Source organism: Malania oleifera, chromosome 10 (genome assembly GCF_029873635.1).
Source record: "Malania oleifera isolate guangnan ecotype guangnan chromosome 10, ASM2987363v1, whole genome shotgun sequence".
NCBI classification, from domain to species: domain Eukaryota; kingdom Viridiplantae; phylum Streptophyta; class Magnoliopsida; order Santalales; family Ximeniaceae; genus Malania; species Malania oleifera.
In genome coordinates, this window is record NC_080426.1 from 23345834 (window position 1) to 23490012 (window position 144179).

Here is a 144179-nt window from a genome sequence, read left to right on the forward strand (position 1 = left end):
TACATTCTTAATTTTTTTTAGAGTTCATTTTATATTAGGGCTCTTCTACTTATGGTTTAGGGGGCGAAAATCATTATTAAGATAACTTGATCATGTTATCATTATGATGACAATTAAAAGGATAAATATCATTACGTTTGAATATCAAAGAAGTCTGTATCACTTTTTGAATGTTAAGAGAATTCTGTATTTTTGGTAAATTTCAAATACGAATTTTGGAAGGAATAAGCGATATGCAATAGGAGATGAGTATGTTCTTGTTGTGTAATTTAGGCCGGTCGTGAGTCTCCAATTAACTCAAAAAAAAAAAAAAAAATCAAATCCCAATTTCTTGAGTTATTGTCTTACCCTAAAGTCCCATAAGAAAAGTCAATTCGAGAAGGGTGTTGTACCTGCAGGCTTTGTCCAACCTCTTTGAATTTTAAGTGCCTTCCAGAGGCATCAACTTGATTCGGATTTGAAATCAACCTGTCGTCCAACATCCTTGACATTACCTGGCTAGTGGCTGCCATCCACCCCACATTAATTTCCTTAAGTGCCTTCTACAAGTCAGTCCATATGCATGAATGACTATTAAAGTATGGTGTTGAATGCAAAGAAATAATATCCCATGATAATGTTTGGAAGTTTGATTTTGCATTTTGAATTTGGATATGTATAGATTTAAATAACGTTTAATATAGTTTATGTTATATTTTATCTAATTTCATATAAATTTAAAATTTATGTTCTCCAATACAAGAAAAAGATATTTATTGTGAGTCGTCATCATCCTTCAAAACAGAGTTGTGCTCAGAGTTTTAATATAATATATAGTAAAAAAGAAAATCTTATATAATAGGTTCTGATGAACTAAAGTTATAGTCGGTTCATGCAATGCTGTTTTAAAATTTTATGATAGTTATCATAGCTTATGCATAACTTTTTTTTTACTAAAACCTCAACTTTATTAACAGCGCTCACTTATGGCGTAGGAAAACCGTGATTACAAATAAGGCACAAAGGAATTATAAATAATTCACAAAACTAGCCTAGGCACCAAAACCACAACAAGCCTAACGAAGCCCAAATCATTTAACCAACTAAAACAAACTAAACATGCCCAAAAGAATTTCAAAACAAACAAACACAAACCAAAAATAAGATACTTGTAAAATGAAGACCAATACCTACAAAACAAAAACTTATGGAAAACATAGAAGAGCCAAAAGATGACAATTAAAGGCGAAGGCTTGGAATATTTATCTTATCCATACGAATTAGACCTCTCATTTTACTCGACAACTCATCACCTACAAAATTTCTTCTCGTGTTGCCTCCCTCGCCTTAACGAGCTAAGTAATCCGCCACCTGATTACCTTCTCTAAATTGGTACTTTATAAAGAACTAAAGGCCTTGTAGCTCCTCCTCTAACAAGTCTCATAAGTACTAGGAAGAGCAAATTTCATATGTGATCCATCCCACCCCCAATTCCGAGTCGCTTTCAATACAAATATTTTGATATCCCAACTCTTTACAAAGCCGAATACCACTAGTAAGAGTCTGCAACTCCGCTCTGTAATTAGTACATGACGCAAAATCTTCAGAGAAAACGACCTTAACATTACCTAATGAGACGCAGATGATACTACCACCACCACCACAAGAACCCAAATTTCCTTAACAAGAGTCATCTATATTTAGCTTCAAATAGCCTATAGGAGACTGATGATGGTAGATAATCTTTGGACCCGGTTCTTTAAGGCTAAATATGTTAAATCAAGTCACATGGCTTCAAGAAGTTATACTCCTACGGGCTCTCTATTTTGAAAGACAATCTTAGAGGTCTTTCCATAAGTCTATGAGAATGTTTATGTGAAGGTTAGAGAAGGAAAGGTTTCCTTTTGGTTCATTAAGTGGTTAAGCAGTGGTCCCTGTTGACCTTATGGGTCATATCTCGTTTTGATTATGACAAATACCTTGGTATTTAATGTTTGCCGAGTTTGTGTGCAACATCAGTCTTGCATGAATTGGCAAAGGCATAAGGTGACTCGAAGAATTTTAAAACAAATTGCTTACATTTGTAATTTATATTTAATTAATTCGGGTCTGTAATTTTAATCAAAAGGTATGTAATAATTGATGCACATCATGAATGGTAGAAACTACAAGCTCAAAGGCCTTAGAATGACCCTAGGTCCCTACACATCACTTGGAAATCAAGAGACCTTAGACAAGACTTTGGTCGACCGATGCCAGGTTTTTAGGCTTCGTTAAAAAGCCTAGACCTTAGAAAAGACCCTAGGTCCTTACACTAGCACTTAGGTTTAGCCCCATTATCATATATGCTATTAGGGGAAATCATTTTTTAAAAACATGACTTAGGTGGTAAATTGTTAAGGTTTTGGGCAACCGAACCTTGGCGTTGAAAATGCCTCGGTCAACCGAACACAGGGAAGTAAACATGTTGACCCGACTTTAGGAGACCGAATCGAAATGAACTTAGTATCCTCAGTCAACCGAACCTTAGAGCGATCACTTTTCGCCTTCCTTGGGCGCCTGAACTTCACGTTCAAAATACCCTCGGGCGACTGAACATGCAAGTTCGGCAGACCGAACTTAGGTTCACGCAACCGAACCTCGGACATTTTGAAAGTCGCCTAATTCAGCAAGCCGAACATCTTTTCAGGCCCCCTAACATGAAAAACTTTCTTTTTATCATATGTTTATTCGGGCGACCGAACTTATGGCTCGGTCGATCGAAACTCTCAGGTTGGCCTAAGTTTTACTGCGGGTAATTGAGGTTAATTTGCTTAAAGTCACTTAAAACAATTTTAATAATCCCTCTGGTGTCCCCAACGATCAAAATTATTGGTATGTTTATATATAGGGCTTCATTTGCTCAATTAAGGGGTGAGTAGTATTTTGATTAAGTGAAAAATTCTCTGAAATTTTCTAAACTCATTCTTCCAATACAAAGCCTATACCCTCATATACTACTATTCTTTTTGCTAAATCAACCTTTGTGAGAGTATCCTCAAGTGATTCTACATTATTCCCATTTGCTAAAAACTCTCATTAAAATTATTGTTTAATTATTTTTCTATTGAGAGTTTAGTTAAGGTTTTTCCCCCGATTTAATTTAATCAATCCATTGTGTGGGAAACCTTGTAGCTTGTGGGTCTTGGCATTTGAATTGCAAGACACCTAAGCTTGTGTTTTGTTTGTGCAAAAATTATTTTCATAAGCTCATTTTTCAAATATCTCGTGTTAGAAACTTGAGAAAATATTTTTATAAATATTTTGATTACTATTGTTGGAAATCTTTGAAACCCTAAATTGCGATTAAGATATACATCTATATATTCTTTCAAAGATAAGCTTGATAATACACTCTTGTAATTGATTGAATATTGACATAAGATTGAGTGTTTAGTACACCTATTGCACAAAGCTTATATTTTCTATCTTGTTGATGTGCATTGATTGATATTGGAACAAATCTTCTTATTGGAGAAGCATTCATTTTGTACACACTTTGTATTCTGAATTGGTAGTATTCCAGGCGTGGCCTAAGGGGTGTTGATCTAGCCCATAAGGATCGGTAGGGCTTTCTCTACCCCGCAAGGAAAGTGTATAAAGGTTGAGGTCAGCCTTGTGAATTTGACCTGGTTGTAATCGGTGTCGCTCCGCCCGTTAAGTGAGCATTAGTAGAATCTTCGGGCTTGCGAGCTAAGGCGGGGACGTAGGCAGTATTGGCCGAATGCCATTAACATATCGTGTGTGCAGTTTATATTTATGCAATTTATTTACTGCACGTGTATGTTGTTGACCCTATGGGTCATACTCGGTTTTGATAATGACAAATACTCTTTGTATTTGATGGCTTTCAAGTTTGTGTGCAGAATCATACTAACTGGATTATATTGATAGCATGCAACAACTTGAAGAAAAATGAAGACCCCGACATATTTGTTTATTGTAATTTATATTTATCATTTTGGGTCTGTAATAGTAACATAGGAACATGGTCTGTAATAATTAATGGCTTACCTGCATGGTAGGATAGATAAGCTCAAGATCATAGATGGACCGGTTGACTGACGCCAAATTTTTGGGGTTAATTCTCAAATGCCTTAGATTGACCAAAGAACCCCTTATACTACATAAAAAATATTCCCTATTGACTTAAAATTAATTATCATATGTATAGGGACAACATTATAAGTGGAATAGGGCCGAAATGCCCAAGGATGGCATGTTCGGTTGACTGAACTCAGTTACACTTAGTTCTTCAGTTGACCGAACCCCCACAAGTCAACAAGTTGACTGCTCGGTCAACCTACCAGAAGAATATATACAATCACTGGTCGACCGAACCTCCCTAGGTCAACAAGTTGACCACTCGATCGACCGACCAGAAACATATGGGCAACGCCTTGGTCGATCAAAACCCCCGACGTGGGAATTTCCAACCACCCGATCGATCGAACCTCGTAGTTTAAATTGACCCAATCGACCGAACCGCTCGAATTTGGAAAATTGCCTTTGAAACCCTCAAGATGGTCAACCATACTTACAGTTCAATTTTTCCACGGTCGACCAAACAGGGACACTCGATCAACCTAACCTCAAGTTCGGTCGACCGACCCTCTCGGGTTGGCAAATTTTTACCGAGGTTAAATACGTTTTTATTTTCACTAACCTCACTTAAACTTTTACTGAAATGACTAATATGTCGTGAACGGTTATAATTTTGGGGAATTCTATATATACCCTCTCATTTGCAAAAATTAGTCAAGAATTAGCAATCTTAATTAGCAAAAATCCTATGAAATTTAAAAAATCCTACTTCCATTTTGAAGCCTCCTACACTCATTCTTACCAAATTTTATTGCTTAAATCTTTTTATAAGTGTGATTGAGTATTCTTCTCATTAGGCTTAAACTCTCTTTTGTTCTTGTTGATTGAGATTACTTTATTAGAGAGCAAAGCTTCAAGTTTCCTTAGGAGACTTTGTTAATAAGTCTTCCTTAGGAATAGTTTATTGAGCCTTTGAGTTTTGCATTGTCATTGCAATACTCAAGGAGTTCACATTGGATTTTGATTATTAAAATAGTTTACAAATCATTTTCAAAATATCTCTTGTGCTTATATTTGAGAAATATATATTTTGAGATATTTGCTTGAGTATTAAAAGATCTTTGTTGCTATACATTTTGATTGAGATTATCATTTTAATACAAAGATCAAATAAAGTTTTACAAATCATTTTTGAATATCTCTTGTGGTTTATTTTGAAAAAAAAAACATTTGTTGAGATATTTGAAGTATAGTTATGATCTTTGTTGCTGCTTTGTGATTGAGAATATTATTTTGACACAAAGATCCTATCACTTACATTCTCACGTATTTTTGAGAGTAGACACTAAGACTATATTGACCTTATCATATCTTATCTTTTGGTAGTGCATTGATTATACTTTGCGTATTGTAGTACATACATGCTTAGGGTAAGAAGCATTTCCTTGTACGCAAAATTTTCATATTTGTTGTATTCTAGGCACGTGCCTGAAAAGGGGGACTAACCCTGTTGAAAAGTTCCAGATTGGCTTAGACCCAGTTAGGAAAGCTAGGTGCACCATTCTAGTAAGGTGTAGGTTAAGGTCTGCCCTGTGAATTGATCTGGTTGTAATCGGTGCCGCTCCACCCGTTAAGTGAGCATTAATGGAATCCTCGTGTAATGACCTCAAAATTTTATCATTTTATTAATATTATTTTTTTTCTTCACTTATGAACTATTCTGATACCCCCTGCTATGAAACTCAGCCTCAAAAGGCACCGGGGTAATCCTATATACAATATCTTTCCTACCTACGCAGCAGAAACATAAGTCATATAACCGTAAATACCATACAATACCAAGAATCTATATTTCTAAACCATAGCTATATAATACATCTCTCTCTCTAGTAATATCTATCCCAAAATACAAAACCCTATACAAACTTACGCTATAACCAGGGTAACCAAGTAAACTCTTTATTCATGAGCCTGATCTACTCGCCTAGCAAGCTCACCTGAAAAATGTTAGAGTCATGGGGTGAACCGGCGTTCAGTAAGTGGAAATATGCTATTACTAGTGTGTGGCGACTAAGTTACATATATACTTTAAATAACATCTGAGCTATAATAAATGATAGATCTGTAAAGCATATCTTACATTTTTCGCAGTTTAAAACATAACTGTATCATCTGAGTTTTCTACTTTTCATACTACTAATATCATACTATATTTATCAAATACTGTAAAACTATATACATATATGTAACTGTGCTTTATCCTTGGAACACTGTATGTCATGATTTGACCCCTCATGACAGGGTTGTGCGGCCCGTATGCGGGACTTAATCTGGTCGACCTTCCAGATAAGTCACTATACTCTACACTACCTCAGCCCGGCCAAACTGCATACTCTCCTAGGCGCAGGATTGGCTGCTACCTCGTCAAACTGGCCCTCTCAATCCAGCGAACTGGGGAGCTGCATACTCTCCGAGCATAGTTGATGGTACTCACACACTATCTGAGATATGTGGTTGCACTCTATCTGTATTAGCAACGGTACCGTGCTCAATATTTTGCATCTGTATCTGTATTTGTTTGTAATGTTTTCATAGGGATCTGATACTATATATATACATATATATTATTTTCTATTTTTATCATGTTTTCAAAATAACCATAACACTAAAATTTTGTACTGTAAGTACTGTAATATCTGTATATCTACAGCATTTTGATGCTACTCTGTATAATCTATCTATATAATTTGTTTGTATCGTTTGTCTGTATAATCAGTCTATATACTCTGAATATTATGGCATTTGGGAAACATGGCATACTATAATCACTGTATAAACTGATGTGTATAAAAACTGTGTATTAATTCTGAATAAACTGTAATATACTAATCTAAATAAACTTCTGTATATGTATACTGATATGAATAAACATCTATAATAAATTGTTCTGAAATATACTATGATAACATCAATCTTTATCTATAAATACTGTATAGTATGAAAAAACTATAATATACTAATCTATTTATATAAAAACTGTAATGTATTAATTTTGAATAAACTGTAATATACTAATCTAAATAAACTTCTGTATATGTATACTGATATGAATAAACATCTATAATAAACTATCCTGAAATATATTGTGATAACATTAATCATTATCTGTAAATACTGTATAGTATGATATGCTGTAAAAAGCTATATAGGTTCCATATCAAATAAATATCTACTCAGGCCACACAAGCTTTGAAAACTCTTATTCTATAAATATTGGATAATAAAATGGTATGTATAAAGTCTCTGTTAATATCGTAAAACCCCTAGCATAGCATATTTCTCTTACCTAGTTTCTGAAAAGCCCTCACTGAACTCTAGCCCTACACTCGCAGGGTTCTCCACTCAACACCCTGAAAACGACATCATTCAAAACAAAACGTCAGTATTATCCTGCATACAACATTTCCTATAACTGCAGGGAAAGCATATTCTAAATAAAACACCTTACCCTGAATTTGGGATGAATTTCAAATCACTTCCACCAACGATCAGCTTCAGCAGTCTTGTAAAGAACTTCACCAGGAGCGTCGCGGTGGCCTCATATTTTTGATCCACCGAGAAATGAGGCCGAAATCGAAGAGAGAAGGAGAGAGAGGCGTTTAGAGAGAGAGAGAAAGAGAGAATTTTGCGCCACAATACACTAAAAAATCCGGGTTTTCACTATTTATAGAGCCGAATTCATCTGTGAGACACGTCATCTCGTCAACGAGTCCTTAAGGAATTTTGTCGATGAACTTCCTCCCTCGTCGATGAATTTCAGACTGCCCCAAAAACCTCTCTTGGTATTTTCTCATCAACGAATCCTAACCTCGTCGACGAGCTCCTATTGTATCCTTGTCGACGAATCCCCTGTGCTCGTCAACGAGAACCATTCTAATTTTTCGGTTTATTACACCTCGGACTTGCGAGCTAGAGGTGGGGACATAGGCATTATTGGCCGAACCCTGATAACATATCGTGTGTCTATTTATATTTCCGCACTTTATATTTGCCGCACGTGTATGTTATATTATGAATGATGCGCATGATTTAATTTCCGCATATCATTATCTACGCAATTGGTGTATGATTAGAAAGACCCTAAGTTGTGTTATACAACTATATCGTTTAACCTAGGAGATAAATTTTAAAATTTCAATTCACCCCCCCCCCCCTCTTAGGAATACAGCAAAGCTAACATATGTTACTTTCAATAGTCTGTGAATGCCGCACATGACTTAATTTCTGCACTTTATGTTTATCTGCGCATTTGGGATTGCATAGACATTGTAATAACCCCAAAAAGGGACATAGAAGATTAATGGAATGATTTCCAAAAAAAAAAATTAATTAATTAATTAATTAATCAGATTTTTTAAAAAATAATTAATTTTTATTTTTATTTTTATTAATAAAATATATTATTATTAATATTAATTAAATTTATTATTATTATTATTATTATTATTATTTTTATTATTATTATTATTATTATTATTATATTAACTCACCCGAAGTTTCTTTGAAGCTTCGCGTGTCTTCTTCACCCCCCCCACCCCACCATTTTCTTCTTCTTCTTTTCTTTTCTTTTACTCTCCTGCGCAACTCTGCAAGCTCTCTCTCTCTCTCTCTCTCTCTCTCTCTCTCTCTCTCTTCATTCTCTCTCCCTCTCTCCTCGATTTCGTGATGAATTTTCGCCCGATCAAAAATTCGAAGGTACCACTGGACTCCATTCTTCGCTGCCGTCATTTCTACCGGAGCGAATCAGTGGTAGGAGCGGCGGAGCCGTATTCCCTGGGATAAGTCATTTTTCTCTTTTTTCTTTAATTTCTTGCAAAATATAAGCTCAATTGACGAAGGGACACCACCACAAGAATCTAGGGATGATTCTCTACAAGTTTAGTGGGACGGAATTCTCGTGAGGGTGTTGGGCCAAAATCTCAAATTTGGGGTACGGGGGTTATTAAGGGGCTTATTTTTAATTAATTAGCATTAATTTAGAAATGTTAAAATATTAAGCATCTGGGGCTGAAGTAGGATTTCTGGAATTTAGGGTCCGGGTGAGCGCCGCGGGTGTAATTTTGGGACTCGCAAGAAAAATTCAGAAAATTAAGTGGGGGTGTTAAATAATAGTTTAAATATTAATTTGAGGTATATGGAGCCTAGGAAAGGATAGATGAGTATTATTTTGGAGAAATAGATTAATTAATTTAGAGAAAATGTAAATTACAGGATTTGAATTTTGGGCGCCAAGGGTGTAGGATTTGAGATTCTAGCGAGACTCTCAGTAAGCCAGGTAAGGGGAATAAATTATAACAGCATTTTTATGCAAATTATGGGTTGAGAAATATGTGAAATGGCGTATGTTATTTTACCTGAAATTTATTATGATATAAATATCAGATGAAATTTGTGTGGCATGTGATTTATATTAAGAAATGTTTAAACTGAGTTAGATGATTTACCCTGTGAAATATGTAGTATTGAAATGTGTTTTAATATGAGAATTGAAATGTGAGGAAGTGATGAAAGTAAAATGTGTAAGAAATGTATTTTCTGAGAAAATGAAGAAAGGTGAAATATGGAAATGTGTTTTGAGAAATATTGAGTAATTGTGAAATAATATATGTATATGATAGTATGAGATGAGATGAATTATGAACTGAAAAAATATCATTTAAATGATGAAATGTGTTGAGAATACTGATATTGAAATGTGAGTATGTGAAATGAAAATATTGCAATGTTAATTCTGCAATATGAAAATGAGAAATGTGGAAATACGTGAAATATGAATGATAAAATGCCAATATCGCATAATGATTGCGGGTATGTGGTGGTAAACCCTGTTGGATGGTTATGATATTGAGTACGATATCGTTGCTAGTGGTGTTAGTGCAACCACACGGACTCTTGGAGCGTGTGACGTGACAGTCGACTGTGCAATTGTGTAGGGTTGTTGGGCCCCCTAAGTTCGGATCAGGTTTATAGGCCGGCCAGTTGTACTATAGACGCGATGTGTGATATGATATTTGATCTAACCGGGTCGGCCAACCGCAGTTAGATCCAGCTTTCGGGCCGCACAACCTTGACCATGGAGGGAAGCATGGCGTGTATAGAAAGATCCTCAGGGTGGCCATGAGTTACAGATGTAATGTTGGTATTTGATACCGAGGATACTCATGAGCCGGAAAGTAAAGTGGAAATGAAAAGTGAAAGAATGATAAAATTGGCTAAAATGATAAATGAAAGAAAAAATAGAAATTGAGAAATAAAGAATGATGAAATTGAGAAATGAACTGTGTGAGTTAATGACATATATAATTGAGACGAAGTGGAACTCTCCGCCTAAGGGCTTACTAAGTAAGGTGAGTGCCCTGATAGGTATCAGATGTGGCCATATCCGGCTGCATAACGTGTTAGGGCAGAGGGAAGCTTCCTGTATGGGCGGGTAATCTTCCCTATTCTCAGGAACTTCGCGGATAATTATGTGTTGGATATCATTGAATTTGATAAATGGTTTTAAAGCTTGTAAAAGATTGTGTTGTATATCTATACGATTATGAGAATGTGTATATCAGTGTATTTTCTCAGATGAAATGGTGATTTGAGAAGTAAAGTGTATTATAATTGTACTCATATGGCCACACACTGTAAATAATTTATTCTTTCTTACTGAAATGTGTCTCACCCAAATTATCTAAATTTTTCAGGGGATAGAGATAGGCCAGGTGGTAGAGCTTCGTGATCATAGGGAGTTGGGACCCTGATATATAGGGTAAGTTTGGACTAAGGAGGTGTAATTCCCTAGGGTTGTATTGTTTTTGAATATGAGATAGTATTGTGTATATGTGTATATGGATACTCTAGGTATTGTATTCTAACTGATATGTGTATATTATCTTCCGCTATTAGCTTGTATAATAAAATAATTTTTTATTCAATACCCAATGCGGGTCGGGTCGTATGAATGATAGTAAGATTATTGACGTGGCCGATTTGTGAATGTTGTAGATGACGTGTAATTATTTATTATTATTGAAAAAAAATTATATGAAAATCGGGGCGTCACAGACATACCCTAGGTTAGGAAATATTGTTTGTGAAATTGAAATCAACCTAGGAAGTTTTAAATACCCAATTCACCCCCTCCCCCCTTCTTGGGAATACACCAATTCCAACAGTCCCCTTGCGGAGTGTTTTTACACGGTCCAGCACCCTGAGCTTAAGATTCAAGACTACTAGGAGTTTGAGAATTGGGATACGGATATGCTGAAAGATTTGGTAGGGGTACCCAAAACGGATGAGATTTTTTTGTCGTCTATAAAGCATAAAGTGGGTTCTGATGTGTTTATTTGGAAGCCTTCCATTAATGGAAAAATTTCAACTGCCTTAGCTTGGGAGGTGATTAGAATAAAAGGGGAGCAGTACTCGTAGATGAAGTGGGTCTAGCATAAACTACTACCTAAGAAAGTATCCATGTGTATGTGGAAAGCCATGTTCCATTGTCTTCTTGTAGATGAGAGAGTGTGGAAACTGGGAGTTGATATGGTCTCTTGTTGCAACTGTTGTATTAATAAAAAAAAGGAATCTTTCAATCATGTTCTAAGTACGAGATTCATTGCAAGTATGGTTTGGAAGAGAGCTGTGTCTATCTTGGGAATTCTAAATTTTGATGATGAACCTTAGATGGTGAAAATTAGTAGATGGTTCAGATGTGACAAAAAGTCAACCCAAAAAGGTACGCTGATTGGTTTGCTACCTTCTATAATTTCTTTCAAATTTTTGAGACCAGCGGATCAAGCATTCTGGCAGTAAGGCGACCAAAAATCAAAGGAGGCCCAAGATACATAGTTGGAAAATTTTCTTCCGCAAAACCCGTTAATCGTAAAAGCCCTCTTCTTCTGGAAATATTGTTCTTGTTTGACAAAAAGAGAGCTGATTTTTCTTTGTTGATTAATTGGTTAGACCAACTTTCATACAAATCCAACATCTTCAAAAGCATCCTCAAGGATCTCCTTTCTCCGTTAGCAAAAACAAGCAAGTCATCCACATATAGAAAGAAAATAAATACTGTCATCATAAAGGAACTAAAAATGTAAAAAACTTTGTAATTTTTAATATATAGTGATTGTTCTAAATTTCAAAATGAGAATATCTACTATGATAGGATAATGAAAATTTTGACACTATCAATTGCTTTAGGAAATCAACACGCTTTCTTTTATGAGTTTTCAAAAAACTTTATAATGATCATTTAGTTTCTAAAAATACACATATCGGAAATCAAATATAGCACGGCTAAAGGTTCCTCAATCCTAGATTAGACAAACACACAAAATCATCTCTAGTTTTCATGCTCACTTGAGATATAAAGTATGTTACTAAGCCCATCAAAAATTTAACCACAAATATTTGATTGGCTAGACCATTATAGGATAAATTTCATGAATGACTAGTGAATTTTAGGAGTAGTTTTAAACTTGTCAGAAACTTCAATTAGTAACATATTATGTACTAAACTTTAAACGATATTTTGTGCAAGTCAATGCACAACAATAATCGTCTCCTGTTACTAATAAAATGTTATCTTATCTACATCACTCATCAAGCCATAGTAGTGACTTGTGTTCCACTCAGACTAATCTATTACATTACTCTTTTTGCTAGTCCTATGAGGTTTAAGGATTAATATTACAATATAAATCAAGAATAGTGATACTTTCGTTGGATTTTATACTTTTTATATTAGTTACAAGGGTTAATTGAAATGACTCAACTGAAATAATGTAAGAGCATTAGCCACTCACAAAAAAAAGGCGGTAGAACATTATTAATTAGAAGATATTGAAATAATATGCAAAGTTAAGGCATAATATATTTCAACTTGAAATTTAGTTACTAATTTGAAATCACCATCAACTATTATAAAATTTACACATGATTATTGGTCTTATCATCTCCATCTTAAGAGGCCTCACCTTAAAAGGTAAGACGGGCTAACTCTTTTGGATTAATACTACGTTTCATAGGAAAGAAAGAAAAAAAAATATATATATATATATATATGAAAGCCGATATATATGGTAGAGAGCCGAGGAAAGAAAGAAAAAGTGGAATTAAAAGGGCATCTCTTCTTCATCTTAATTAAAACAAATTCCTATTCTAAATAAGGGAAAATGGATGGAGAGATTTGTTCAATAAATTGAATAATAGTCACTATCCATCCATTTTCCTGCATTCAATTGAATAATATGAGTAAAATAAAAGTATAATTTATTTTGCTCCCCTTTCTCTTCATTCCACCTTCTATTTTTATTTTATTTTTTTCACTTACTTTTCCTTCCTACCAACTAAGAAGCATCGTCACTAACACAAGACATGAAATAGATACGATAACTCCTTTAAAAAAATTATGAATACGACTTTGTAACGACATGCCAATAACTTAGCAATATGAGCAAAATAAAAGTATAATTTATTTTCCTCCCCTTTCTCTTCATTGCACTTTTTTGTTTTTTTCCACTTACTTTTCCTTCCTATCAATTAAAAAGCATCGCCACTAACACAAGGCATGAACAAGATATGAAATAGGCATAACAATACGATATCTCCTTTAAAAATATATGAATACAACGTGGTAACGACAAACAAATTCGTTGTACATGTATAAATAGGATCCCATAGATGTCGAGGTTTATAGGAGTTCCATTTCTACGCAAACATAAAATGTGAAAGGAAGCCAAGACATGCTTAGCTTGTTGGAGAGGTCAGACATGGGCGACGTCTAAGGAAAGAAACCCAAAAATGCGTCATCTTCCTGAAAAATACATGTCCCGACGTGTCGCAAGCTTGTCCCCCCTCAGCTTCTCATCATGATTATATTTTTTGTTATATTTTGAGACTCGTAGGTAGCAAACACATTAACACAGCCTAGGAGTTTTGTGGCCGCAAACGATTCCACTTTTGACTGTTCGTGACATGGGTGATTTTGGTCAATATAAATCTTTCCACATTTCCAGTTTTTCAAACACTATACCAAATATAAAAATTTACCCACTTCCAGAATGTCAAATGTTAATAATTCCTCAAAGGAAAAGAAATGGCCTATGGTTATTTACAGTTTTCTCCCAGACTGCAATTAAAATGAAAGAACTCCATTTTCAAGCGAAGTAAAAGCTGCAGATGGACTCTCCTGTTGCTGAAGACATGGTGGACTCGGTCTATGTTGGATGGCTGCTGCCGAGTTATGCAGGATTAAACCTTGGCTTTACCTGGCGAAGAGGACTGGGGTCTTCTCTAACTTTCAGAGTTGGTGTCGCTCAAGAAAGCCTGATGGATCGGCTTGAGGCTGGAGTCTCTGGGTTATAAAAAAAAAAAAAAAGCTGACTCATGTTGAACAGGGCTCTATAGACTTAGACCCCACCACCACCACCACCTGTTATTAGAGTTTGGAACATTTATATTGGAAGTTTTTAATTCAAATTTTAAAAGAGAGCAGAAAAGACCAACGACTCTCGCTCTGTGTTCAACCTTCTTTGAAAAAAAATAAAAATAAAATTGCTAATGTTGTTAAATAAAGGGCTTTCGAAAAATGGGTTTTGGGACGAGATGGGCTTTAGATTGGTCACTACATCCTGTATAGCTTGACTGTTATATAAAGGTAAGATTATTTTGGTGAGTTGATTATCAATATTAAAAACTTAAACAACCGTCATCAAAAGGCATTGGTCAAGATCATATACATCGGCAAAAAGGATTCATGTATCCAATTACCCCTAAAACTTTGTTGTTACTGCAGCCGTTGGTTGATCAAGGCTCGACTTGCTCCCCTACTGGCTCTATATCCTGCAACCTCTCTTTTAAAGAATGCCATCATCTTGTTAATTGCTAGTATAGCATCCAATTACCCTATAACTTTGTTGTTACTGCAGCCGTTGGTTGAACAGGGCCCAACTTGCTCCCCTCCTGGCTCTATATCCTGCAACCTCTCCTTTAAAGAGTGCCATCATCTTGTTAATTGCTAGTATAGCATCAGATGCTTTTGTTACCCATTTAGAGGAAGAAAGGCCATGGTTGATGAACCAAAGACTCTTACCCTTATGTTTGAATATTTGAGGTTAAAACCTTAGATTTAGATTTGAATTTAAAATTTATGTAAATTTTAACAAAACATTACACCAAATTTTATATAAATTTATATAAATCTAAACATAAAACTCAAAATTTTTAATTTCCCAAACACCATCCAACTATTTGTTGTGCTCTGTAATGCTGCGAGGGGTTTTCCAATAAAGACCCTCTTTTTCCCCAAAAAAAAAAAAAAAAAACAAGTGCTCTGCAATGCTCTTTGCTGCTTGAGTTGCTGCTAATAAGATCAGTGCCACATAATTCATGCACTATGGATGAATATTGTTTATACTTAAACCATGCAGACTGAGCTTGTTGAAAATTGCAGACTTTAACTTGTTGCTTCAAAGTTTCAACATTATTATATCCTTTTTCCAACATGTAAACTAAAACGCAGAAGAGCACGCCAAACCAGTCCATATTTTCCTTTCATATATTAATATGGTTTAACAATGTCAATATAAGATTACAAAAATGGTTAATGTATGAAAATTCACAACCCCACCCAACACACCCCCCCCCCCTCTGCACCTGCCACTAAACCCAAGGGGCAGGGAGGAGGTTAAGGGGAAAAATATCTTCCTATCGCTGCATACAGGTTGAAAGGAAAATGGCCAAAGTAATCCATTACATGAATCAACTGCAAGAGACTGCCTTGTACATATATTATATTTCAATAATTAACTTAAGAATATCCATCCCCATATCATTTCTATAAAAGTTACTTGAGAAAATGAGAACTTGTAGACCTCAAAGAGTATTTCTATTGGTTTGGGAAGAAAAGCCTCACTAAAAATTATACATATCTCGGAATACATATAACCGATAAACTGGGGCTTCCCTCATTGGACAAAAACTGATACTGCTATGAACCAACAATCCTGTTCCCAAGGAGGTAGCTAAACAGCAGTAATGAAAGCTGAAGACACACCACCAATATGTATAGTCAATCAATGCCCAAGCTGGAATAGGGTTCAAAGCCACCCTGACAATCAGCAAAAATCCAAGATGAATCGACCCTCAGAACACGATTAACAAAACGACTTATTAAACTAGGCAAAGTTAATCCAACCTCCCAGGCAACGAATGGGATTGCCATACTTTAAGAAGTTATAAAGAATTGGACAAGCGGGAGACACCAACAGATTTGAAAATTCTATTTTATAATGTGAAAAACATTCAGCTTTCTTATTCTTTTTCCCTTCCCACATGACAAGTTTCTTGGCTAAAATTCCTTAACTATGGAAGAGGCTATTCAACATGAGCAGTCTGATGGAAGACGATGTATCATTGGCTAAGATGAGAAAAGAACAGCTACAACACACTAATACCAGGGATGTGGAGAAGAATGAGGTCATTTTATGATCTTGTTATTCCAGTTTTACTGAAAAATACTACTCACGGAGCAGTCATCATGAACACGCCATATGGTCTCGCCCAGGAGGTTTGCCACCGACAAAACTGTCAGCTGGGGGAAATAGTTCTGCTCTGACACTGGAATGGTATTTGTGATGATCACTTCCTGAAACAGACCGCTTGACAATCTCTCAATAGCAGGAGGACTGCAAACCAAAAGAAGAAAAGAAAAAAAAAAGATTGTAGTAAGATCTTAAGAAAATATCAAATGGACACATCTCTACGGTGCAAAATCTAAAATGTTCAAGAGAACAATGTTAGTGGTTTTTCCCTTATTAATGGGGGATAAGTTTACATTTTTAATAATAGATCATAACTACCTCATTTACGAGTACCAAATTATTCTCATTAGCTTGTAAGCAAGAAACTTGTCTAGCAGAGACATCTCAACAATGGAGCAATGTGTGTATCAGCCACCAACACCTGTTTGACACTCCTCAGACTCATCCAACACTCCATGTCTACAATTTGAAGACATATTCAAGTTTGGACACTTCAAGAATACTCCTTTGGATATATTTTCAATTTCAGACATTCTTTGGATGGTTGCAATAATTCTTCAATGTGTATTAGACACAATAATGACATTGTATTATGACTTATTTGAAAGGTTATAATGGTAAAGAAACAAACAACAAAAATAGATGGCTTGTTTCAAACTATAATAAATTTGGCTACATTTAAGGGTTGATATATTGAGAATTTCTATGACAGGAAAATTGGAGAGAAAGAAGCATAATAGCATATCATTTTATATATAGATTTCTTTTAGATTAAAGATAAATAGTGTTATATGAATATAATACAATATATTCAGCTTAAACTTATAAAGACCATTGGTTTGGCCACAATGCAATCTTCTTTATTCATCTACCATGATATTGAACCACCATGATTGAGAAGATCTCCAGCGATTAGTACAAATCAAAGAGAAATCTTTTAATTTGAGACTATGGGGCAAGGGTAGGAAGTTTGGTGGTTTTGATCAAGAAGAATGTGACAAGAAAATCAATGGGCGAGGACAAGAGTGTTGGCAGTACAATGGATCTTGAGTTTGACCTCAGTGAGGTCTTGTTGCAGGTTTTTTCTGAGAAAGAAATTTGGTCGATTTTATTGTGTTGTGGTGATTAGGCTAACCTCGATTGGTAGACTACTTAGAGTTGGGAGTTCAATCTTATGCAAAAGAGTCATTTTTTGTTCCGAAAGGGTTGAAAAGAGGTAGTTGGAGAAATTACGTGGAAGGGTTGAACTTAAAGAGGGTTGATATCAAAAAGGTGAAAGGGGTAAAAGTAAGTGAAGTGAGGTCATTAAGGGAGGATTTGCTATGGAGTTATTTGTTCATGGATGTGGTGCGCAAGTGGAAGTAAAGAAAGTTTTTCTAGGGAAAGCAGCTCCGCAGCTGCAGCACAGTGAAATTGAAGAGAAAAGGTGGCTGCGGTGATGATTGGTAAGATGCAGATCTAGGGTTTCCTGCAAGTGACCCACTGTCAAAGAAGTGACAATGTCTGGGCCAGAGAGTAGTGGGCCCTTCTAATCCAAGTACGCTAGTCTAGATTTAAACGGTAATAGATCTAATCAGGCTGTTGGCTGAAGGATGCTGGGCTTCAGATTAGTGGGTCTATAAAATGGAAATGCATCCTGGGCCAAGGGGTGTACAAAAATTACCGAAAAATAGAAAACTGGACCGAAATCACAAACAGTTCGGTTTTTCGGTATTCGGTATTCGATTTCGATCTTAGAAAATGTAAATTTTTGGTTTTGGTTTCTAAAATATAACTGAACCGAAAAACTGAAAAAAAAAAATGATTTAAATTTAAATTATATATATAAATTAATATAATTACTTAATTAGTATGTTAATACATGATTGGTCCATTTAATAGTTAGAAATCAAAATGCCCAATAGATTCTCAACACCCCTTGTGAAAAGCAATTGTTGAATATTTAGAAAATCGGTTAAAAACTGGAAAACCAGTAACCAAATCGCCGAATGTTCGGTTCTCCAGGGGATAATAAATTCAGTTCGATTTCAATTTAGGTTTGAGAATACTAAAAACCGCAAGGGTCGGTTCAGTTCGGTTTTCGGTATGGCCCATAACCGAACCATAATAAACCGATTACAACCCTACTGGGCCTGCTGGGAGAGGGAAGGGCTTGTTTTACAAGTCATAATAGACATGGTCCAGTTGGTGAAACTATTGCTGCTTTTTTGCTAAGGGGCACAGATAAAGCAGTTGGAGGGGGCTGTGGGTTTGGATCTGAAGTACAAAAAAGGCAACACTGACAATTGGAGAGTCCCAGGTACAACCAGAGAGGTTTTCTCTTATAGGGCAAGGATAAGGGGTAGAGGATGGAAGGCATTTCGTGCTTGGACAATTATGGATGTTATCAAATGGAGAGGAAAGATTGTGATTTGTCTAGTTCTTCAAGAAGTTCCTTTGGAAAATCAGAATGATGGAACATTAGGAGCAGGGGCAAAGCAAACTGTCAAGGACTCAATGCTTATAGATCAAGTACATATAATGATAATAGTGCTTGTATTATGGAGTTGTCCAATAATTTTTTTAATAACATGGTTAATAATGCAGAAACTGGCAGTATTAGGAGCTTGGTTAAAAATCAGGAGGATCAGAGTTGTATTAAAAAGTTGGATATTCAAGAGACTCTTGGTTATAATGGTGGGAATAAGGTTGTTAATGGTGGAGAAAAGCTTGATCCGGATGGGTCTATAAAAAATTATTCTCCTTAGGTAGTGATAAAGGTAGGAGTTATAGTGAACTCTGTGTCATAATTGAAGTAATTCGAAGGGTTGTGTTGTTGAAACTCCAAAGATGTTGATGCTGAAATCAGGTGAGAAGGAGGGAACATTTGGATAGGGGTGATGAGTCTGACAATGGAGGGGGTCTTGACAGCAACTTTGCAAGCAACAATGACTTATTACTGGATGAATTTTATAAGCATTATAGGTATGTTTCAAGTGAAGGGCTCAGAGGCGTTAATCTCTTAAGATGATGGTAAGAATATAGGGCAGGAGGCAATGGGGCAAGTTGGTAATGGAACTTTGCCTACCCCTATTTTTCCTGGGATAGGTTAATGGAAAGAATATTGAAGCTCAACAATTGTTCGACAAGATGGGTTTATGGTTGACTGTTCCTGAAGGAAAAGAAGTTTGTTTGGATTATGGTAAAAGCAAGGGGAGAAAGGGTAAGAGAGTCAGCAAATTTAAAGTCTTATAGCAATTACACTGGGAAGGGTTTAAGAATGGACTTACTTAGTTTGTGTTAGGTTATTTCCATTTGCCTCTTGTTTTTTTTTTAATTTTTTTTTATTTTACTTCTTATTTCTTGAGGATTTCTGGTCTAGCTTGCATTTCCTTTTCTTCTTAGTATATTTCTCATAAAAATAATAATATGTATAATTGCATATTTATTAATTGTCATGACATAGATTCTCTGAATTTGCCATGCCTTCTGTTCTTTGCGGCGTGTTCTTGTCATGTCTGTCTCAAATGTCCACGGCCATGCTTCATAGCAACGAAGATGAATGGTCTAACAGAGGCTATCCCAAGGAGTGTGTAGGAAAGTTTGGCCAGTCAACAATGCAACTTGAACATCGAAACTGTGGTTCATTTTCTGAATCCTTTCATCACGTTTTCAAGATTGTCCTAAGAAAGCCAATAACCAGATATGCTTATTATAACCCAATGGGATATTTTCAAATAGAAAAACCACAGCTCATTCTTCTGCCAATAACTAGATGTACCCACTATAATCCAATGGGAAGGGGAAGTTTGCTAACACAAACAAAATTAGTAGTTCAGACGGACTGGTTTTTCACTTGAATGCTTAGACATTGCTTTCATATGTGTTTTATTGACTGAAACTCATCCTGGCCATAACCAACCTAAAATACAAGGAAAAAAACAAAGAAGAAAAAAAGAACAATGGATCATAACCACAAAAGCTGCAGGCTGTTTCTAAACACATCAATTTCCTTAATGCCCAAAAAAAAAAAACCCTGAGATTAGAAGTAATTAAAAATCATCCAAATATGTTTTATTCTTGAACTGTAAATCAAAAATTGGTATACTTGCTACAACATCCAACTAGACGTTTAAATGCTTAGAGACTGCATAGATACTTCATTATTTTCACTCACAAAACATAGAAGAATAACTCAAATAGATACAAGGCTAAATTCCAAACTACTTGAAGACAGAAACAAATTTTATCTAATTTATTTATTTATTTTTTATTAGTTATAAACTCAACACACAAGCATTTAAAAGCATATGGAGAAAGAACTAACAGACTAATTCAGGTTCTCAAATATTTTTACTAAAAACTTCAGTTTCTACTGACAATTCTCAGAATGCCATAGTATATGAATAGAAGTCAATGACTACAAAGAAGCCAAGTACCTAAAAACAGCATGTGTACTGCATGCGTAGACTTCCCTTGCCCCTTCTTGATGTAATAGAGCTGCTCCTTTGGTGATAGTCCCTAGAACCCGCCAGCCAATCAGCAATATCCATCAACAAGAACAACCAACAAGGATTCAGCTGTTAATACTGTCTTAAAGAAGAGGAACCACTTGAGACATAAGCCACCAAGTAGGATACAAATTAATATCACCAATGAATTTGCAGCTAATTAATTTCATAGGATAGAAGACTAGAATTCCACAAACTTAACATTTTATGAAACAACACAACTACAAAATTGGGAAGAATTCTTAAGCCAAAAAAGACTGGTTCAATAAAAATTAACTAAAATTTCAGGTCAGCATAAAAGACTTCACATTAAATAACAAACTAACCAGACACTAACAAACCAACCAGACACTAACAACAGAACTTGACATTGTCCCATAGTAAAATGCCCCAGCCTACAGGTACAAGGGTAAATTAGGGACAATCTGCATGGGCCTCCCCTCTCCCAATTCCACTGGCCTCCGTTGTCAATAACCTTTAACAAGGTGTTCGTTAAATTTTTTTTTTTAAGACACTTGTTCTTGCGGCCTCTATACATATCTGACAAGTTATCCATAAGGCCACAACTCAAACAACCTTGGATGCATCCCTCTCCATCAACTTCTTGTCAAACCCAATTCCTCGTAAGGTTCCTTGAACTTTGATCATTCTATTCCCAATTGAACATCCTCATTCAAAAGCTTTATTGACCGTGGGGAAAGTCAAGTTAGGGGAGGATCCCAGGAGAAAGTTTTGAACTTGCCATGGCAGTGAGGGTAGAGATGAGTAGTTGAGGAGGTGGAGATGCCAACACTTAGAACCAATATGAGCATCTACTGACGACAATGTTGGACAATGCCATCTGGTGGCAGTGCCCATGGTGTAGACAGTGTCAACCTCATCAGTGTTGTAAAGGTGAAGCCCAATAGTGTATTCTCCATCTATATCAATTATGCAGTCCAATGGAGTGTACAGGTTGCATATAATCAAAACAATGCTATGCCCTATTTGTACAACATCTGAGTGACAAATTTCACACCCATAGCCATGGACCTTCAAATCGTCACCAATTCGTAGCCAAACCATACCAATCAGAGACAAAAAACCCCAACATTAGCAGAATATTCAGTCATACAGTAATTCCAGGAAGAATGAGCAGCCTCTTGTAATTCAACAGAGGATGCCTTTTGGTTTGGTATGGAGAAGGTCAATAGTAACAAGATCGCTCAATGGTAATGGGATCAGCTCAAGCTGGAGGCTAATTCATCATAATCTTATCCACTAATGGCATGCTCTAATGGTTGCTCAGTTTGAACATCTAAGGTGAATAGATGGAGATAGTTTTCTCGGATTAATTATGGGAAGCACAGGAGAGGGAGGTGGGTGAGTGGGTGTTGAATAGGATCGGTAAAAGGCAAGGCGAGTGTAAATTTCCTACAAATAATGCAGAAGCTGAGATCAAGTAGAAAGTGTAGCTGAGTTGAGGTTGACAATGGAGATAAGAAGATGAGCAACTGAGAGGTGGGAACTGAAGAGAGGAAAAGAGAGCATTAAAAAATAAATATTATTAAAAACTAACGAGAGTAGACAAAAACTTGTATTGAGGTAGTAAGAAAAGATTTGACATCGCAACACTTTCTGAGAATATTGTCCTAGATTGGGCACAATGATACATTGAAAGATAAATTAAGGGATGAACATATTCATGATAAGTTAGGTGTAACTCCTATAGAAGATAAGATAAGCGAAGGACGACTCAGATGATATGGACACTTGCAACGTAGGCCACATAGTGCATATGTGAGGAAGAGTGACTTAGTTACTGTGGGGGGCAGTAGAAGGAGTAGAGGTAGACCTACAATAACTTGGAAGGAGATAGTGAGTAAGGATTTAATATCCTTGAACCTATCAAAAGAAACGATCCATGATCGCATAAATTGACAGAAAATGATTCATATAGCCGACCCCACTTAGTGGGACTAAGGCTTGATATTTTTTTTTTGTTGTTTATTGGGCACAATGGTAGAAAAGGAATCATATAACCAACTCCACTAAGTGGAACTTTACACAGCCATTAGGCTACGAGCACATTTCGGCATTGTGACTTTAATGCTACAAGCAACATTGGTAAAGAAGATAAGTGATTGTTTTCATATTGATGCAGAACGGTAACACACTAGAATCCAATGCAGAAAAAACTTACCAGCTGTGTCAATCATGTCATCAACCATAACTGCAACTTTCCCCTTAACATCACCAATCAGATTCATCACCTGCATGATGACAGACAACATATATTTAAAAGCGAGATAGAGAAATTCCAACATGGAAGAGGAAAAATGGCCTTTTCTTTTGTGCCAGGAGAGGGGGGCTCACACTACCGTGAAACCTCATAGTTTAGTTTAAATATTTCCAAACTGATGTTTAGTTATGCTAATTCAACTTGTACTGCATGCTGCATACACACCTGATATGCCAAAAGAAAATTTGGCATTTTATAATATTGTTACAAGACCTGTCACGATTCAATAACATTATACTTATGACTTAACCATGGATTTGGTAGGGATTTATATCATTGATATTTCATACCAACTGTACTCAATATTTTGATTGACTGCTGACACAATTTCCCTAAATTGATGTGAACATCATATTTGGCCCACAGGAGGAAATGAAGATAAATTGTTCATTTTCCTTCATATGTAAGAAACAAAGATTGATGGGAAAAGAGAGGAAAGGATAACATAAAAAGGTTTTACAGGCCTCTTACTTATGTCAGAGCAAACTGTTTACGAAGCCCATTGTTTACAGGATGAGAGAGAGAGAGAGAGAGAGAGAGAGAGAAGCAAAAGAAATAGAAAGGGAGTGAGGCCGGGAGAGAAGAAAGAGGAAGAGGGGTCAGGGATGGATACAATTTGGTACAAAAAATTGTTTTGTTGGAGTTTATCTCTCCGAATTTACTCTGATGTTTATGCACTTTCCTCTCAAATCTTGTCCTGAACCACAGGTAGGATCACTGACACAAAAAAACTTTTTCCTTTCGGATAAGTAAGACAGCATTTTTAAAAAGACTACAAAAGGAGGGAACCACCCAAGTATTCTAGGCACAAAATGCTTCTAAAAATTAATAAAAAAAACCCAGCTCAGGATAAGAAGAATATCTCCATGACCAAACCCACTAATAAATCCAAACAATGTCATGCAATTGTGCATCCAACAACAATAGCCTCCTGGGATTTTTGTCCACTCAGATCATAAATGTACCTAAAATGTATCTTTGAATTCCAAAAACACCATACAAAACAAATTAGTATCACAGAATTCCACAAAAACCCAGCAGGAACTGCATTTAGCCATGTTGAAATATTACAAAAAAAAAATGCAAGGAATCCTAGTAGTAGAACCAAGCATAATGACCATCAGGCTCATTTTAGCCAATTTTACCTCTGCAACATTGTGTCCATGGCGCCTTTTATCCACAATAGCCAGTGGTGCATCAGATAATTTTTTAGCAAAAGCACGAGCTCTAGCAACTCCACCAACATCAGGTGAGACCACAACCAAATCATCTGAACAGATAGTCTTGCTGGCCAGATAATCAAGTATAACAGGCTAGACATGTACAACAAACAAACAAAAATAATCAACATCAAACTATATTCAAATAATTTTTATTTTATTGAAAATGAGAGATAAAATTAAGAATATTCAAATAAAGTTTTTCATTCTGCCATTTTTTCTAACACAAGGAAGTCCATCCAAGTCAGACACCTCAACCACATTGCACACCGCAGATAACATTCAAACAAGAAGGAATATCAATATTTTGGGCTAATTACCTGACCATACACATGGTCCACTGGAATGTCAAAATAACCCATGGACTGCCCTGAATGTAGATCACAAGCGAGAACACGGTTTGCACCTGCTTCTGTGATTAGATTTGCTACCAGTTTAGCTGCAATGGACTCACGCCCTTGAGTCTGAAAGAAAAATAGATGGAGGAAATGAATAAAACTATTAACAGATTGGACAAATAACTATCCTAACCTCCCAAGTTTGACGATGAGAATTGATTTTTCTACTTGCTCGGTGTAATACCAAACTTTCTATAAAATTCTTATGGATGCATGCCTCTGACTTTATGCTAACTTATTATTTTTTGCAATTTTATAAGCTTGAAAGCCAGTATTATCAACATGATACTAGCTAGAATTTAGTCTTAATTTTCATTGTTTTAAGTAGAATCTGGGGAATAAAAAATGTGTGCGAAAATAGGCAACAAACAGGCAAAGAGTTCTAGTAGTGTGAGAAGGAAACCTATATAGTTCATCACAATTATTAGACCTTGCTGTCAAAAAGCCACAAAACCATAGGAAGAAGTTGATAGGTCTGTAAAAGATGCAAGCTACATTAAATGGTAAATCATTAGAACAATTTTATCTAAAGCATCAGGGGAAGCCCCACTATATGGCATCATTCATTGCTTGAATTAAACTTAGTCACCTCAACTTGAACTTTCAGGGATAAACTTCAAAATATGATACACAATCATAGGTTTACTGGTGATGAGTTCATCGAACTTCATTTATAAAGTAGACTTACCTTTCTATCAGCCCTGGCGTAGCCAAAATATGGAATCACTGCAGTAATATTTTTTGCTGATGCCCTCCGGCAAGCATCTATCATTATCAAAAGCTCCATAAGATTCTCATTTGCAGGAGGACATGTAGGCTGCACAAGATACACATCACACCCTCTAACACTCTCTTGCAACTGAACATAAATCTCGCCATCAGCAAAACGCTTTATCTTGATCCTTCCAAGCTCCAGACCCATGTAGCAAGCAATTTCCTATAGAATATGAAATCATCAGCAATGAATATGTACCAGGCTTCATTACACAAAACTCATAGAAGTTCAATACATATGGAAAGAAAACTGAAAAATAAACTATTCAAAAAACAAAGTATAATTGTCATATTTCAGCTGAATGAAATAGTAAGCAATATGATGATTTGTGTCTGATCATTATATAAGCATCCAATAAAAGAAAAAGAAAAAGAAAATAAAGGTGATTCGAAATTATAGAATATATGGTCCTCAATATAATTATTGGCAACAAATTTGAAAGAAAATGGCAAAGTTGAAATTTTCTCACCTGAAAAATCTACAGTTCAAAAATATCCACCAAGGGTTGCGTTGGAGAGAGATGAAGACCAGTCTCGAGGCTTCACCTAACAAGGTTAAGCTTTAGGTGGATCGGTTCTTCAACATGGTATCAAACCCTCTCTAACCAACAGGACAGCAACACCCTCATTATACTAATTATAATTAAAATTAAAATTATAACACAAGGGTATGGTGGAGCTGTGCTAATCTACTCTTCAAGCCCAACAGGCTTTCAATTAGGGCGTCTCAGAAAGAGATGAAAACAATTCCTGGGGCTTGCCTAAAAAAGCTTAAGCTTTTAGGTGTATCAGTTGGTAAGCATAATAAACTGCCTCACGCCCTCAGAGGAAAAATAAAACAACAGATGGAAGAAGGGAATCAGTCACCAACTCATGGGTCTAGTTGCAGGGCCACATAGTTAACCACAAGAAATATTCTATTTTTGAGATAAATAATTATAAAATATTAAAATATCATTAAATTAACGTATCTTCCTGGGAAAATTACAAAACTCAAAATTTGATAAAATGCAGGTATCAATTGGGGCTTGAGATTGTAAATATGCAAGTAGATTAAAGATATTCATATACATGTTTGTGTAAGCAACAAATTCATAGATTTATCATATTAACATGTAATTGCATAAATGTATAAAAAAATACTCAATGCTATGATAAATTCTTTAGTCCCCACCCAAGCATCCTCTTAGCTGCATTTACAAGTTCATCCATAAAATTCTATTTCAAAGTGTTATCCCACATCATAAGTCCTTTCAAAACCTTACAATGTCTCCCTGAACACCCATCATGTCCTATCCCATTCAAGAAATCTTCTTATGAACTAATGATAGATTTCCAAGTCCCACACTGTTAGTACAACAATACCGAATATAAACAACAACACAACAACAAAACCAATCCTTAGTCCCACTAGGTGTGGTCGGCTACAACAATACTGAATATATGCATATATATATATTAACATTATTTTTTAAGATAAAAATATAAGTTTTAACTCTATGAAATCAAGTTCAATGTATCTAAAGAGTATGCCCATTCATATAGCCAGTTTTCCGAAACCACGAAGGTCAATAAAATGTTCGTGACTAATATGCAAAATTTATTGAAGGAAGTGGTTTTTATGAGTTGGCACAGTCAAGAGCAGCTTGGTTCAAATTTAGCGCCTGCTCATTCAAGAGATTTTAAATAGAACTTTGAAAACATTAACCATCCAAGTGACTATGAACCGAGCCCCACGGGGCTAGCCTAACAGCAAGATGGGTCTTGATAAGTGGCTAGAGAACTGTAGGACGAGAATTCAAAACCTTGAAGAAGCAATAATCCTCATGAGTGACCACTCCTGAGGGTGGGGTGCCCCAATAATTGCTTTAATGTAGTGAGACAAGGGGACTACTTTGGTTTGTGAGCCGTATGGCACAGACTTGAAAAAGGGCCAGTAACAGTTCAACATGTTGGACATATGCATTAAGCCTTCTTAGAACATTTGGCACCAGCCTTACAAGCCTCGAGTTTGAATCTCTGTGTGTGAAAACATAAACAAGTGCACATGCTATCTGTCTACTCCCACATTTTACTCCTAGCAGTTACTTATTTCCCCTCTACTTCTTTGTTTTAGTCTGTAGAGTTGGTTATGCTCACCCAAAATATCAGCAGTTCAGCTCTTGTATCTGAGCACCATTCTTGCTAATCCTTAGCCCCTACAGTCACCATGACACACCATAGCTGCCAAAAATGTGAAGAATGCCATTCAAATCAGCCGAGAAGACCAAAATATTTCCTTTGGACTTTTATCCGATTCTGTCTCACTTTCCAACCATGCACATTGGTCTCAAAAATCCCCAGTTATCTTTCAAATTTTTTTATTTTATATTGAAACCAAAATAAATAATCTAATACAATTAAATGTTTAAACAAATTGCACCATTACCTTCCAATTCAATCCCTAGTACAGAAGTTACTATACACTGAATTCAGCTTCAATAGCTCATTAAAAGACCAAAAGCAATAGAAATGTCAAAAGCAACGTTGAAATACTGAGATATTTTTATGATATTGCATGATTGATGCTCATGTTAAAATACCCAACAACATTTGGAGATAATGGAGTTATTGTATTCAATATTAACAGATATTTAGTTTCAAACTAATTTCCCTCAGAAAGCTTTGATAATTCCTTTTGAGTTTCTAAAATTGTTTGTAGACCAGCAATCATCCTTTTCCAGTACTTAACCTTTAAATTTCTTAGTTTCAACTTATATAACAATTTAACCATCAGTTTTTAAGTTGGTGTAGCCGTAGGAACTAATATTTGGCTTAGATATTCACCAATTTCAGTTTCAATAGACCATTGAGATACCAAAAGCTATAGAAATGTCAAACGCAACATTAAAATACTGAGATATCTCTATGATATTGCGTGATTGATGCTCATGTTAAAATATCCAACAACATGTGTAGATACTTGAGATATTGTGTTCAATATTAACAGATATTTAGTTTCAAACTAATGTCCTTCAGAAAGCTTTGATAATCCCTCTTAAGTTTCTAAAGTTGTTTGTAGGTTCTTGGACAAGCAATCATCCTTTTCCAGTATCTAACCTTTAAGTTAGTTAGTTTCAGCTTAACTAACAATTAACTATCAGTTTTTAAATTAGCGTAGGATGCTAATATTGGGCTTAGACATTCTTTTGAAAGCTTGCAGAATTGTATTTTACAGGTTTATCCTATTTTTATCCCTTACACCAAATCTAATGTTGGTAATGGTCATTGCATTCAATTTTGAGAAGACACAGGGTGACTCTGCTTTTTTCATGTCTTTTCCTCATTTTTACAGCCTTTTTTTCTTCTTTGCATAATGATCTATCTCTTCCTTTTTTTAATTCAAAGGGATATGGGCTCCCTTGGAATCCCATTTTCGTAGGTCTCTTAATGATAGGGAAGTGTTGGGAGATATCTTCTTTGTTATGCTTAGTGGAAGTAATTTGCCCTTCCATCAGGAGGGGCTATGTCATGTGCTTTAAACACTTCTGAGGAGTACTCCTACAAAATTTTTTTTGAGCTTTTTATCCTTGAAAATCTGTCTTTCCCACTTCATTGTATCATTTGGAAGGCCAAATTTCCCTCTAAGATTAAAGATTTTACTTGGTTAATTGTTCTTAGTAGAGTTACCACTAACAATCTGATGCAGAGTAGGAAGCCTTTTTTAACAGTCTACCTCCAAAGGTGCGTTTTCTATGCTTTATAAATTAAGAATCCGCATCTCATTTGTTGCTTCATGATTCATTTTCTTTGAGGTTTGGAACAAAATATGTGATTATTTGGTGAGGGTTGGGTCTGTCCAGAGTCTATGGCCGATTAGCTAACATTATCTTTCAGAGGTTTTGGAAGGAGTAGAGGTGCACTAGCTTAGTAAAGGTTTGGAATATTTGCTGTCTTGTGTGGTATTTGATTGGAGAGGAGTGCTCATATTTTCATGGGGAAAAAGATGTCTTGCTTTATGGTCTGGGATAGGATACAGCACATGTCATCTTTGTGGGCTTTTGCAGCTGATTGTTTTAAAGGGCTGGCTCCGTCTGATATTCAGTGTGATTGGAAAACAGTTTTACTTTGATGTTTTCTTCTGCAAATTCTCATATCTTATAAAGAGGGTTCTTATGCTCCTTTTTCGTACATTTTCTCTTGCCAATAAATTTTCTTTTTTTTTATTAAAGAAAATTTAAATATCACTTCCGCACATTACTTCACATCAGATCACCTAAAGCACTGGATTTCACTAACATGACTTCAGTAATAATTCTAAGTTCGTGATCTCTTTAAAGGACTGCTTGTCAAGATAGAAGCCCATTGTGTCTTCTTCCTCGATGAAAATTATATCTACAAAAAAAAAAAAAAAACACAGATATAGAGACTATCCACATAAATAGTAATCCTTAGTTACAAAAACTTCTTACACCAAGTGAAACCCTTGCTTCAATCTAATGGTTCTTACATAGTTCCTTGACAAAACCTTGCTCCAATCATGACAAAATCCCACTCCTATCTTGACAAAACCTCACTTGCATCAATATAAACCATAAAACACTTTTGGCAGGTCTAAAGAGTTAATTATTTTGAATTAAACAGCAAAGGAGCCACAATGTAATGGAGTAACAAAGTAATTTTGTAATTGCATTGTCATGTAGAAGTATTGTCTTCATGTGACAACTGACAATGTTAACTTTTTAGTATTACAGTTAGAAATGTATTTAAATAGTTGCATGATATTTTTAGAGAGGGGTTTTTAGTATTAGAGTTTAAAGTATATTTAAATAGTTGTATGCATATTTTTTGAGAAGTTATATGTCATACAGAATTCCTCGACACCTCTTAACATTTTGACTCTTTCCCAACACTTGAATTTTTTCACACCTAACAACACAACCAAAAGAGGACCAAATCAAGACATGAATACACTACTACATATCAATTCCCCCACAAATTAGCTACATAATATACAGGCATATACAAGCCTTGAATCCTTAAGCATATGGACCACCAAGAATGACCTATAGAAGATACAGATTGCACCTAATCGGAGTTACTCACAGCCCACAAAAAAAAAAAAAAAGGGGTGGGGAGGCCGCCCGCCCCCGCCCGCGGGGGGGGGCGGGGGGAGGGGGCATATGCAGGATCTAGGGAAGGGGCGGACCACGATGGGTCTATAGTACACAACCTTACCTTACATTTTTATAAAAGACTATAGTACGCAACCTTACCTTACATTTTTATGAAAGACTGTTTCCATGCCTCAAACCGGTGACCTCCAAGTCACACAACAACAACTTTACCATTGCACCTAGAAAATGGACAATTGGACATATTACTTATCTGGCTCCAAAAGAATATGGAAACCCCCTCCCTCAGTGACTGATTACAGTGATCCAATATTTCAAATTCATGATCATTCTCATGCACTGTTTAGCTAGAGCCCAAAGCTTGCCTCCCACTATGATCAAATATGAAAATTTCATAATTCTCAAGAGCGCCAACAGAGATAAAGACCAAGCCCAATTCCTAAAAAGTCCTGAGCAATTAACATCTGCATCAATGCTACAGCCAACAGATGCTACAGCCAACTTGCAAATGAAGTGGAGAACAACTGATCTAGCGACACAAGAGAAAACAAAGGTGACAAACAACAGCTCAGATTATAGATTACCCCACATAATATCATGAATCATTTTAACGGGTATATACATGATAACTTGATTAGCATCACAAACAAATAAAAATGCAAATTTACCTGAGAAAGTGCAGGATTTGCTGTGCCAGAAAATATTCGAAGCCTTGTGTCATTCACTGTACTTTCCATATGTTTTGAAGTCAGAAAACTAGGTATTGTCGATTCGCTAACGACTGGAATAGAGGGCTTTCCATTTTCAACCTTCAGCGGCTCAACAAGATTACACCTCTGTGACAACAAATACATACATACATACCTTGTTATACCTGCAAATCACATACTTAAGAAGTTTGATTATTCATAGAAAAAAGATGCAGACAAATTTCGATAAATACCCAGTATTTAATTAACTTTTTGAAATCATTTTCTTGCTTTAAGAGCAAAAGGCCACATTCGTTTCCAAACACAAAAACACCGATTCCAAATTGCTACTGAACTATGCCCACCAAAATCCGAAAATGATTCCATGTAAACACTCCGTTTAGCTACTGAGAAAATGCAGGAAACAAAAAAGAGCATGTATCAAAAGAAAACAGAAACTTTGCAACTCTGATTTTGTTTAATATTTAACCCCAATAACCACTCTTCCCCACCCGCTCCCCCGGGAATAAATAAATAAATAAATAAATAAAGAGGGGAACAATAGAAAGGGAGAGGAGGAATTGGAAACCCCACATATCTGAGTCAATGAATTTTCTTTGTTTCAACGAATCAAAAAAACACAATTTAAAAGATTAAAAAAAATTAAATGAAGTAGGAGAAGCGCAGAAGAAGAAAAGAGTACGTACGACAGCGTGACGGGCGGGAATTCGACGAGGAGAGCCGTTAATAGCGAAGCCTCTGCATGGCGGAGGGAACCCAAAGGAGAGAGCTTTCAGAGAGGAGGATGAAGAAGAGGAAGAAGGGGTAGAGGAGTAAAGCAAGGATGCCATTCTGCTCTGGCTATGCTCCGATGTCGGTTATTGAAAGTAGAGCGCGCGCGCGAGAGAGAGAGAAAGAGGTTGAGCTCTGTGTTTCTATAAGATGTGTTGCGTTAAAGAACAGCGCCCTCGTCGTTCCTTGCTGCTTTCCTTGTTTGGGCCACTGCAGCTGAGCTTTCCCCGAAAAGATGAGCTTCGCGGCTCATTCTCAGTCAAATTCAATGAACCCATTAAATTTGGGGAAATCGGTGTGAATAATAATAATAATAATTTTTAAAATCCTTACAAGAATGTGCAGATTATTGAAAATAATGTTTCAATGAATATTTATCATTAAGTCTTTATTTGTTACGATAATAAAAAGTATTCATTATATATGAAGGTGTTTTATATTTTAGATTTAGAGAAATCATTTTTATAAGTCTATTATGTATTAAAATATTAAAGTGACGTGTTATATATTTTAAATTTTATATGGTGGAACTCTTTATTGTAGTTAATTCTTTTCTTTTTTTTTTTTGGTTTTAGCTTTAATACTCTTTACTTTTGTTTAGTGATTGTCATAACTGTTAGTTTATGAATTTACGGAATTGAAAATAGAATATGAATATCTTAGGTAACTTACGCCTATTAAAAGAATATTTTGGGCAACAATAAGTTTTCTATAAAAAAATTTTTAAAAAAAAGACACAACTTGTTCCGTGACTAATATTTTAGGAAATTCTCATTATTTTGCTTGACATTAATTTATTATGAAAATAAAATATATGTTTTGCTAATTGAGTAAAGGGATAATTAATCAACAAAAGATCACATTTTGTTAGTAAATTCTAATATCATGACTCTTTGTTAGAAAGTGTTTCTCAGGAGGAGAAATATGATATTATGATTAGCAGAAGAGATAGAGAACAATGGTCACTTTTCTATCAGAAGGCTTCATTAAAATCAAATATAAGATTTTATGAGAATTTAATAGAAGAAGTCTTGAGAGAAAAATATTATCAAACTCTAGCCCTGGGGGTACATAATCATGGTTTATATATTTTGATGATATTAACTTATATGTTGTTCCTGATGTTTCACATCTTTGCAGATTATGTTTGGTACAGATTCAAGGGACGAATACATGAAGTATTGATCATAAGGCAAATATCGAAACGAGATGACGTTCGAATAGGAAGATCAAATGGACACATACTCGGAATAACCCAAGCATGACCAACGGAAGCTTAAATGTAGTCTTATATGCATTTGGGGAGTGTTTGAGGTAGTCTATTTTATAACTCTTATGGTTTTGTTTCTTGCATGATTTCTGAGTAAGAGTTGAGTAATACACATGCATACTATGACACACGAGTTTATAGGATTTCACAAAGCCACAAACTCAGCATACATAATTTTCAAAGTTAAATTAAAGAGTCTGTCAAAAGAATCCTAAACTCAAAATATGTTTTCCAAAGGGACAAGTTTTTAACATCCTAGTTTTAAGAACATTTTTATACTTAGTCTCGGTTGTGTCAAAACGAACTTTATGTCCTAAGCACTCAAGAAAGTCAAGTATATTTTTTTATAAAGGACATATTAAGCATATAAAATATCAAAACGAGCTTTCAAATATGTTCTTATAAAACAAGATATCTTATATTCATGGGAAAACTCACTTGGACAAGTTTTAATCCTCATTAGACTTAATATATTTCATATACTTTTGTCCAACAATGTTTTAAGTCATTAAAAGTTTTTTTGTCAAGGAAAAACAGAGCAATCGTCAATTAACATAGTACAATCTTGAGTCATAAATACCCTTTGGTATTTGGGACATAACTTTTACTAAAAAGTCCAAAAGGTATGATCTTGATGTCCTTGGAAAGTTAAGAAAAAATCTCACAACTTTCATGTTGATAACTTTTTCTTATTTAGGGCCCTCGTCAACGAGTGGGGGCCACTAGTCGACGAGTCACAGGTAGAATGTTAATGATTGCTGGCAGAGTGTGACTAGTCGATGAGAGCAGGGGACTCGTCGACGAGTGGTCTCATAGCCAACACCATAACGGCTAGAAAATGATTAGTTTCTCATGGGATTTGCTCCCAACGGCTAGTAAGGGTTTTTGACTATAAATACAAGTCCATAGACTTGTTTAGCATGGTTCTTGATCATTGTTAGTGAAATATATCTTTGATTACCAAAACCTAAGCATTTTACACTTTACATTTTAGTTATCCATTCACAAGTGTTCAATCTCTCTTGTTCTCTAATCTTGTTTGAATCATTCTTTGAGCGAGTAGGTGAGGATTTGATTGTAATTGATATTAGCTCGTTTGAGGAGCATTTTCTTTGTAAATCATCTTCTTGTGTAAAATTTTTTTATGAACCATTTGGTGAATGTTCTTGGTGAACCGGAGGCTTTTTGTGAGCGAGTAGGGATTTGTTCCCAAGTGTAGGGTTTGGTACCTGAGTTGTAAGGCTTGCTCCGCCAGTGAAGGAGTATTTATAGTGAATTGTGGAATCCTTGACTTGGTGCTAAGGCGTGGACATAGGCTTAGTGTCAAACCACGTTAAATTTCTAGTGTTAAGTTTTCTCTCCCTTTACTCTTTTATTTATATTTTGTGCTTGATTAATGTTTCATAAATTGTGATATAATTGCTTGCAATCTTGCCATGAGTTTTTATTTTGTAGAAAAAGCCCAAATATGCGAAATAGAGTCCATTCACCCTCCCCCCTTTGACTCTATATACTCCCGGGTGAGACGTTTAACAGATGTAATCTCAAGAGGGGGGTGAATTGGATATTTTTTAAAAAAAAATTAATGCACATGCTTTAAACAATTTTTAACTACAATCTAATCAAGTGATCAACCAATGAAAAATCCAATCAATATTCACAATAAATATAAAAAAATATAAATATGCTTAAATTAAAGATATTAGAGAAGAGAGAATAAAACCCGGGATTTTATAAGGTTCAGCCTATGTCCTTGCCTCAATAAAACCACTTGAGGATTTCACTATCCACTCCTTAACAAGTGGAGCCACCTCTCTCCTTTACTCAATGAAGACGCCTTTACAATCCCTCCTTCACACGGGCGGAGATGCCCTTACAATCCCTTCTTACCTCTCTCCAAGTAATATACCCTTATTTGGCATGATTCACACCCGAACCGTAGATGTAAAATGAAGAATCAAATGTTGTACAATAAATGCTCCTCAATAGAACTGATGAATACAATTGAAACACAAGTCTAATACACTCCCAAATGAATATGAATGAAGCTCAAAGGAGAATCTAGAATGTGAGCACTTGAAAGATAACCAAGAATTTTACAAAGTGCTTGAAATTTTATTTTATTTTTTCAAATTAGGCTAAAAAACTTTGGATATTTGTAATAGATGTATATCCCTTTCATTCTCTTGCTAAAATAAGTTAAAAGCCTTGTATTTATAGGCAAATGGTCTACCAGTCGTTTTATAACCATTAAGCTTTCAAAATAATTGATTATTTTGAAAACTAACTATTTTATGGCTATTACTGTAGAGACAAATATATATATATATATGGTAAAATAGGCAGGTAATTGCAATTACGATGCTTTTCCTGAGAGATTCGGTCACCTGGATTGAGGACCCGGTCGCCCAGATTTATGGGCAATTAATCCACAAACACCCTTCAATATTTGTGGCATAAATTTTGCTAGAGAACTCCAAATGCGGCGATCTTAGTATCAAAAGAAAGTTAAGAAAAATTTTCACAACTTTTGTGTTGAATATTTTATAAGATGGGAAGGTTTTGATAGATAAAATTACACATCAATGCGATGACAGAAAAATAAAGGGGATTTGGAAAATCTAGTTTCGGGGTTTTTCATTCTAAAAATGATTTTAACACTTTGAAATAATTTTTTCACATTTATAAAATATTTTAACATTTTGAAATAATTTTTACATATTTTGAAAATAATTTTCAATAAAATATAGAGTGCCTAGGGTCAAACTAAAGTCACCTATCAACTTCTTTACATAATCAATGATAGTGTACTTACATAGGTCCTATTTACAAAATACATGAAATAAATTCTTTAAATTCTTCAAGCTTGGACTTCATGTGCTCCCTAATCATAGTCATAGTCTTTAAGTTTGGTCTTTATAAGCTCCATGTTCGTAGCCAGATATCATCGTCTTATACACTTCAAATCTTTCCAATTTGCATATGTTATTGTGCTTAATACCTTAATCCTTATAAACATACTCAATAACACAATTAGGTGTTTTTGTTTGTCATTATCAAAACGGTATGAAACCTAGAAAAATCAACACTCTTGACATTATAATTAACGAAAAATTTTAAATAATTTTTGACAATCATCAACAAATCTCAGAGAAAGATATCAAAAATTCAAGGCGCAAAGTCATTTTTAGAAAATGAATGGTATCTTTGCATTATTTTAAAATTTTACCTATTTTAAATTCAATTATAATTGAGAAAGTATATAGAATAATAAAGTCTTTAAACTTTCGAGATAGTCTTTAATTGAAACAAAGTTTAGTAACATTAGATTATCGTATGTCATATATATGTGTGTGGGCACACACTCAAATATGATAATTATGAAAAAAATAAAATATAATAATTAATTAAAATTTGGTAGTAAAATAAAAAATTATTTATTATAATAGCTACTATTGCCCATATAACTTAAGATGTGCTTTTATTAAAGTCTTTCAAAAAGGAAACACATTCATTAAATATGTGAATTGACACATATATTAATGGCATATTTTATTAAAAAATTATCTTAAATTAGTCATATTTAGACCTTAATCTTTTCACATTCAATCAAAGTAAAAAAGAAATGTCGCTTGTCAAATGTCTATGATATGAATGTGATTGCTAAGATGACATGACACGTATACAAGATAAGATAGAAGATAAAGGAATGGATAGTTTTTTTTTTTTAATAAAATATTAAATAACGATTTAATAGAAAATTTATTTTCCAGTTTAATGCATCAAAAGAAAACTCACTAGACCATCCAGCGAGTTTTAAATAACGAGAGCTACCCGCTAGTTGACGCGTGGTAGTCAAAACTCGCTAGATGGTCTAGTAAGTTTTCTTTAAATCTCTCTAGACCATTCAACAAGATTTGTCTGGAAAATGAACGATCGTTTGACGCGTGGCAAAACTCGAAAGTTTTGCTAGAGTTTTTGAAGTCTTCTTCCTCCTCCATTTTTCTTGCGAAATTGTATAGCGACAGAGCACAAAGCAAAGCATAGCAGCAGTAGTGACCGGACAATTGGACACTCACAGCAGGTGATCGTTGGAGGGAGGAGCCGAAGGTTGCTCGTACCATTGCCGAATGTTGGGAAGGAAGATATAAAAAAGGGAGATGTGGTATGTATTTTGCTTACTCAGAAACTCTTATACTATTTCATTCAGATTTGTTAGTTTAGTTCAAAGATTCAAAGATTTGTTAGTTATGTCATGTGTTGATATATACATTTTTTTTCCATAGGTCTTTACTATTTTCTGAGGGTCGGTCTAAATAGCAAGAAGTTTCGTGCCAATTTAATGTGTTCTATAGGTCCCACTTGATTAATTATTAAGTTAAACTACCTAATTATGTTGCATTTTAAAAAGCTAGTCTAACATATTCTTAAATTTTTTGAATGATTCTAAATTAAAAATTATCGTTGTCGACGTAGAGTTCAGTCTGAGGTGTTGATGAAGAGGGAATGATGATCCCTAGACAAGAAAAGGAGATCCATGAAAAAGAGGTAAAATAGTTAAAAGCAAAGTTGACATCTTATGTTTTTGAAAACATAGGAAAAATAAAGAAAAATCCTGTAAAAGGTTTGCAAAAATTAGAAAACAAGTTCGATTTATTCAAGATGAAGGTATTAGCACCTCGTATGACACCTGTTCACATAATGATTGTCACAATTACATATGTATTGCTTTCAAAAAGAAAAAGAAAATAAAAGGGGGAAAAGACCCCTTTTGGTCATCCAGTGTTGAAATCACTATCCAAACACTCTAAGAAAACCTTTTTTTTTTTTTTCTCATCAAAGCGATTGTCCAAAATTTTGAATTTAATTTGCTCCCCTTCTACAAATTTGAATTTTGTTTCATTTTTACTTCAAACAACATAATACACCCTCACAAGATTAAGTCATATGAAATACATCCCTTTCAACCCTATGGACGTGTTAGAATTGGTCCAGTTCATTTGAACCTTATTTACCTTATTTGAACACATGAGTTCTAAAATGGTTAGATTAGTTGAACCATGAAAGGTTACTTTGGTTTTAAGTGCATAATTTTGAAATTGTGGAAAATTTTTAGGCATCGTACACACATCCCTTTCAACCCTATGAACGTGTTAGAATTATCTCGTTCAATTGAACCTCATTTACTCGATTTGGAGACTCAAATTCAAAAATTTAACAAACTACTTGAAGTAAAAGGTCGCTTTAGTTCTATAACATATCAATGAGTTTTTGAAGTCTTCTTCCTCCTCCATTTTTCTCGCGAAATTGCGGAGTGGCAGAGCATAAAGCAGAGCACAGTAGTAGCAGTGGCCGGACGATTAGACGCTTGCAACAAGTGACCATTGGAGGGAGGAAACGAATGTTGCTCGTAACCTCGCCGAATGTTGGGAAGGAAGGTATAAAAAAGGGAGATGAGGTATGTATTTTGCTTACCTTGAAACTCTTATATTATTTCATTCAAATTTTTTAGTTTGATTCAAAGATTCGTTAGTTTGATTAAAAGATTCATTAGTTTGATTCATAAATTAATATTTCATACATTCAATTTTGGCATTAGAAGCTTCATTCGGAAACCCCTGATTTGAGGTTAGGGTTGATTCTGTTTTTCATATTTTACTTATTTGAATTTGTTATATATTTTATGTGTAATTGTTCTTAGGTAATTTATTGTAACTTATACGTTTGGATGTTAGATTTTAAATTTAATTTTTTACGAATTCAGATAAAATTTTCAAAAAATTTATATTTAATTTTATTTTGTTACTTATACTTTTTTCCTATTTAGGTGTTTTAAATTTGTTATTGAAAAAAAATTAAGGTTAAGTTAACAAATTATAAAAATCAGAATGTTGAAGTGTTCATGAATTAACAAAAAATTTAGTTAAAACTTTTAATCAATCTTTTTTTCAGAAAAGAAAATTGTTATCTTCTATTCTATTTCAGTAACTAATTGTTCAATTCAATTTGACAAACTAACCTCTAGTAAATAAATGTGTGTGTGCAGTTAAACTAAAACTATTTGTTTAATTGCGCAAAAAAATTATGTCATTCTCCATAATTTTATTTTATTTTTAATTTAAAATTATTTAAAAATAGAATTAAAGTTTTGGAGATTAAAGAGAGTGTTCTTTTGCTTTTATACGTATAATAAGTAGTTTTTACTTAAGACTTTATTATAGTTTCTCTTTATATAAAATTTAGGAAATATAAAATTTTGTTAAAATACGATTAAAAATTAAAAGATAAATATTAATGATGTGTCAAATAAACATAATAACGAGGTGTTATGTCATGTACTTATATATACATTTTGTTCTTCGTAGGTCTTTACTATTTCCTAAGAGTCGGCCTAACTGACGGTATAAATAAAGATGAGCTTCTAGCTCATTCTTAGTCAAATTCAATGAACCCATTAAATTTGGGGAAATTTGGTGTCAATAATAATAATAATAATAAAAGTATGCATAAACTTGTTTTGTTTGTTAATATTTTTTAAAATCCTAATTAAAATATAAGGATTATTAAAAATAATGTTTCAATGACTATTTATAATTAAGTCTTTATTTGTTATGATAATAAAAAATGTTCGTTACATATGAAGGTGTTTTATAGTTTAAATTTAGTGGGATCATTCTCATAAGTCCCTACTTCTCACTTATCTGATTATAATGTTGGAGTGACATGTTATAATTAATGGATTTTTAAATTTTATATGGTGAAACTCTTTATTGTAAGTATTTCTTTTTTTGGTTTTAGCTTTAATACATTTTACTTTTGTTTAGTGATTGTAATAAATGTTAGTTTATGGATTTACGTAATTGAAGATAGAATATGAATATCTTAGGTAACTTACACCTATTAAAAGAATTGGGCAGCAATAAATTTTCTTAAAAAAAAAAAAAACTTATTCCGTGACTAATATTTTTCAAATATTTCAGTGAATTCTCATTGTTTTACGGGAAATTAATTTATTATGAAAATAAAATATATGTTTTGCTAATTGAGTAAAGGGATAATTAATTAACAAAAGATCAAATTTTGTTAGTAAATAATAATATTATGACTCTTCACATTATAATTAACTAAATATTTAAAATAATTTTTGACAACCATCAACAAACCTCAGAGACAACTATCAAAAATTCAAGGTGCAAAGTCGTTTTTAGAAAATGAATAGTATCTGCATTATTTTTTAAATTTTACCTATTTTAAATTCAATGATAATTGAGAAAATATATAGTATTAAAGTCCTTAAACTGTCGAGATAGTCTTTAATTGAAAAAAAGTTTAGTAACATTTGATTATTGTAAAGCCATATATAATATATATATATATATATATAATTATAAAAAAAATAAAAATAATAATAATTAATTAAAATTTTGTACCAAAATAAAAAATTATTTATTATAATAGCTATAATTGCCCATATAATTTAAGATGTGCTTTTATTAAACTCTTTCAAAAAGGAAAGAAATTCATTAAATATGTGCATTGACACAAATATTAATGACATTTTATTAAAAATTATCTTAAATGAGTCATATTTATACCTAAATCTTTTCACATTCAAAGTAAAGGAGAAATTTTGCTTGTCAAATGTCCATGAGATTGCTAAGATGATTGAATGATGCAACCTTAAAAGTATACATGTAATAAATTAGTCATGACATGACACATATACAAGATAAGATATAAGATAAAGAAATGGAGGCTTAAATCATAATCCACCATCATCTCTTTTACTTATATCATAAATCACCAAAACATTCCCTAGTCTTTTAAACCAATACCATAGCCTTTGTAACCTCCAACAGTTTAAAATTTTTTTTATTTCAAATCAATTATTGCATTATGACCTTGTTCCAGACGTTTTGCAAAAAATTTGAGAACTCATTTCCAAAAAATAATGGTCCCATGTTTCTCCTTTTTTCATCACTTATATGGAAAGAATTACAAGGAGTGTTTACTTAGAATGATTGGCATGCTATAAATGTAAGTGATGGAATATATGAAGGCCAAAGCCTCCATTTTGACACAAATATTCATGTACAATCTCATCAATTTCTTAAGTAAACACCCCCTTATATTAGTCCTTTAATTTAAAACATTTGCCTGCTTAAAATTATTGCAATTCCCTTGCAAATTGGAAACTATTATTGGGTTAAAATATGATTTTAAGAATTACAATCATGCTACATTTGTGAGCATGAATTTGAAGCTTTGAAATTAAACTTAAAGTGACTTTTGATAAATTTTACACAAATTCAAATTCAAAGTCTCGCAAATTTCGAATTTCAAGTATGAGAAATTTGTGTTTTTAATGGGATATTGATTTTAGACCATCGTACTAATCTGTCTTTTCGTAACTCATTTGGCAATTACTAAAAAGACATGCACTACTAAAACACCTTTTTCCTTTCTTCTTGTTTTTTTTTTTTTTAAATCTTTGGTTACAATGCTTAAAAACTTAATCCAAAAAACAAACAAACAATAAAAACCTCAATGCACGATTAAGCATTTAAACACAGCCTTAATTAACAAGACACACTTTAGGGCTACCAGTAAGTGGATTGAGTCTGGCATTTTGCATACACATCATCAAGAAGAGTCATATGGGACAAGTGCAGCAGCCACAATCCTTCCCTCTTCATTCAGTATGTTGTAAGTGGATGCAGCGTTTCTCTGCACAAAACATGAACAATTTTATAAACACAAAACAAAGAAACAAAAAATTTGTACAAGCAAGCATTTTATAACACAGAAATAGGAAGCAAGGACTTCTCAATGCAAGGATTGTCCATGTAAATTCAACTCTTTTTGTTAGTAAATGGAGTTACTCAAGAACAACTAAATTACTAAAATTAAAAATAAATCTCTTCAGTACATGCTAATTTCAATTCTGATCTGTGATTTTAAAAGTCAGATATATTTTACCAAGTTTCATATCAAGGAATTGCCGTATATCAAGTTTACAAAAGATTGACATTATTAACATGAAAACAGTTCCAATATTAGTGCTGACGAGAAGTCCTCAAAAGGGAGAAAATAAAATGTATTGAACAAAGGAGAGTGGAATCATCTATGTAAATCCATTCTGTACTAAGTAAATTGATCTTGTAAGTAGTATGTAGTACTTAAATAATCAATGAAAAGATGGAATTAAGACATATACTTAATGGAGCTAAAGAAAGAAATCTACATGTTAAAATGCTTGGATGATTTTGGTTACATTATATTTTTTTCCACACGTGCACTCACATAATTTTCAGTAAATTCTAAAAGCATCATCTAGCCAAACAACACAGTTGTCAATAGATCGTCTCTACTCGCATTATAAAATAGCTCTCCATATTCCACATAGGTGATTGCCAGGATTTAAACCGTTCATCCTCTATTTCAAAGGTATATTCTTGATCTTGAAAATCTTTGTTCCACAAATAAATTAAAATAACTCCTTTCATTCATGCACCCTAAAGCCTCAATCAACTCATTCATGAGTTGATGAAAATTTACAGAAGCTTAGAGCATTTCTATTTACACACACACATGGGAGCACAGAAATGAGTATAACATGATGAGGATACAGGGCCAAGACAAATCCCAAGGAGAGGCATGCTAACTAATACATATTGTTACACACCACAAACATGAAGTTCTTATTTTCATATGACTCTGCATTTAAAACCCAGTATATTTCTTTTTTATTTTATAAAATTCTCTATCTATCATTTCTTTTGTTGCGCTAGAAAGTGTCTGATATTAAAAATATACTCTAAAATCATAAGACATTTTTTTTTAACTGTCAAATTCATTTTGGAGTGTCCAAGGTGTCTAACAAGGCACAGCATGAACAAGGCACCACTTGATGTGTTGGGTGCGCATGTGTTTGTTTCTAGGCTCGTTATAGTTGCTTCATTCTGCAGGACTGAAGTCCCCAAAATGTTCTTCACTAGAAAACTTACAAAAATAACTCACTTTTTTTTTCTTTTAATAAAAAAAAAGGAAAATTTATTAAGATAGAAAGAAATACAAAGAGGTAACAGAAGTAAGTAAAACAAAAAGAAAGAACAAAAAAACGAAGACATTGAGTCAACAATGCCAGCCAATCCCGCTAAAAATCCAAACAACATAACCTTTTGAAACAACTAGAAAGCCAATAAAAATACCAAAAAAGCCTCTTCTCTAGCAAAGCCGCTGCAAATTCAGAGATGGCCTTCAAACACATGAACATTCTTCTTCAGCCAAGTGCCCCAAAGCACTGTGAAGACACAGCTAGCATCCTTAACCCTTATTAAATCTCTAAAAGAAACAAGAAAGCTTCCGAGGAATGAGGAATCTAGACACACCTAAGATTCTCCAAAACAAACAATCGACTCCACAAACTCAAGTGCCAAGGCAGTTAAAAAAATGCAAATACCTCACCATTATTTTTAAAAAAAATCATAAAAACAAGATAACCCTGATGAAACATCCTAATTTGCAGCAGATTGTTGAATTGACTATATAAAACTATCCACCAACCAAAAGCTGACCCTGGATGGAAACCTACCTTTCCAAATTCAATGAATGACAAAAAAAGGATTAGAAGAATGTATCAAATGAGGGCAGAAGATTTAGAAGAAAGGATCTTGGAACCATACAAAGTTCAGACCTTGTCTAAAGGAAAGACGAAAAAAATCTAAGCAATCAAGAAAGCTCAAGAACCTTGCTCTTGGGAGATGGAAACGTGAAAGTAGCCCCAACGACCAAGAACGAAGATGTGGGTGCATGATATAAAAACGAAAGAAAATAAAGAGGAGGAAAATAAATAGAAAAAGGAATATTTCCCAATTACACATCCTCCTAAAAACCAAACTCAAGAGCCATCACCCACTTTATTATCTGACAAAGAAAAGGATAAAGAAAGCTGCAAAGTGAATTTTCAATGAATCTTATAGGTAACCAACGTCCCAATACAAGTATCCCAACCATTATACTACAAACCAAATTTGCTTTTAATAATCTTATGCCGAAGGGAGTTCATTTTTGAGGAGGATTGCCTGCTTCTCCAAAAGAACAATGTGCGGAAGTATTACCATATTCCCAGATATATATATATATTCTGTGTATATTAAAACAATATTTAACAAAGAATTATGGTCTAAACTTTTTTAGATTAAAAAGGAAAAAAAGAAGATATACTAAGAGAAAGAAAACACAAACTAATGAGGACAAGAAATCCGAGTTTTTTCCCCATTTATCCTTTAAAAAAAATATATATTAAATAATACCTTTCTTGGGAAAATAATTCCCAGAATAACTCTGACGTAATCTCGCAACTTGATGTAGCGAGATTTGCCACATGTCATTCCGGGAATTATTTTCCCAAAAAAGATATTATTTAATATATTTTTTTAAAAAATGATAAATCGGGAAATAATTTTTTTTTTGTTTACATATATTATAAGTAAGTTATTATTTTTCAGTCACAAATAAATTTATATCATATGTACATGTTTATAATATTATTGAAATTTTTCATACAACATGCAATTTTTATAAATATTATATTATTCATATGAATTTATCAATAGTTGTCTATACCGAACAAATAATATAAGATAATGTGCTAAATTGTGATATTATTGTTAAAACTAATCATTGAACTACTGATAGATGACAATTAATCTTAGTAAAAACACATAAAAAAGTTATACCAAAATATTAATTATATTATATATTTTAATGGTAATGTTTAATGAAATAGTAAATTCCAAATATGATTTTACTGTGCACCTTTTTTTATTAATAATAAGGTTGTATTTATATTCAGTTTCATATTAAAATAATACATTGTTTTAATTTTGTATTGTTATAATTGATCTTAATATCTAAATTATCTTATAATCATCATCTATTATCAAAGTTTAAAACTCAAATTCATTCATTATGTTTCGACTTATATTCGACATTTTTTTTATTGTATCATCTCACAAACTATGGATGTGGTGGCATGCATGTCATGCTCATGCGCGCCAATGCTCTTTTGAGGACGACAAGCTCAGCCCCATTCCTGACCTCCACACATAGGCTTCGTACCTTCTCAAGAAGCATCTCTCGCCTTACAAATCCAAATTAAGGTACTGCTCCGACTTCAAACGGCTCAAGCAAATTAATTAATCCACTCAAACATTATCTGGAACGGTCTCTTTTGCGATCAATCACTCGCCACAAAACAAACTCCTTCGCCTTTGCAGGGTAGCTCTTCTTATGGGAAAATGGACTGCGACACTTTGGGTGTCCACCAAATGCAGAACCCTCTCTCTCTGCATAACCTCATGATCTTTCAATTCCTGCCACCCAATAGCTACACCTTCCCATTTGTTATCAAAGCTTGCATGCATCCTCCGCCATTGATAAAGTAGGAGAGGAGACATGTTTGTGCAAAGCACCATGACGGATCTTTGCTTGAGGAAGCAGAATGCACCATCTTGATGAAGAATAATGATGAAGTATGGGAAAATGACCGTCATTGAATTGGTATCAGACAAATTATGCAAACGATTGTGCATAATTTGTTTACAGTGTGTTTGGATGCTAATCTTTTAAACATAAAATTTAATATTTGAAGTCCATTCATTATTGAAGTGAATGGTGAATAGTTGCCGAAATAAAATCAATTCATTGTGCAAAATCATATTTGGAATTTACTATTTCATTAAATATTACCATTAAAACATATAATATAAATAATATTTTGGTGAAACTTTTTTATGTGTTTTTTCTAAGATTAATTGTCATCTATATGTAGCTCAATGATTAGTTTTAACAATAATATCACAATTTAGCACATTATCTTATATTATTTGTTCAGTATAATTGACAACTATTGATAAATTCATATGAATACTATTATATTTATAAAAATTGCATGTTGTATGAAAAACTTCAATAATATTATGAACATGTACATATGATATAAATTTATTTGCGATTGAAAAATAATAACTTACTTATAATATATGTAAACAAAAAGAATTTATTTCCTAATTTATCATTTTTTTAAAAAATATATTAAAAGAATTTATTTCCTGATTTATTACGCAGAAGAATTTATTTCCCGATTTATCATTTTAAAAAAAAATATATTAAAAGAATTTATTTCCCAATTTATTATTATTTTTAAATATATATTAAAAGAATTTATTTCCCGATTTATCATTTTTTTAAAAAAATATATTAAATAATATTTTTTTCGGGAAAATAATTCCTAGAATGACACGTGGCAAATCTCGCTACATCAAGTAGCGAGATTACGTCATAATTATTCTGGGAATTATTTTCCCAAGAAAGGTATTATTTAATTTTTTTTTTTTTAAAAAGGATAAATGGGGAAAAAAACTCCAAGAAATCCTCAAAAGAAGGCTAAAAACAAAGAAATTTAAGGCCAACCCAAACAAAGCTGCCCACCAACCAAAACACCAATCAAGCACTACCAAAGAAAGCCCTTTTTCAGTCACATTCCACCATAGTTAATAAAGCAGTGCAGATTTGCTAATAACCTTCTTAACTTTACTTTTACCACTATTTGAAGCGGGCTTCCCTTCCCTCTGAATTAGCTAATTGCAACCACATTTTATCCCGCAATATTGACAACGAGAACCAGGAGCAGGCTCAGTCAGCTCAAACTTTTTTTTTCACATACTCCATGTTTCTGTGACCCAGAAACCACTCCAGATCATCCATTGGAGATGGACACTGGAATAATCACCCAATAAATCAGAAAATCTGCTCAAACTTCCCTCTTTTCACCTATTCCATCCTTCTGTAACCGAGAACTCCCTCTGGATCATCCATTGGAGATAGAGAGTGGAATAATCGCCTAAATCAGAAATCTGAACCAAACCCAAGTTGTTCACGAACCTCATCTAGCCCATCATCATAATCAAAATCACTATCCAGCTCATCCTCATCATCTAATACATCACCCCATTTCTTCTTCTCAAAAGGATTTTCCTCACCAACCTTCTTTTTTAAATCTACATTTGACCCATTCAAAAGCTCCTTAATGTAAAAACTGCCATCACTACGCCTTTTCAAGACCTTATCTGCCCCACATCTGCCTGAAGTTGCCTATCATATGCAGATACACTCGTCTGCCTCCGAAGAGTGTAAACCTGCGATATTGCAGACTTTTTGGCCACCTGAGGATGTCACCCCATCCACCCCCCACCCCCTCCCTGCACCCTTATTTTTTTAATAGCAGAATAAAATTACATTAATGTGAATAGAAATTACAGGAGGGAGAATGAGAAATCTCCCAAAGAAAATCTGGAACAAACCAGAAAAAGCAACAAAAACCTACAGAAAAAAGAAAAACTCAACAAGCCAACACATTCCTCCCATCTCTTTGAATCTCCTGGAAACTATTTCCTCTGAAAAATCAAACCAGCATACCACAGTGGTGTTAAGAACTGAATCTTATCTGGGACCAACTCCCAAATTAATTTTTTTCCTGGAGAAAATCCATTCATTTTGTTCCATCCATATCCTCCATAAAATTGCAAATATGCCACACCTCCATAAGGCTGCCCTATTCTGCCAACACCTGTGAAAGAAATGGTTAATAAATCTTCCACCAATACAGGGCATACCCAACGCTCCCCCATCATACCAAACAATTTATTCCAAATCCTCCAAGCAAAGTCGGTGTAAAAAGAGATGAGAAGATGTCTGAGAGTCCTTGAAACAAAGCACACAAACATCAGAAGAAAGAGCCTTCAAAAATCTTCCAATTCAAAACAAGTTGACAGTATTTATTTTATTAAGCACAACCAACCAAGTGAAAGCCTTAATTTTTGAGGGAGGTTTGGCCTTCCAAATTATAGGAAAGAGTGAAAATGAAGAACTAGAACGGATCAGGAATTCAAAAAAGATTTGCTAGAATACACTCCCAACTGATCCAAGGACCAAGTGTGAATATCCCTCCCCAACGAAAGATTACTTCAGTTGAATAAAGATAGCAAAGAAGACAACTCCTCCATCTCCCTCTCATTAAGAGGTCTCCTAAAATGAAGATTCCAGGGAACCCAAGGACTACTCAAATCCCCAACAAAAGAAGATATGGCTCTATTTTGCTCAGCACACAAACAAAAGAGATAAGGGAAAGAAGTGGCTCGACCCATTCAAAGCCCACCCCACTCTCAGCTGCACGTGCTTCCCCTCACACAAACCCTAGTTTCACCAGAATCTCCTGGGCCACCAGCCACTGCAGCTCCAAAGCTCACCAGTTGGGGATTTCCAAAGTTTCTGCATAACCATCCACCCTTTGCTGTCTCTGAACTACAGAAAGAACCTCCTTCCGGCTCCAGAAATCATGGGTCCTGGAAATTTGAGTCACAAACTTGTCCCCTCCAGTCCTACAATCACCTGCGGCTCTCGCAAAAATCTTCGCAAGCTTCCATGCCTCCAAGAATGAAGATCAAATAACCTCTGCCGTTTGATCTTGTAGACCCAGCTGGATTCTGATTTAATTTAATCATTCCCCAAAAATTTATCTTGCCAAACGTTCTGTAACAAGAAACCTGCTCCAATCTCAATAAAAAAAAGGAACTCACTTGCATACCCACCTAGCAACAGATAATTCTTATCCACCTGCTGCAATTCTGAGATTTCTCCCCAAGTGGAACAAAGCCCCCTACCCAAACCTTTTCCAACAGCAGATTGAAAGTTTTTTCATTTGACCAGCACTGATTTGTCAAAGTTCTCTAACAAATCCATCAAAGGGAACCACAGAACCTACAAGAGGGAGCAAGAATGAGAGGAAATGAAAGAGTGGGACTTATTTTAAAGAATCCCCTTTGATATGTTTACATTGGCAGTTTTTTAACCTGTAGCCATATGCACTATGGTGCTCATAGGTCAGAAATATGGTAACTGATTATTAATTTGTCTATTTACTTACAAATTACAACGTACATGCGACCACATTAAACATTATTCAAAAGGTAACCAGCACCACCATTAAGCATTAACTCCCATTAAATATATACGCTGGCAAACTTGTTAAGTGATAACAACTATGTTGATGATTTATTTGTGTGTGTATTTACCTTTACAGTAATTACATTAAACATAACCAAAATGTATAAAGGAAATAATTAAAGCAAGAACAAATGGCTTTTAGGTAAATACCGAGTCAATGGCTTCTAATTTCATGCCTGTAGACCGAATGAATCGCTGTAGCTCAGGATCTACTTGTTCAATGTGCCTCCCACAGCCAAGAATTAAAATCTCTGTAATCACAATAAATGAATGGTTATAGGCAGATTTGATGCAGCAAATGAAATAGAAACTAGTACTCCTATGAACCACAAAGAGTTACAAAAATAAAAATACAAACTTAAGGAACTTGATGCAAAAACTTGATTTATCTTTTTTAAACAATGAATTTTTTATATATAAAAAAGGTAAGGAAAGGAAGCGACATTTTTTTATTTTCCTCACTTAAGTTTTTGGTCGATAACCTCACCTTGAGTTCTTGAAAAGGTTGTTAAAATCAGATTTCTACAAAGGAACCCTGGAAGGTTTAGCAGGATTGGCTCAAGGATCATAAGATTCTATTAAAGATATAAAATAGATATGAAAATGAATTTATAAGTCATTTTTCATAAATTTAAATATTTTAAACCTAAAAAATTATCTTGCAAGTGTTGAAGACTAGGAAAATAGAAAAATAGCTTATTTGGTAGAGCCCTCACATAACAATGAGATCACGCATTCAAATTGGTGCATTCCTAATTCAAACCAGCTTATAATGAAAAAGGAACAAATGCTTACATGACAAAGAAAATAAAAAATATATAATGTTTAATACAATTTAGTCAATAAAAAATTATACAACATGAACATGGAAAACCTGTATGAATTTTTTCAAGAGCCACACTATCAAGTTAGCTCATTAAGATTCATGTTTAACATTCAAGCCATTGTTTGTTCACAAGCATCGCCAGCTCATCATTAAAATCATTGTCACATCATCTGTATTATCATCAAATGCATTAGTGCCTTAAATATCCATTCACATCATGAACCTAGATATTGACGTTTGAAGTTTGAACCAATTAATGACCGCCAATATAAAAACAAAATTTCAGTCCATAATTTCATTAATATTAGATATGTTGACTCTATGAGTCCAAGCCGGTTTTGATAATGACAAATCACTTGATATTTGATCTGTACATTGAGATTGTGAACAGGAACAATGTTTAGCATGCACGGAAGGATAACAAGTCATGGGAGCCATGAAAATTAAAGCATACATATCTTGGCACAATCCATGGATCTAAAAGAGTTAGAGAATGAAGATGCAAGCGACAAGTTCAAGAACGTCATGGGAATGGGTACTTAGAACTAATGTACTTGCATATTCATATGATTTAATTTGAGGCTCAACATATACCCTAGAATGATCTTAGAACTCATACATTTCATGAACATCATTTGGGGATATTTATGGACTTAGATATATTTTCAAAATTCAGGAAAATATTTTTATAAAGAGCCAAGAAAGAGAGCAAAGCAGAATTTTAAACTAGAAAGAAAAAATTCAGAAAATGGTAACTTCAGCAGACCGAACTCAACGGTCAGTCACCTAAAGTTGCAACTTCAGAAGACCAAAGTTAAGTTCAGTCGTCTGGAGAATTTCTTTAGAGGACCGAAGATTAAGTTCAGTCGCTTGAAGAATTTATGGTGAAACACAGAACCTGGCAGAAGCACCTCAGAAGACTGAACTCAGACTTCAGTCGTATGAACCCGACACTTCAGAAGACTGAATCCCAACTTCAGTCGTCTGACCCTGTGTCCAGGTTAATTTTTTTAAACTTAAGGAACTTCAGTTGTTTGGGCCTTTAACCTCGGTCGTCTGAACCTGCGGGAAAGTTTAAAAATCTAATTTTTAATGAGAGAACACGCAAACTAATCTTTGATCCAACGGTTGAGATTTATCCTAAGGGCAAAATACCTATTTATACATCATCTAAACCCTAGTGTTGAACCTAAGACTTTTGGAAGAGAAGAGAACATCTTTTTGACATATATTTGAGAGACTTGAACATATTGCTATACGATTGCCTGCACTCCAACTTATACTCATCAAGTTTGGGCAAATCAACTCAGAAAAACAAAGGGATTTCATATACACATCTTGATTTCTATTTGGTATTTAGGTTTGGTAAATCGATCTATTGTTTTCAAGAGTTTCTCATCTCATCATTTATTATTGAATACTATTAGAGAGAGATTGATCTTGAGAGTTCATATACATATAGATATTGTGTTTGACAAATTCATTACTTGAGAAAGTCTTTTTGTCATTGGTTGAATAGTTTTTTTGAATCAAGTGTGTTTAGTTAAAGACTTGATATTTTTTATACTTCAAAACCATTTGATTAAATATCCTTAGAAGTTCATAACTATATATATTATTGAGGGATATTTTCTGAAAAATCTTATATTCGATTTTGATCTTTGGTAATCACATTATATATATATTAATTTGCATATTACAAAGATCATTTTGGGGTTGAAAATTTGGGAGAAAGCTTATTGATTTAGATCTTTACAATATCCAAGACAAACTTTTTAACAAGATCATATTTGATATTTGAGCATCTTGGCTTCAAAGCTATTACTCATACAAATATTTTGGAAGATTAGATAAAAAGGAAAATTGTGTGTTGAAGCATTTCATTCATAAAACGATTGTATTGTTTCATACATACTGAGCTTCAAGTTTCATCATATGATTATGGGTTAGGAATTTCAATTGCACTCACTAGCTTTGTTAGAAGCAACATTGAGTGTTTTGCAAATTGGAAATTATATTGTAATCACGGTTCAGGTTGTGAACCGGGTTTGAGGAGAGAGTTGTATCTCTTGTAAGTAGCGGAATAGGAGGAAGTTGTACCTCTTGTAAGCAACGGATGTAAGGAAAGCTCCGTCCCAATTTAAGAAGCAGGGATTTTAGTGGAATCCTTGAGTGAGTTGCTCAAGGCGAGGACATAGGCCGCGTTGGCTGAACCTCGTAAAATCGCGTTTGCATTCTCTCTTCCCTTATCTTTTTATTTTCCGCATTGCATTTTATTACTCGTATTGCACGTATATGTTGAATAACTCCACACGCACCTAATTGGGTAAAAAGGATTCATTGATAAAATAAATTTAAATCAGCCTCAAACTCTTGCATCTAATTTGTTAAACATAGAAATCGGGATTAAGTGGTAAATAAGTTTGAAAGATTTTAAAATACCCAATTCACCCCCCCCCCCCCTCCCTCTTGGGATTATACCTAAATCAACAAGATAAATAAAATCTTCTAAGTTGTCCACTCCTTGTACAAGTGAAATAGGACAATGTCAAGCCTACAGTCAGTGATTTAATCAAAACAATGATGTATTGTAGGATATTACAATCCTACTGATCCTACTAATTTACTTCTACATGGACTCAAGATTGTTTTGGAAAACTAGGATTGTACAATCCTATGATCCCAATTTTAACAACCATGATTTTTGGTAAATAACTAACCAAAACTTAGGGCAAGAAAATTTAAAAAGGGCTGATTTAGTTGTAGAACTTTCCATTTATACTTTTCCAAACAATACAAAAATGCCGCCTTGTTTTCCAGCTTTTCAAGATTTATATAGAAGATCTAGAAAACTTAAGGATATGTTTTCCAACTTTCCTATAAAAATTTGGAAAACTAAACAAGAAGGTGGCTTTTTGTAAATATTTGAAAAAACTGAAAATGGAAAATAGAACTGTTTTTCACAAGTGAGCAGAACCAAAGGTTTTGCCTTCTCTCTTTTTTTTTTTTCCCCATTATTTCACTTCCTTTGGACCAAACTCTATTCTGAAGCAACTCAAATGAGTGATACGAAATAATATTTGTGCTTTAATTTCCTTAAATTGAGGTCATATTCTTTTTATAAGAAGAAGGAAAAATATGCACTAAGGGCACCGAGGAGGTGCAATCCATGTACATCACAAGTAATATTTACAAAGAAGAAAGTCAAAAAAATCAATGGGAGCCTGGACATAAAAGAGAACCAAAAAATGAAAAATTTTAAGCCATTTGTCTTCAACAATAAAGTTAGACGTTTGCTTTTCAATGTTCTTTGACTTCTTTTACTCCAACTAGTAAAAAATAATAGACAGAGGGATCACCTCCAAAATTTTCTTCACCTCTTTATTTGTACAAGTCCCTCCAAGACCACATCTCTCCCAAAACAGAATCTGCTGCCACTTAATAAATACCGACAATTGACAAAGCGATGTTCCATAATTTCAAACCCAATAACAACTGAGATAATAATGCACCTACTCAACCTTTCTTTCACAAAGAAAACATCTATTAGCCACCATGATTCCCCTTTTGCATAGGTTGATAGTATTTGAGGGTCAAGATTCTCTATCATGAAACATACTCCAAAAGGTGAAAAAAGCTACTTCAGTAGGAGCACAAGTCTTCTAAGTGATCAAGGGAAAGAACTTCCCTCTCTTCAAGCTCTCCATCACACTCCATCCTCTCCTTACAAAGTCAAATATCGCCCATACAAACAATAAAAAAATTTGGAGAAAAATCCAACTCTTAATTCTATGTATTTAGCAAGAAAGGCACGCCCCACACTATTTCTACTGAAAGTTGCACAGAAAAAATTACCAAAGAAGCTATACAACAACAACAAGCCTTAAGTCTACTAGGCGGGGTTGGCTATATGAACCCTTTTTTGCCAATTCACATAATCAAGGGGCATTTTCCTCAGCTAGCTTAAGAGCTTTTAGATCCTTTTTTATTATCTCATTTGAAGTTACTTTAGGTCCATCTCTACCTCTTCTACTACCAGTAACGATAACTAACTCACCCCTCCACACCAGAACACTACTTGACCTACAATTCAAATGCTCAAACCATCTAAGCCACCTCTCTCTTATCTTCTACTAGTGTTATGCCCAACTTATTGTGAATATGTTTGTTCCTTAATTTATCCTTTAAATTTATACCACTCATCCACCCTAGTATTTGCATTTTGGAAACATTTACTTTTTGAATGTGCTATTTCTTGGTTGTCCAACATTCTGATTCATATAGCATGGTTAGTCTTATAGCCATCCTATGCAGCTTTACTTTTAATTTTAAGGGTATTCTACAATCACACAACATGCCTAAACCACTCCTCCATTTTACCAACCCTGTTTTAATTCTATGTATTACATCCTCTTCAATCTCTCCCTCCGCTTGCAGATAGGAATAAAGTAAGGAAAGACTACTCTCTTAACCGTCTCACCATTGCTAACCTAAGGAAGGAATGGGATAAGGGACACCAAAAAAGATGCGTGCCCTTCGCTACCCGAAGCTAAACTTGGAAACTCCAAGCTTTGAAATCTACTAGTGCTATAATTTCTTCATATCAAGTTTAACTTCACCCCCAATATTCCCCCTAGCGTGGCCGAAGTTACATTTAATATTTCCAGTCTTATTTCTACTTATCCTCAAGTCTCTAGACTTGAAGTTTGCTCTCCATAGTTCTAACTTATATTCTACTCCACTCCTATTTTCATCAATTAGAATAATATCATCTACAAAAAGGGCATACACCAAGGGATCTCATTTTTGATATTCCTACTAAGTTCATTAATCACTAAAGCAAAAAGATGAGGACTCAAAGTAGAACCTTGATGTACCTCTATTGTATTTGGAAATTCTCTAAACTCTCCTCCTTCAGTCCTAATGTTAGTCGTTACTCTATTATAGATATACTTAATGACATCAATATATGTATTGCATAATCTCTTCTTTTCCAAAACCCACCAAAGGGCTTCCCTAGGCACTCTATCATAGGTTTTCTCTAGGTCAATAAAAACTATATGCATGTCCATTTTCTTTAAACTTTTCCATTAACCTTCTTAGAAGATGAATAGCTTTTGGTGTCGACCTCTTAGGCACATAATAGAGAATTGATTCTCTAAGACCATCGTTTCTAATCTTATTTTCATTTCAATTTTTCTTTCCCACGGTTTCATCGTATGACTCATAAGTTTGATTCTGCAGTAATTGTTATAATTTTGAATATCACCTTGATTTTGTATGAAGGTATTCATATGTTTTTCCTCCAATCCTCCAGTATTCTCTAGGTTTTTATAATAGCATTAAATAGATTTGTTAACCATATACTTCCAATATTCCGTAAACATTTACAAACCTCAGTTGGGATATTATCCAGTCCCATAAATTTCCCACTTTCATTTTTTTAACGCCTTCTTTACCACACTGACTTTTATTTTGCGGGTAAGTCTCATACTTTTAGTCTTTTCCCCATTTTTCATTTTTAAGTACAAACTTGCAATTTGGTTTTCATTAAACAACTTATTCAAGTATCATTTCCACCTTTCTTTTATGTCTTCATCTTTAACCAGGACATTATCATTCTCATCCTTTTACATTTTAAATTACTTAAATCTTAGCACTTTCGTTCTCTAGCTCTAGCAAGTTTAAATATGTCCCTTTCTCTTTCTTTTGTACCTAGCCTTAGTATACATATTATCATAAGCTCCATGCTTAGCTTCACTGACCTCCTTAGGGGTGTACAAAATTTACCGAGAACCGGACCGAAACCGAACCGTTTGAAGCTTCGGTTCGGTTTTTCGGTTTCGGTAATCGGTTTCGGTTTTCAATATATAAAAGATAGATTTTCGGTTTCGGTTTCGGTTTCGGTTTCACTCAAAAACCGAACCGTAAAAACCGAAAACTGATTATAATTTTAAAATAATTATATCCTGTGAAAACTGATTACGAGTACATGAAAAAAAAAATATTATACCTACATTATTTTTTTAATTTAAACTATTGGCTTATACTTTTTCAAGGAGTGGGGAAGGATTTTATAAAGGAGGAATGAGAACCAAAGGTTCCCATTTTGGCCATGTGGGACAAGTGCTATTGGGAAGAGCCGAACCAATAGCAGCCTGCTATAGTGCTACAACCACAGCATGCATCATCTTCTCCATCTCCTGGTAACCTGCACACTGCACAGTGCCGAGTGTCGACTGCCATGCCCTCCGACGCTCACGCCCACACCAGCGACACTCACGCCCACCGCCCACGCTAGTCGCCAACGCCCACATCTCTGATTCTCCACGACGCTCACGCCCATAGCCCACGCTAGTCACCAACGCCCACCCCACATCTCCACGCCAACGCAGTCACACACAGCAACGCCCGTCGCCCACGCTCACGCTCACATAGACGCACACGGCAACGCCCACGCTCACGCTCACACAGACACACACAGCAACGCCCACGCCAACGGCCACATCTCCAGTTCTCCACGCCCACGCTCACACACAGGCACACAGCAATGCCCACGCTCACGCCCGTCACCCACGCTAGACGCTCACAGTCACGCCCACGTTATCTTGGTGCTCTGGCCGTCCCACATCGGTTGGAAATGGGAAGAAAAAATTTTCCCCACCCTATTTAATGAAGTTGGATCTGTAATCTCCTTTGCGCTGGGCTTTACACTCAAAGCCGTGACCCAGTTGGCTGTGGCTTGACTTGGGGCTTTATGTAATTATTTTTTCATTTTGTTAGTTTGAAATTTGATAAAACCAAATTAACCGAACCGAACCGTAAAATAAACGGTTTGGTTTGGTTTTAAACCGACGGTGTACGGTTCGGTTGCAGTTCAGTAGTTTTAAAAACCGAGAGGTTCGGTTCGGTTGGCGGTTTTGGCAATAACCGAACCGAACCGAACCGTGTACACCCCTAGACCTCCTTATACTTTTCAAGGTTTTCCATGTTTTTACAACCTTACCATTTTCGTAACAAATATACTTGTCTTTACGGCCTTTTGGACATCTTGAACCCACCACCAACTTTCTCTACTATCCAAGAGTCTACCTCTAGATTCACCTAAAAAATCACTTTCGCTATCTTTCTAATAGAGTTAGCCACCCTATTTTTTTCACAACTCTCTCATCATGTTAGGATTCCCAAATCAATTGGGATTTCTGATTAATATGATTCCCAAATCAATTAGGATTCTATTTAATGTTAGGATTATTTAATGTTTGTTAGTTAGGATTCCCAAATCAATAGGGATTTCTAATTAATATGAGTCCTAAATCAACTAGGATTCTATTTAATGTTAGGATTATTTAATGTTTGTTAGTATTCCTAAATCAGTTGATTCGAGGGGATATTTTACAGTCCTAATAAGAGTTAGTTTCTCTACCCTATGTATATGTGACCCCTACAAGGATTTTGGCATTCAAGCAAGCAATGAAGCAATAACATAATTCATAGCCTTTGGCTAATTTGGAGGTAGATCCCCTTGAAGTGATCAAACCCTATTTCTCTAAATATTTTCCATTCTCTAAATTTTCCTAATTTCTCCACGATAAAACCCCAGGGTCTTATCATTAGGTATCAAAGCCGGCATTCTCGTGAATGTCGTTAACCCACCAACATAAGCAAGATCTTGGAATTCGTGATCTTTACTCATACACAATGGCTTCAAAATGTTCAGCAGAGACCTAGAGGGAAGCTACACTAAAGGCTGAACTTAGCAATATGTTTCTCAATTTGAAGGGATTCAAGCATCACTTTCTAAACTACTCAATACATCTTCCCATAAAGAAAGAAAATATGATGCCTCTACATCAGCTAATCATAGAGAGCAGTTGTACATGCGTGAAGAAGGATACCAAGGAGAGCATGATCATGATCTTTCTCATATGAAGGTGGAATTTCCTCAATAGGACAGTGATGAGTCTGATAACCCTACCAATTGGGTTTCTATAGCTGAAAAATACTTTCGCTTTCACCGCACTCCAGAAATTTCAAAAGTTGATATTGCTTCTATTAGTCTAGATGATGATGCTATTCAATTATATGATTGGTTTGAAGTTCGTTCTTCATATTACTTGTCCAATTTGGACCCACTGAATGTGAGAATATCGATGGAGAACTTGCTAAAATACACCAAACTAGCAATGTCTTGGAGTATCAAACACGATTTAAGCAGCATCAAACAAGACTAAAGATTGGACTGAAAGCCATCTTGTCAATACTTTTATTCTCCTACTTGACATTCAACATGAGGTCAAAGTGTGTCGGCCACAAACTATGATTGCTGCAATTTCCTTTGCACGATTAGAAGAAAAGAAGTTGGGAGAAGAACGACATCACTCCAACAAGACCATTAGCAAGCAGAACATTAGCAGTACTATCATACCACCTGCTCATCACAATCCTCCTTCCAAATGATTGACTTACGAGGAACTTAAAGAGTGAATGACAAAAGAACTATGTTGGCATTGTGATGAAAAATGGCATAGAGGGCACCGTTGCAGAAAAGGACAACTCTTGATAATTGAACCAATGAAGGGGACAAAAAAAGGTTGAGGATGACAGATGACCCCCCTTATTCAAATCAAGAAGGTATGACATCTTATGATAATGATGAATTGATCGCTTCTTCAGTTCATGCTTTAGTTGGTTATACTAATCCTCAAACCATGAAAATTAGTGGCTTCCTAAAATGCCAACCTGTTACTATCTTAATTGATATGGGTAGCACTAACAATCTCATGGACACTAAAATTGCTAAACAACTAGCCTATCTTGTGGAGTGAAAAGTTTGATGTTAGGGTTACAAATGGAAGGACCTTGACATGTCAAAACAAGTGTCCAAAGGTTAAACATACTATGCAAAATCATGGATTGTATGTTGATTTCTTTTTTCTACCACTAGAAAACTATGGAGTGGTCTTGGGTGTTAAATGGTCAAGGACTTTAAGTGATATAGCTTGGAATTTCTCTAAACTGATTATGAAGTTCACTGTGAATGGCTAGAGAGTGACTCTTTAACAGCAAACGTTGTGGTAACGTCACTACAATGTCAAGCCATTGTATGGAGAAGCTCCTTAAAAAGGTGTGACATGGCTGCTGGGTACAACTTCAAGCATCAAAGGAGTTACAACATTAATCTGGGCAGTATGAAGGGTTAGAATCTCTTATTTCAGAATTTTCTAACCTATTCGAGGAGCCATAGGGATTGCTACCCCAGCGAACGCATTCCTCCATATCCATATCAAGGTCATTTCTCACTACTCTTTGTGAGCATCATCTATTTTTCAAGAAATCTAAATGCAATTTTTCTCGACCACATGTGGACTACCTTGGGCATATTGTTTCCCAAGAAGGTGTTTCAATTGACCTTTCTAAAATACAAGTGATTACAAATTGGCCTATTCCACAAACAATAAAAAATGCTGCGAGTATTTTTGAGGTTGACTGGTTACTACCACAAGTTTGTCAAGGATTATGGAATGATTAGTGCTCCACTGACCGCTCTACTTAAAAAGGATGCATTCAAATGGTGTAAGGAAGTTGAACAAGCCTTTGTCAAGCTTAAGCACACAATGACCACCACACCAATTCTCGCCTTACTAGATTATAACGAGGTGTTCATCATTGAGTCTGATGCATCTAGAGTTGACATTCATGCAGTTTTAATGCAAGACAGACGCCGCATTGTTTTTAACAATAAAGCTCTTTCTTCATCCCACATTGGCAAGACTGACAAAGAGATGCTAGCCATTGTGCATGTAGCTACAAAGTGGAGAGATTCTCAGAGTTTATTTCTACTCAGCCTTGAGGACAAGGCTGATTTGAAGGAGGTGGGAATGTTAGGATTCCCAAATCAATTAGGATTTTCTTATTAATATGATTCCCAAATCAATGAGGATTCTATTTAATGTTAAGATTATTTAATGTTAGTTAGGATTCCCAAATCAGTTAGAACTCAAGGAGAAATTTTATAGTCCAAGTAGGAGTCAGTTTCTCTACCCTATATATATATGTGACCCTTATGGGGCTTTTGGCATTCAAACAAGCAATGAAGCAATAACATAATTCATAGCCTTTGGCTAATCTGGAGGCAGATCCCTTCGAAGTGATCAACCCCTATTTCTCTTAATATTTTCCATTCTTAAAATTTCACCAATTTCTCCACGATAAAACCCTAGAGTCCTGTCATCCCCTATTGTCCAATCCCCCTCTTTGATCATTTTATCTTTAAAATTTACTACATTTCCTCCCTTCAAGCTCCAACGCTGAGTCCTTTTGTAATGATTTATTTTTTTATTTCTCTTCCATTTTCTAGAACATATACCTAATATTATAACCGTATGTTGTGTAGTCAAGCTCTCACTTGGGATAACTTCACAATCCTTACATGATAAATGATCCCCCCTCCTACTTAAGAAAAAACCTATTTGACTTTTATTTATCTACTCTTAAAGGTTATTTTCTATTTTCTTAAAGCATGTATTCAATATAACCAAATCATAAGACATGGCAAAATCTAAAATCGAATCACCGGCCTCATTTTTATCTCCTTATCGCCTCCATTTATCCTCTATTCCTCTCATAGCTTTGTTGTCCTACCAATGTATCCATTCAAATAAGCTCCTACGGATGTCTTTTCAGACCGTAATATCCCTTGTACAACACTATCCATATTAACCCAAAATTGTTTTTTTGTGGTTTGCTACTAATCCTGGTTAGGGACATACACGCTAATGACATTTAATATCTTTAAGCCTGGAACTATATTTATTTTAATAATTTTACCCCCTATTCTTTTAACATCTACCTATTATCTTTTAGGTTTTTGTCTACAATGATTGCCACCACATTTTTACATTTTCCCTTTCTACTGTACCAAAGTTTAATTCCTGATTTTCTGATTATTCTCTGGCCTTCTCCCTTACCCACTTAGCCACTTGAAGATAGATAACATTAATTTTTCTTCTTATCATTATGTCCACTATCTTCATGCTTTTACCTATAAAAGTCCCTAAATTCCAAGTTGCTAATCTAATCTTAGTTGCTTGTATTAACTTTTTAACCCTCTCCCATCTAGAATGCTTCTGTCCACCCTTGTCCATTTTTCACTACACCCAAGTGATACAAGTGCAATGTGTCACTTTTAGGGGACACCCCATTGAAAGTATTAAGGATTCATACCACACAAATCTGACAATTTTTAGCTGTCTGTCCACTACCTAACGCAACCCTACTCTTTTATTAAAGCTTGGGACGGCTGTATGTAAAGATAACAATGGCATTTAATGCTACATAGGCAAAGTGCATGTATCTAACAATTATTAATTGATAAGAATTATCATGCAGTGGTTAGTAAATAATTGTTAGCTCTGTATTGAAATTATAAAAGCAACTAATGCATAAATTTCTGTTTTTGAAAGACGGGTGGAAAAAGACTTGTGCGTGAATGGAAAAAGGAAAGGGAAAAAGCAAAGGTGTGTATGCTCTAGTTGAAACCAGAATGAGTGCGAGTTGTTCTTGAAAATAGGATGTTAAAATGCATAAGTTTAGCTAGTAATCATTAAATTCTTGAAAATAGGATGCTTGACTCACAAGTTGTTTTGAATTTCAATATACTCAAACACGTATATCTTTTTGAAAGTCAGTAATTGGTTGATGCAATCTATTTAAAATTCAATGCATGAGAAGCATGAAACTCACAAACTCAACCTAGGTAATCTACTTGTTCCCTAACCTGCATCCACTTCACAAATATCTAACAAACACCTTGGCGCTAGATTCAAATTCCACACAAACATAACAAACAATGAAGACCTGCACTTAGCACCATTCCAGAACTCACTCACCCCAATTGTAGAGTCTAAAAATGGATTAACGACAGTGAAATTGAAAAAAATAAAGCATGTAGCTTTGGAATGTGTGACAAGACTGGGGATAAGACCACTACTCGTGCAAAGATAATTTTGAAAGGTAAAGTAAAACAAAATGAAAAGTTTAATGCAAAATTTAAGCATTCAAATCAAAATCATAACCTAATCTACCAGCCAAGAAACCTTAGCCACAAAACTTCTTCTAAATCTGCAAATAAAGTGAGGAGATATAAGAGAGAGAGAGAGAGAGAGAGAGAGAGGTTCAACAAAGAAGGCTAGAAGCACCGCGAAGATGCTTAGATCTGCTTGCAGAAGATTTCTAGGGTTAGGGCATGAAAGCGCTCAGCCCTAGTCGTGGGCCCTACTTCATTTCTTCTCAGATCGTGTACTTAGCTCGCGAAATACCCAAATTTTTGCAGGTAGGAGCTCAGACACTTGCCTTCAGCCTTTGGGAAGCCAGCCAAGCAGGAAATCTCTAAAAATTGCTAAATAAAGACTTTAGGCTAGCAACAGCAAAGGAAGGCAACGACCACCCCAAAACGTAAAAATAGCAAGTAAAGGGGCAGCAACACAGAGATACGGTGATGCAGGGGAAGCAATGGTAAGGGCTCACGAGGCGTAAGTGAAACTTGCTATTTCTAGTATGCTACAAATTGTTCTAAATTCAACTGAAGCATCCTATATCTTTTCAAATGGTTCTTCCATTGCCACCTTCAAGGCTGACATTAGCAAAAAGCTCCTCCAAACCTTTTTCTAATGCTTTTCCACAACCTCATGCCATAGGGGCCCACACCTCCTCTGTAGACAATCCATAAAATCCTTGCTATACTTTGTCACCACTGCTTTTCCCTAGAGATCTTCCTTTTCCACCACAAATATCCAAAGGCATTTGCCGACCCAGGCCATACTGAATATTGAAGAATGTCGAACTTTATATTTCCATTTTCCAAGCCTCCTTTTAAAAAAGGTTTGACCGCATCCCATGTCACCAAATGGTATTTGAACTCCTTGGCACTACCCTAAAGAAATCTCTTTTGAATATCCACCATTTCCTAGCCACTGAGACTAGGATACAAAGGAGTGAGATGAAGTGAACTGGGAGGTAAGAAAGAGTGCTTTTTATAAGAGTAAGCCACGTGTCTTTTGAAAGATAGTTCCATTTTCACCCAACTAATTTCCTTTCAAATATCTCCACCACTAGCTCCACAATTGCCTCAGCCCCAAAGGAAGACCAAATGAGGAAAGGGGAGGAAACCCCAATTGGCACCCAAAACACTAGCCAACAAATATCCCATCCACACCCTTCCCAAGGGGATGAGCTCACTTCACAAACTCAAATCAGTTTAAGATATAGCCTGAAGTCCCAAACACAGCAATATACCTCCTTCGCACATACTGTTTAGATAAGTGACCAGTATGCAGTGGCTTAACCATAAAAGAACTAACTCATATAAGACTTTATCAGCACAGTAAAACATGATCCACGAACTAATTTAACATGCATTCACATCATGACAATCAAGTGTAAAAATTAACAAACTACGTTATAATCAGAGTCAAAATCCATCATGAAACCATGGGGCTAACATAGCTCTTAATCAAGAAGAACCTCAATAATAAAATAGAAGGTAGGTGAACTTGGCGCTAGAACGAAAGATCAATCAAAGGAGAGGCTTCAACAAAGTCTGGGAAATCCAGATAAAAACATAAAGGAACAACCTAGAAACTAAAGAACAAAAGACAAAAACAAAAAAAAACCATTACGAACTAACACTTAACACATAACGCAAATCACACAGAATAGCAGAAAAGCTCACCCCCTTAAAATTCGCTTGTCCCACACACCAAATAGAAGCCAAATAATGTATCTTTTCCCAAACCAGCAAACTCAGTCGACTTCTTCCCTAGAAAAATGCATGCATTACGCTCCCTACACCCAAAAACTGCAAAAAAAAAAAACACATTTTTAAAGCACTGCCCTTTTCTTTTTCCTGCCAAATCCAGCAAGTCGCTGCCAAAAAATCCTTCAATGTCTTAGAACTCACCCAACATTCACCTCAAGTAACAACCAACTTATTCCAAACACCCCAAACATAGTCACAATGAATAAACAAATGAAATGATGATTCTGAACGATTAAAACAGAGAACACATATGACTGGATGTATAGCCTTTAATGGTCTCCTAGCCTACAGCAAGTTATTGATATTAATTCTATGAAGCGCAACCAACCAAATAAAAAGCCTTAATTTCAAAGGGTACTTTGGCCTTCCACATGGAACCATAGAGAGGGAAAGATAAATTCAACCTATTCAAAAAATCACAAAAAGATTTGCAACCCTCGAAGGATCCAGAGACCAAGACAGCCTATCTTCCTCTAAAGAAAAACGATAGTTATTCAACAAGACTGCCAAAGAGGATTGCTCTTTCATCTCCCAATCATTTAACGATCTGTGGAAGTGGAAATCCCAAGAAGGCAAAGGACCACTTGGATCAACAACAAAAGAAGAAATGGACTCATCCTGCCTTGAGCTTAGGGGGAAAAAGGTGTGGAAAAGAGGTGGACAAAACTACATTCCCCAACCAAGGATCTTTCCAAAACTGGATATTACTACCTCCACCCACCATGAATTTAATATGGGGAATGAAGAAGGGATAACTCTGAGAGACCCATTCTCGTCTAATCCACACTTACTTTTAACAACCAAATGCCACAGAGAGGAAAACTCTAGCGGAAACCGCCAAAGCCATTTAGCCAAAAGGGCTGTGTTTTTAGTCACCAGATTTCCAATACCCAAACCACCCTCCTGTTTAGACTTACACACCACTCTCCAACTAACTAGATGATCCCTACTACCCCCTACCTCCAACTACAAATAATCCCTCATAATCTTCTCAATCTTACTAGCAACCCCCGCCTGAATTCTAAAAATCGAAAGAAAATACAAAGGGGTACTAGAAAGACAGGCCTGGATAAGAGTAATTCTACCATCAAGAGAAAAAAGAGCACCTTTCCACCCATCCAGCCTCTTAGAAATCTAGGGTTAACCCCACCCCCCCCCCCCCCCCCCCCAAAAAGGAACCACAGGAACACTACACCCCACCTCCACAGATAGCTCCCTAACATTCTCAACAGCCATATTGATAGCCGTGATACCACTCTTACCGATATTAATCTTAAGCCCAAAAAATTTCTCGAAAACATGAAGGAGACCCAAAATATTCTTAAAGGATGGTGTGTGATCCTCTAAAAAAAGATTGCATCATCAGAAAACTGAATGTGTGTGCAAAACCTTGATCCTCTCTCTCTCCACTTCCAAGCCTTTCACTAAACCTCTATATACTGTCCTATCCACCATCCTACTCAAAGAATCAGCCACTAAAACAAACAAAAATGGGAAAAGAGGGTCTCCTTGCCTAATCCCTCTCATAGCCTTAAACCAAGATTTAGACTCACCATTTACTAATACCGAGTAGCTCACATTAAGCAAACAACCTCTAATCCAACACTGCCATCTCTCTACAAACCCCTTCCTCACAAAGATCTTATCCAAGAACTCCCAATTCACTCTATCATAAGCTTTCTCAAAATTCAACTTAAAGATGATACCCTTCTTCTTCCTTCTCCAATTATCCTCCCCAACCTCATTAGCAACCAAAATGGTATCCACAATTTGCCTACCCCCCCCCCCCCAACAAAAGCACTTTGAACCTTATAAATAGTCCTATCAAGCACCATACTCAGCCTATTAGCTAACACTTTAGTGATGATTTTATAAATGCTGGAAAATAAGCTAATAGGCCTAAAATTTTTGCTTGACTTTATAAACATATGTGTATCAGATACCAATAGTTGTCCACAAAGTCCCTTCAAGTCAGGTTGCAAACCAATGAAGCAGAAGCTCAAAAGAATGAATTTAGAAATTTTATTTACAGTAAAGGACAAGGCAAAACAGCAATTTGGGGCTGCATTTCTAAAGGTATCAATCAAAGTATCAAGGAAGGGTAGCAAACATTGTCCCGATAGGCTGATCCCGAAGAAAGATGGGAGTGTGAATATGTACATTGATTACCAAGCTTAAATAGATCTACGGTCTTGGGATGATTTCTCCCTATCTCATATAGATGTACTAGTTAACAACACGACAATGCATTCAATATTTTCATTCATGGATGAGTTTTCAGGATGCAATCAAATCAAAATGACATGAAGATATATAGAAAACTACTTTCCCAACATAATGGAACACTTTCAGTTATAAGATAAAGCCTTTTGATTTAAAAAATCTTAGGGCAACTTATTAAAGAGATATGATTGCTCTTTTTCCTGACATGGTGCATAAAGAAATTGAAGCGCATGTTCACAACATGAATTATAGTCACAAGTTGAAGAGAATCACATGGCCAACTTACACAAGTTGTAACTATGACTAAATCTAAGTGTAAATTTGGGTTTGTGATAACATTGAGCAAGCTATTTTTCATCATTTGCTCTAAATCGGTCATGAATTGAATGAAGAATGCTGACAAGCTTTTTAATATTGCTTGTTGTCAATTTTAAGTTTTCCTAGTCATTTTTCATAGGGAGAAATCAATTCAGGGGAATTGATGCAAAAGAAAATTTATTGATATGGTCCAATTTGAGCACACCTCAATCGTCATCATAGCAGATTCCAAAGCTCAATTGTCACATAGTCACTGCCCATAGAATACCCTTCACCCATAATCAAACTTCCACCATTGCACCATTTCCATTGCTTCAAAAAGCCACAAACCCCTTCTACCTGCCTCCTGGGGTTGAAACTCACAGGACTGACTTTCTTAATTGTTTGCACCATGTCATAGCCTATTCAACCCATTCTAGCTTGGTTCTGGTAACATCATGTCCACTCCATATGCCAGTGAGTAGCGGATTGCTCATGTTGATGTCCTAACCACTTGTGCGATAGGCATGAAGCATGGCGGATGGGCCAGTCTTCATATGTCACTACTAGGGGCAAAAGCAAGTAAGTTGCTTGCAAGCAAATTGAGCTCAACTTACTCTATAGATCAACTCTATACAAATTCAAGTTGAGCTCGAGCTACTTGAGTTGCTTGACAAGTCAAGTTTGGCTTTCACAATACACCTCAGGAGCTGAGCTTAATCAAGATTTTGTTATTCTGTTATTTCCTTTAATCTAAACAAAATATTATATATTTTAAACATATATTCAATATAATATATTATTTATTTTACACTTATATTTAGTATTATAAAATTAGTATTATTTTATAATTAAAATGATCTCAATTGATTCAAGTTTGAGTTAAAATAAAATCAAATTTTGTGCTTCAAATTTTCTAATTGTGTCAAGTTTGAGTATCTCATTGTGTTGATTCAACCCAATTCGAACACACCCGAAGTCGCTACGCTTTTAGATGAGCAGTCTTTATATGTCATCAATGACTACCATTTTCTAGATAAGCAGTCTCTCTTGTATCACACTAGTTTTGTAAACAGGTCCAATCTTTCTCCGTCACATATCAAATCTCAATGGCAATTCCACGTTTGTGGTTGGGCTTTTAGGACATGTTACAAATTCATTCTTGAAATCATCTCACAAGCCAAGCACATATCCATTAGCCCACCAAAAAAGGATTAATACCAAAAGGCTATGCTAAATTGGCAAGATATATTTTCTCAACAGCAATATGACATACTTGCGCTGTTGTGCATGCTTGGATAATAAGATGACATGAATTTGAATGCACATATGGATATAGGCATAATAGTTCAATCTAAACTCATGGCAAATCCTTCTACATTGGACCATTAGACCTTAACTTTCCATAATTGCAGCTCACAGTGACTATATCCACCAATGATTGAGAGTCATTGAAAAGAATAAAACAGAACACATTTACAGAAGGTAATGTTTTCTTTAATGCCAAAAAAGCATTTAATATCCCTAAATCCTTGCGATCAAGGTCTTAAATTTTGACTTCGACTCAAATATTGAAGCTCCAAAAGTACAGAAATTTCGACAAAATTTTCGATTCCGATGTCAATTTCGATTTCAATTTGAAAAAAAAAAAAAATAGAAATCAATAGTAAAGCATGGAATTATTTTTGAAACTTTAGAAATGGTTAAGACATAATATTGTAAGTTTTAGGACTATTATATTACAAGTTAAATACATCTATGCTGTGATGAGGTGGAAAAGTTGTAATATAAGATGTGTATCAAACATATTCAGGTAATACAAATGAAATTCATAAATCATTTAAATATCATTTATTATACAAATAATGATAATTTAGATATGAATGGTTAAATAAAATGTTGTTGTAAGTTTATTTTTTCATGTAAATTCAAAATCCCTCTAATAATCTTTTGTTTCGATAAAAATAAATAAAATAAATTAAGAGAGAAATTTCACTTCACTCCTAAATCTCTCATTTGAATTTTGAGGAAATTTCGTTCTACAGTTAAAATTTTGACAAGTTTTGCTAAAATTTCGAGATTTCGATAAATTTAAGATGATTCATTGAGATTTCAAAGAAAATCATGCAAGATGGAAATCAATTACCATTTCGATTTCAAGGGTTACGTAAACCAGAAATTTCGGCGAAATTTTTGACAATTTCATAAAATTTAAAAGACCACGCTTACGATAATACTGTAGCACAAACCATATACTGTGGTCCTCACGGAATTTATGAGTTTAAACTAAATAAAGTTAAAAGAAGAAAAGGTCATAAATAATTATCACAATGCATAAGCTAACCAACTCAGGCTGACGAATCTAAACCTTACCAAGCCTAGGTCTTAACTCTTAATCTTTCATAAATAAGGTCACCGTTTTCATAATCATAGACCAGGAAAAAAATACAGACCCAAGAGATGCTTAAAAAATTATTCAGGAGGCGAATTTGGCAAACTTAATGAATGTACACAAAACAGCTCAGCATATGAGCGCTGTTTGACCTACAGCATGGCATGCTTCTCACATGTCATCTTATTAGATTTTGCGTTTAAATAATCCACAATTCCAATCATGTTGTATAAGATGCAAGCAGTGGGTCAATTCTGATGGAGAATCATAGTTCTTCTCTATTTAGATACTATTTGAATGCTCACCTGGTATAGGCCGCACAACTTGGAAGATAGATAAACTGCACCATAGCATGCAAGTACAATGTGTCAGACAGGTAGATAGCATAAATTTTTTTCCATGAAAATGCAAAATTTGCAATCTAACTAATAGAATTGACACTAAGACTTTAGATCTTTAAAACCCAATAGATGCAATGTTCACTTCAGACACAATGAAAAATATTTAAGACTCTACATATTGGACATTTAAAGAATTAGATTCATGATGGAGCAATTTATGACATAACTACAAAATGGAGCCATCAAAAACCTTTTTGTTCTTGAAGGATATTATACAACTATAATACCTAATGCTAACAATACTGTGACTACATTTGGCACCGCCAACAGAACTCAGCCATGGCAGCATGAACCTAAAATAATGTTTGAGAAACTTTATTCCTTTAAGTAATCAGACACTGTTCAAAGCAAAATTTGACCAATTCATTCCCAGTCATTTAAATCTGTCACGGCAAAGAATAATTTTTTCAATTCTTTTCCGCAATGATTGAAACCCCAAGAGCTTTAAAATTATATCTTTCATTTAAATACTGGTTTAAAAATTTATGGCTTTGTGACAAAACTAAGACTCGAGAAAAAATAAGTAAAGAAAAGGGAGGAAAAGGAAAAATATCAAATAAGGTATGTCATGCCTCTTTTGTGCTTTGAACTTGGAAAACTTCTATTATACATCATGATGGTAGAAAGTATACTAAAGTAAAATGGTTCACCAAACATTACCCACCATACAGATAGAAGCAGAACACATCAATTAATTGAATTTTGTAAGGTTGAACAAATAAGGAAGAAAAAAATGTAATTAGTAATTAGTAATTAGTAATTAGTTACTTCTAAAACAGAAACATGAGAATGAATTCTACCAGAATATAAAAACATCGCATTCAGATTATCTTTATTCATCCCTGCATGTTCACAAATATATATATATATATATATATATATATATATATATACACATTATACACACACAAGGTATAAGATACCTTCAAGGGGCTAAAAAAAAAATGACAGAAAACATACTGAGAAGTTGTTATGGGAGTGGCAACATGGATACTTTTCCTTTATTCAGCTTTATTCAGTTCAAACACTTCTCATTATGTGTGTGACCATGAGCACACATCTCTTACCGTAGTTCAAATTCGGAAATGGAAGAAAGGTTGCACCAATCCACTTTTCTCACACCTTGTCATAAGTAGAAGCATTGTACAATGGACTAACCAATTTTTTTACAGGTTCAACCCAGTCCTACTCAGTTTCACTCTTACCTCACTGGAAACTGGGCCACTTCTCATTACTGGTGCATCTAGTAGTCTTCGTGGCGTAAGTCCAAATTCCCTTAAAATTCCTTAAACAGTTCACTTTTCTTAGTCACAGCGAATCTCTCATGTATGCAATCATTTCCCATAGTCTCTTTTCTTAAATTGTCATTCATCCATCTCAAAATCCTCATTCAACTTGTGCTTATCCCTTCACAAGATTGTCCTTAGTTTTACTGTAAATGTATAGAAAATGTCAAGTCTTATTGCCATCTTATAAGATATTCTTCTCACATAAAATGTTCTAATGCAATCACATAATAATTTAGAACTACTCCATTTTAAGCATAAGACCTTCATCTTATGTGTAATGTCTTCCTCAGTCTCTCTATAACCATGGTGTAAAAACTGAACCAGAGTGCAAACTGATAAGGTCACAGGGGTTTTGCAATATTACATTAGCAGACAAACTCACTACAGTTTTTACCAGAAGGCAAGGCATAAAGGTCATCCTTTTCCGAGAGAGAGAGATGTCAGATCGAGGATTTGTAACATTAGTTATAGTACACAAGCAAGAGCACAATGCATACCAATATGCCAAAAAATCACACCCAAAAATAATAAATGTCATAGTCTCACACCAAAAAAAAAAAAATCAGAAACAAATCAAATGATCAGAGAGAGACAAAGCAGGGGCTTTTGGATTCCTAAGCCCGTGGCATCTTGTTGGCCTGCTAACTTGCCGACACAAGAGAGTGTGGCCTTGCCATCTTTGCACAGGTGTAGCATTCATTGAAGTCAATGGAGGGGAACCACCAAGCTTATGTCCAAAATCCAGACTGATTTAATCAACTTTCCATCAAGCTGTCAAATGACTTTGTCATAGTTGATCGTTGTTTGCAGCATCATATATGACAGGAGTATGGGCACTGGGCAAAGACAGGAGGCTGAATCTGGAGCATCAAGTCTCTGAGTAGTTCAATATTGATGATTGGAACCCTAACATGATTATAACCACCTGTTGCTTTTTTTTTTTTTTGGGTGACATATTAATTGGTAATCCTTCCAACCAGTTCAGGTCATTAGCTCAGCAATCAATCTTAAGTTTTTGGGTTCTTCATGATCATTAAATAAGCAAATCATACACCATGATACTTACATTCTGAATATGTCCAACAAAAAAATAATTACCGTTTTTATTATTTTGGAATCGATGTAAGCAAATTGATGAGAAAAGTGGGAAGGATGAAATTGGAAGTGCCTCTAGATTATAATGTGATAGTGGAATACCTACAATCTTAAGATGGCTATCACTTCAAGCTACATAATCAATGAGCATGGGTGAATTAGAACTACTTAAATCAACAAATAGAAAATTAGCAATACAAGAAAAGTTAAATTAAGAAACAAGAACAAGATAGCCCCTTTGAAAATAATACATTGGAAGGCTTATATAAAGGTCTAGTCATGTGCAACAAAGACCACTGGGCAGCAGATGCACAAAAAGGAAGTGTCTTGACACAAGTTGAAATTGATACAAGAACAATAGGAAAGCCACTATGAAAGAAGAAAAAGGTGGATTGAGTGAGAAAGAGGCATTACGGCTTATGGTTAACTAAGACAATGCCATGGAACAAATAGAATGGCAAAAAAAGAGATGATATCCAATTTGAGTAAAGGGTTAAGTATCACTGCTCTTAATCCTGTTTTTAAGTTTGCTCCATTTTGTAGTTACAATATATTAGTGAAATTTTTTTAACAATTTTAAATATATATATATATATCTATATCATCAGCACTGCTTTCTTTTCTATCCGCAGCTTCTCCCATCTGCATCCTTTTTTTCCTCATACTAAAGATTTTTTCCTAGGGGAAAAAAAAAAGGAATTCATTAAATAAGAAGGAATACTGAACACAAAAAGTGGATGATAAGTGGACATCCTGATATGAAATACAAAAACAAAAAGGAAAAAAAAAAAAGAAGAAGAAACAAATCAAAATATTAAAGCCTCCACTCCTGCTAGAAATCTGAAAAACATGTTCCTATTAAACATCGAGTTACATAAGCTCAAAGAGAAGCCAAAAGTCATATCCTATTCCAAACCAACTAAAAATTTGGATGCACATGGTGAAAATGTTTTAATCTCCAATGGTAAGTTCTGCAGTTCCAGACTACAGAAAAAATGCACTCTCAATCTAGTGCCTCCATTGAGACAAACCCATCAGTATGGTTCAGTAGATCCAGCTGGGCATCAGATACCTGTCTCAGATTCTCAGTGCCCTCTTACCTATCTTTTTTCCTGGGCCAAGATATCTCAATTTAGTTGACAATCCAGAGGTCCTTTGAACTCCCAAATCTACTATCAATGCAACACCATGAATTTAATTTCCTGTTCAATGTTATCCAAACCAACAACATAAACAGCCTTCTTTCATCATTACCAAGATTCCTTCCCCACCAGGTCCCAGCTCCACACTACCTTCACATGTAACAGCTGTAGCAAAAATGAATCTGCAATTCAACCCGATGCCAAGGATCACAAAGCACCTCTGTCTCTCTGCTTCTATATGCCACCAAACCCACCACCATTAATGCTTCTAATTCATCATGCAACATCAATATAGTTTCCCCTACTTAAACCTCATCATTGTCTTAATCAATGTTGATCCCTTTCTTTGTTCCAATTTTTCATGGTGTTCTAAAAAATTGTTCCTGAAGTAAAGATAAAAGGACTGGGCTTCTTCTATCACCAGGTTCGTATCCACTTAGGGTCGCAAAAACAAGCCAAGCCAAGCCCAGCTTAGTTGAGCTTCCCTGTGTCCAAGATTGCTTATTTTTAACTGAGCTCCAGCCTGAGACAAGCTTAAATCAAGCTTGGATACAATTGTTCAAGCTTGTTTATTTAAGAAACCAAACCTGAACTTTTAATTAAACTTCAAGTCAATTCATTTTACAAACAAGCTAATTCGACAAATTTACTAAATCGACATATATAATTACCAAATACATATATTTTGTAATAAATCCATATTATTGTATAGTAGTACAAGGGAAAGAAATATAAACAAAGTTATTTCAAGATTCTTAAAATTTTCTCATTATTTTTATAATTTTAATCGAATGGTTTGTAAACTATTTGATGAACCTATCGATTGTATTTAAACAAATTTCATCAAAGTTAAACTAAACATCATATTGTATAAAAAAATTTCCAGCTAACACACAATAGAGATTAAAATGAGCTCTATATGAGCCTCTTCAGTGTTCACAAACAAATTCACATGCCTTTTTCACAAGCGCAAGCTGCTCAACCATGCAGAGTTTTAGCATGAGCAAGCTTGGCTTATTCACCCAAAGAGCCCAAAATTTTTGTTTAAGCTTGTAGTTAGGGTCTATTTTGGTATCGTTGTTGTTTTTTGTTTTTTGTTTTTTTTCTCTACAGTGAAGAAACATATTATAAAAACGCATTTGTTATGTCATTAGTTTTCTGTTTCTGTTGCCAGTTTTCTGTCTCTGTTGCCAATTTTCTACTTTTTGCTAAAACACTAAAAACCAGATTTTATGGTTTTTAGTTATTTTGGCAACCTATTGCCAAAAATTTTAATATCCAGAAATAGTTTTTTTGGATTAAATTATTCATTTTATACATTTTAAATTAAAATAAAAATTAAATGATCATATGAATTTAAATATAATTAAAATAAAATATACATAAATCACCAAAAAATAATAATAAAGCAAATTACAAAAATACTTTTACTCTTTGTCAATTGTCATGTCCAATAAAATTTTTATTATAAAGTAAAATTTGAAAGTAGAACAATTAAATAAAATAATTATAATAAATTTGATTTTTACTAGTAATTTTTTTAATGTGTATTATTTGTAATTTTATTATTTTAATCATATTTTTACAATAGTATTTGATTTAAAGATGAAAATGAGCAAAACTAAGTTTTTAATTTGTATTAGTTTTATAAATGTTAACCAAACAGGTTGCAAGTTTCTAGTTTTTAATTTCTGTTTCTGGTTTTTGAATTTCGTGTCTGGTTTTCGTTTCTCTAATTTTTGACAGTGATACCAAACAGCCCCTTAGTTAGATGAATGGAAGTAAAGGAGTTGTTATTGAGCCAAGATTTGAGTCTTTTTATGAAAGACTCGGTTCATTTGCAGCCTTATCTACATCAAGATAAAAGCATCCTCATTCAATAACAATCACCAGTTAACAGCTCTGGCCCTTCTAAGTTCATACCATACCGGACGAGACCAGAATCTGGTTATATACATTCTCATTATGAGAAGACTGCGGACCCTACATCATTAGATTCCATTTAGGATTAGAAAATAAGCATAATCGGACCTGCTTTTTACATATCTCTCGTAATTTGGAACCCTATTTGCCTCTTTGGGCTTCGATTGAATCGAGAATAGGTTTGATTGTCCATTTTTTTATATATAATACATAAGGCATCCCACACACTTACAATAACCCAAATCCAGCCAACAGCCCACATTCAAGGTTTATGGACAATCCCACCCCCACCCCCTTTTTTCCCCAAAAAAAAAAAACCATACCTTACGGGTAACTCTCCAAAATTCCATATATTCTAAGTAATTTCACACTACATTCAATGTTGTATTTCTTACAGTTAAAAATCCATCCATTTATTTGATCTAAAAAAATTACAATTCAATTAATCGAATGGATTCATAAGCATTCTTTCATAAGCCAATAAATCTTCAATATTTTAACTATTTAATAGTTCATAAAATTCCATTCCGTGAACTTCACATTCTTCCATATGAGTTGGGATAGAAAAAGATTCTAAAACATAAGTTTATGAATGTAGCATGTGACTCATATGCCAGTCTTTCAATCCCATCTATAAAAATAAGTTTTGGAACTCAACACATAAGGTCAAGTGTACTCATTCTACTTAATTTTGATTTAATCAACATCTAAAAATATTTCAACTTCACATAAAACTAGAAATTGCATGTACTCAAACAAGTTCATTTAAAAGAAACCCTAATATATTTACCTCTCCGAAGTGATCTCAGAAAACTTTGTGGGACTCCAAGACATTAGCAAGTTGCCAATACAAAGCAAGCTACCTTCATATTCAACGCCATTTACTGTAAAACCGGTGTTTGAATACCTTCAACCAAGAAAAGAAAAATCACATTAAATCATAAAGCTAGAGGATCGTCAAACCAAAAACACGTTTACTAGGTGCAATACCTCCAACTTTAAACCAAGCAAATGGATCGCAAACAACTTGAAAGTATCTTCAATTAATTTGTTAGGATTTTAGAAGCATTTTTCCAACTTTCAAGAGATGAAGTGAAGCAAATCTATGCTTCTAAAAGCAAGATAAGTATTCTCAGCAAGTTCCCCAGGCAAAGGATTTTAATGGCATTTTTCCAGCTTTCAAGAGCTAAATTCAAGCAAGCATTTACTTTCAAAAATAAAAGAAGTATTATGTAGGCTACCCAGGCACTGTCTTAATATTCTGTGAGTAATCCAACCATAAGGCTATCAGAAGAGAGCTTCAGCATGTAGTATAGGCAAATCCCTCTCTTGCAATACAAAACGAACCCCTCGGAGTGACGTAATGTCCCCATCAATGGATGTGATTGGCTCCTGCCCTCACTGCGGCTATTGAGAGATTGAAGAAAGACAGCTGAACCCAACCTGATGAAGAAGGTGACTGAGTCCACTTCACACGTGGTGAAGGACGGAACAGATAGTGGTAGATAGCTGGCCACCAATGATTTCAAATTTGAAAAGGCTAGGCTAGGCCAGATATCTCTAGGCTCAAAGTCTTCACAGTTTTTAAAGATCTTTAGACAGCTCAAGTTGCACTCAACCTCAGTTCCTCCTCGTCTAGCTGAAAAGTGAATCATTTTGGCCCTCTTTCATTTCCTTTCTTTTATAGCAAAAAGATATTCATTAGATAAAGGAAGAATGTACAATAATGGATAGAAAACCTGGGCACCCCCAGAGAAAACAAAAAAAGGAAACCAAAAAGTATAAAGAGCAGCACAAGAAAATCAGCTTGCCCTAACAAGAGAATGCCAATCGCACTGACCATCAGAAAAACACATCCCCTTGGAGTTTCCATCACCCACACACCATAAAGAAGCCAGAAAATGAACCTTCTACCACACCAACAACAATGATAACTCCTTCCCTGAAAATATATGCAAGTTGCATTGCTTCCATAAACCCCAAAAAGCTCCAACTAAGCACAATTCCATAATGCAATTCCTTCCTTCTTCCCACCATACCCAACAAAAGATATTGCTTTTGATAACTTCATGCCACAAAGAAGAATCCTCTAGCAGGAATCGCCAAAGCCATTTAGCCAAGAGAGCCGTGTTCTTAGGCACCAAATTTCTAAGGACCAAACCGCCCTCCCGCTTAGACCTACAAACCACCTCCTATCGCACCAAATGATCCCTAAACCCCCAACCCCTGACCAAAGGAAATCTCTCATAATTCTCTCAATCTTACCAGCGACTCCCGTTGGAATTTTGAAAATAGAAAGAAAATACTATGGGATATTAGAAAGGCAAGCCTGAATAGGGCAATTCTATACCCCAAAGAAAAAAGGGCTCCCTTCCACCCATCTAAATGCTTGAACACTCTCTCCATCACCAGATTCCAAAAACTAACTGATCTAGGATTACCCCCAAAGGAACACCTAGATAGGACAACCAGTCCAACTTAGTGCACCCTACCTCCATAGCTAACTCCCTAGCACGATCTACAGCCGCATTAATTGCCGTGATACCACTTTTCCCCATATTAATCTTAAGCCCCGAAACCCTTTCAAAAATATGGAGAAGCCCCAATATATTTAAAAAAGAAGGCCTATGATCCTCCAAGAAAAAGATAGTATCATCACAAATGAAGGTGTGGCATGATAAACTCCTCCCTCCCCACTCCTAGACCTTTTATTAAACCTCTATCCACTACACTAGCAACCATCCTACTCAAAACATCTACTACTAAAACAAACAAAAATGAGAAAAGTGGATCACCTTGTTTGATCCCCCTCATGGCCCTAAACCAAGCTTTAGGCTCACCATTCACTATCACAAAATGATTTACGTAAGACATACAACCTTTCATCCATCTACACCATCTCTCTCCAAACCCCCTCCTCACAAATATCTTATCCAAAAAGTTTCAACTCGCTCCATCGTAAGCTTTTCCAAAATCCAACTTAAAAACAAGTCCCTTCTTCTTCCTCCTCTTAATGTCCTCAACAGCTTCATTCGCAATCAAATGGTGTCCACAATCAGTCTTCCCCCCCAAAAAAGCACTCTGGGTCTTAGAAATAGTCTTATCAAGCACCAAACTCAATCTATTAGCTAATACTTCAGTGATTATATTATAAACACTGAAAACTAGACTAAAAAGTCTATAATCAGAAATCTTAATACACCTACTTTTCTTTGGCACCAAAGCAATAAAAGTAGAGTTAATACTCTTACTTAAAGTCCCACTACTTTAGAATTCATTGAAAACCTTCATCAAGTCATTCTTCACCACTGCCCAAAAATCTTGATAGAAAGCAAGACTAAAACCATCTGGCCCAGGAGCTTTATCCCTCTCCATACCAAGAACTATAGCCCCAACTTCCTCTTGCTCAAAAGGTCTCTCTAACCAGGCTATGCAATCAACAAACAAAGGATCCCACTCCAACCCTTCTACCATCGCTCTATTCTCATCCTTTTCATAATATAAATTATAATAAAAATAGTGATCTTAGAGGCAATCTTGCTAGAATCGAAGATAATAAACTCCTTATCCACCTCCATCTCCCTAATCAAATTCTTTCTCAAATTCTCACTGGCTATCTTGTGAAAAACCATCTCTTGCCCATTTAAACTTCACCTTCTACCTCTTACTTCCCATTTCCTTAAATATCAGCTGTTCCAATTTGTTTTTCAAGGAAACCCTTTTTGTCTCTTCCTCCCTTGAAAGGGTCACACCTTCTTTCTTTGTATCTATTTCTTCCAATTCTCCTAAAATTAGTCTTTTTAAACCTAATATCTCCAAACACCTCCCTATTCCACTCTTCCAATTTTTCTTCCAACCTCTTCAATTTCTTCATATACCCATTTCCACATCCTCACTCCGAGAATTCCTTATCAAAGTCTAGAAAGAGCCATGATCTAAACACATATTTTTGAACCTAAAAGGAGTGGGACCCCAAGGTACCTTCCTAGATTCCAATAAGATAGGAAAATGATCGGAAGTGGATCTAGGTAGAACTACTTGAGATAGATTAGGAAACTCCTCCCCCTACTGGTTGAAAAAAAAAAAAAAAAACCTGTCAATTCTAATAGTAGCCTCCCTAGCCCCACCCACGGACCATGTAAAATTAGCATTGCCCGAAGGAAGATACCTCAAAACACACTCCCTAATAACCAAATCAAACTTCTGCATATGTAATAACCCCACCACCCCCCTTATTCTCTCTAGGGAACCTCATTGCATTAAAATCACCACCCACAATCCACCTAGGTGAGCAAAAGCTAGAAACAAAATAAAGCTCATCCCGAAATGAACCCCTAAGAGCAAGCCTAGAAGGACCATACACAGAGAAAACCCACCATTGAACCATATGGCCATGTCTCTAATTTCTAGTAGTACAAAAAGAGATAAAACTCACTAAACTATCCACTCTGGTCATAGAATAAGTATCCCACAACATGAGAATGTCGCCCACCAATGCCCGAGAGGGTACAAAAACCCAATCCTTATGACGCCATTCCCAAATCCCTCTAACAACCTCCCTATCAACTAAATCAAGCTTAGTCTCCTAGATTAAGACAATATTAGGAGAATTCCTTACCAAAACCACCCTAATCAAACTCCTCTTTCTAATATCCTCTGATCCCCTAACATTCTAACTTATAATCTTCATAATCTAACACGTTAACCCCCTTTCCCGATACCCTTTCCGCCCCCAAAGTTGAAGGAAGAAACCAAATTCTTTCATTCTTTTTGCACCTTTGTTTCTTGGCTCATATGTTTTTGTACTTGTCCCCAACTTAACCTCAACTACAGTAGGTTCAGCTACTTCCAATCCTCAAAGATAGAATGCTTACCCGTCTACTAGCTGGTTTAGTGAACTATATATGCTCAATAGTTACACAACTCTTGATATTTTGGACGTGTGTATAAAAAATGATACTTCTTTTTATTTTTTTTAATTTTATTTTGTCTGTCTTTCTTGTAACCAGGTGGCAACCCCTTGTTGCCATTTAATGAATTATCCCTTTTACCCCAATTAAGAAAAAAAACAATAGACTTATGCCCTATTGAGCCAAAAAAAAAACAGTTAAACAACCTTATTTTCACACTCAGTTAAAAACCAGGATTTCGAGATAATAAGGGGTTGTTTAATATCACTTCTATCTTCTATTTTTTGTTTTTCTTGCAGTATAGTGAGAAACAAGGGGCAACAACAAGTTTGTCTATCCTACTAATTTTTGGTTTCTATTGCCTGTTTTTGAATAGTTGTAGCAATTACTGAAAATAAAATTTTCTAGTTTTCCCTTGTTTGGAACCTAATCCAACACTTTAATATCCATTTCATTTTTTGCAAATCAAATCATTGTATGTACAAATGGTTTAATGAAAAATTAAAACAAAAAATTGAAATAAAAATACCCCTAAAATTTATAAAGAATAGATAAATAAATTAGTATCATCCAAAAGTATATTTACAACATTTTTCAACCTTCATGTGCAATAATATTAACATGGAAGTACCAAGAGTGAGTTTTAAAATATTATTATTAAGTAATTAATATTTTTATTTATAATTATGTTTATATTGTTATGCATTTTTCATTGTTGAAACCATATTTTAATTACTACAGGCTTTTGATTTTTTAAGGTTTAATAGTGATACCTATCTGGTCATGATGAAAATTTTGAAGGATAGCATGATAATTAATAATATAAGGACAGGTTCTAAATTTGTTTCAAGTTTTCATGATTTATTTGAGAATGACAACAACTAACAAACAGACCCTAAACAAAAACCGGCTTTGGACATTTGAAATATCTTAAGTTTTTTCTGTAAAACAAAACTTATCTCCGGATTCTCCTCTAACCTCTTGATTGTCTCCGGATTCTCCTCTAATAAGAATGATATCAGTCATCAACCAATTCATTTGCAGTCAGATTTAGCAAATTCGAACTGAGTGATTGATTGGGTTGGGGGAGGGGAAGAGGTGGATGTTGGAGACCCAGAGTCACAAAACTTACCAATTATTATACAACTCAAACCTGATTAAATTCCCAAAATAGAGTGTACCATCAACATTCAGTGAAAAAACACTAAACATTAGAATTTTAGAGGACTGTAGCAACAGGAACGAAATGATTTCATCGTTGTGGAAGCATAAACAGGTGTTGGAGGTGCATACTCAGTCCTAGAAATGAAATTGTGATTATTAAAAAAAAAAAAAAAAAAAGGATATCTTAGCATATCACAATTAATCAAGCTAATTACAAAAACTGGAAAAAGGGAACGGCCCAATCAAACAAGGACGAAGAGTCTTGAAATGGGGGGGGGGGGGGGGGGGGGGGGGGGGGGGTGATCACCCTTGAAAGCGTAGCTGGTCATCGGGGACGTTGTTGATGAGATTGATCTGATCGTAGAGAGAGAAGGCGCGTCTTAGAGAGGGCAAGGGATGATTTGGAGACTTGAAAGATTGAGGAGCTTCTTTTCGCAGGCTTCTGATCAGGCTTGGCAGTGCCCTTCCCACTGCTCTCCCTCCCGTACTCACTCCCATCTCTCTTGAAGTTTCTCATGCCATCACCCCGTTTGCGACCAAGAAAATTAATAAAGACTGCAGGGGCTTCCAATTTTTTTTTTCAAAAAAAAAATAATAATAATTAAAAGCAGTTGCCTGCAATTGAATTGAGAAGTCTTTTGTGGTCTAGATATTGAAAAATAAATTAATTAATACCAACAATTGATATTTTTTGTGAATATGAATACAATTTATGTCCTACTTGCGCAAAAAATTAATTCGCATACCAAGATTAGTGCACTAAAAAATAAGAATTTACAATAGAAATACCCTATAAAAGTAAAAGGATAAAATGCGTTTCACCTCCCTTAAGTTTTGATAAAAAGATAGAGTACTTTTATAAGATTTCAAAAATCTGAAAAACTTTACATAAGTTTTCAAAACTATTACAGATCATCCTTGAGACTTGCTAACAAGATCTGAATTATATTTGAATTAAGAAAACAAATTTTTTAAGAGATATAAGTATCATAAAAGTCAAATATCAAGGAAGGTTTGTGACATTTTTTAAAATTCAAAGAAAGTTTGTAGGATTTTTGAAATTTTAAGGAAGATCCCTTTTTTTTTTTTTTTACTAAACCTTAGAAAGAAATAGTGTTTTATCCAAAAAAAAAAAAAAAAAGGTAAATTGCACAAACAATTCACAAACTACTAGATGAATTTACTCTTGATAAACTAATTTTAAGGTATTGACATAGACAACTAAGGTAGCACTATTACTTCAAAAAATATTAGGGTGTATTGTGATTTGGCCAAAATCTTAAGTACTATTAATTCAATTTCTAAATGTTCATTCTATAGAAGGGTGAGAATTAAGGAAAGGTCCTCAAGTCACGAAAAATTAGAGACTATTGGTTATAAAAAAACAAAAAAATAAAAAAACAAAAGGAAACTTTGCTAAATGGAGAAGAGATATATTAAAAAGGAGTTTATGCTACACTAATGGGTACCCAAAATTGCTTATCAGATCTAGTTACCCTAAGGGAAGGCTAGTCTACAACTTCAATACCTCCCTATAAGGTCATTTTTCATCACTATTTATTTAAAAAATTTGCCAATTGACAAACAAGTTAAGGATATGATATGACCAATAAAGCTAACAATTGATTCTTAACTAGTTGTTGAGACAAATAAAACCTTTTTTTCAGAAGAAAAAAAAATTAAAAAATAAAGAAACAAAGCGGAGCACCAAATGGTAATGCAGAGTTCCTTCCAATGCAACTCCTTGCAAGCTCATAGGTTCATAGCCAACCAACCCACATGCCTTTGGTGCACCATTACCTAAGACCCTCCCATTTATGCATTGGTGTCTTGATCCCCCTTGTCTTAACCAGCCCACATGCCTTAGATATTTACCATATCTTATTCCTGAGTCCGTTTTAAGTGGTTGGCACTCGAGAATGCAATGGCATTAAATTTGTCTCAAATTCATCATATAACTTTTCATTTTATCTTAACATACCAAACATTGACTTAGAATGGGAACATGCTAAAGTTCAAACTAATAAATCAAAAACCAACTAGCAAGTGCAAAAGGGAATCCTTTGCCCAAGTCTAGCCGAAACTTCAGAACTACTTTGCTAATGAATCTGTATGTTGCAGTCAGTCTGCTGCATTGTTGCACCCTGCTCTCTGTTTTTTTTTTTTTTGAGTTTCTACATGTTAGTATGTTACCACTGTGTTTGGGGCATGATGGCAACGTCTTTCACTGCTTTCTTTAGATCAATCAATCAAGTTTTGGTTTGATTTATGTTGGTTTAGTTAATTTTAGGATCTATAATCTGTTTTTATTGTTCCAAAATCTCAAGATTAGAATCACGGTATTCATCCGCCATAAATGAGGTGTTTTCTAATAAAATTAAGAAATGTCGCCCTCTTTTATAAAAAAGAAAGATGCTAGTAAATGCAAAACCCCTAACCCCGAGCAGATTGAAAGAAATTGGAGAAGAGAAGAAAAGGACAGCTCCCTTCAATTAGGCACCAACGCCTATACCCATTTTAAATTTTTTTTTAAGACTTTATTTTTCAATTTATCGTGTCAAAGATGTTACCTACCGTGTGTATCCAAGGGGGCAATTGACAAACAATTCAAATGGAAAAAGCAGATAGAAAATTTTCGTAACAAATGCAAAAAAATATTAAGACATCAAAGACCAGATTGACAAACCTTAAAACGGTGCAAAGAGAGTTTTAATCTACTGTTTAATATCCGTTAGCCCAAAAACATTTTATTTTTTATGATTCTATGTTATTTGCTTAAAAATAAAAATAAAAAATACCAACAGATCTATTAAAATTAACTAAAATATTTAAGGGGTTTTTTTTTTTTCAAAATGTCTATACTAAGCAGTTTAACATGAGAGGAAGCACATCCTGATCATAGGAGAAAAAGATTGAAGAATGCACAATAAGTCTCCTGCTTGCTTACATTAATTTACCACGTACCAACAAAATATAGTTCACCCAACCAAACCATTCTAAAAAATTACAATCAAATTTCACCACAATATAACCCAGTTGTACCCTTATTATCTTGCACACTGATTTTACATTTGAAGTACAACCAATGATTTCATAAACCAAAATTACGGGTCAGGGCAAATGACAGAAATATAAGCAGCAGTTCTCACAATGTACACGTAAGTACAGCATGTCACTTGCAACTGGCCTCAAAAATTTTAAAACAAATATTACTTATTACAATCGCCAAGAGAAAACCAGGGACTTGGAAAAGGGTTTTTTTTTTTTTTTTTTTTACTTTTATTTTTTTGGAGACTGGCGTCAAAATGTTTTACCAGGTGAAATAAAACACAAACCAGAAAACAAATAATCATGGAATACTATACGAAGGAGCTGGCAGGAAAGGAAATGGTGCGACCGAAGCATGCGCTACAGGTGGGCGTGCTCGAGTGCTTGCAGCAGAGTCCCCCACATTTTTCCCTCTAACATTTTCACTTTCAGGCAGCGATGTTTCTGCAGAAAATGGGAGCACAGTAATCCGATCTAAATTATCTTCTACAGTACAGTGCTCGTCACCAGAGAGGCGATGAAAGAGAAGTCCAGACATAAATACAGGAAGATATAGAAGGCTAGCATGGAACATCCTCCTTGCACTTTTTGTTGTACGGCTCCGGTAAAATTTGAATGCTGAAGCACTAATTGCGAGCGTAAGGAGACATGACTCAAGACAAAACCATCCAGATGTCACACCCCCTGTAGACAGAATCAGGCAATTGCTTATTAACTAATTTCAGACAGAAAGATATCTGGCATTTACTAGACCATCAGTTCATAGCATGGTCAGACATTTGGAAACAAGCATATTAAATAGCTTCTCATTTAATTGTGCCAATTTGTTGATCAGGTTTCATCTAATGCAGAACACAAAAAATTATAAGTACTTCAAACGTGTGTGTGTGAGAGAGAGAGTGAGAGAGGTAAGCAATAGAAGGTGAGAAAAGTACTAAATTGGAGTCACAAATTATCCAAGCTCAATTCTCTTGAGCAGAAACCTTCACGAACTAATGACTTCAACATACATAATTACATATTAACAAAATTCATAGAGCCCAATCTACAAATTGAGTCTTTATTTTGTCAGAACCATTACAATTTGTTGATCAGGTTTCAGGTTTCATCTAATGCAGAACACAAAAAATTATAAGTACTTCAAATGTGTGTGTGTGAGAGAGAGTGAGAGAGGTAAGCAGTAGAAGGTGAGAAAAGTAATAAATTGGAGTCACAAATTATCCAAGCTCAATTCTCTTGAGCAGAAACCTTCACGAACTAATGACTTCAACATACATATTAACAAAATTCATAGTGCCCAATCTACAAATTGAGTCTTTATTTTGTCAGAACCATTACAACTTAAAGTTATTATTATGAGTCCTTAATGGCACTGCACCTGTGGCAGGGCCAGGAGCCAGAAGTCAACCTGGCAGTTCATAGCAGTGTCTTCCCTTTATATAGAAGGAAGTAGGTGGTATGTTTTTGCTGAAGGAGTCGGTGGAAAGCCCACATTCTTCTCATTCTCAGGATAGGAGAACTGGAAATTGGAACAATCAAACTGGGAATTTGGAGGGCTGCTTATTGAGAAATGCGGTGCCGCACAACTTTTCGTCTAGTGAGGGGATTAGGAGGACTTTTTGCTGAGAAAGAGTAAGACCTGACTATCATTCAGGCGTATTTAGAAAATCAAGTTTTGTCAATACAAGGACAACTGTGAATCAAATTTTTTCAGTCCAAATTTGATATTACATAGGGCAGAAAAAACTTGAATCATGCTTGATCAGCATGTGCTCCAATGCATCTGAACTTGAATACTTATTTTTTATGTAACAAAAAAGCAATATTGACTTACCTAACACATTGTTACTTTTTTATCGTGATGCTGTCACCGGCAAATTCCCTGACGTCGGATCAATGGAATTTGAAGAAGAAAACTTTTATGTTCAGTTTTGAATCTTGATAGAAGAGGGTTTTCAAAAGAATCTGACTGGACCAGATCACTCGGACCAGCCCAAACTGGTCTAGTCAAACTAGATTGAACTGGTTCTGTCGAACTCTACTGAACCTGGATCCTAACCAAACATAATTGAACCGGTCATAAAGCAAGAAAAAAAAAAACGGAAGAAATGGAAATGATTAATGAAGAACTAGTTTGAACTGGTTGCTCATCAAGAAGCTCAGATGTGTGAAGGAGAGAAAGGGCAGAAGGGCAGATTTAGGTATTAATATCTCAGGTAGCTTCTCTAAATGATACAAGTCGTTACTTTTCAAAATCAAGTTGTCTGTAAGTTTGTACAGAAGTCAACGTGAGTCCAAGATTTCCAATCTATACAAAACCCAATGAAATTGTGGACACCAATGTTCCTTCCAGTAGCCCAACTACCATTTGTATCCATAATAATACTTCCTAGTGTCCAAGCCTCTAGCAAGCCGGATTTTGAGTTCACAGGTGAGGAAGCTTCATAGATGTTAATCAATTGGATCAATCAGATTAAAAATATTGCAACTAATTGAGGTGTCTGATCATAAGAATGGTCGGTACAGGCATTATATATATATATATATATATATATGCCTAAAATTAATTTATTAGCCAAAATAAACATAAATTTATTTAACGAATATCTAATTGGATCCAATATTGGGCCTCATTAAAAAAGCGGGATTCTGGGCTTAACAACAAAACAGGGGCTTAACCAAAATTAAATATGGTTGACCAGCCCATTGTCCGAAGTCCCATACACATGTACACCGCAGAATATGGGGGTTTTTCAAATTTCACTTGATCCAGCAACGGCCTATAAAAGCTCTTATCGGCCTCTCAAAAGGGTTCCCAAACAACATGAACAAAGATCTATAAAGAAGACACAAACATCAATTGCAGAAAGCCACCATCTACATTGTGTGAAGATCAATACGCGATAGAAGAAAAAGCAAGTTCTTCAACTGGTCTTCTACGCTAACAAGTTCTTCAACTGGTCTTCTACGCTAAGTTCTTTGTTCAAATAATCTATTTTTCACGATCAAGCTAAAGCACACAAAGATACAAATCCACCTGCCCACATTAAAGAGATCAAAGATCAAAATACACATTCCACAAATTGTCAAACTGATCATTCGAAAGATCTACCATTGCCTTGTTCAAGAACACACTCCTCAAGCCCTCAAATCGGCAGATCTCTCGAAGATCAAACAAACACACCTTCCGTGACTCGTCAGGTTGGTCATCCAGAAGATCCACCAATACCTCGTCTGAAAACACGCTCCTCAAGCCCTCAAATCAACAGATCTTGTCAAGGAGATTGAACTAGAGGATACTTTTACTTTCTTTGTTGCACAAATATACAAAGATTGCACCCATTATTTGATTAATGTGAAATCAAGTTTTTGTACCAAGTTTCTTGTCTTTAATTTCAAAGGCATGGAATTTGCCATTACAAATTTCTAGGATAGCCCAATGGGACAACTCTACCTCTTATCTTTTTCTCCTTCACAACAAAATTCCAACTCCATATCACTAGAAATGGTTCCCATGAAGAACCAAACCAGTGAAAAAGCCATCGCTACATTCGTGGCTTCTGAATCTGTAGGTGCTGATACTAGCACCACCACCAACTCCACTTCTACGCATCCACTTACAACAAATCAAAGGCCCTTACCCTACAAGAGGATTGAGCTGAAGCACACAATAACACTCAATCTCTTCACCATAGTTGTCAAATTGAAATTCGAATCATGAATCAAAATTTCGATTTTGGGAATCGAGAATCAAGAATAGAATCGATAAAAATTTCCAAAACCAATTATAAATGATATGCATATATTGATATACAAACAAGAAGTAAAATAGTACAATACATTTAAATTTTGCCAATATAAAAATCATATTTCATGTGCATACTTTTCCTAAGCAAATGAAAAGTAAGGGAATGAGTCAAGAAATATTAATAAAAAAATGAACTTGTGCTATTTAAGGGAAAGATATCAAGAAAAAATAATAAAGAACTGAACTTTGGGTGTTTATCAACAATTTTAAAAAATATTTCATGTATATTATTTCTCAAATTCAAAAAAAAAAAAAATTAACTTAAAAAAATGATAATAATTGAATAGATTACGTAAAAAAAACCAAGTTTTGTATTTTAACAACACAACAAAACATAAGCACTAACTTAGGAGAGTGTTTTGCCCTGTCTTCTCAATGGCAGAAAATTATACTCCAAAAGTGAAAATTGGTTTTGTGGAGGCAATATAAGACCTAAAGTTCTATTTTCTAATCTTTTTTATCACAAAAAAGAAATGGATATGGAATGAAAGGTAATCATGAAAAAATAAAAGCAATAAGAAAGGAAATTGGGTTTTGAACTAGTCGTATCTATCAAGATATAATAGGCCCCAAATCGTGTTAATTGATAAATTCAGATCAATTCTTCAGATTCGCAATCAATAGATTCAACAATGATTCAGTTGTTTTTAGATTCGCTAGCAAGATTCGAATCAATTTGGTATGGAATTTATACGAATTGTATGAATCAAATCATGAATCGTACGATTCTAACTATATGCCCCTTACTGAAAAGATGACAAACTTGAAGGTTTCACTAATCTTATGATAACTCATGACTAGGGGCAAAACCCCAATCCTTATAAGAAAACATCACGCAATGGTTCACACTTTGGGTGATCACTTATGAGCCCTATACCCACTGACATCATGCCCATCATGGCAACTGGCACTACTACCATAGAGGAGAAGATCGCAAAAATGGAGAAAAAGATTCTCACTAAAACGATTGAAAACAAGGAATTTTAAATAAACAACAATGATTTGAGCCAAGATCCTGAATATCCTCCTAGTTTTACTCCCATCATCATTAGTAAAACCAAAGGTAAGGAAAATGAAGTCCTAGCGACTTCTCAAAAGACCTATTTCACATTAGTCGCTTCGTTATATGTCCAAAAATTACAAGACATGATAATGAATACAACCTGAACACAGTATGGTGGACCCTCCCAAAGTTCCCTCATGTATTTGAAGCCAAACACAAAACGCATTGATAATATGCGTATGCCAACTAGATATCAACCTCTGAAGTTCAACCAATTCAATAGAAAAAGGAAACCTCAAACATGTTGCTCCTTTCATCGAAACTTGTGAGAATGCTAGTATGAATGGTGACCTTCTCGTCAAACGGTTTACAAGTCTTTGCAACAATACATTTGATTGGTACAGAGAATTAAAGAATTTCAATCCATTGACAACTAGGAACAACTTCAGGGAGAAGTCCTAAATTGCTTCTACAACAAATGTCACAATGTTAGCTTGATGGAGCTAACAAACAACAAGCAATAGAAAGATGAGGCCATTGTGGACAACATTATATGGCAAAATCTTGATTGTAGAGAGTAGTTTTCAAAAAATTTTCGTTATAGAGATGTGTATCCAAGGATGCTTTGGGATTACTTTACATTCTCAAAGGAAATAAACCATGCACATTCAAAGAACTAGTGACGCATGCACATGACATGGAAATAAGTAGATAAGCACCGTAAGCCTCGGTAACCAAAATCATTTTGTGGTTGATCACTAGAAAGAAAGGAAGTAAAGAAAGACACTCAACCTTCATAGAGTTCGACCAAAGATTCAATCATTGCAAAATCTACTCCCATCAAGATATTTAGGAAAAGTAGGAAGGAATAAAAGGAACCAATTATTGCCCAATTGGTGTAAGGAACCGATTTTGCAAATAAATCTCATATTTTCAGTCTTTTCCTCATTTGACACTTCTAAGTCCAAACTTTCAGTTTGGTTTTCATTAAACATTTTATTAACGTATCTCCACCACCTCTCTTTCATGTCTTCTTCTTTAATCAAAACATTATCATTCTTGTCCTTTATATATCTTATATAATCTAAAGCACTTTCTTTCTCTAGCTCTAGCAAGTTTATATGTCTCTTTCCCCTTCTTTTGTATCTAATATAACATATAAAGTATCACACGCTTTATATTTAGCTTCACTAATGGCCTTGTCTGCATTTTTTCTTGCCTCTCTATACTTTTAAAGGTTTTCTACATTTATACAATTTTATCATGTTTTATACCAGTTTCTTTTTGTCTTTACGACTTTTTGGACATCTTTATTCCACCACCAACTTTCTTTATTGCCTAAGAAACTTCCTATGGGATTCACCTATAAGCTCTTTTGCTATCTTGTTGATAGAGCTAGTCATCCTATTCCATAGAGTGTTCAGATCTACCTTATGCCCTATTGCCCAATCACTTCCCCCCCCCCCCCCTTTTTCTTTTTTGATAACCAAAGAATATATATTAGATAAAAAGAAGAGAAGGTACAACATACAGAGACAAGGAGTCCACCACATAAAGACACTAACCAAAGGGGGAGGGGGGGACACATACACACAAGATCCCAAAATAAAACTAAACAAAAATTAACAAGAAAACCATCTTTTCAAACCCTTTCCATCATAATTTACCAAACTCTTCAAATTCACTAATTCCATCCAACCCCTCACCTTTCAACTTTTGCCGTACAATCACCCTCTTTGATCATTTTATTTCAAATTTTATTATATTTTCTCCCTTTAGACTCCACCACCTAGTCCTCTTTCGTTGATTTATGTTGCTCTTTCTCTTCCAATTTTTTAGCACCTATATCTAGTACTCGGACTTTATGTTGTATAGTCAAACTTCACCTAAGATAATTTTACAATCCATACATGAAAAGATGATCTCCCCTCATAGTTAAGAAGAAATCTATTCGCTTTTGTTTTGCCCATTCTTGAAAGTTATTAATTGTTCTTCTCTTTTCTTAAAGCAAGTATTCATTATAAGTTTATAACCATATTGTAAGGCATCACAACAGCTATAATTGCCTCACCATGGTCATTTTTATCTCCATATCCATGGCCTCCATGTATCCTCTCATAATCTTTATTGCCCTTTTCAATGTGTCAATTCAAATCAGCTTCTATAAATGTAGTATCCCTTGTATAATACCATCCATATCTTCCTAAAATTGTCTTTTTAAGATTTTTGGTAAGCCTAGATGACGTGCATGCACACTAATAACATTTACTATCTCTAAGCCTAGAACTATCTTGCTTTTTATGATCCCATCCCCTATTCTTTTAATATCTATAACATTATCTTTTAAATCCTTGCCTACAATGATTCCCACCTATTTAAAAGTTTTTCTTTTCTTGTGTAAACAACAACAAACCAAGCCTTAAGTCCCACTAGGTGGGTGGCTACATGAATCCTTTTCCACCAATTTACACTACCATGGGCAATTTCCTCCAACAAATTTAGGCCTATTAATTCCTAATTCACTATCTCATTTCAAGTTATTTTAAGTCTGTCCTTACCCCTTCTACTGCCCTTCACAATAACTAACTTAACGCTCCTCACTGGGGCACTATTTGGATTTTAGCATATGTTGCAGCTTTGCAGGTACGCAAACCATCTAAGTTGTCTCTCCCTTAACTTATCTTCTATAGGAGCTATGCCTAACTTGTTGCAAATATGTTCATTCCTTAATTTATCTTTTAACAATATACTACTCATCCACCTTAGCATTCTGCTCTTGACAACTTCTACTTTTTGATATGTTGTTTTTTAATCTTCCAACATCCCGGTTCATAGAGCACAGCTGGTTTTACAACCATCCTATAGAACATCCCTTTTAATTTTAAAGGTAATCTACAATCACACAGCACACTTGAAGCACTTCTCCATTTTAACTAACCTGCTTTGACTCTATGCACTACATCTTATTCACTTTCTCCTTCAGTTTGAATAATAGATCCAAGGTATCAAAATCTACTAGTGCTGTTGTTTTCTTAACCATCAAGTTTAACCTTTTCTCTAATATTCCTCCTACTATGACTGAAACTACATTTCATATATTCTATCTCATTTTTTACTTATCCTAAAGTCTCTAGATACTAAAGCTTCTCTCCATAATTCTAACTTAGATTATACTCCCCCCCCGGTTTCATCAATCAAGGCAATATCATATGCAAACAACATATACTATGGAACCTCATTTTGGATACTCCTAGTAAGTTCATCCATCACTAGAGCAAAAAGATAAGGGCTCAAAGCAAATCCTTGATGTACACTTATTGTGATTGAAAATTCCTTAGCCTCTTCACCAGTAGTCCTAGTTCTATTCATTATTACATCATATATATCCTTTATGACATCAGTATACCAACTAGATATGCCTTCTTTTTTTCATTTTTCTAAAACCCACCATAGAACTTCCCTATGTGATCTATCATACACTTTCTTTAAGTCAATAAAAACCATATGCAAGTCTCTCTTTTTTTCCCGAAGCTTTTTCATTAATATTCTTAAAATATATATAGCTTCTACAGCAGATCTCCTGGGCCATAAAACCAAATGGACTTTTTGAGACCCCCATTTCTAACCTTAATCTCTGTTCAACTATCCTTTCCAACAATTTCATTGTATGACTTATAAGTTTAATTCCACAATACTTATTATAATTTTGAATATCTCCTTTATTTTTGTATATAGGTATTAAACACTTTTTCTCCTTTTCTCTGCATTTTCTCAGTTTTTACAATTGTGTTAAATAAATTAGTCAAACATATAATCTCATTATCACTTGGGCATTTTCAAACTTTAATTGGGATGTTATCCAATCCAATAGCTTTTCAATTTTTCATCTTTTTTAATGCAAATGCAACTTCATTAACTATAATTTTGCAAGTAAATCTCAGATTTTTAGCCTTTTCCTCATCTGTCAATTCTAAGTTTAAGCTTCTACTTTGTTTTCATTAATAGCTTACTAAAATAACTTCGTCATCTTTCTTTTCTTCTTCCTTAACCAAGACAATATCATCCTCACTTTTTTATGCATTTTACATTACCAACTCCTTGTTCTTTCTTTCTATAACTCTAGCAAGTTTAAATATGTATCTTTCCCCTTCTTATGTGTCTAATCTAGTATATAAAATATTAAATGATCTATGTTTAGTTTCACTAAAGGCCTTTTTTGCATCTTTTCTCGCCAATTTATACTTTTCCAATGTTTTTCGTGTTTCTAAATTTTTATCATGTTTTGGTCATGGGTTGACCCAATTATAAACAAGTTGATTTTCATAAACCCGAACCTGTCTTAACCGGGCGGGTCACAGGTGGCCGTGGGGTTATGACCCGTTTTGCAAGGTCTAATTCTTTCAAGTATCTATTAGATTAATACTTCACCTAAAAGCTTAATTTTGTTAGGTTGTAGGCCAACAATATAAATCAAGCTTTAACACTCCCCACACGTGCAACCCAACAACACGTGGAGAGATAAACACACAATAGATAACACCCATTACAAGGAATACAATATTTTTTTCTAAACATAACACAATAAACACAGGTAATGAGACTAGAACCCAAGACCTCTTGGTAACCTGCTTTGATACCATGTTAGATTAACGCTTTACCTAAAAGCTTAAGCTATTAAGTTGTGGGCCAACAATGTATATCAAACTTTAATAGCGTCCCTCCTGTCCCTTTGTCCTTTTCTTACTAGTTCTAGTAGAGGTAGCAGCTTGGTCAACTAAGTAAAAGCCATCAAATTGCAGCTTAATGGTAATATGGTGTCCAAACACTGCCTAATTCCTTATTGAACAAAGTTATAAAAAGTGAATTTGGCTTACAAGATAATGGGATGTGAAAGTTAAGGAGTTGTCCCAAGAGGGGTGGTGAATTGGGTTATTAAAATTTTCTTTTAAATCTTTTTATGAATTCTTAACCTCTTGTTAATTTATCAAACACACAGCAAAAGCTTAGTTAATTATTCAATCCACAAACCAATCACAACACAAGTAAACAAAACTTAAACAATCAAACAACCAATCAACAACTAAAGTAATCAATCACAAAATACCCAATTAAGATATTGTATTCAGCTCTTTGACAAGTTTTAGCTTTTGTTGACCTGTGAATATATGAGTTTGTTTCAAGCCCTGTATTGAATGAAATTTGTTTGCACTCTCTTAACTAAGATTTCCGCAAATGATTAAACAACGTACTCCCTTTTGGGATTCCGCAAAAGTTTAATCAAAACATACTTTCTTATATTAAAAGTTCTTCTTACTCTCAGTTTTTAACTTTCAACAACCTGCACTTTGCATACACCCACACAATTTATATATGCTGAAAAGTAAAGAGAGTAATGAAAGAGAGTGACACCACGTTTTTTACAAGGTTCGGCTTATCCCCAACCTACATCCTCGCCTGAGGCTAACAGCACCTAAGGATTCCACTAGAACACTCCTTTTTGGGGCGGAGCAAACCGTTACAAGTGATACTCCACACTTAGTCACTCCTTCCATAGGCTATAGCAATGCCTCTCCAAGCGATACCCCACGCTTGGTCCAACAATCCAACAACCTAGAATTGTCAAAGAAACTATAAGACAAGAACAAATTCCGTGTGTACAAGAGATGCTCTCACATAGCGGTGGTTAGTACAATTTAAATCTATATTCTTCAATCAAAATCACAATATAGAAAGATGAAGCTCAAGAAGATATTACTAGGGTTCTTTCTTAGTTGTAAAACTCAGTTAAGAACACAAGAACCGTGGCCTTTAAATCAACAAAATCTCAGTAGTGAAATTTAGAAATTGATTGCACAAGAGAGCTTTGAGAGAATTGGGAGATTTGAGAGCAAGAAAGCTTGATTGCTGTATTTTATCGGTGTAATTAATCCTTAGCCTTGGGGGATTATTTATAGATGAAAAATCAAGTCTATTTCGTGTTCCCCAAGTGACCTAGAGTGTTTCCCAAATTTATAGAAAGGTTGGAGCACAAGAAATACGAATTTGAATTTAAAAACTTTTAAAAAATAAGGCCGTTAACAGTGTTCAGTAGATTGAAGTGTCGGATTCAATCTTCTGAAGTACTTTAAAACATTGAAAAATTCAGTCTGGAAACAGGGTCCGAGAAGACTGGAGTGAAGAGTTCAGTCTCCTAAGGCTATACTACCTCTTCAAGATTTCTCCAGAAAATTCTTCAGTAGACAGAACTTAATCTTCAGTCTTCTGAAGAAATTCTTCAATAGACTGAAGTTTAACTTCAATCTTCTGGGCAAACAAAAACTTTGGTTTCCTAACAACTTTGACCCATCTTCAATATTTTGGTCATAACTTTTTCTATATAACTCCAAATTCTACGTTGTTGGTATCAACAGAAAGCTAAGAGAAAATTCCAAAACTTTCATGTTGAACACTTTTTAAAATAAGGAGTGTTTGATAGGGAAAAATGCACATCAATGCGGATATAGAAAAAATAACAGCATTTAAAAAATCCTATTTTTGGTGTTTTTCATTCCAAAAATAATTTTAACCTTTTTGAAATAATTTTTGACCTTACAAAAATATTTTCCAAGTATTTTAAACGGTATCAAGGTCCAAGAAATTAACCTGAGAGCTTCATGCATCCATATTGAAATTGTTTGAAATACTTACATAAAGATTTCTTAATACTTTGACATTATAAACACTTAAGTCTTCATGCTTGTCTTTCTTTGGCTCCATCTTGTCTTCAAACTTCAATATACTTTAAGTTTTTAGCAAGTTCTCTTTAATATTCATACTCTCATGATCTTCAAGCTTTATTAGATCATCTTTGAATCCATGCCTTAATATTCTTTAGGCTTCATTTGATCATCTTTCTTTGGAGTATGAGCTTTCAATGATCCTTGTGAGCACTTGACCTTGTATTCACATACTTGAATCCTAAAATATCATCACTTAACCAAATATGTTAAGTTCTTCTGATTTGTTATCATTAAAACAAGATTTTAAGCCTTGTAAGGCCAATAGGATGGATGAAGTTCTTCAAAGAGTCCCTAGAGGTTCATTTCGCAGGTTTACTTTTTTGTTTTTTTTCCCTTCCTCTAACAAAGTTTTAATTGGGTAAAGGTAATTGTATTCAATTTTAAAGCAACATAGATATTTATTGGGCGAGGGTGGAGGGATTTTTTTTTTTTTTTTGTGTTGGGGGGGAGGGGGGCAAAGAGAGAGAGACTGCATCATCCTATTCCTTTGCTCGATTGTATCATCTTTCTTATCACAATGATGTGATTTCTACCTTTCTTATTCTTGAGAGGGAAGTCTTTTTCTTGAGATTATCATTTTGGAATGGATTTAAATGATTTGAGTTGGAGGAGCTGACTTCTTTGCTCATTGTGCTGGAGAGTTGTTATATCTCCCAAGGGGGTGATGGTAGAACTTGGAGTTAGGATTCATCGGGGGATTATCGCTGTAAATCTTTCTTTTCACACGCAATTAATGCTTACATGTCTTTTCCTCTTTATCGGGGTATACGGGGTGGTAAAGTTCCTACTAAGATAAAAGTGTTTGTTTGGCTACTAGCCCTTAATGGAATTAAAACCAACAATCTACTGCGGAGTAGGAAGGTTTCTAAAGCTTTGTCTCCATATATGTGTCTCACATATGGAAGCCATGTAAATGTGACTCATTGGTTTCTGCACTATTCATTTGCATGGCATTTGTGGAATACACTATTAGGAGTTCTTGGTGAAGGGTGGGTTTGTCCAAAGCTGGAGGATCTCTTGACTACCTTTTTTTTGGTAGAATTTGGGAAGGTTAAGAACGCTAAGACTTGAGAGGCTGTGGAGTTGTGGTCTTTGTGCTCTGTTGGGAGGAATTTGGTTGGAAAGAAATGCAAGAATTATTTTTCTCGAAAGAGATTGTCAATGGATCTTCTTTAGGACAGGGTGCATTACTTGGCTTCTACTTGAGTTTGTTCTGAGCTTGATGATCTGATGTAAAAAAAATGGATCTTAAAAAAAAATGTCAATGAATCTTCTTTGAAACAGGGTGTGGTATTTGACTTCTATTTAGATTTTCTTGATGACTGATTGTAGTAAAGAAGAACTGGATCAAATGTTAAAAATAAGGGCTGCCTTATGTGCTATAGTTAAACAAGCAAGCTCATGAACTTGATGATCTGAGCACAATCCAGCTACTCATCAGTTCTTCAGCTTGAACTTGGCTTATTTATCTTAGTTAACAACCCAAACAAGCCTACATCAAAGTCAAGCACCCAATTTCTTGCGAACAGCTTGGCTCATTTGTAGCCCTCTAGATATAGGAACTATACTAAGTTTATTGTGCCTAATTGGGTATTTAGTTCCAAAAACTTGATACAAGTTATTAAGACAATCCATATGCATGCAAATTTATGGCACAGCTAGAAGGTGATATGCTTCAAGAGAAATATTCAACTGAGTCATCTGTAAAATTTACCAATAACTCCATCACCATTCAAGAGGAACACTAACAAGACTCGGTTTCGCTTGCTTGACTAATGGCCCCTGCTCAAGCTCAATTTTTAAGCTTGTTTATTAATGAGCCAAGTTAGAATATGTTAAAGTTCAGCTTAACTCAGTTCCATTCTAGCCACTATAGAGTTAATTTGTATCTTAAAAATAAAAAATGAAAAAATACTGCATTAATAAGAGAGAAGAAGAGTCAATGCCACCCAGTCTCAGTTAACATCCTGAAAACAGCAGGCCTAAAAAAATATCTGTTTTATTTTTATTTTTTACATTTTATCTAGTCTTATCACTGTTTTACACCAAGTCCATCACTATCACATGAGATGTTTCAGCTATCTAATATCTTCTCAAAAAGCAAAACTTTACAGAGTACACCCAGCTTTAATTGTCCACGTAATACATTTATGGTCAGTCACACAAATCGGTTGTAATACAGAAGAACTGGATCAAATGTAAGAAAAAACAAAAAAAAACAAAAAACAAAACTTGAAACTTGAAACTTAATCAGATGAGCTGCATTGTTGATGGAGAGAAACAAATGAGAATTGGTAGAAGTGTTTAAATAATAATTTATTAGTAACTCAAAAGTATAAGAATTTATTAAAATATGCATATATGAACCAAAATAAGAAAAAAAAAATATGACACATGGAACTATAATGAGAAAGGAAAGAATAGAACCCAAGAAAAAAAAATTATTAATAAATTGGGTAAGTATAACTCACAATCATAGGCTAGAAAACCCAAGGGAACAAGATATAAGCAGTTCCTAAAAGCCACTGAAGCAGTTCTTTGACCGGAAGCATCAGCAAGAGAAAACATTCTAAACCTGTTTAGCATGAAATGGAAAAATGAGGAGAACAGTGGGCCAAAAAAATGAACTGCGTCTAAACTCATGAAAAATGGCGCACACAACTGCAAATAAAAGAGGTCTACATAGAAAATTAACCTACCAAAAAATCCTAGCTTCCCAATCAAAGCCCCTTTTCATTGAAATTTTGTTGAATTTATTTTAAGATATAAAAGTTTGCAATGACTTGCAAATGAAGAATAATATGACAAGCTTCAAATTTTGCATGAATCTCCCAAGTTGTAACACATTTTAACCATTAGTTTGGCACCAAAAATATGTGCAAGGATGTCAAGGCAAATGTTCACATAGGCGAAAATTAGAGAAGCAAACTCCCTAGCCAAAATATTAATTTTGCAAAGTCAGGCAAAAGGTATAGTTAGAGTGACATAGCTACCCCAAAGTAATTGGGTGCATACAAATGACAGTGAGATTAACAATAAAGTGAAGAGCCTCCAATCCGCCTGACAATTTTGACCTATAAACAAACAAAGCAAAACTTACACACATACCCTCCAGCAGCATAATCATCACGGCACAAGTACGCAAGCGCCATAAAATGGGGTATTTGCCAAAAATACAGGGCAGCTGGGAGAATCATAGCATTAAGCGAAACTTGGCCAGAAGCTGCAGCCCACCTACAGACCCAAACAAAAGCATCAATAAGCCGTCTCAAACATATGGTCAACAGCTACACATGCTTGCATGTCTATGCATGCATTTGTGTGCACACATGCATGCACATACATCCAGTCACAAAGTCATCATGAATGCATACAAGCACTCAAATTTCAGATAGATATAAAGGCGAAAGCGCTATATTCAGTTTGCAACAGTATTGAACTACATTCTTAGGATCAGATCAAACAGGGATAACATAAATATTTAAGATAAAAATATTAAATAAAGCAATATATTAACTTTTAATTATTTAATGAGAAAATAAGGTTATCAGCAGATATATTAACTCTCTTGGGAAACTCCTCTGTTCTCACAAACAATTGCGCCATGAAATCGATAAAGAAAATCCAGTAGAAATCAGCAACGTTCAATCCAGATTGAAAGAAGAGCTTCAATAAGGTTGGACAATGTGGGTGCGAATCAATATTTGCAGTTCTTGAAGACAAAGTCGCCACAGAAGGGTAAGGTTATCTACATGTGCTGCTAAATGGTTTTCTGATGGATTCTCTATTTTCAGTGGGTAGAGGATCTCATAGAGTTTTGTGGATAGCATGCAACATTGGATAATGATTCTTTCAAACAAAGGTGGAAAAATTTCTGGAGTTAGGGCTGGGACAGAAGGGGAAGAGATATTTGGTGTTTGTCCCCGATGGATCTACAGGTGCTGAGTGATGAAGTTTTAAAAATGAGTTCTGTGAGTTGGCTAGGGATCTCCATCATGAGGATAGTTGCAAAGATGAAGATACTCAAGAGATCATTGATCATGGAGCCAGGTGGCAGCAGCAATGAAAAATGTCAAAGGTGAAAGGTGAAAGGTAAAGGTGAAGGTGAAGGTGAAGGTGCTGTGCTCACTGGAAACGGCAAGATAAGTTCTTGACATAGCAATGAGTTGCAATTGAAGGATACAGCACTGGAAGTTATCAATTGTCATACGAAGACAATGACTACTCCAATCAAAGTGGCTAGGGTTTTGGCTAGAGTTGCGAAGATGGTAGAGGCTGCTAGGATTTTTCTTGGGCAGGATGAGGAGATGAAGATTGGTCCAGATAGCTTGTTGATTGTATTAGACTTAGGCCAGTTATGTGTTAAAGGAAGAGCCCCTTTACAATTTAAGCTGGGCCAGGCACTTCAAAAGGTTCATTGCGTCAAAAGGGTCATACTTGAATAGTTTTTTGCTTTTAGGGAAAAAAACAGAGAACTCTTCACTCTTCAGCATATGAGACGGGCCACTCTAAGGATCAAAGCAACTGCCCCTGTCAAAGCCCAAAAGACAGGAATTAAAAGCCAAGGATCTGATCTACCTTCTAATAAGGGACTGGGGTCTCTTTAAGTGGGGGTTCAGACAGTAGCGAGGCCCAATAGATTCTGATAGCAAGAACCAAGGCTTAACAGAAAAACAAGAGCTTCAGAAGCAGGTAAGGGTTTGAGAAGGGAGTTTTTAGTCAAAGATACAAAAGGGGGAGTTTCTTTAAGTTGGGGTTCAGACAGTAGTGAGGCCCAATAGATTCTTATAGCAAGAACCAAGGCTTAAGATAAAAGCAAGAGCTTCGGAAGGGGGTAAGGGCTTGAGAAGGGAGTTTTTAATCAAAGATACAAAAGGTGGAATCTTGCAGGGGGAGAAGAAAACTCAATTGGCCTTTTCATTTTGACGTTTTAGTTAGTTTTTCCTAGTTTTTTGAATCAGCAATTTGGTGAAGACACAATCCAAGCTTCCATGTAAGAGATCGAGAACATTAGCTAGCACAATTTAAAGCTTTTGTCATGCAATGCTTCTTCCCTTATTTTCTTTTTCACTTAAATTGCGTCTCTCCTTTTTTTCAATCATTTCTTTGTCTCCCACACTCTTTCTAACATTTCGTCTCCCCATAGCTTTCTCTCCCCACGCAATGACTTTTCTTCTCCTTACACCTCTTTCTCTTCCCAAGTTTTCTTTATATATGTACAAAAGTTCATTTTTATGTTGTAGCAAACGAACGGATGTGCATTTCTAGTACATAGAAACAAGAGGTGAGTCGAAGGCAATAACTTATCAGCTAAGTATTCCCATGGTACACTGAATCAAGCACCCTGAAGGATGTCACACAAATCAAAGATCACATCAAAATCATTAATAAGACTCCTACTATGCTAGCTATTAACCACAGTAAACCAGTGTTCTTTGCTTATTTGGATTGTTGAGGATGAATTTTTGAACACTCGCCTATTCCTCTCTTTCGAAACACACCAGAAAATTATGTCTATAACATGTCTTTAAATAAGTAAAAATATGCTCATATCTTCACAAATTAACAATAAATTATCACTTTCAAAAGTAAAATGTGACATACTTGGATTAAGGTGTACCATTTAGGTGTTCAAAAAGAGGGAGAAAACTTGAAAATATAATATTAAGTACAATAAGACAGGGATGTGCAATTGGCAAAACCAAATGAGTTTTAAAAGAAACATACCCAAGAAGGGGAGGAATGGCGCCAACAACAGCTCCAACCCATGTATTCACCGGATGTATTTGCTTCAGTGGTGTATATACGAATGCATAAAGTATAAGATTAGAAGCTGCAAGCCCGGCAGCCAAAATATTAGCCTGCAATAACCTTGTCATGGAAGTTGCAAAATTAATACCTGAACCCTTATCATTATCAAAAGTAGCATTTCGGTAAGGCAATAATATCTCCTTCTCAAAATCAAATGACATTCAAACAAATTAATTTATTGGGTCACCTTGCATGCCAATAAAGCAGTGCCAGCCAAACCAATAGAAGATGCCCAGGTGACTGCATGAGGAACAGTAATACGCCCTGACGGAAGTGGTCTTAGCTTTGTTCTATTCATTTTGGCATCGTTATTTGTTTCAAACACCTGATGTCATAATGCAAGCACCAAAATGAAACCTTAAGTCAATTGAGGTAATACAGAAAAAGTGAACATGTAGGGTACCATCAACAAGCTATGCCAATCTAGCCCCCCCCCCCCCCCAAAAAAAAAAAACACCCAGACAGAGAGAGGAAAATAAAATAAAACAAAATAACTAACTCATGGCAACCGAATAAGTACAGCATGTTCTGTATCCATCATTGCTTCTTGCTCTTTTGGTAATCAAGGCAAGGTAGAGAAAACACTAAAATAATACAGAGAGATCTAAATGGGGTGCAGTAAGGCAAGATGGCAATGATAAACGATACAATGAACTAAAAACAGAGCTAAAAAGGGTCAAAGGGAATTAGTTAACTTGAAGAGCTCAGTGAACTATAAAGGAAAAGGATTGAAGAGGGGGTTCCTTGTTTAATTCTAAATTTTTTTCATTTTTATTTTTATTTTTTCATTCATTTTATTTTATTTTTTCGGGGTGAACTTCTTGTCCTCTTTGTTGTAATTTCTCTTTCTCTATCTAATATACCTTATTTTTTCATTAAAAAAAAAAAAGATAAACAGTACGATGTCTGACGTGACATTTCAAGTATGGGAAATTTGACCTCAACTAACACTTTGGGCACCTTCTCTGCCACTTAAATATAGAATGAATAAATTTTTAAACTCTTGTCCTCTCCATTTTATTCCAAAGACCATTTAGGGTTCCGCTATGTCTCTCTCTCTCATTCTTGCTCTCTTGCTTGGTTTTTTCTTTTCTTTTCCATGGATGTTATTGAAGTTAGAGATGGAGGGGAACTCTATTAATTGCATCCAGCTCAAAAGCAAGACTTTCGATCCATGTATGGAAAAGATTGGGGATGGGGGTCTTGTTCAATTGGAAGAGAAATCTCAGTCTAGGAGCTGGTGGACTAGGATCACGATTTTGACTGCATGATGGGTCTATTCCACAGTCTTCTCAAGATTAGAGAGGTTCATTCGATATAAGAAGTTTGGAAAAATCCTGTATTGGGCGGCGATGAAGACAAATCATAAAGACAGATTATTGGAACAAGGGTTGTTTGAATGGCAAGAGTAATTCCAGTTTTACACCAGGTGGCTTGAATGAGGAGAGGTAGACTTAGAATAACTTCATATTATCCTCAGTCTTAGACATTGCGACATTCATACTCCATAAAACCCCTCTAGAAGACTCTTCGATTTCCAAAACATCCCTTCCCTCAGTTCTCTGCCCAGTAGGCGAAGACTTACACTACTCACTCAAACAAGCTACTCTTGGGGGAGAGTATGCACTATGACTGTTCTTGAATGTTGCAACTTGCAACTTCATGGAGGAAATTGGAGATCAAACATTGTTTTCACAGGGAGCTGAATATTAGTTTAAAACCTATTTCGAAGATGACTTTGTGTTCGGGTGTGTCTTCCATAAGGGTCTTCTAACGACTATGGTTTCAAGAGTACTTCATAAATAGTAATCAGATTGTGGGCAGTGACTTGGGGAGCCTTGCTGTTCCAGGGTTTGCTCTAAATTTGTTGAAGGTTCAACAGAGACTGACGTGTGTTTATTCAGTAAGGACATTGATGAGATGCAGTGGGGGAAGATGTCATAGTCACATGTTCTTGCACCTGTGATGCAAGAGGGACATTTGGTCAACTTTGGAACGGCACAGTTATCATGTTGGATGTGTCTAGGAGGAACTAATGAAAACATGGATTCGATTATGAAGAGTTGATTCACTTTGAATGTTGCTATGATGTTGTGGAAAATTCAGGCAGTTGTTATTGTGGCGCTCTCATGCAAGTGATGTATAATTCTTTAGACCCACACATGGTTACTCATGCTAGAAGGAGAACATAATAGAAAGATGGTATCCTTGGGAGGGAGCGTCTTACCTCCCAAGGCGCACTTGCAGATGGGCTCTTAACATCCTCGAGAGGAGTTCTTCCATGTGGGATTAAGAGGCCTGTTGACAACCTAGAGAATGAGGTTGTGCATCACTCTCAACGCGGAGGTTGAGCCAAGCATCGGTGTTAGCCCTGAGGTTTCAAGTGATGTCATCTTATACTAGGTGGAGTATCGAGAGATGTTGACCTTTGTACGTGTGTCGAGTAGCATACGGTGTCACTTTCCCTAGCTCTAGCTTGTGGATGGTTAGTGGCAAGTACACTTACACAATATATATGTGGGGATGGAAGTTAACCTCAATGCTCGCAGAATGTGAGTTCAACACCCTGTTCAAGTTATCGGTCCCCCCCCCCCCCCGCGGGCGCGGGGGCGGGGTTAAGTTTGCAAAATCAGGCCTAAAATAGAATCAAATTTCAAGAATGGAATCGTATTCCTCCGTTGGTTGCCAAACAAAAGGCATAATCGTATTTCAGCTATTTTGGTTGGAATCATGATTCCAACCGAAATACGATTCTCATGAACAAAGGAATCATGATTCCTATCCAAATAAGCTAGAATCCATCTTCATTCCAAGAAACAAGAATCAAACTCATTTTAAGATAAAAAATATTATAAAAACAAGTAAACAACAACAATCGTAATAGTACTAATTATTTATTACTGTTGTAATAAAAATAATACTTAATAATAATTGAAATAACAATAACATTTATTAGTATAAAATAATAATAAAAAAGGCCAAATAATAATTAAAGATAAAAAATATTATAAAAACAACAACAAATAGTAATAGTACTAATTATTTATTACTATTTTAATAAAAATAATAACTAATAATAATTGCAATAACAATAATATTTATGATTATAAAAATATTAATAATAAAAAGGCTAAATAATTATTATTATTATTTTAAGGATAATAATTATTATAAAAAAAATGATAACAACAATACTAACCATAATAATAATAATAAAATTTATTATTATAAAGTAATAATAACAATAAGAACAATAATAATATAAAATGGAAAAAATAATTATCATTATTTTAAGGATAATAATTATTATAAAAATAATAAAATTATGACAATAACAACAATAAAAAGTAATTACAATAATATAAATCACTATTAAAAAAATAATAAAAAAATAAAAATAAAAATAAAAACAACAAAAAATAATACTACTAATTATTATTACTAAAATAACAACTAATAGTAATTACAGTAACAATAATATTTACTATTATAAAAATAATAACAACAACAAGAACAATAATCATGATAAAAAAGTAAAAATAATAATAAGGGAAAAAATTATTATTATTATTATTTTAAGGATAATTATTATAAAATAATAAAAAATAATTATAACAATAAAAATTAATAACACTAATAACAATTACTATTAACAACAAAAAAAATGAGATATTTTTCATCACATCATAGAAGTCATTGAAGAATATTAAATGTTGGAAAGAAATCGAAATTAAGGTTCCTACAATCATTCCATGTCACTAACCAAATGCAATAATTGTACTCCAAAAGCAATTCCATTCCTACCCCAATTCCTTCCCTACTTCAATTCATTCCGTAAACCAAATAGATAGTTAGGGATAAGGGCTGTCACGCCATGACACTTGATCATTGAATCAAACCCATGAATGTTTCCATGTATCAGGATAAGCAGTCAATGAAACTTGGTGTTGTGGTGTCACCACCAAGGTCTTGAATTTTGATTTCAACTAAAATTTAGAAGCTCCAAAAGTATGGAAATTTCAATTTTGATGTCAATTTCGATTTTTATTTGAAAAAATGATGGAAATTAGTAGTAAAGCATGGAATTCTTTCATAAAACTTTGGTGATGGTTAATGGACGTAATAACGTAAGTTTTACGTCTAATTTATTATAAATTAAATACATTTATATTGTGTATGAGGTGCGATGGTTGTAATATAATACGTGTATTAAACCTACACAATTAATATAAATGAAATTCATAAATCAATTAAATATAATTTATTATACAAATAAAGATAATTTAGACATGAATGGTTAAATAAAAGGTTGTTATAAGTCTAATTTTTCATATGATTTCAAAAGCCCCTTAAAAATAATCTTTTGTTTCAATAGAAAGAAAAATAAATTAAGAGAGAAATTTGACTTGTTGCGCCTACATCTCCCATTAGAATTCTACGAAAATTTCATTTTATAGTTAAAGTTTCAACAAGTTTCACTAAAATTGTAAGATTTCGATAAATTTTGGATGATCCATTGAAATTTTGGCGGAAATTATGTAAGACGCAAACTACAATTTTGATTTTGAGGGTAATGGGAAGTGGAAATTTCTACAATTTCATGGAAATTTAAGACAATGGTCACCACACAGGCATGATTATGTAACATGTTGGACAGATTAAGGCAAAGGTCATTCTTAATTTATTGTGACCCAAGAATTCTGCTGCCTCGTGATGTACTACATGGAAATGTCAAGCTATGTAAAATGGGGAACCCCTATTCTAGTCTTTACATGAATTGACAGCATTGAGAGATACCCATGTCAAACAAATTAACATGGTCTTGATTAATAGGATTTCAAATGGGGAACCCCTATTCTAGTCTTTACATGAATTGACAGCATTGAGAGATACCCATGTCAAACAAATTGACATGGTCTTAGTTGATTGCATTTCAAATTTTGTGACACCACCATGTCAAACATGCTTAAAGGCCAAAATACATCGCCTTAAATTCCAAACATGCATTCTCTTGGTTTCTATAACATAGATAAAGCCCAATTACTTTAAAACAAGAACTCTAACATAACCGTTGATTCAAGATTATATAATTTGGAGAAAAGTGTGCACATCTTATAATACAATATCCTCCCTTGAAATCAATAACAGCAAAAACAACAAGAGGATGCACATTTAATTTCAACGCCTCCAAAGTCCAAACTATACATGTGCCAATACAATTACAGTGAGTGATATACTGATCTTATGGATGCTTACAGAACTACTACATACAATATGTGAGTGAAAATGAAAATTGATTAATAGTTGAGTACCATATGAAACTAGAAAGCCAAGAATCTTTAGTGATTGACTAGTAGGCATGCACATGAAAGCAAACTATTGGTTCATAAAACATTAAGCACAAGTTAAATGTCATATTTTTTTACTAAAACGAAAAAAGTTGTATAAAGGCATTGACAAATGAAAATATATATATATATTTAGTAAATCAAAAGAAAACCTGATTTAAGGAGTTAGCAGATGCTGCAACCATCATTGTTCCCGCACAAGTGCAACAAAGTCCTACAACATCAATGACATTGCCACTGCCAAGAACAAATCCAGTGCCGGAAGTTGCAACAACTAGCATGCTGCAAAGAATTTAAAAGAAAAAGATCATATACTAAAAATGTTCCTAAATTGATATTAAAGATATATGCAATTTTTCACAACCATAGTTCATAACTCTGTCAACACCCTTTTGCCACCAGATATATCAAAATAAATAAACAAATACTACACACACACACAAAAAGTTGGTTATAAGCTCTTTTTTTTTTCTTTTTTTTTTTGGGTGCATGGTTAAATGTGTAACCAAATCAGGAGTGAAGAGGAAAAAACTGAATGGATTAGTTGGAAATACAAACCCATGCTAATGCACATAAATGGAGATATAAACTCTGTAAATGCCCTTTTGCCACCAGATCTATCAAAATATATAAACAAATAATGCGCACACAAAAACTCGAAGAAACTCTTCTTTTTTTTTCTTTTTCTTTTTGGTGCATGGTTAAATGTGTTCATGTACAAGCCAAAGCCATAAGATGTAAGAATTTTTTAAAAGGACAGAAAACCGGGTATTGATTTAAGTAGCCAAAAATTTATTCTCTGCAAACAAAAAGAAACGTGCCAAATTGTGACCTTGCCAGACCAAGCCAAAAAGAATCCCTGAACCCAATTTTAGCCAGACCACAATTCACACGCGTATTGCACATAAATCGCACGCCAAGAAACAGATAAATCAGAACTCAACAGAAATTCTCAAAAACAATCCAAGTAATTAATCACTAAATCCAATAGTTCAATCCAAGAACCACGAGACCTAATGAGAAATCTTAAACTCATCGGGTCTCAAAAATCACACCTGAGCCGAGCTTTGGACAGCTCCCAGTAACAACGCCCGTAATGCCGAGCGAAGCCCACAACATCGTGTGCCCTGACCGCTGACGCAGCCGCCGGTGACAACGAATCGATAGCAGCTGATGAGGCGAACCGGGGGGATTGGACTGCATTGTATTTGTGAAACCCTAATTTGAGTAACTCAAAAGAAGAAGAAGAAGAAGAAGAAGAAGAAAAAGCGGCAGTAAGGTCTGATGAGTAGAGGCAAGGGGAAAGGAGTGACCGTGCGAAGTTAGGGTTTGAGGAGGAGAGGAGTTTGGAAGAGAAACTCAGGGAGTTTCTCCACATGGCGATTCAGGGAGAATGATAAAAAGAGGGATTCCGGCTAGAAATGAACCACGGGAGAGATTGATCGGAGATCAGCGCTTGCATATCTGCGCTCTGTTCATCAAATCAGTTGATATAATAATAATAATAATAATAAAAACATGTAGAAGACAATAATAATAATAATAATAATAATAATAATAATAATAATAATGAAAAGTCTTTCTATTTTGGGCGTACTCAATGTAACTGAATTTGTTAGATATTTATATATATATATATATATATATATATATATATAAGGTTTAAAGATAGGCATTTCCTAAGATTTTAAATTTTTAAAAGTAACAAAAAGCTTTTTTCACATTTAAATTTTGAGATACTTACACTCAAAATTTATCTTTTTTTATAAATTATAAGAAAAGATTTATATTTTTATGATAAAACTCAAAAGTGGTTTATAAAATTCTAAAAACCTTAACACTCTTCCCATATTCCTTGGCATTGTTGTTAAAAATTAAAGAAATGAAAATCAAAAGTAAAAGTCAAAAATTAGGAACTAAAACTAAAACTGATAACTTCTTTAGTTAATATTTATTAAACTAAAATAAGTTTTAAATAGTTAAAAAATATTTATTTTCATTTTTAAATCAATTGTTATAAATCTGATTAAAATAATAAAATTATAAAATAATATATAGTAAAAAATACTACAATAAAAAAAATTATAATAATTATTTTACTTAATTACTATATTTTTTAGTTTACTTTATTATTACTTTTTGAAACTTATGAATATTTTTATTCCAATTATATTTAAGTTCATATGATTATTTTATTTTAAATTTAATTCAAAAGTGTATAAAATGAATGATTTAATCCAGAGTTGTTTCTAAATATTAAAAATTTTGGTAATAGGTTATTAAAATAACTAAAAACTAAAAAAGTCGATTTTTATTTTTTTCACAAATAGCAAAAAATCAAGAATAGAAATAAAAAATTGACAATATAGACAAATGCATTTTCTTAACTTGTTCCTTTACTGTGCAAAAATAAAAACAAAATAGAAGACAGCAATAATAGCAAGCAAACTCTAAAATTTTTAAAATTTCTACAAAGGTTATAATGTACGTATCGTCCAAAATATAATACCCAGAGTATCAATATTCATATACATACATTTCTATCACATACTCAAAAATAATACAACCCTAAGGGATTTACACCTTCCTAGTCCAAAAACTTAACCAATATATCAGGGTCTCAGCTTCCTACTAACACTTAACTCTATCACCTGGTCTATCTCTATTTCCTAAAAAGTTTAGATAATTTGGGTGAGACACATCTCAATAAAACGGAATAAATTATTTACAGTATGTGGCAATATGAATTCAGTTATAACACATTTTACTTTTCAAATCATCTTAAAAAATACACTAATATATATGCTCATAATCATATAGATATAAAACACAAGTTTTTATAAGTTTTAAAACCATTGCTCAAATTCATTCTTACACAACTCATATTTACTAGCGAAGTTTCTGATGATAGGGGAGATTGCACGCCCATACATGCAGCTCCCCTCTGCTCTAATATCGTTTGTAATATTACCCAATTAACTCGGGTTCGATTACAGCTGATACTCATCAGGGCACTCACCTTACTCAGTAAGCCCTCAGGCGGAGAGTTTTACTTCGCCTCAATTATTTAGGTTATTGACTCACACATATCCATTTTACAATCCAGTACATAAGTATCTTTGGTTCCTAGTACTAATATCGTGTCTGTAACTCATGGCTGCCCTGAGAATCTCTTTTCCACGTTATGCTTCCCCCCTTGGTCAAGGTTGTACGGCCCGAAGTGTAACGACCTGCCTATTTTATCATATTTTTTTTTTAAATACATAAGTAATGATTCCTCGTAATCTACTAAACTGACATAATTATGATCAACCTGGACTCATGGGTACTAGGGATATACTTGTTATACATCTCTAATACCTAAGTAGCAGAAAACATAAATTACATACATACCTTCCAACAGTTATAATACCAGAGTACAACTAATCTGTCAAATATATATATACATCCCAAAAGACCAAAAAGATAAATCTAGGATCATAATCCAAAAAAACCATCTCATCCTAACTTAGTAACTCACCCTCCCACCGGGGTAGTATAAACTGCCTCTACTGACGCGGAGCTCGTTCCACCTATCTAGCTAGATTCCCTAAAATGTTTTGTAAGTTGGGGTGAAACACCTCTTAGTAAGGGAAATAAACTAATACTAGTGTGTGACAACATGAGTATTTTCGTGTTAGGCATAATATGAGTACATAAATCATATCTGGTAATAATTGTTGATATCGTATCTGAATAAAACATGATATCTCATAACATGATATAACGTACTAAATTACTATACATGAAAATCATCTTATATATCTGTACAATACATGAATAATACCCAAGATGGATAGTTAGTTGATGTCATGTATATATTACCCCTACATGACTAGGTTGTGTGGCCCGAAGGTGGGACCTAGCAATGACTGGCCGACCACGCTAGGTCAAACATGAGTCTATAAGTACAATAGGTCTGCTCCACCTGGTCTGAACTGCCAGAGGAGCGCCTACACTACCATGAAGTTACATCGACTGCCATCTCCCACACTCTACATAAGATGTGTGGTAGCACTATTATAAACTTGTACTTGAACTTGGCCTTGAACTTGAACTTGTAGCTATGATACCGTACTCGTGAAATATAAACTAGACCATTTGGGTTCTAATAACATATAATACATTTCATATACTGGTACATAATTGTTTCATAATCATAATAATATCTGACATGTTAATATTTCATGAAATCTTGCATAACATACATAATAACGGTATCTAAGCCAACATGAATCACGATATCTGCGCCGGCATATCATAACATGAAAGTCACGACATCTGCACTAGCATATCATAACGTACTGAATATAAAATTCTTGTACTGATTTACATAATATCTGTAAAACATGGCTTCTGTACTATTTAATAATTTCACTGAAAACTGAGAAAAACATACTTATTATGGGGAAATCATCATATTATGATATAACATAATTTCATGAAAATTATACTCATGTCACACAATTATGAATAATGTTTCAAGCATAAAACTTGATCTGAAATCATATTTCCTGATAAATAACATTAAATCCATTTTTCTGTTCAATTGTAGTATTCCCAAACACTGTGCTAATTCATACATAATTTCTGAAAATAAATGTTGTAATATAATAAATAATTTCATGAAAAATACTGACTTAATTTATCTCCTTACCTGGCTTTCTGAGAAACTCACAAAACAATCAACCCTACACCTGCAGTGTTCCCAGCACAACACCGTGAAATTACATTTTTCCCCAGAAAAACTTCAGTATTATCTTACCCTACATATTCTTCTCAATCTAGAAACATCAAATATCTTATAAAACTGAAAATAACTAACTTACCCAAATTTTGGGATGATTTCCAAACTTCCCAAATCGAATTTATGCTCCAGGTATGTTGTAGAGAATCTCTCCAGGATCACCGTGGTAGCTTCTAATCGTTAAACCAAGGAGAATCAGAGCCGAAAACCTAGAGAGAAGTGAGAGAAATTTGTGTAGAGAGAGAAATAATTTGATAAAATGAATTTGTTTTTGTTGAATTTGGTTTTAGGGCTATATATATAAAGTGTTGTCCACGTGGCCTAGTCAATGAGACACGTCACCTCGTTGACGAGTCAATGAAGGGAGCTTGTCGACGAACATCTTCTCCTCATCAACAAGGTTCAGGCTCTCGAAACAGTCCTCTCAGTAATTTCCCATCGACGAGACACGTGTCCCCGTCGATGAGCCCAAGAGCCCTGCTTGTAGACGAGCACTTCTACATTTGTCGACAAAACCCTGCTAAAACCCCCTTCTTCTCTTTTCTTCTTCTTCTTCTTCTTTTTTTTTTTTTTTAATTATTTTTCTCTCCTTTATTTTATTATTTAATTACTATAATTCTTCAAGTCTTTACATGAAGGCTGGATCTAACCGCAGTTGGCCGTCTCGGTTAGATCAAAATATTATATCATATATCCCGCGTCTATAGTATGACTGGCCGGCCTATAACCCTGATCTGGACTCAGGGGGCACAACAACTCTACTAAATGGCTCAGTTGACTGTCATGCCACACGTTCTAAGAGTCTGTGCGATTGCACTATCACCACTAGTAACGGTATCATGCTCAATATCACAACCCATCATTAGGGTTTCCATAAACATTCGCTAGGGTTGTGACGCCCCGATTTTCGTACAATTTTTTTTTCAATAATAAATAAATAATCACGTCATAAATCCACAACATCCACAAATCGGCCACGTCAACAATCCTACTACCATTCATACAACCCAACTCGCATTTGGTACCAGGTAAAAAGTTATTTTATTATACAACCTAACAACGGAAAACAATATACCCACATCAGTCAGAATACAATACCTAGAGCATCAACATACATACAAATATTCACACTACCTTCCCACACTAAAAATAACTACACAATTCTAGGGGAATTACATCTCCCCTAGTCCAAAACTCACCCTGTGTACCAGGGTTCCTGCTCCCTACTATCACGGAACTCTATCACCCGGTCGGTCTCTATTCCCTGAAAAATTTAGATAAATTGGGTGAGATACATCTCTGTAAGAAGGAATAAATTATTTATAGTGTGTGGCCATATGAGTACAGTTATAATATACTTTATTTTTCAAATCACCATTTCATCTGAGAAAAACACTGATATACACAGTCTCATAATCGTATAGATATACAACACAAGTTTCTATAAGTTTTAAAATCATTTATCAAATTCAATAGTTTCCAACATATATTTATCCATGAAGTTCCTGAGAATAGGGAAGATTACCCGCTCATACAGGTAGCTTCCCTCTGCCCTAACACGTTATGCAACCACGTATGGCCACATCTGATACCTATAAGGGCACTCACCTTTCTCAGTAAGCCCTTAGGCGGAGAGTTTCACTTCGCCTTAATTATTTATATTATTAACTCACACTGTTCAATTTTTCAATTTTATAATTCTTTATTTCTCAATTTCCATTCTTTCTTTCATTTCTCATTTTAGCCAATTTTACATTCTTTCACTTTTTATTTCCACTTTACTTTCCGGCTCATGAGTATCCTCGGTATCAAATACCAACATCGCGACTGTAACTTATGGCCACCCTGAGGATCTTTCTATACACGCCATACTTCCTCCCATGGTCAAGGTTGTGCGACCCGAATGATGGATCTAACCACAGTTGGCCGACTCGGTTAGATCAAATATCATATCACATATCGCGTCTGTAGTACAACTGGCCGGCCTAATACCCTGATCCGGACTCAGGGGGCCTAACAACCCTACACAATGGCATAGTCAACTATCACGCCACATACTCCAAGAATCCGTGTGGTTGCACTAACACCACTCGCAACGATACCGTGCTCAATATCATAACCATCTAACAGGGTTTACCACCACATACCCGCAATCATTATGCGGTAATGACATTTCATCAATTATATTCTAGTATATCACAATTCAGTTCAATATAAATATTCTCATCATTTTCTGTGCACATTTCATCATCTCGTAATATCATATATCATATTTCACGTATTTTTCACATTTTCCAAAATACTCATATCAGTAATTTGTACAAACTCATTTCTCATGCAAATAATTTCCACTCACAAATAAATACCACATTTCATTATTTTTCAATATCAATAATTCACAAAATCTCATTTTTCAGGTAAAACATTTCTACTCACATAATAATACCATATTACATTTTTTTTCACTAATCACATCAGTAATTCTCATTTCAATATTTTCTTAGAAATTACACATTATTATATTTTATACTCCAAAATAGCACAATTTACAATTACTCAAATGCCACACAATTTATCTGATATTTATATCATAATAATGTTTAGACAAAATATCATATGCTCAATTTCACATATTAATTCAAATAATAATTCTAAAAACACTGCTATAATTTATTCTCCTTACCTGGCTTACTAAGAGTCTCGCTAGAATCCCAAATTCTACGCCCTTGGCGCCCGAAATTCAACTCTTGCAATTTGCATTTTCCCCAAATTAATTAATCTATTGTTCCAAAATAATACTCATCTAGCCTTTCCTAGGCTCCATATACCTCAAATTAATATTTAAATTATTATTTAACATCCCCACTTAATTTTCTAAATTTTTCCTACGGGTCCCAAAATTACACTCGTGGCGCTCACTCGGGCCCCAAATTTCAGAAATCTTACTTCAGCCCTAGATGCTCAATATCTTAGTATTTCTAAGTTAATGCTAATTAATTAAAAATAAGCCCCTTAATAAACCCCGCACGCCAAATTTGGGATTTTGGCCCGACACCCTCACGATAATTTTGTCCGGTTAGATTTGCAGAGAATCATCCCTAGATTCTCGTGGGGGTGTCCGTTCGTCAATTGAACTCATATTTTGCAATAAATTAAAGAAAAAGAGAAAAATGACTTTTCCTAGGGAATATGCTTACGCCGCTCCTACCACCGATCCGCTCTGATAGAAATGACGACAGCGGCGAATGAAGTCCAGTTGTATCTTCGGATTTTCAATCGGACGAAAATCCACCACGAAATCGAGGAGAGAGGGAGAGAGAATGAGAGGAGAGAGGGAGAGAGTTCAGTGCTGCGCTGAATAAAGAAAAGAAAAGAAAAGAAAGAAGGAGAAGATGATGCCTGCATCCAAAATTATCCTGAAGCTTCAAAGAAGCTTCAAGTAGGATAGTTTATATATATATAAATATAATAATAATAATAATATATTTAATTAATATTAATAATACTATATTTTATTAATAAAAATAAAAGTAAATTTTAATTATTTATTATTATTTTTTTCTTATTTATTATTATTATTTTTAAATTCGATTAATTAATTATTTAATTAATTAGTTAATTAAATAAATAATTAATTTTTTTTTCCTTTTTTTTGGAATCACTCCACTAATCTTCTATAACCATTTTTGGGGTTATTATAAGGATTATCATTATCACATATCTGCAATCATTATGCGGTATTGATATTTCATCATTTATATTTCAATGATCCATTGCAGCTTTCGCACTTTACAATGTTCACATTTCCTAAAATTTACAATCAGTATTCTCAATTTAATATTCACATTTCAGAAAATCACATTTCAATTTCCACATTTCAATATTCATATTGCAGAATTTACATTCCTATATTCCCATTTTTAATATTCACATTTCATCTCATACTAATACATATATATCATTTCACACATTTCAACATTTCTCACTAAAACATTTCATTATTTTTTCAATATACATATCCATGTTTATCTTTTCATCATTTCTTAGAAAACTCTTCAATATACATATACATATATTATTTTCATTGTTTCTTAATAAAACAATTCTCATTTCGTTTCAGCTCAGTGTATACATAGCACTGAGTTTCTTTTAAATCATCTCTGCACAAAACATTTCAGTACATATATTTATATCAAATTCTCATTTTCTTGATGCAAATCACACAACCCAATTCAAACATATTCTCAGTACAACTCATATGTCACACAATTTTTATCTGCTAATCATTTCATAATAATTTCAGGCAAAATATCATATTTCGTTTTCACATAATTTCTCAGTCAATAATTCTCAAGAAATACTGTTATAATTTATTCTCTTTACCTGATTTCTTGAACTACGCCTGCACGGATCTCGAAATCATACCCGCGGCGCTTACCTTGACCCTGAATTCAATAACCCTAGTTCAACTACAGGATACCCAATATTCTAAGATTTCCAAATCTACATTAATTAAATAATAATTAATCTCTAAATAACCTTTTTATCCTAGTTTTGGGACTATGCCTACGACGACCTCACGAGAAATTCACTCTACTAGACTTGTAAAGAATCACCCATAGATTCTCGTGGTAGTGTCCAATCATCAAATTGACTTAAGATTTAAGAAAAATTGAGGTAAAAGTGAGAATTTAACTTACCACAAGATATATGCTTACGTCGCTCCTACGAAAAATCCACTCTGGTAGAAATGTCGGTGGCGAAGAATAGAGTTTAGTGGTATTTTTCGATTTTTGATCGGTGCTCGTTTGGTTGAAAAAATCAAAAAGAGTAGAAGAAGTGACGAGGAGAGAGACGAGAGTGAGAGACGAAGTGGGGGGGCTCTGGACTTCTGTACTGATTTCCTCAACTTCAGTTTATCATTTAACATATATATTATAATATATTAAAATATTATTAATTAATTAATTAATTTTTTTAATTTTTAATTTTAATTTAATTTTTAAAATTTTTAAATTTTTATTTTTACATTCTCAAGTATATCATTTTCTAGAGCGTCACACCTTCTATCATATTTTTTTTAGATAATATCTAATATTTAATTTCGATCTATAATCTCTAATACTAAAAAGAAGATTTTTTTTTATTTTTCACAAATGTCAAATCTATTTTATAAAAGAAATAATAATTAAGGATATAGATGTTAAAAAGAAAAATCCCAACCCTTTGGAAAGAGGTAACTTAAATATTAATTTTTTTGCTTAAAATACCCCTATATCTACCATAATTATCCTAACATGGTCTTATAACTCATCATAATTGTTCTTTTAACTCCTAATTATTTTCTTTACAAATATTTTATCGATATATATATAATTTTAGAAAAAGCATGCACATTGTGCGTGCCTATAACTATTTGATAATTGAGAATAAATTTTAAAAATTAAAATTAGAACAACCAATTTCCATGCCTCTTATTTGGCTTGACAAATGTCTTATTTTAATTCTCATTCCATTAAATATCCCCTTTAACTCACTTTTTTTAATTACCACCCCGTACCCAAGAATAATTCTAGTTTCAACCCAAATAATAAAAAAATAAAGGTTAAAATGTTCCCCTACTCACTATACACATATACAAACGATAAAATACATAGTCAAATTAAATCATAAGATAGAATTGCAATATAAATAATATGGCTAGTAATAACAAATTATAACAATAGCAAGAAATAAGATAATATACAAAATTTTTATACTGTGTCGTGGCATAATTAATAAATTAGACTCATTTTAAATTCTTATGTCTTTATATATGTATTTTCATTCTAGTCACGGGTGTCACTTAATATCAAAATGGGCAGGACTCTTAAAGACCGAACTTCCCTCAAGTCCTTGGAGAGCACCATTCCAAAAATTTCTCCTTCTGGATAGTGGAATGAAAGTAAGAATCAAAATTGGAGATGATATTGAATCAATAAGTATGTGTTTGGTTCACATAATATATATTTTTAATAACAAAATAGGCATAATACAAGAATATAATAATTTACATAAAAAATAGTGTTTCTATAAAACAAAAGATAATGCAAAAAAAATTATAAATTTATAATAAGGAATGACTATTTCTAAATTTCACCTGTGAGTGTCTATTCCTTTTCCAATTCAAGTTAATATTATTATTTTTGGGTTCAAAAGGAAGTCCATACAAGTGCTAGACTGCATGACGGGAGGTAGCTCGTCTCTCTTCTAACATCTTTTTTCACCCCTATTAAGACTAAAATATAATACCTTTAAAAGATATTTCAAACATTAACCATTGATGCTCCTATGAAACATTTGATATGGGGATGTAATAATATAAACGTTTATGAGTGACATCTAAATTATCGCATGTCTATATAATTTTCATTAAATCTGATTCTCCTATTCCTAGAAATTGGTATTCATAAAACAAATGCTGCCTTAACTCACAAAAGATCAATGAGTGGGCAGTTGTTCACTAAAACATTGTTGGTTTTTGTCCCACTTTAGTGAGAAATATTTATTGAACTCTAGGTTGAAGTTATATAAAGACCTTTCCTCACCATTTGTAATCACACTTCAAATTTGTAGAGTTACAAATAGTAGTTGTACTCTAGGGTATTTCTAATTACTTTTTGTAATTTGAAATTTGCCCGAGTTGTAATTTTTTCTAGAAGTAGTGAATTGATCGTCGACGCTTGAGGACGTAGGTAATTCTTTACGTAATCATGTAAATTATTGTGTTGTTCTTTATTGATGTCTTTTATTATTAGTTTCTTTATTACTTTTGTTTTAATGTATATATTCAATAGCAATAGTTGTAGTATTGGTGTTTGGCACAATTAGGGTGTCCGACACAACAATTAGTATCAGAGCCAAGTTGAATAGTGCCAATGCGGAGGTGTTTGTATATTAGGATCCTTGATTCCATTTTTGATGTCTAAGAACAACCTTGTCTAAGCGAGTGCTTAGAGACCATTGCTGCTCAGTCACTCTCTGAAGGCCGGCCTAGTCAAAGTGAAATTTCATAGGATATACAGAGTAAACACAGTTGGGATAAGTGTGGTACTAGCTTCGTCATCATCTTCAAAGATAATAGCTAATGCTCGGTTTGAGGTGGAGAAATTTGATGGTACTAATGATTTTGATATGTGGCAATGTGAGGTGATGAACATCTTGTACTAGCAGGAATTAGATATTGATTAGGATGATGAACTAGAGGACATGGGTGACAAAGATTGGGAAAAGATCAATCGTTAGGCATGTGTTACAATTAGTTTGTATCTTGTTAAAAATTAGAAATATTGTGTTATAAGTTAAAAATCAGAAATATTGTATTATAAGGGAGACATCTGCAAAGAAATTGTGGAATACATTAGAAGATATAGTTATGACCAAGAGTCTGGAAAATTGACTCTATTTGAAAAATAAATTGTTTTGCTTTCAGTATCAACCAAAAATTTCTATAAATGACCTCATAAATTATTTCAATAAAATTTTGGCTAATTTGTTGAATTTGGATGAAAAAGTCAAGGATGAGGACAAGGCTTTATTGTTATTGAATTCTCTCCCTGATGATTATGAGCATCTCACCACCACTTATAGGATAAAGCTACTTTTGATGTTGTTTGTATTGCATTGATTAATAATAAATACAGAAAAAAGGATCAAATGGTCCATTAGGAAATTGTAACGCCCTGACTCGCCACGTGGGGCCCGGGGTGCTACTTTAGTAATACATGTATTTCTGATACCATAATCATCATATAAAAGTAGTGGAAATAATTTAAACATCCTCCAAAACATTACCAGAGTTCTAGACTACCATCACCCACAAGGGTCTCCAAGCATTTAATATTACGACCCAAAAATAAAAGAAAGAAACTGAACTTCATTCATACAACCCACGTACATATACTAGACAAACTAAACTCAGCTCCTTTTGTAAAGACCCGAAGAATTATAGTATTTAAATAATGCAAGAAGGGAGGCAAAGGAAATTCAAAAAGGAGAAATTGCAGGGCTCGTCGACGAACCCTCTGATTTTGTCGATGAACTCACTACTAAATTTGTTGCACGCCACATGTCTCGTCGACGAGAAATTACTGAAAGGGCTATGGCAGGGCCTAAAATTCGTCAATAATAAATAAGTGTTCGTCGACAAACTCTCTACTTGGCCTCGTCGACAAAGTGACGTGTCTCGTCGACGAAGACAGGTGTATAAATAGCTCAAACTCGGGTTTTCAGCGAGATTTCTGCATGCAACTTTCCTCTCTTACTCAAAAATCGTCCTCCACTCCTTCTCTCTTCAATTTCGGCTTCGTTCTTTACCGGTTCGACGATCTGAAGCCGCCACGCTACTACTGGGAAGATTCTCTCCATATCTGTTGGAGTGGATAGTTGGTTAAGCCTACTTGGGCACCATCCCAAAATTTGGGTAAGTTGATTATTTTAATATTTAGTAAGGTATTAGGTATTTCTAGGCTGAGGAAAGGTATTAGATGAGTTTATACTGAAGTTTTATTAGGGAAAATATTAATTTCAAGGCGTTGTGCTGAGAATACTGCAGGTGTAGGATTGAATGTTTTTTGGGCTTCTTAGTAAGTCAGGTAAGGGGATAAATTAAGTTAGAATTTTTTTCATGAAATTATTTATTATTCTACAACATTAAATTTATGAAAAATACGTATATTATATAATTATGTTAGGGAAATACTGTTATGAACAAGGATATGAATTAAACATGTTTTAACTGGAAATATGATTTTAGAATAGATTTTATGTAACGACCTACTTATTAAATTGATTTTTTTTTATAATAGCGATTAACATACTCTGATACCATCGTGTTAACCTAAGCAACGAAAAGCAGAATCATATAAACATAACCTAAACTATTACATTCCATATCAGAGTTCTGAAATGTTTTGCAATGTATACAATATAACTGTATCCCCAAAAATGCCCTCAACTAGCTAGGGCTACACAAAATCATTCCCAAAAATGATACTCACTCACTGATAGGGCACTGGTCTGCTTACCTACCTGGATCACCTGAAAAATATATCAATACTGGGATGAGCCAACGCTCAGTAAGAGAAAATATGCTATTACTAGTGTGTGGCAAATGAGCTAACAATAATGTGTTAAATTTGATTTCATATAAACATGTATAACTGAGTACAGAAGTACAATACAAGTAATAAAACACCACCCATTTTCCTCTATTACTTAACATATCAGTATTATAGGTTATAATTTCAAAATATTCCTAATGTACATAAGTAGGGTCCCCAAATCTGTAAATCCATACGTATGTAATAGTAACTGAAACTGTTCCCTGTGGCTATCTGTGTCATGACATGCCCCTCATGACGAGATTGTGCGGCCCGTAGGCTGGATTTACCCTGGTTGGCCAACCAGGAATAAATCACTGAACTCCGTCAGTCGACCTGCCCACCTCAACCCATATCTGGATGGAGAGCCTAACCTCTTCAAGGGCCTAGGTGGTCGACCGTACCACCTATATCTGAATAGGTGGTTGCACTCATAAAGTAATATGGTATCTGTAGCAACGGTACCATGCTCTATAGCTACAAGTCCAACAGGGTCTAATATCATATAATATATATATATATATATATATATATCTCTCTCTATATATATATATTTATCTATTTTACCATGATTCTGAAGTAATCATAATATCTATGATAATGTATAAAGTACTGAGATCTGAGTAATCATCACATGGAACTGCATATTTGTAATACTAGATTTCGTATAATCATGGTACTGAAGTTCGTATAATCATGATAGTAAAATCTGTAAAATCATGGTACTGAAGTTTGTATAATCATGATACTAAAATCTGTAAAATCATGGTAATGAAGTTCCCATAATCATAGTACTTAAATCCGTAAATTCATAGTATTGAAATTCATAAAAATCATGAAGCTACAATTCGTAAAATATATCCTCGTACTACATACATATTCACAAGCCACACCATAATTAATACATAATTTTCGTAAATAAATACACTGTATAATATTTAGGATTTTCCTAGCATAGCATATTTCCCTCACCTTAACTTTGAAAAGCCCCTACTGTACTCTAGCCTGATACCCGCAGGGCCTCCTACAAAATACTCTGGAACCAATATTTTTCAGAATTAAATATCAGTATTTTTCTACCTATATCATTTCCTATAACTGTCAGGAAGTCAAAAACTGGATAAAAATTCTTACCCCGAATTTGGGATGAATTTCAACTCTGTTTTCCCGACGATCCGCTCCAGTAGATGCATGAAGAACTCCGCCAGGAGCATCGCAGTAACTTCGGATTGTCGATCCGGCGACTGGTGGGGCCAGAAATGAAGAGAGAAGGGTGAGGGAGTCGTAGGAGAGAGAGAGAGCGGCGAGAGAATGAGAATTATCCCAATTTTCCGCCTTTTATACTGCCAGACTTGTCGACGAGCCACATCACTTCATCGACGAGCTCTTCACAAAATTCGTCGACGAGACCCTGTGTTCGTCGACGAAATTCAAGCTGCCTCGGAACCCCTCTCGGTGTTTTCTCGTCAACGAAACCCTGTGTTCGTCAACAAAGCTGGGCAATTTCCGGAACTTATGATTATTTAATATTATCTCCAAAATGTCCGCGTTCGTCAACGAAGTCTACGGCCTCCTTCTGTTTCGGTATCTATATTTCTCTCCCTCTTATTATTAAAATGCTATTATTCTTTGGGTCATTACATTTTACTTTGAGAATGTTACCCATTTTTGTATGGCATGAGTTTAAATTTTCATATAATTATGTATGTCAGAATAATATATTTTTCCCAGATCAAGCATGATATGATAGTTATTAGAGCAATTATAAAATAATACAGGAACCATGATTTCATGATTATAATATTAAACAGTACAGAGAAATTATGTTCAATTTATTATGATATGCTGGCGCAGATGCTGTGATTCATGTTGGCGCAAATGCCATGATTCATGTTGGCGTAGATGTCATAGTTATGTATGATAAGACAAAATTCATGAAATATTATCATGTCAGATATAATTATGAAATACGAAACAACTATGTTTAATATATAAAACTTATTATATGATATCAGAACCTAGATGATATGATTTAGTTCAGTTTTAGGAGCACGGTATCGTAACTATATGTTCAGAATTATAACAGTGCTACCACACGACTAGTAGTGTGGGAGATGACAGTCGATATGACTTCAGTGTAGAGTGAAGTTGTTCCCCTGGAAGTCTGGGACCAAGAGGGGCAGGCCCATCGTGTAACAACCTACTTAAATATTCATATAATAAAACATAATTAATAACAAAGTCAACCCGAACCCGTGGGTACCGGGGACACCTGTCATGCACAGCGAAACCTAGACAGCAGTAAATGTAAATCATCAACCTTATTACCACAAAATACATAATACCAGAGTTAACTATAATCCCAAAACACTGTATTTATATACAATCTCCAAAAATACAAAAAATATACTCATATCTAAGGACCTACACCATGAATTTCCTACTCTTAGATCAAAACTTACCCTTCTAACGGGGTAGTACCACTCTATCTCAACGGTGGCCGCGATCCGCCGATCTTTCTGGGTTCCCTGAAAATCATTTAATGTTCGAGGTGAGACACTTCTTAGTAAGATAAACTAAATTAAATATAGTTGTGTGACAACATGAACATTTAATGCAATTATACATATACAGTACATATCATATATCTGTAAACATTCATCATAACATACCGAATCATCATATACTCTTGTATTTTCTAATAAATCATATCGTTCATAAAATGTCTGTTATAACTGATAATACTAAAAACATACCCAAGATGAATAGCTAGCTGGTGTCATGTATTACCCCCCATGACGGGTTGTGCAACCCGAAGGCGGGACCTGACAATGGTTGGCCGACCACTGTTGAGTCAAAAATGTCTGTAAGTACGATGGGCCCGCCACACTCTCATTCGGACTGTCAGGTGGACGTCTACAACTCTACATTGAAGCCACATCGACTATCTATCTCCCACCCCCTCGTGGGGTGGTTAGCACAAATCTGAACATAAATATCTAATCTATATAGCTACGGTACCGTGCTCTTGAAACTGAACTAAACTAATATCCGGGTTCTGATAACATATAGTACATGATAATATAACATTTAATATAAATAGATTGATAGCATTTCTATAATTTCATAAATATGGCCTTGCGCCGAACATTTCATAAATACGGCCTCGCGCCGAAATTATATATCATACACGGCCTCGCGCCGGCTATTAATCACGGTCTTGTGTTGAATATCTCATACATATCATTCTGAATAAATAAATCATTTATCATGTACTTCAAAATCATAACGTACTATATTATTTCATAATTCCTGAAAACATGATTATTTGTAAAATTGTCATATCATAATATTTTTCATGAAAAATAACATTCATGCCACACAAAGCTGAGTAAATCCGTACATTTTATTCTAAAATCACATTTTCTGTATAGCAGCAGTATTTTCCCAAATATGCATTTTCCCAATAATATTCAACTATATCATATGCTTTCCTGAAAATTAATTTGCTGATAATAATATTAATTTGCATGGAAAATTAACTGCTTTAGTTTATTCCCTTACCTGACACTGGAAAGAAATCCCCTAAAATTTCTACTCCTGCACTCACAGGGTTCCTCGTTCAACTCCTTGAAAGCAATAACTTTTAGAACTAAATTTCAGTGTTTTCACGTAAGTATCATTTCCTATAACTGCGCAAAGATCAAATTTGGCATAAAAAGTCTTATCTCAACTCAGGGATGAATTTCAACTTACTTCCACTAACGATTCGTTCTGGCAGATTTGGAGAGAACTTCCCTAGGAGCATCGTAGTAGCCTTAGATCGTCGATCAGGCGAGCGACGGAGCCGAAATCAAAGAGAGAGGAGAGAGAAATCGTAGAGGAGAGAGAGTGAGTGATTTTTTCCAATTTTTTGTGTTTAAACCCGATTTTCACACAATTTATACTAGTAGTTTCGTCGACGAGCCACGTCACCTCATCGACGAGTCACGTCACCTCGTCGACGAGGTCAATAGGAAATTCGTTGATGAGTTCTCTCCTTTGTCGATGAAATTTAGAGTTACCCCAAATATTCTCTCGGTATCTTCTCATTGATGAGTTACGTCACCTCGTTGACGAGGTTAAAAGATAATTCGTCGACGAACTCCTTTTTCGTCGACGAACTTCAGAGTTGCCCAAGTTGCCACGTCGTCAACGAACGCGAACCGTTCATCGACGAAGTCTGCTGCCACCTTCCATTTTCCTCTCTCTTTAATATTTAAATACCATTATTCCTCGGGTCATTACACATCGTACTTACAGTCTTATGATTGATCTAACATGGTCGGTTAACCATTGCTAGGTCCTGCTTTCGGGCTGCACAACCTAGTCATGTGGGGGTAAGACATGACATCAGTTAGCTATCCATCGTGAGTGTTATTTTAGTATTGTACAGTTATATAAGATGAATTTCATGTATAGAAATCTAGTATGCTTTATTATGATACGACAAATCATGTTTTACTCAGTTCTGGTGTAGACAAATTTTACCAAATATGTTTATTATACTATTTATATGTATAACACAAGAATACTCATGTTGCCACACACTGATGTTAGTTTATTTCCTTTACTGAGAGGTGTCTCACCCCAGTTATATAAACATTTCAAGAGTCCCAGATAGAAGAGCGGATAAAGCTCCGCAACGTTAGAGGTTGACTGTCCTACCCCGTCTGAAAGGTAAGTCGTTATGCTAGGGTTTTTGGGTTATAACCCTAGTGCACATTTTTGGTCTTTTTGGGACGTATATATGTATTTGACAAGTTTGGTGAAACTCTGGTATTGTATTGGTTGGATGACTTGATATGTATATACGATTTTATGTTTCCCGTTGCTTAGGTATCAGAGTTGTATTTTAGGTATATCCCTAGTACCTATGAGTCCGGGTTGATTATGTTTTATCAGTTGAACATGATAACAAGATTATTATACTATATGTTATTATGAAAAAAAAATTCGGTAAAATAGGTAGTTCGTTACACCTTTAGCCTGCTAAGCACGATCCCTAGTATTCCCTAAAAAGTCAAATGATCACTGGGGTGAGACACCTCTTAGTAAGACAGATTAAGCTAATATCAGGGTGTGGCCAAGATGAGTTTTAGTAGCATCAAAAAATATTCATTCCTCCATTTAATCAAAAATAGCATTTGTAGAATTGTACTCACACCTATACAGTTGAAAATACACATTCATTCCCATAGTGTAAACCAATTCAATTAGTAGATAACACCATTTACTTAAATTCACACATATGCGTAGAAGACACCCTTGGGACAAACGACATAATTAACCTCCATGACATGTTGTGCGGCCTGTAGGCTGGACTTAGCATGGGTGATAAGCCCAAATAAAGTCAAAGGAAGATTTCTTCACTTCCTATTCCAAAGGAAGTTATGGAGTTGTTCGGATGGGAAATGAAGGTTATAAAAAATTATTGGCATGAGAAATGTTTGTTTGGAAACAGATCTTGGATGCAAGTTGGTGCTCAAAGATGTGAGACATGTACCCGGCATTCGACTAAATTTGATATCTATCGGAAAGCTTGATGATGAAGGGTTTGAAAACAATTTTGGTGATGGAAAATGGAAGCGGACAAAGGGTTTTTTTGGTGGTGGCTAAAGGCAAGAAGATTAGTACACTATACATGATGCAAGGTAAAATTAGTAATGGTGTTGTGAATGCAATTGAGAGTCACTCTTCTACCGATTTGTGGCATAAGCGGCTTGGGCACATGAATGAAAAGGAATGCAACTTTTGTTTAAAAATAAGGTTCTACCTAGAATGAAAGGCGCCCCTCTTAAAGCTTGTGTTCATTATTTGACCGGTAAGTAACATAGAGCTCCTTTTCGTACAAAGTTTGTTACTAAAAAATCTAATGTTCTAGATTTGATATATTTCGGTGTATGTGGTCCTTTGAAAGTTAAGTCTCATGGTGGTGCACTTTATTTTTTTACTTTTATTGATGATTGTTCAAGAAAAGTTTGGGCTTACACTTTAAAAACTAAAAATCAAGTTTTAAATGTGTTTAAGCATTTTTCAGGTCAAAGTTGAAAGGGAGATCGGAAAGAAGGTGAAATGTGTGCGCTCAGATAAAGGTGGAGAGCACATTGGTCAATTTGATGCATATTATTATAACCAAGGTATTAGACATCAAAAGATCGTCAAGAAAACCCCTCAACAAAATGGAATTTCTGAAAGGATGAACCGCACCATAATGGAGAGAATGAGATGTTTGCTCTCTCATGCGAAGTTGCCAAAATCATTTTGGGGTGAAGTAATGAGGATGGCGGTGGACTTGATTAATTTGTCTCCTTCAACTCCTTTACTTGGTGAAGTTCCCGAAAAAATTTGGAAACGTAAAAGTGTTTGGTTGTTGGGCATTTGTTCACATTCCAAGAGATGAAAGATCCAAAATTGACGAAAAGACAAGGCAATGTATTTTTTTTGGCTATAGGCGTGATGAATTTGGATATAAATTGTGGGATCCGGTTGACAAGAAAGTTATTAGAAGTCGGGATGTTGTATTTTTTGAAGATTAAACAATTGAAGATTTTGGCACGATTGAGCAATCACAATTTAATGGGAATGATTTTGTTGACTTAGAGTCACCTTCTCCACCTTTGGCACATGATGAAAATATGGAAGATGTTCATCCACCTCTTGAAGATGTGGGAAATGATGAAATTCCTAGTGATGTTGAAGATGAAAATGAAGGGGAGCAACAAGTTCAAGAGCAAGCTCCATTGAGAAGGTCTTCAAGAGAGCCAATACCTTCAACTAAATATCCATCAAGTGATTATGTTACTTTAACATATCAAGGGGAGCCCGAAAGCTATCAAGAAGCCATAAAACATGAAAATAAAATTGAATGGATGGAGGCTATGCAAGAAGAAATGAAGTCTATAGTTGACAATCATACTTACGATTTGGTTAAACTTCCTCATGGAAAGAAACTTTCGAAAAGTGAATGCGTGTTTAAGTTGAAAAATGATGGAAAGAATCTTTGGTACAAAGCTAAGCTTGTGGTAAAAGGCTTTGGTTAGAAAAAGAGAATTGACTTTGATGAAATATTCTTATCGGTTGTGAAGATGTCATCTATTTGGGTTGTTCTTGACATGACAGCAAACTTGAATTTAGAAGTTGAGGAACTTGATGTAAAAACCGCTTTCTTACATGGTGACTTAGAAAAGGAAATTTACATGGAACAACCAGAAGGCTTCAGACAAAAGGGGAAAAAGAATTTAGTGTGCAAATTAAAGAAAAGTTTGTATGGGTTGAAGCAAACACCACAGAGATGGTACAAGAAATTTGATTCTTTCATGATTGATCATGGTTACTCAAAAACCTCTTCGAATGATTGTGTGTTCGTGAAAATTTTTTTGGATGGTACTTATATTAATCTCTTACTCTATGTCGATGATATGCTCATTGTAGGACAAGACTTCTCCAAGATTGACAAGTTGAAGTTGGAGTTGAGTAAGTCATTTGCTACGAAAGACTTGGGACCAGCAAAGCAAATTCTTCGCATGAGAATTGTTCATGATTGTGAAAATGGGCAAATTTGGTTGTCTTAAGAAAGGTACATTGAAAAAGTGCTTAAGAGGTTCATTATAGATAAAGCAAAACCTATTGGTTGCCCACTTGTTAGTCACTTCAAGTTTAGTACAAAACAAAGTCCTACAAGTGAAAAAGATAAGGAAGAGTTGAATAAAATTCCTTATGCTTCGGCTATTGATTCTTTAATGTATACAATGATTTGCACAAGATTGGATTTAGCTCAAGTTGTTGGAGTTGTTAATCGGTTTCTCTTTAATCCGGGAAAGGAGTATTAGTTATAGGCACTTCAAAGGTGTGTTTGTGTTTTGGAAATGATAAATCTATATCCATGGATTCACGGATGCTGACATGGCCGATGATGTTGATTCTAGAAAATCAACTTTGGGATATTTGATGACTTTTGCAGGGGGAACTGTGGCATGACAATAAAAATTACACAAATGTGTTGCTTTATATACTATGGAAGCTGAGTTTATTGCCATTACCGAAACTTGTAAAGAATTGCTTTGGTTGAAAAGATTCTTGAAATAGTTGGGCATGGAATAAGAAAAGCATGTTCTTTATTGTGATAGTCAAAGTGTAATTTATTTGAGTAAGAATTCTATCTTCCATTCAAAGTCAAAACATATTGAAATAGATATCATAGGATTCGAGTTGTAGTGGATAAGAAATTGTTGTAGTTTGACAAAATTCACATCGATGATAATATTTCATATATGATGATAAAAACATTGTCTAGAGATAAGCATGTGAAGTGTCGAGTTTTGGTCGGATTTGTGGAGTTGTTCCCATGCGTTGGGAGGGGAAGATTTGTTGGGTGTCCCTCCTTGTGGGGCCCAAAACTTCAAAAGTTGTTCCATTTTTTATTGTTTTGTTGGCTTCTCCAAAAAGTTTGTCTACAAAATGTCTTTTAGCATTCTTCTCTCACCATCAATTCCGCCCCTCGCGTATGCCCAGCTGCTCCTACAGCTTCATCCTCTTTTTTTTTTTCTCTTTAACATATCGCTGGCCACTGCAGCAAGCTGCTGCTGCCCCTCCTGTGTCTTTGGCTGTTTCACGGCGCCACTGCTCGGCGCCTGCTTCTCCGGCAAGCTGCCATTCCCACTGCAAGTGTGCCTGGTTTTTAGTCTTGTTCCAGCGAGCAAAAGGAATTATTTTCAGCATATTGGGCTTTCAGTTGTGCTCACATTTGTGCTCTATTTTTGGTTGGTTCTTGGACCTTTGTTCACAACATTTTTTTTTTTACTAAAGGAGGTGACACCTTCATTTATTTATTGATATACCCTCACTTTTGACGGAGGAATACCGTGATTACAAGACAAGCATTAGGCGATTATAGATAAAAAAAAAAGATTAAAGGCCTCCTAAAAATAACACCAACAACCAATCAAAACAGGACTACAAATTCAAACAAAGTTAAATAAGAAAACAAATCTAAATAGACCTACCAAAAAATAAAAAATAAAAAAATAAAAAATCCAAGAAATCTAAATCAACCAACCAAAAATCGAGAGGATGAACTAATAACGAAAGGAAGTGAGACTCAACCTATCCATCCAAAGAATACCTTTTAGAGAACGTGGTAAAAAATGTTATTCTTCATAGATGACATTGCTTCCCATTTCTCATTCTCTAGCGAGAAAATCAGCTGCACTATTGTCTTCCCTATATTGATGGATCACCATGAAGTTCACTCTTTCTAACTCCGTCACGAGATCCTCCCAAAAATCTCAAAGATACCACAAAATACATCTACCTTTCCAAATCCATCAATAACAATTCGCGAGTCACTTTCAATAATCACATTAAAATAATGAAGTCGTTTGCATAAACGAATTCCTTCTATAATTGCTTTTAATTCTACACTATTGTTCGTACCATTGACAAAAAAATTTGAAAAGGTCGTTTTCACCATGCCATGACAGTTTCAAATAATTCCTTCACCTCCTGAAGTACCTGAATTACTCCTACAGCTCCCATCATAATTAAGTTTTATCTACCCTACTGGGAGTTTAACCCACGAAATAATTTGTTTAGGCTTGGCGCAAACTACCTGATGCTGAATTTGAAACTTTTTCAAAATCGTAATGTTCGATATCTTCAATTTTCTAAATGAATTAGAACTCTTAGCTAAAGAACTAACCAAGTATCGAACACTTCTCTATGTCTGATCCGCACTTTGATAAACTCATTCCATTCTCGTTTTACATCTTCGATTCCAGAGGTACCATGTAATCAAACACGAAATCAGACCGATTAAAATACCTTTAATAGATGATTTTCGAGCATAATGGAACCAGTTTGCAATTCTGTTTTTCTAGGGAAGGAACTGTTGGAAAGGAATCCCCAACACCTCACTAACCTGACGCTAAACCTCTGAAGTCACCTCGCCTAAAGAAAGAATGTAATCACTCTTTTCCTGGCTTCTCTACACGCAGCAATCACAAGCTGAAACCATCAATATTCCTTTGACCTAAATTCTATCATCTACTGCCAAACATCTAAACCGGATTTTCCATAAACACATTGAGATTCTTTTCGGTAATAAAGAATGCCAAACTAGACTTTCCTTAAACACATTTGGTAAGGTCTTTCATCTTGTTACATTTGTTATACACTTTTTTGTATTTTTAAGGCTTGTGCCTTTTGTACTCACTTTGTATGAACCTTGGCGATAGTGGATTTGGACCATTGTGTTCCGTGGACATACCTTAATATTTGAGCGAATCACATTAAATTTCTTGTGTCTCATTTTATTTATTTATTTGCATTACACCATTGATTTATTTGTGGGAATCACTCATATTTTTCCCAACAAATTCTTCTTGTAGCAAACTCATTTGAGTGATCTTTCACACCTCAAAACCGCCCAAATTTTTTCTGCTAATATTCTACTGAAGTAACAGCTATTGTACAGGCATATCCTAATATGGAAAGGTGCCCCTCAGGCAATCCTTTGGAAAATTTGGAAAGAGAGGAATGGAAGAGCATTCTCAAGGGAATACTTTTTGAAAGAGTTATTAAACTATTAGTCCATAGAATTTTGGAACACCTTTGTTGGTGGCCCAGAGCAAATTCAGTGTTCAAGAAAATACCTCACAAGGGCTTCTTAGCGCAGCTCAGAGGCTAAGTTGATGCTCCCTTGAGTTTCTTTTCTTCTTCTCTTCTTAGCTACCTATTCTTCAAGCATACAGCCTGTATGCTTCCGGTCATGGTTTTAAATTGTGGTAGCGAGTAGTGTAACGTAACGGTAACGGGTGTAACGGGAAGTAGGAGTAGCGGATGTTACATAACGGGAAGTGGGTGTAACGGCCGTGAATTTTTTTGAAGCACACACAACCTTGTGCATATTAGTGTACTTGCATGTTTTAAGCTTTTAGCCATTCTTAGAAAAGGTTTTAGTGTATTTTGGACCCTTTAGTTCAAGTAACTAAGTTATTTGGTAAGGGTAATAAGTTTACATTTGTTTTAAACCATCATTGATAGAAAATTACGTGTGCGCGCATATTTATACTTCTCATTGTTCTTATCTGTGATAAATTCTTATGTGTGCTAAATGAATTAATAAAATAAAATACATTATACACTCTATTAATCTATTAGACACATAAGACATACGAATAATATAAATATAAAATAGCTAGAAAAGAAAGAAGGTTGAAGTTGAAAAATAAAGAACCTAAATATCACATTACTAATATTATTAAAAAAAAAATTTCCTAACAAGTTAGTATTTTGAAATTGTTAATTAATGCATCTATTGTGAGTATTTAAAGAAATAGTAAATTTTGTATCATTGTCATCCTCATTATAATCTTTTCCCCCTCTTGCCACTTGGTATATTGAGAATGATATATGAAAGAGAGAGAAAAAGTAAAAAATAAAATATTTTTTTGGTGTAACAGTCTTGTAGCGGTTACGTAACGGCCGTAGCGGCCTTTACGTAACGGTCGCGGTCTGTAACGGCCGCTACGGCCATGATTTTTATTCCCACCGATTTCATGGTGTGTAACGGTATCGGTAACCCAAAAAACCTTTACGTAACGACGTTACGTAACGGTCGCGGCCTTTATTTAAAACCATGCTTCCGGTACATTCTCAGTTCTTTTCTAATAAATCATTAATTCTCTTCAAAAAAATATTTTAATTACATGTTGTTACAATTCCTTTAACATGTTCTATCATCGCTGCATGCTTCCAGAATTTAATTTGTTTTGGATTGATCTCTTGAAGAATTCTATTTTTGGTCTTGGTTTTGGTTAAAATGTTATTACAAGTATTTTGTCAATTAATTAAATATATTTTTATTAACAGTTTGAATTAGATGTTGGGCTTTTGTGGAGCCTAGTTGTGTCTTAATTTGGATGACAACCCGACCTTTGTTTAATTAGAGATTTCTATCCTAAGGCTTAGTCCATGGAGCGAAGGCTTGGGCCGCAGCGCTCATGGACTAAGCGGTACAAGCCGTACTCGTGGGGGTCCGGGGGCAACGCCCCTGGGGAAAATTTTTGGAGCCCATTCGGAACGGAACCCTAGGCGCAACATATAAAAAGGGTGCTTTCGGGTGATTAGGGTTCTAGTGGTTGTATCCGCGAGAGAGAGCAAGAGCGAGAGAATTGTATCGCCGCACTCTCTGTGCTTTCTTCCTGATAATATTGAAATCCCTGCAACTCCGTGGACGTAGGCAAAATTGCCGAACCACGTAAATATTGTCTTGTGCGTGTGATTGAATTTTTCTTTGGCGTTATTCTTTCTCTATTTGTTTCTCATAGGTTTCGGGAATTTGTTCGTATATTCATAACATTAGACCCCACACATCGTGTGGGCTTTGTAATTGTTGATGACAAGCAACGTTGGTAGAGAGCAAGTGACAAGTTTCAAGTTGATCAGATATCTTCATGTTTGCTGAAAATAATGAATACAGTGGATAAAATGGAAGTTTAGTTTTAATGGCTCAAGCAGATGAAATACTTGTATCATTGATGGTTGATGTAATACAGAGATGCTACAATGTTACAAATTCATGCATTTGGTTTGTATGTCATTGATGGACATTGGCTGCACTTGAAGATTGGAGGAAAAAGGAAAATTGAAAGGAAAGCCACAGGTTATGTAAATGTCATTTGAGGAGCTTCATATACAAGATCTATGTACCCCATTGAAAACTGTGTATGCCGTCATAGGAACAGAAGCCACTCTCTGAACACGCTGTGCTCGACATTAGAGAAATGAAAATGGAATTTCTCATTTCTTTAGTTTCATTGCAAAATAACTCTTATACCTCCAGTCTCCCAATCTCTCATGGCTTCTCTTCTAAAGCATACTGTGTTTTCAAAATATATTAGACTTTAAGGTCTGCGTGCGTGTCACTGCTTTCTCCACTCTTCCCTTCAAACTTGATACTCTTATACCACTTAGCACAAATCAAGTAGATCACAAAATCTGCAGTAGTCAAAGCTGCCAAGAGGAAGTAAAATCTATCTAGATGACCCTTATTGAGGTTTCCAGGAATCCACCCGGGCATTTTATGTTCTGTAGAGATTTTCATGACCATTGTTACCAGCAAGATACTAACATAGTTTCCTAGTGAAATGGATGTCATGCAAAGTGCACTCCCAAAGCTCTTTAATCCATCTGGTGCTTGTGCGTTGAAGAATTCCAATTGACCAACATACATGAAAACCTCAGAGGCTCCAATGCATACATATTGGGGGATTTGCCAAAGGATGCTCAAAGAACTGGAACCTTCACAGTTGGCACAATCTTTCGCCGCATGCTTCAACCTGAAAATCTCTACTGTCCCAGCAAAGACCATTGCCACTATTGCTATAACAAGACCAACCCCCATCCTCTGAAGTTCAGTGAGCCCTCTGGGGTCCTTCCTCATCCTCGCAAAGAGGGGGTCAAGAACTCTCCTATATATGTAAATGAAAAGAGCAACGCTGAGAATGTCAAAACTAGACATGCTTGCTGGAGGAATGTGGAAGTTCGAAATGTTAGTTCTCATGGCTGCACCTTGCTCCACAAAGAGAGAGGCCATTTGGGTGAAAACTACAGAGTAAAGTATCGTGCAGAGCCAAATTGGTAGGAGCCTTAGTATGCATTTCACTTCTTCGACTTGGGTTACTGTGCAGAGATGCCAAGGACTATCAAGAACCTCATCTTTCTCGTTTTGCTCCTTAGATATAACGACTGCTGCTCTGTCCAAGAATCTGGTATGATAAATATGAACAATATTAAGCATCTTGGTGGGATATACTTAGTAAAAGAAAAATTCACTATTTCTCACATACGAATTTTCTACACAATTTGGAACACCTAAAAGCTTAGGACACTGACTTACTGAAAACCCTGGGTGTGAAGCAACTTTCTGCCCCCATTTTTGGGATCATCTTTCGCGTCCACTTCATACAAATCTTCACTTGGTGGTGCCTCAACCTTACATTTTCTTGTTGCAGCGACCAAAACTTGGCAAAACCTAGAGAGAGGGTTGCCATTGGGTCTGAAGTGTCTGTACCTTGGGGTCCCAATAAGGAACAAGATCAATGCAACAGAGGCAGAGCCAGTTGCTGACCAAAAACCCAGTGCCCACATTCCCTTATCCTCAAAATAGACCAGTATAGTGTTTGAAAAGAGGGAGCCCAGGTTCAGAGCCAGGTAGAAGAAGCTGAAGAAGGCCACCTTTGAGTGGCCTTCCTTAGAATCATTCTCATCAAACTGGTCCGCCCCAAATGTAGCTATGTTGGGTTGGTACCCTCCATTTCCTAACGCTACTAGGTAAATGGAAAGGTAGAACAACAGAGTGTGGTAGGGTGAATGGGGCTGGCATGGAGAATGTTCGGCACCGCAGCCATGAGGCTTGAGCAGAAAAATGTATGATGATAACGATAGTGATGCCAGACCCTGTCATCAAATTAACACAATAGCATAAGTACAGAATATATAAAATGTGAACGGCATAGTTAGAGAATTATACATGTTTTTCATATTCATGCCAAATCTAAATGTTTTTGAGTTTTGTGAGACATATTCTAATTTTGTGTCTTGTTTTATCTTTAAACTTTAGCATTTTCAATTTAAAGAAGGGAGTAAAATGATCAAAAGAATGTGTTGAAAGGACAAACCTTTGGTAAAAGCTGGGATACAAAGCCCAGCACAGGATCTCCCAAATAATAGATTGAAAAGACATATTTTGGAGGAAAGCTTTTGGCTTTTGCACATTGGACCTTATGTCTCATACATAGTAACCAAATACTCATCTTTGGACATCCCAGCGGTATACAAATGCATGTTTACACTAGGTTAGTTAGAGATTCTAGTCTAGCAGAAAGTATTATATTAAGCGGTCCAATTAAGTCATATTTTAGACAATTGGTTAGGCCACCTACTAACCTCATCAACTTTAATTATGAGGTGTGTTCAAAAATCATTTTCCATGGTTACCCAGACCCCCCCTCCCTTCCTCTTTTGGGAGTAAGTTCTAAATATACTCGAATCCATATAAGAGTGGGTAGTTGAGATTAATTAGTCCGAGGTCATTTTTTGTCATTTCATGCATGAGATCCCATACATTTAAATAGCATGCTATATTTACCTAGTTCTTTTAGGTGCTCCAACTAGAGAAAATGACAAGTGTGCAAATTTTTACAAATTCAACAGTAAAAACATATTTAATATATAGTCATCACACTTTTTAGAGTATAAATTCGAGAGGATATCTTTTTCGACCTACTTTACGACTTTTAAGTCACAGCTGGGCATACCTTTTTCCTCACCCTCCTCATAAGGGCATGACATTGCATTAGTATTAGCTAGGGATATAGGCTACTTAGGGGATGAAGCTGGATTGACAAACTCTAACCCCAAAGCTTTTAGGTGGCATATTCAGTCAAGCCCTAATTTGTTTTAATACAAACAGCTAACATATACAAAGCCAGGGAAGAGAGAGAGAGAGAGAGAGAGAGAGAGAGAGAGAGAGAGAGAGAGAGAGAGTTGAAGATCGAGTAGCTATTGGGGTGGACTTACAATGACAAAGATGACCTGAAAGATGGCACAGGTCTTGTATCTTCCCCAGTAGGAATCACTGAGGAAGGCCCCAAGAAGAGAGAAAATGTAGACTGTGCCTGTCCATTTGCTGACTTTGTTGGCAGCATCTGCATTGTCCTGCCCCATCACCCTTGTCAAAAACAGCACCATGTTCACCCCAACTCCAAAGAATGCCAGAGTTGCCAGTCCTTGATTCACTGATTTTTAAAAAAAAAAAATTTAAATCACAGACAAAAAATTAATCATTACATTAGACAAAATGCAATTAATCAGACTATAAAATTGAAGTTATAGGGAATATTCTTCATTATTGTTAAGGTAAAAGAATATAAACTACAACTATGAAGTTCTTGGGGATCTCCTGCAACATACAATCGAGATCTGAAAGAAATTACAAAAAAAAAACTTACAATATATAATAAACACTTAGAGGCATAAGAGGACAGCCTTCCCCAGGCATGGTTTCCCCATACAATCCTTTTAATTATGCACTTACACGTGCAAACCGCCAAAAAATGTATGATTTAGTAGCATAATTGAGACTGTACGTATAGTAAGTAATATACAAATTGAGAATATGCCAAACACATAGTCTAAGCTTTGAGATCTTGGTGTTGGTCAGTGAGGCAATTGACTTAATATATCATTCGTGAATGAAAAAATAACAGTATCTGTATAATAAAAAAGGACAACCTAAGGGCACAACACGCTCTCATGTCAAAGAGAGCTGAGCTAGGATTGAGAAGAGTCAGCTGTCCAACCATAATGACATATGCATGTGTATACAATAAATAGAGTAAATAAAGAGATTTACCAAGTATGAGAATCCCTGATGTCCATGCCCCGGTTTTTCCACGTACAGCAGGATGGCCGTGTCTATCAGTGGATCCATCGAGGGTGCAGCACTCTCGCTCCGTTTTTTTAATCTTTTCATCCGCGCAATTCTAATGAATAAGTAAGAGAATCGATGAGCAAAGAAGGAAAATATTGTAAATATTGCATCAGTAATAATCATATTGTATTAGTAATTATAATCAAACTCTAAATAAGACTACAGTATTAAAAGAAATGAACAGTGAAAAGGCGAAGAAGCTAATCAAGTGCTACTTTGATTTCTTTTAGTGGGTTACAATGAATTGCCACTTTGATTGCATAACAACACATGATTATCACACGAAAGATGTTCGCTTACAGTAGTATAAGCTAGTTAGCTAGCCGCCTGCCCACAAAAGTGCAAGCAGACATGGGCAACTTGACTTTGTCAAAAAGTTGGTATTTTAATTTTTGGCACATCAGCATGCACCATGTCCAACAGTCAAGGCATTAAAGTTGCTTTTTAAGAAGCATGTGTAATATTTATATTTTGGTGAAGTCACTGCTAAGACGTCCTTCATGTTCACAACTATCACATTTTGGATTTTGTTTGGAGAAATATCTGATAAGTAACACTGTAAATTAAATGAGAGAACCAAGATGATGAATGGTGAATTGTTGAGTTTGGTTTTCCAACCTAAAAATTTTATATACGCTAGAAAAAAAAATTTAAAAGAAGATAATAAATGGAATGGCGTTTAATTTACTTTAAAGTTTTAGAGCAGATATGAAACTCGAATCGAATTAAAAAGCACAAAAAAGGAGGTAATAAAAAAAAGGCATACTGTCTAGTAACAACAAAATCCATTACTATAAGACCTGCCTACATGAATCTTCATTCACCTTGATCGACCCAAACCCAGATCCTCAACCCAACTCCCCCAAATCCACAAGACCAACCCTTCTAACTTGTCATTTAGACCCACCATGTTTCAAGTCATTTAGACTCATTTTAAGCATAGATATATTATATAGATGTTGAAGTTGTACTACTTATTTTATGTGGGCTTGCCTTTTCCCAATCAAGTCAAATCAAATAAAATTTTAGTTGCAAAGTCAAACTACTCAATCTCTAGTTTATAATTAAAATTACTAGACTTAAATGTCTTCGCACACATAGATATATTGTATCTCAAGCCTATATCAATTATTTAACCCATATAGTTGGAATCAAGTTTAAACCTAAACTTGAATCAATAAGAATCAAATTAAACCATGTACAAGCCTACAGGTAACTAGGCACGTATACGAGAAGAAAGCATGTGTATGATTGGAAATCAACATGCTTATTAGCTTAGAAAAATATGCATCATCTAATCGATATTGATCAACTTGACTTATTTATGTATCAATATGACCAATCGAGCTCATGTCGAACTATAAATAAATAAATAAATATTTATAAAGGTAAATTGTAATTTTCATAAGCAACTTAACTCTTTTTAAAACCCTAGCTATAGCTACCGGCCAATTCATATATTCCTTATTTTATATCCCTAATTTGAGGAAAGTTAAACTATATATGGATCCATATATACATAGGAGTTTAACAATGTATGGATCCTTATATACGTAGGACAAAAACTTATTACTAGCACGCCACCCACGATAATAATCCAAGGGGGTGGCCAAATTACGTGCTGTGATATTCCCTTCATTAATATTACTGGTTGGGTTCTACCTAATGACCAATTAACTAAATGAGGTGGGCCTAGAAATAAGGCTTTGGGTCCTTATAATTAATAAGAGGAACTACCTTTCAAAATGGGAGAATAATATTGAAGGCAGGCACTTCACTATTACATGAAAACCTCTTTTGTCGATGGGATTGTATAGATGTTCGATCCCAAAAGCATCTATATATATATATATATATATATATATATATATATACACACACATACGCACAAACACTACGCTAAGTATAGGATCCAAAGATTGATCTCGTCGACAACTGAGAGTTGAATTAGCTGAATGCATGGGACAAAGCTCGCTAGCCAGCTAGCAGCTGCTGCACCACCGCTCAAGCCATCCAGCTAACTATATATGTGTTAATGTGTAGTCAATTACGAATGTACCCCCAAGTCGCCTTTTCATATAAGATCAAGATGGATGAAGATCGGTCCACCATTCAACCACAAAACACGGAATGATGCAGCTGAAGCTAGCTAGCAGGAGACAAGCTCAGCTCATCATCTCTAACACAATTAAGAAACATAGTAAAACTAAAATCATAAAAAGTTCTTCATCTCGAGTTGTAAGAAAGAGAGAAAGCTGCAGCGAAGCGAATGATCAAGCCATGCCATGGTTCTCATGATCACAGCTGCCTGAAACAAAACGAAAAGGCGCATATATATATATATATATATATATATATATATATATATAAGTGTTCAGACTAATTACCTCTTTAGAGAAACTTAAGCAAGCCATTATGCATATATATATGTATGTTTGGGTATGTATAATATATATATGCTGTGATGGGTGATCTTCACTAGAAGGCTAGCTGGCTAGCTAGTGTAATGATCAAAACACATGCAGATATGCAATGCCGAGTTGAAGATAAATCGGAGGATGAGGAGGAGAGGAGAGGAGATAGACAGGGAGAGAGGGATGATCGATGAGAGTATGAGTCAATTAACAGATGGGTATATGAGGGCAGAGGGTGGAGGAGGTGGGGCTATTTATAGAGCATGGAAAATTCAGCGAACGGCTGAGATTTCGTGGTGAGGAAACTGAAGGGAAAGAGCTTTCTATGTAGCAGAGCTAGCTATGTGGCATATCTATATGTCAATCTGCATGTATATATGTACTGTATATATGGGAAATTAAGAAAGAGAAATAATGATGGTGATGAGAGAGAGAGATCAGAGAGAGATGGATAAATCAATAAAGAAATGGGATTATTTGATGCACGACTATGATTTTTTTTTTTTTCAAGCGAGAAAAACAAATTAAAGGTGGTGGGAAATGGGGTGTAAGCAACATGAGAGTGTATGAATGTTAATGTTAATATTAAGGTTAGGGTGGGCTGAGGAAGCGTGACATTATTGGATACAGAGAGAGATGAATGACTCAACCATACGTCTCTTTCACGCATAGTCGACACACACTCGCTGTAATCAGGCTGTCTTGATACTGACATGTTTGAAACATGCACTTTTTCTTTTTCTTCCTTCAGCTCCGTCTTCTTATTTCATCATCCTCCACCTTAAAAATTAATTAATTAACAAATTATTCTCTTTCGTTGTTTTCATATGATTTTTATTCTTTATTTATTAATACTTAAAACATTCAAGTAACTTTTGATGAAAAAGAAAAAAAGAAAAAAATAAAAATAAAAAATAATTAATAAGAACATCTTGTGCTTAAATCTTTGGCTCAAGTTAGATTTAAAATCACTCAACTTGTTGCCTGTCAAGAAAGATCAATTCCCTTGACAAAAACATAAAGAAGATTGAACTGTGTATTTGCATGATATATGTTTGCTATTACAATAGTATAATTTTTCACTAGCCATTAATTGCTCATATATAATATATAGAAATGCATGTGTTATACAAATAAGTATGCACGGGATAATCCTATGCAGCCTCTCAAAGTGAATGCCATATTATTCTCTAACCATTATGCTTTGAGTGTATAAACAACTTTTTCAAAACAATTTTGCTCTGATCTTGAATTAATATCGAACATTACTAGCTCACAATTAAACATATATTTTGCAACTATTGATGATTTGTGATCGATAAAATATTGATTACCATTGCCTATCGAACCTAGGATCAAATTTGAGAGCTACGGGAAGATGATAACTTCTTCCCCACTTATTACCATTGCATTTCTCTTAAATGTAAAACATTCATATGTTCATAATGAAAATATCACCATTAGAAGTTAATTAACTTCTAAAAATTGGAGGTATGGTCATCTTGACTAATTTAGGCATTAGAAAGGTTTATGGGGAACACCTTGATTGAGCCTCTAGGTGCCTATCACTTTTTTAATTGTCCATAGGAATGATGGAGACAATTGAGGCTATTGACACAAGGATTTGACCAAAAATATCAAGTGAAAACATATATTAGATCTTTTTTTTTTTTACAAGCAAGCAATAGGGAATAAATTTGTAATTAAATAAAGTAATCAAAAATACCTTCTTAAGGGTCTATTAATTTTGATATTCGCCACTAACTCTATTGGAGTTCTTGTTCATAAGAACTATCAGAAACAATATGCCACTACGTGAGCCTCCAACCATCATAGAATAAGGGCTAGTGTGCATTTACTATTATTCTACTATCATTTGGTGCTTTTCAGTCTTTTTTGGGGTTCCAATGAACTCCCAAGGTTCCTTATGTTTTAAGCCCCAAGTATCCTTTTGTTTTCACGGTTTTCCTCCGCCATATGTGAGAGTTATTAATAAAATTAAGAAAGAAGGTGCCACCCTCTTTTGCCAAAAAAAAAAAATCCTTATGTTTTAGAATAATTAGATTAGCCAAAATTGCAGCTTTCTTTTAATTTTTAGGTTTTGGGATTTACTTTGACCCTCTCATCACTTCTAGGGTGTTAAAATAATTTAAATTTCTAATTTTTGGTTTTTTCGACCTCCCTAACACCCTCGGATCGAGTGCCTCTAATTTTTTTTCTGTAATTATTTTATTTTATTAGATTTAAATATTTTTATCCATATTTTAATGAGCCTTTCTTGGCACTCTTGGGATGACCCTACTAATTTTGAGTAATTCATAATATTGCTTTTAATTTTTAGCTAATTATCGTTAATTATTAAACTTTAAGAGCCTTTTATTATGAAATAACGCCTCACTAAACAATGTACAGCGAAATAATAATATTGTTGTAAAGGATCAAACATACACTTGCAACAATCTAAATGATGAATGCAAAATACTTCCGTAACCATAACAATATAAAGAAAGCAGTAACAAGAACAACGACACCAAGAATTAGGTGGTTCGACAAAACCTACATCCACGGGAGCAATCGGCAAGAGTTTCACTATGAAAATCAAAGATACACACTACAATGATATACAATGATCTTCTCTCCTTCTCTCACCCTCTCTTATACAAAAATATACTCAGAATTTTATATTTAATAACCCTACGGAAGTTTCCCTCCAAATCCCCAACCGTCGCAACGTTCATATTCAAAATTTGAAATTTTCCTCGCAACTCAGATGCACTCGTCGACGAGACAAAGAAGGCCACTCATCAACTATTATGGCCCACTCAACGACAAGTCCCTGAATTCCTGATATTTTCCTACTTTCGGTATCTCCTCGTCGACGAGTGAGGCACACTGGTCAACGAGTCCTTGCTGCAAAGCACCAAAACTTCAACCATATATTTTTCTTCCTTTGTTTATGAACTCCTTTAAGTACAAGAGCCACACACAAATACAACACCTTTATTCATTTTATTATTTTTTCGATAAGGGCCAAATGCCAAACCTCCTCCTACCCCAACCCATGATCCCCCTCCCCCTCCCCCCAAATTTGAAGGAAATTAGTAACACCCCAAGGGAATCAAATCCTACACCCCTTGATAGGGTAGCCAGGTGGTGAACCATTTCTTAACCCTATTTTATTTGTTTTTTATATTTAAGATTTTCTAATGCTACAAGCATAACTCGAGAAGTGCCAAAAAAATAGGAGGTTAAAAATTCAAAAAAGAAAGCAAGAAGTGTTATTACTTTTGAAAACATTTCCAACTTTATTGCTCAAAACGATTTTAAGCATTTTTGAATTGGATTATGTCCAAACAAAACAAATGTCTAAAGCACAAACCACAATAGCTTATATGAATCTACTATGAAGATTTAATTTTCTCATCATGAAATTCATGGAATGACATTCTAATCCACTCGTAGACATTTTCAATATCTAAAAACATCATAACTCCCTTCTTTTGCTCTTTTTAGTATATTTCAAGAAGTGTAATGATGTATATCTAACGGTTATAATATAATGCATGACTACATGGTCGCGGACGGTGGCACTTTAATTTTTTGATATAATGGATAAAAGAATTAATTTAATGTTAGGAATAAAAATTATTATAAATAAAATTCAAAATAACATAATTATACTCATTAATTTATCTTAAAAATACATTAACATTTTTAATCATTATTATTTTCTATTCACAATTAACATCTTTAATAATGTTTATGATGTTAATAATTAACAATTAATATTTTTGTTATCCCATTTTTACAGTATAACTCGTCAGAAAACACATTTCTCTAAGCTCACTTTAAAAGTTTTTCTTGTAAGTGCTGCTAAAATCAGTAATTATACAATTTAAGGTAAACTATAGTGGCAAATCCAAGACCCAAAATCAGTACGATTGCGGCTCTCTTGCATATCAATTTTACTTTTTCTATTTTATACAATTTAAATTTTTATAATTATTTTTTTTTCATAATTAAATTATTAAATTATATAATAATTGATTGAGGTGCAGCAACGGAGCATTCACTACATTCACTCCTTAAAAAAAAACAAAAGATATGTCTTTCAATTTTCTTCAATGATGTATTAATTTTCATGTTCTTGAATCACATGAGTTGTCAAAAAGTTTTAAAGATTATTTATCTTTGCTATGTATAAAATGCATTAAATTTTATGAATCAATAAACAAATTTATTTCATTTTTTTCTTTAATCAGATTTTTGGGATAGTCCAATG

The 144179-nt window shown here is 34.7% G+C and overlaps 4 protein-coding genes across 4 annotated transcripts; all 4 read right to left on the reverse strand.

Moving 5' to 3' along the window:
* Window positions 1-15631: 15631 nt before the first annotated feature.
* Window positions 15632-32683, reverse strand: LOC131166134 (ribose-phosphate pyrophosphokinase 1). The gene is made up of 9 exons (XM_058124442.1): window positions 32323-32683; window positions 31595-31762; window positions 25727-25975; window positions 24961-25104; window positions 24566-24733; window positions 23322-23391; window positions 21068-21149; window positions 16634-16793; window positions 15632-16216 (listed from the first exon to the last, which is right to left on the reverse strand). The coding sequence occupies exons 1-9, from the start codon at window positions 32464-32466 to the stop codon at window positions 16178-16180; spliced, it is 1224 nt and encodes a 407-aa protein (XP_057980425.1). The 5' UTR covers window positions 32467-32683; the 3' UTR covers window positions 15632-16177.
* Window positions 32684-42114: 9431 nt separating this feature from the next.
* LOC131166135 (uncharacterized) lies at window positions 42115-81949 on the reverse strand. The gene is made up of 5 exons (XM_058124443.1): window positions 81534-81949; window positions 75943-76059; window positions 69608-69642; window positions 49896-49996; window positions 42115-42404 (listed from the first exon to the last, which is right to left on the reverse strand). The coding sequence occupies exons 1-5, from the start codon at window positions 81722-81724 to the stop codon at window positions 42321-42323; spliced, it is 528 nt and encodes a 175-aa protein (XP_057980426.1). The 5' UTR covers window positions 81725-81949; the 3' UTR covers window positions 42115-42320.
* A 2292-nt stretch (window positions 81950-84241) lies between these two features.
* On the reverse strand, window positions 84242-108618 carry LOC131166136 (protoheme IX farnesyltransferase, mitochondrial). Its single transcript, XM_058124444.1, has 7 exons — window positions 108079-108618; window positions 107176-107305; window positions 101863-102000; window positions 101592-101725; window positions 98973-99098; window positions 98336-98439; window positions 84242-84958 (listed from the first exon to the last, which is right to left on the reverse strand). Exons 1-7 carry the CDS (start codon window positions 108399-108401, stop codon window positions 84576-84578), a joined length of 1338 nt encoding a protein of 445 aa, XP_057980427.1. The 5' UTR covers window positions 108402-108618; the 3' UTR covers window positions 84242-84575.
* A 24871-nt stretch (window positions 108619-133489) lies between these two features.
* On the reverse strand, window positions 133490-140224 carry LOC131166137 (protein NRT1/ PTR FAMILY 7.2-like). The gene is made up of 5 exons (XM_058124445.1): window positions 139871-140224; window positions 137406-137535; window positions 136571-136788; window positions 134889-135448; window positions 133490-134757 (listed from the first exon to the last, which is right to left on the reverse strand). Exons 1-5 carry the CDS (start codon window positions 139895-139897, stop codon window positions 133887-133889), a joined length of 1806 nt encoding a protein of 601 aa, XP_057980428.1. The 5' UTR covers window positions 139898-140224; the 3' UTR covers window positions 133490-133886.
* Window positions 140225-144179: the final 3955 nt, after the last annotated feature.

Excerpts from the sequence above, each read along its gene's own strand:
- LOC131166134 (XM_058124442.1), bottom strand. The coding sequence starts at position 32,466 with ATGGCATCCTTGCTTTACTCCTCTACCCCTTCTTCCTCTTCTTCATCC. Across the intron at positions 25,976-31,594 it reads CAAATCCTGCACTTTCTCAG|GAAATTGCTTGCTACATGGG; the intron begins GTAAATTTGCAT and ends CATATTCTATAG. Across the intron at positions 25,105-25,726 it reads ACGCCAGGGCTGATAGAAAG|ACTCAAGGGCGTGAGTCCAT; the intron begins GTAAGTCTACTT and ends TTTTTCTTTCAG.
- LOC131166137 (XM_058124445.1), bottom strand. The coding sequence starts at position 139,897 with ATGGCTTGCTTAAGTTTCTCTAAAGAG. Across the intron at positions 137,536-139,870 it reads GCTTAAGTTTCTCTAAAGAG|AATTGCGCGGATGAAAAGAT; the intron begins GTAATTAGTCTG and ends CTTATTCATTAG. Across the intron at positions 134,758-134,888 it reads CTTCACACCCAGGGTTTTCA|ATTCTTGGACAGAGCAGCAG; the intron begins GTAAGTCAGTGT and ends TTATCATACCAG.
- LOC131166135 (XM_058124443.1), bottom strand. The coding sequence starts at position 81,724 with ATGGGAGTGAGTACGGGAGGGAGAGCAGTGGGAAGGGCACTGCCAAGC. Across the intron at positions 76,060-81,533 it reads GACCAGCTACGCTTTCAAGG|GTATTCAAACACCGGTTTTA; the intron begins GTGATCACCCCC and ends TCTTGGTTGAAG. Across the intron at positions 69,643-75,942 it reads TCTGAGATCACTTCGGAGAG|TTTATCTATCTTCCAAGTTG; the intron begins GTAAATATATTA and ends GCTATGGTGCAG.
- LOC131166136 (XM_058124444.1), bottom strand. The coding sequence starts at position 108,401 with ATGTGGAGAAACTCCCTGAGTTTCTCTTCCAAACTCCTCTCCTCCTCA. Across the intron at positions 107,306-108,078 it reads CTGTCCAAAGCTCGGCTCAG|CATGCTAGTTGTTGCAACTT; the intron begins GTGTGATTTTTG and ends AATTCTTTGCAG. Across the intron at positions 84,959-98,335 it reads GGGTTTTCTAGCCTATGATT|GGGGTGTGACATCTGGATGG; the intron begins GTGAGTTATACT and ends TTCTGTCTACAG.